Source organism: Acipenser ruthenus, chromosome 4 (genome assembly GCF_902713425.1).
Source record: "Acipenser ruthenus chromosome 4, fAciRut3.2 maternal haplotype, whole genome shotgun sequence".
NCBI lineage: Eukaryota > Metazoa > Chordata > Actinopteri > Acipenseriformes > Acipenseridae > Acipenser > Acipenser ruthenus.
The window spans coordinates 96,578,927-96,723,105 of record NC_081192.1 but is presented as its reverse complement, the minus strand read 5'-3'; the positions used below and the strand labels follow the sequence as shown (position 1 = coordinate 96,723,105).

General features: G+C 38.5%; 1 protein-coding gene across 2 annotated transcripts; it reads left to right on the top strand.

Annotated features, from left to right (window-relative positions):
* The first annotated feature begins 76,619 nt into the window (after positions 1-76,619).
* On the top strand, positions 76,620-127,087 carry LOC117400381 (matrix metalloproteinase-16-like). 2 transcript variants are annotated; one of them, XM_034000255.3, is made up of 11 exons: positions 76,620-76,961; positions 88,072-88,220; positions 89,897-89,911; positions 90,258-90,380; positions 92,178-92,482; positions 97,234-97,395; positions 102,657-102,859; positions 113,849-113,987; positions 119,509-119,659; positions 123,135-123,250; positions 123,895-127,087. In XM_034000255.3, the coding sequence occupies exons 1-11, from the start codon at positions 76,836-76,838 to the stop codon at positions 124,227-124,229; spliced, it is 1,824 nt and encodes a 607-aa protein (XP_033856146.1). In that variant the 5' UTR covers positions 76,620-76,835; the 3' UTR covers positions 124,230-127,087. The 2 variants fall into 2 exon arrangements, with proteins under 2 accessions (XP_033856146.1, XP_033856147.1); XM_034000256.3 differs by lacking the exon at positions 89,897-89,911.
* The last annotated feature ends 17,092 nt before the right edge of the window (positions 127,088-144,179 follow it).

Genomic DNA, 144,179 nt, shown 5'->3' with positions numbered 1-144,179 from the left:
CATTGATAGTCAATAATTAGAGCCCTGTCTTTTTCGCAAATACAAAATAGCATGAAATAAAACAAAATGCAAATATAAAACAACATAAAATGAAAAATCATTATAAAGCAAACTTGGGAGGTTTATACAAAAATACTTTAAATAAATACTTGCAATCGTAGTTGTCAAGGCTTAGCCGTTACCATAGAGATGGTCTGAATGGAGAAAGGAAGCTCTGACTAGCAGTTGCACAGATGTGTAATTTGGAGAGAGTCGTTTGGGAATTCAAATTGTGATGGAAGAGAAGAGGCATTTGTTTCTAAAATGCCTAAACCGTGCATAACAATTAAACAACACCGCAAAGATGCAGCTGATGGTGACAAAATAATGATGTGCAGATTTTGCTACTGTCGGCTATAACGAGAGTTGAAAGATACTGTCATTAAGCAGCTGTTTATTCCTTTTGGGGAAAATATGGCTTATTTGCTTATATATCGTATTAATATGCTAATTATTTTATGTATTTCAAGTGGTGCAAACTTTGCACTGGAGCAAATGCTGTTTTGGTTTTTAATGAATTTGAATGAATGAATCTGCTTTGCTTAGTGTTTAAATACTGAGAAACCCCAGCTTGTTTTGTATACTGGAGCCCTGCTTCAGTGTAATGGGATTAAAATACAATTCCTATCGTTTTATTTATTTATTTTTTTAATGGGTAGATTGCTGTAGGTGCAATTATTATGACAGCCCCACAATAGTAGGGCTGCTTAAATATATATTTTATTTTTATAGAGGGCATGGACCGTATTTACTGTAAAGAGGCAGTTAATTAAAAAGAGTGGGGGACTGTACATTACCGTTACTGCCGCTAATGAGAAATTATGGTAACTAAATTATTTTTCTGTGCGAGGTCTGTTTATGTCGACCTCCGAGAGGAATGTTCTCTGCGAGCCAGAGGGGACCCCCAGCTAAATCTATTTTAACAGTCTTTCTATCATTCCAGATTCCCAGCAACCCTGCACTTTTCTCAGATCTGTTTACTATCACATGTTCCTCTTGTGGGGCAGCATACATGCTCCCCAGCCTTGGAGGCCGATGGGGGAAACCCAGTATTCTTTACTAACAACTTACTTTCATCTACAGTGGCTCTCAAAAGTATTCACCCCCCTTGGACTTTTCCACATTTTATTGTGTTACAACATGGAATCAAAATGGATTTAATTAGGAGTTTTTGCCACTGAAAAGTCCATAATGTCAAAGTGAAAAATAAAATCTACAAATTGTTCTAAATTAATTACAAATATAAAACAGAAAATGATTGATTGCATAAGTATTCACCCCCTTGAGTCAATATTTGGTAGAGGCACCTTTGGCAGCAATTACAGCCATGAGTCTATTTGGATAAGTCTCTACCAGCTTTGCACATATGGACACTGCAATTTTTGCCCATTCTTCTTTGCAAAATTGCTCAAGCTCCGTCAAGTTGCATGGGGACCTTTGGTCAAGTTGGATGGGGACCTTTCCACATATTCTCAATTGGATTGAGGTCCGGGCTTTGACAGTGCCAGTCCAGGACATTGACCTTTTTGTTTTTAAGCCACTCCAGTGTGGCTTTGGCTGTATGTTTGGGGTCATTGTCCTGCTGGAAGATGAATCTTCTCCCAAGTCCCAAGTCTCTTGCAGACTTCAGCAGGTTTTCCTCCAGGATTTCTCTGTACTTTGCTGCATCCATGTTGCCCTCTATCTTCAAGAGCTTTCCAGGCCCTGACGCAGAGAAGCATCCCCATAGCATGATGCTGCCACCATCATGCTTCACGGTAGGGATGGTGTTCTCAGGATGATGTGCGGTGTTAGGTTTGCGCCAAACATAGCACTTAGCGTTGAGGCCAAAAAGCTCTATTTTGGTCTCATCAGACCATAGAATCTTCTTCCACTTGGTCTCAGAGTCTCCCACATGCATTCTGGCAAACTGTGGCGGAGTGTCCCGCCCCTATTTATTATTATTTGTATTTGTTTGTGGTGCGGATAAAAGCGCAGCGTCTTTTGTTATTGTTTTTAATATTTATATTTAAAAACCCTGTGAGGATGCATGACTGATCAGCTACTGATTATTTAACTAGCTGACAGTCATGCATCCTTACCAAACGCGTGCAGACTGTGGCCGAGGGGTAATAAGATAATTAACAGCCAGTTAACCCCTCAGCCAGAGTATAAGAACCTGCAGCTGTCTGTGCTGTGGGGTTGGGTGCAGAGAGGAGGTACGGGGAGATAGAGAGGAGACAGAAATAACAATTGCTAAAACGTGCTGGATTAGCCAGCACGACACTTACTTGTTTGTCTGTCTGATTCGTTTGGCCCTCGTGCCCTTTGGTTTCTGTTTTGTTGTTTGTTTAAATCTTTTATGTTTGTTTTGTTTATTAATAAATTCAACTGAGTGCCTTAGCATTCAGCTTCACCCGCCCATCCATTGTTTTGGTTTCTGTACTTCCTGGTCCGTGACGTCACCACACCTCACCACTGCAAGCCATCCTGCCACACAAACTCTAGCCAAGATTTGATGTGAGTTTTTTTCAACAATGGCTCTCCCATAAAGGCCAGTTTTGTGAAGCACCCGGGCTATTGTTGCCGTATGCACAGTGTCTCCCAGCTCAGCCGTGGAAGACTGTAACTCCTTTAGAGTTGCCATAGGCCTCTTGGTGGCCTCTCTGACTAGTGCCCTTCTTGCCCGGATACTCAGTTTTTGAGGACGGCCTATCCTAGACAGATTCACAGTTGTGCCATATTCTCTCCATTTCTTAATAATGGACTTTACTGTGCTCCGGTGGATATTCAATGCCTTGGAAATGTTCTTATATCCTACCCCTGATTGGTGCTTTTGAAGAACCTTATTCCGGATTTGCTTTGAATGTTCCTTCGTCTTCATGATGTAGTTTTTGTTAGGAAATTTACTTAACCAACAGTGAGACCTTCCAGAGACAGGTGTATTTAACCTGAAATCATGTGAAACACCTTAATTGCACACAGGTGGACTCCATTCAACTAATTATGTGACTTCTAAAGACAGTGGGTTGCACCAGAGCTTATTTGGGTGTGTCATAGTAAAGGGGGTGAATACTTATGCAATCAATTATTTTCTGTTTTATATTTGTAATTAATTTAGAACAATTTGTAGATTTTATTCTTCACTTTGACATTATGGACTTTTTTTGTGTTTATCAGTGGCAAAAACTCCTATTAAATCCATTTTGATTCCATGTTGTAACACAATAAAATGTGGAAAAGTCCAAGGGGGTGAATTCTTTTGAGAGCCACTGTATGCCAGTGCTCCTCTCTGGCCTCTTTGCGTGTTCATTTCCTTCTCTCTTCCAGAATTCCTGTCACCCCGCAGGGCTCGGAGGTCCGACCGTGTCGATTTCCCGAAACATAGGCATTCCTTGTTAGTCGGGGCGACTTCCAGTCTACTCAAATGTATCCTCTATCCTTACCCTATTTTCTTATTTTCATTTTCCCCTTAGGGGGGGAAGCAGTGCTTGCTCCCCATCCTTGGAGGCCAACTGGTTCGGTCTCACCTCTGTGATGGCGACTCTCTGTGAGCCAAGGGGAAAGCATGTCATCTGCCTTAAGTCACAAGCACATGATTCCTATTTCAAGTCCCAGGGCTTACTCCTCACAGCCCTTGCTCCTGTTCCGTGAATTGCTAACAGTATTTTATAGCCCCCCCTGCTGTGAAAGTGTGGGTAAAGACTTATTAAAAAGTGGCTGCAATAACAATAACATGCATCTTGGCTTTATTTGTTTCCTTGCAGCAGATGTCAGCTCTGAGGGCACTTAGAAACAAAGCAAGCGTAGGTGAATCAAATAGATGACCATCTGTGCTAAAATACCTGCCTGCCAGCCTGTGCAGGCTGTTCCTCTAGCTCCAAGGTACAGTGGCTGATAAATAAAATGGCTGGCAGAACAGCAGGCAGACATTTGCTGTATACTAAATATATATATATATATATATATATATATATATATATATATATATAGGGTATTGTATGCACAAAAGGAAAATGAAGGAAAAATTATCTTGCAGTTAAACAATGCTTATTTTACATCTTTTAGCAGATGTACAGTACAAACTGACAAAATCTATTATGCCTTTAAAATAAGCAAATAAGCTGTGTTCAGTCATAACATGAGAGCACATACAAAATGATAACCATTTGCAATGCAGTGACACCTTGGGGTAGGTGTACAAAGATGGGCCAGTCGCAGCGCAATCATAACGCAATTTGCATTGAGCACAACTGGCAACACACGAGAAAAAGTGGACTGGGAAATGCTTTCAAAAGTTCTTACCAAATTGATGCAATTGTAAGTGTCGCAATTGCCTGCAGCTATCATACATCTCATTATATCAATTTTGCATTGCGCAGGATACAGCAATCCCTTTCTGACACCAAATTGTGGTAGAGTCCTGGTATACTTGCCTCAGGCGGCCAAGGAGAACGCCGACACAGGCGCACGGGATTTAATCAATAAACACAAACAAAAAGTAAACAATAATGTCATGTGACGCTACCAACAATGGTAGCGCACAGACGACGATACACGACTGTACAAACACTCAAAATAAAACTCAATACAACAAACTATCATTCAAAGGTGCTGTGAAAACGGCAAGTCTTGCAGCAGCCCCGATCACAGTGATCGCTATGTTTTTATAATAACGCTCTGCCGAGACACGCCCACCTGCCTGCTGGAACAGCTCATTGCTTTCAGCTGCTGCTCCATGCAGACAGGTAATCGTCCCCGGCGGAGCGCCACAGCAGTTAAAGAATTAATTAAATCAATCTATTTACAACAATTAACCCAAAAATATACAATAAAACTACATATTTCCCATGTGTAGGGCTTCCGCCCTGCCACAATACTGTATTTAATACTATGCACCAGGATAAACCCTTGTGATTTCTCTGCAATCTTCCAGGACATACTGTACATGGGACACGTTTATACAAGAAGTGTCTCTATCAATACCTTTACAGGCAGTCCTGAAGTACAGCCATGGCCAAATATTTTGCATCACCCTATAGAATTAAGACATTTTGCTTCAACAAGTCGAAGGAAACCCACCGAATAATGTTACGTTAGCATATTGAATTACATATTGTAGTTTTCCACAAAAATGGAAAAATGTGACATTCGAAATCTAACATGAAATACTGTACTACTATTATGGCTTCCAGTAGACTTTTACAATATCATTTTGTAGTTTCTTTCATGATGTTAAATGATGTTAAATAAAATATCTAAATTATGTTCATACAGTTTTTTTTTTAAATGATGTATGTCTCAATCCTAAAATTCTAGGTGATGAAAAACTTTTGGCCACAGCTGTACATATTGCCTGCTCTTTAAACATGGCTAAGAATAAAACATACAGATTTCAGCCTGGTATTACTAAAACTCTTTGAAATTGCTATAGCTACAGTAGACATGGCTAAACGTGAAAAAAATACAAGGCTAATAGATAAACCTACATTTTGAATACACCTCTTTTTAGTACAGATTTTGGTGCAGTAACAGTTCTGAATTTACAGGGCAGTTGTGGAAATGTTAGTTAATCAACTTGCAGTTAAAAAAAAAAGGTATTTCAAAATATTGAACATATTGGACAAAATGAGTCATAGATCACAAGAATGTGCTTTAGTAAATCAAAGGGATTACTGACACAATGATGTTTCCCCACAAGTGAGGACTAAACTTATGAACTGCCTGTAAATTGTACGGGAAATTGTAGCTGAATATACAGCTAAGAAGAATATTGCAGGCTGTATACAAACATTTAAAAATCATACATATGGCATTGGAAATATAAGGAACTAGGGATTGTTTAAAATATCAGATTAATAATATCACAGAAAAACAGATACCGGGGAGAACTTTCATATTTTATCTGTCAATCTATCCAGAATGTATATTTGGATTGACAGATGCAGGAATCCTATTGAATGGATTAGTGTGATGGGGTGCCAGCTCGCCCATATCATTTGTGTTGTTATTATTTTTATTATTTTGTTGTTTTCATTATGTTTTACTAGAATTCTTGTTTGTTTTGGACTATTATTTCGGGACCAACCCGGGATTATAAAGTAAGTAATACATGCCGCTGTATTACTTACCAGCTTTATTGTTAATTGTTTGTTTTGCCATCAGGCACTGGACAGAAAACTAACAAAACAAACCTATGCACCTGGATTATAATTGTCTGTCTGTTCATTGATCACCTGCACCTGCACATTATTAACCACTTTGCCACAGAGGTACAGTAAAGTATGGAGCCCAGGAGGGGACATGAGAGAAAAAATGTGCACACGTCTTACTATCTATCTCGATCACAGATCAAGATATTATTAGACAAGATATTATCTTGTGGCCATGAGATAGTAAGACGTGCACAAGAGATATACTGTATATTTTTTTCTCTCATGTACCCTCCCGGGCTATGTAGTAAGGTAGTGTTTAATGCAGCTGAAAATAAAGAATAAATTGACTCAACTCAACTCCTGATTATAATTAAGACTAAGTACAAAGCCATTGCGAGTGACCTAAATAAAGACCTTTCTAAAAAGGCACTTTGGAGCTTTTGGAGCCAACTTGCATTTAATTGGCACTGGATTCCATAAAGAAGCTTCCAAGTATGACATTTATCTGAAGTGCCTTACATTTCCATCAAGCCTGCACTGTCATATTACAAATGCAATCCTAATCTTACTGTGCCCTCAAATTAATGAGCTTGGTGGCTAAACTTCAGTTCCCTTTATAGTGACTGTAGCAGGGCTGGGGCCATGCACATAAGGAGGGGGCTTCTGTGATTGTTTATTGTAAATAAGAGGGTAGTGATTGTATAAATAAGAATGTGATTGGTTTTAATGGGGAACCTGACGCTCTGTGTGTTGCAGCCTGGCTGCTGTGTTAGTTGCAGTAACAAGCAGCTTGTGTTTACCAGCTGCGAGCTTTTAATCAGCAGGTCACAGCTTTTGTAAGCCATAGGGGTCAGAGTGCTGCTGTTGCTGAAGCATCAGTCCGTCTGTGTGGAGTAGTGGTTAGGGCTCTGGACTCTTGACCGGAGGGTCGTGGGTTCAATCCCTGATAGGGGACACTGCTGCTGTACCCTTGAGCAAGGTACTTTACCTAGATTGCTCCAGTAAAAACCCAACTGTATAAATGGGTAATTGTATGTAAAAAATAATGTGATATCTTGTAACAATTGTAAGTCGCCCTGGATAAGGGCGTCTGCTAAGAAATAAATAAATAAATAATAATAATCTGTGCTGCTGAACGACTGGGTTCAGAAAACTAAGCAACCACCTCTAACGGCGATTGTGTGTATATTCCAAGGTCGGGAGGTTGTCGGAGGTTTGTTCTGGCAGACAGAAGCTGCAATGCACCAATGATCGTGTGCATATTCTGAGGTTGCAGTTGGGTGAACTGCCCGAGGGACAGGGAGTTAGTTTCAGGATAATAGATCCCACCCAGTATAGCAGACAGGTGTGGAAGCGGGACCTCCATTTGTTAGCGGAGTAGCGTGAGCCGTCTTCACGGCACCTTATATTTGATAGTTGTTTTTTGTACAGTGTTTATTTTACCTTTTGTACGCCGGTCCATATGTCCCTCATGAGCTGCCATTGCTGGTAGCGTCACGTGAGGTTTATGTCTGTATATGTAAATAAACCTGCGTGGCTGTGGAATGTGTCAATCACAACCTTCTGTCTCCGTCTCCTGTCAATCAAACAGAAAACATGCATCCATGTCCTCCATCATGCATCAAATCACGTCTCCTATCATCACGTGTAGTGAGTCCCCTGTTACAGTGACATTAAATGTAGGTCTTGTTATCTGTGATACTATGTTTGAATTAGCATAATGCCACGCACCCCTGTAGAGCCTTGTTTTTTCTCTGCTAACACTAATATCAGACCCAGTCATGACATCCAAAAGGAGATCATTAACAGGCAACATCAACTTCCCTCTGAAGGTGGTAACAATACCATGAGGCAATTAAAATGGCATCACATAAGAGTGCAATGGCAGGATGTGGGTGTAAAAGGTGACTTTTAAGACATCGGAATTTTACAGTACTCCTCCTCAAACTCATATTCTGTAATTTGGAAGAGTGGAATAACAAATGTGTGAAATGGTATGACATCTGACACTGAGTAACTGGCCTAAACAGTATTGGTATTCACACAGAATCCTTTTTTTTTTTTTAGATCTTAAAGGCGACTTTATATCATTGAATTTTTTCTGAGGCCAGTACTTTTTTTTTTTTTACATAACTGGTGGAATATAGTACATTACTGTGTAACTAATAGTCAGTGAGCAAAACTGAGGTGTTTTAGCACAACGAAAATACTGGTTTATTGCATGGTTTGTTTTTTCAATCAAAAACAAAGTATCCTTTTATACCCTGCAAGCTGTTGATAACTTGTAATACTGTTTCAGCTGCGTCTAACACTCATGAACTTGTGGATGAGTGACATGTAGAACAGACAGTAGGCCTACTATGAACTGTAGCTTCCTGTTTGTCAGTAGACCCAGAATTAAAACAGAAACAGTAATGTTCCATTTAACATGACCTGACTGGGGGCATTGTCACTTGACTTGCCAAACTGCATTCAAGCCAATTCCATATAAGAGATATTTCTATTAGACTAATGCAGTTTAGTTCATTTTTTGTGCTTCAGATTTAATCTTCTTTTAATGCACTCTTAGAAAACTTAAAAAAACTCAGTCATACATTGCATTAACTGGACAAACATTTCAGCTTAAAAAATGTGGACATACACCTATTAAAAAAATGTGCTGCCGATTTCAAACAAATTACATTCCATAGGTAATATCAATGTATGCAAAATCTTCTTTCAAGTTTTGCTTCTTCAACAAGAAGAACAAGAAAAAACAATATCTTCTGTTCCTTTATCCAAGCATACTGTTCCAGTATAAGTTTGGTCCTGAACTTCCACAAGATAAACCAAGAGTGGAGCTCTTTAGACAAGTTCTTTTAAGCTTTGGAAGGGGCACACTCACTGGGGCTGAGCTGAAGAAGGACCCAATGGATCAACCTGCTACCTTACTGCTCACAGTAAGAAGTCTGCCCACATACTGGTAAGGTAATTGTTATGAAAGTTTTGATGATAATGGACAATACATATTATTGTATTTCAACCCAAACCCGCAAGTGTTTGTCCTTTACCTACTGCCTGCGTCAACTGACTCTCATGCTCTCACATTCACACACAGATATCTCTACTATTCTCCACAGATTGAGTTTACACAATAGGCTATACCGCGTGGTAGCTTTCTCTAGTGGTCTGGATATATTTTAACAGTGTAACATATTAACTATCTCTACTTACTTTACTATAAAATATCTGTCTATTCCTTTCGTGTCACCAGTTGAAAGGGAGCTACACCTGTGCTTTCGCAGAGATGATGTAGCAGTTTTGTGGCTGTCGTTCACAAAAACATAATGACAGGCTTTAGAAGCAACAAATCCAGTCATATGTTCATAATTTTAATTCGCTATGTTTCCAAAATAATTCCACACTTCTGGTTTACCTCTCGAGCTAGTATTCACTACATGATATAAACCCAGCGCTATCTTTTGTTTCATCTTGTTCACAAACATTTTTAATATCACCAAGCAGACGTGATAAAAAGATCTTGCGACGTATCAAACAAGAACAACACTGCTTAGTCAGCTGACTCCTCCCTAATCGCCTCCTGCTTCAGTGCAGGAAATTACCTTCTAATACGTTATTTGAGAAAGGGTTACTGACGAGTACGCTGAAAGGACAGAAAATGTTTTTGGTGATTCAAATTCAGACCCAAAAATTATTTTTTATTGACCCGAACTGCAAACCATGAAAAAGTTCTCGACCCAATGCAGGGCTCTACTACCAGTATACCACTGAAACTCTTTCAAACTACTTTGTACTGTATATTTACCCTTAATAGAGTCACTTACCTGCAGTAAATGCCTCAAGGTTTGCAGACATTCTCATAGTTGGCAGGTATTGGGCATGTGCCTGTGTTTTAAGATCTTACTCTGAAGCTGTTGCATCTACCAGATAATCGTATTAATTTAATTAATCAAATACATTATTCTAGTTTCTTGCTAGCTTTATACGGTTTCAATTCTTTTTATTCCTTTCTGAGAATGATTTGAATTTCAGTTCAAAATAATGGTCCCAAGAAGCAGGCTTTAGAATTTCTAAGTAAGAACATTAAATACATACGTACATTTTCTATGAATAAGCAAACAGTACAGTACAATAGGAGACTTCTACTAACAGACAACACAGATGGTGATGTTGATAAAAAAGTAAACATAGTCTGAACATTTAAAGTTTATTGCATACAGACAATTACATTTGATGTGTCCAACAAATGTGGAAGCAGACATGTGTGGGGTTGTGACATATGATAATGGATTATTTTAGTAGACATACCATATGAATGGCTTCAGGATCTGTAATGTATTTAACAGGCACATATACTTTCCAGTCATGTATTTACAATGGTAGCTTTGAGCTGTTGACAGCTTTCTAGTATGAATAATGAAGACAGGATGTGTCGGACCTGTCAGATGCATCTTGTTGAGTGAAATATGTTTCAAATATATCTGAGTGGTATTGTCTAAGGCAAAAAAAAAAAAAAAAACAGTTTCTGTTTTAGCAGTCTGTGGGCAGGAGGCACAGTGCCATTGCCCCAGCAAAAGGTGCATTTAAAGTCACATGCATACCTGTAGGCAATACAAATCTGCCAGTATAAGCACATTAATGGTCAGGAAGCCTCCTCGCCATTAAATTCAAATGCGTTAAAAAATGTTGAAAAAGCATTCATGCGGACAGACCAAGCCAGTCAAGACGACAGGAGAGAGACAGCTACAGATATAAGCAGCCATGTGATTGATCCAGAAATGTATTTTACACAGACACACAAAACCTCATGAAACTTCAGGGTTATTAAGAAATTTAAATCCCACCCTTGCAGCTTGGTGAAACTGTCCAAAGTTTATTTAAATTTTTTTCATAGAATTATTTTTTTCATTTTTTAAGCAGTGCTGATAGGGTGAGTCACTGGCTGTCAAAGAAGTCAGTTACATGCTTTATAACAGTACTGACATAAGATACGCTAAACTACAAAAATAAACTTCCAAAAACCACAAATAACTGTTTATTTACTCTACTTAGGACTGTTCAGTAAAGCCTGTATGTGGAGGGCTTGTTTATTTATTTATTTTTTTAAACAAGCAAAGTATATAATTAATCTCTTCAAAGCAGACAGGACATCAGGTTTTTATCTCATCAGAAAAAATAATAAACAAACCCAGAAGCTTTAACTGCACAGCTCCCTTACTCATAACACCGTGGGTCTGGAAGCCAGAGAGTGATTAGACTTATCCCCAGTCTGACATAGTCTGAAAGTCTGAAAGTTTTTTTGGTCTAAAGGAAATTCATTTTGTGCATCAGTGAATTGAAATATTTCTTTTGCACATGGCGAGTCAACATTTAGCAAACATTTCTAACAAATAAATCTGAAAAAATACATGTAATTAAATATTTTTTTACACTTGGCGATTCAGCGTTTACCTAAAAGATAAATCTGAAAAACATTATCGTTCAGCAATTAAATCTAACGCCCAATACATGGAAGCCGACATTTTGTCTCTGTTCACTGCAGTTTCACTGACACCACTTCAAATATAACTTCTCCGCTTCTACAAGTCCTAGAGTGACTCATTTGAAAGGTAAGAACTTGGACTAATTAGCTGTCATTTATGTATTTATTAAAAATGTTCTATCCTTTAAAAAAAAGCTTTTAAATGTTTACAAAACTGCCCCTTTCATAGCCACGCCCCCTTACTGACTCCCCACACTTCACGCACCACTTAAAGTGAGGAGAATATAATTTGATATATCCTTACAGTGAGGAATAAACTGGGGAGGAGTATTAGAACTGTACATGAGAATTTTAGACAAGCAAAGAACAAGGAAAACGTGTGCAGGATCAGAAAGTGCAGGTAGGGGGTTTTCACTCAGGAGAAAAAGGATTGTTGTTGCTGCCATCTTCTGAAAGCCAGTAACCCAGTGTTGGTCAGATGAAAGGGATGTAATGTCCTGTGCCAGACTGGCCAGTATATCATGAAATTGCTACCCGTGCTAATCAAAAGGAAAAAGTAAACCTTGGCAATTTGTCCTGAACACAAGTTAGATCCAGAGGATGAAGTATGTGCAAAAGTTAGACAAGAGGAAACAGATAAATGAAGCAGTGGTGGTAAATCCAAGGTTAACTGTAAAACAACAAGGGAAGTTAATATAGTGCCAAAGCCAGACAGGAAAAACTACTGAGGAATACAAAAAAATATATATTTTGAGGTACAAAATATATTACAGAGGAAGCCAAAAGGGAGTGGAGCCCATCAGTTGTTACGATACCAAAAATGGATCTGCTTTTGTATTTATTTTTAGAAAGAACCATATTTTTACTCAACTTAATGGTTTGACAAAGCTGGGAATTGACAACTGAGCAGCTTGGAAAAGACACATTTATTTCCACTCTTGATATAACTAAAGTCCCCCTGTCAAGAGAAAAAAAAAGTATTTGTGAAGCTTAAGGTTTATATCACTGTAACCTTTGATATGAGATTTGGGCTAGTCACCTAAAACACCTACAGTAAGTGCAGTCATTCTGGATTGACTATTAACCCAAGTAAATGAACTAGATGAGGGCTGTTGTTAATCCAGAGATGTCTAATATAAAGGCTATTAAAAAATGTAAATGTCCAGAAAGTAAAGAAAAGAACATTCTTTGAAAAATGCTTCAGAAGCTGGGTTGGGAGCTGCGTTGGGCTGTTGATTCTCCAAGGTATAATTTTTTGGGGAGAAAATGTACTTCAATGACTGGATACAGAGAGAGAAGACAAACATGGCAGTATAACAAGGTGGTATCTGACTCTTCAGCCATATTATTTTAGGATTTCACACATACTGTACCAGGAAGTCAAAATGAAAATGCAGATTTCCAGTCTTTCAGAGGGAGACATTCAGTGCGTTTACATGAGCATAAGAATTCCGATATTTTTTGGAAAACTAATTCCGATATCAAAAGTCATGTAAACACAGTTTTCGGAAAATGTATCGGAATATTCCAAAAGTCAGTTTTTGGAAAACAGCACCTAGAAATTTCCAATTAAATTCAGAAAACTAACAAAATGTATATCAAGTAAACACACTTTTCGGAGTACTTATTGAAATAGCATACTGCACATATGCACACTTTGACCCTTTTCTCCTGCACGTGGTTTTAGAAAACAGAGAAAATAATAATAATCTGTAGTCAGGCTGCATGCATCCATTTGTCTAGTTAGGGATAAAGTAATACATTTGTTAAAGTCTGTATGTATTTGTTAATAGCCCATACTGAAGCAGCAAATGTTTTACAGTTTTAAAATGGTGAGAATTTAAAATAATGTCTGCAAAAGAAACTGGTAATATAGAACAGGAAGAGCTGTTGGAAAGGTTGATTGCACTGTGGGGAATCTGAAATGAGGTATAGGATAGTAATCTTTGAATTTAAGATGTGACACTTCGATAAAGCACTTGAGTTATTGGATTGGTCTCCGTTCTGTCTCAGAAATGTCTGATCTGTTCAAATCGTACTTAAAAACATTAGTTTTCGTACTTAAAGACATTAGTCTTCGGAAAACGCTTTGTCATGTAAACGTACTGATTGTCCAAGGTGGCAGAGGGGAGAATGGAAGTAGCTACAAACAGAGACATAATGTGAATGAACTGGATATAAATAGGGGCTCCCATTATTTTGGTTTGCAGGGGCCATTTCTCTGCCTCTTAATCATCAGGAAGGCAATAATGCACACTGTTAAGATAGAAATACACAGTTTTAATGGAACTTTTGCTTTTTGGGAAGGGGTGAAAAACAATGGCTTGCCCTTTAAATGTAAATAAAGGCTTTTAAATTGACCTTGTGCAAGGGGAAAAAAAATGTGAGTAACTTTCAAATGCCTGCTAGGCACAGTGATATTCTTAATGCACCGAGTCTTGCAGTAGTAATAAATTACTTCAAAGTACTGCATGCACATCTGTGCCAACTTCATTTGCAAAGTGAGCCTGCTCAAAGATATATTTCACTCCTTTGTCCATTGAGACTCTGCAGTGTCTCCTGAATAAGTAGGATGTCCCAAGCCTACATAATATTGCTGGTATATTTACTAATATTTTGAAGTTTAATTTATCAATCAATTTTTTTAAATATTTATGCCACAAATACTTTTGTACACATTGATCTGTAATTATACAGGGAGAAAAAACTATATTCGGAGAAATAAATCTTCATAATGAGTTGTTCTGACATAGACGGCCGGAGTGGGTGGCGTCAGACCAGAAACAGGAAGTAACACACAGCAGACAGAGACAGTGAGGTTGGTAAAGCTGAGCACTTGGTTGTGCTCAGCATTTAATAAACAAAATAAGAGAACACAAAAACACAGGACACGGCACTTGAGGCCAAAATAAATAGACGAACAAAAACATACTAAACAGTAAACAGACAAACGAACAAACACGGTGAGTGAAAACAACTATCAATTTAATTTACTTTACTTTATTTTACTTTCTCCTTCTCTCTCTCCCGTTCTCCACTCACCGAACACCCAACCCCGAGTGAATGAAAATGTGTCTATATATACTGTTGTGCTGGGATTCAATTACTAATTAATTATTCACTTGAATCCCAGCACGTGAATGAATTACGTGCAACCCCGTGCTCACATATTAATTACTTTAAATGCACGTGCAGTGATGTGCAATCCCGTGCCTAAATACAATTATACATTTTAAATACTTGTGTTACACAGACCCGTTTATATCCCGTGTACCAATGACTATACACCAACATTTAACACACCACACGCAACATACAACATTTAACACACAAAGGCAGGGCACATTGCCACAGTTGTATATAAAACATAGATAATAGTTTTCATTTTCTATGACTGCCCACAGCTAAGAATCTCTCTCTCATGTTTATAGAAATCGGTCACTTTGCAATATTGTTGGAACCAGCTTTAGGTAATATAGAAATTGATTGTAATCTTCGGGTTACATAAATGCTTAGCTGGGTTCTGCTTGGACCCAGGTGCTCTCCTGTGAGGCTTAAAGCATGACTAAAATTCAAAGATCAGACCCTTGTCTTCAGTTCTAGAGACCAACGCACTTTCTGCTACGCTAAATGAACCAGGGCTCCATTTGCTGAGAATTGTTTGACCAACTTTGCCTAAATTTCGTTGGTCCCAGTTTGAGAATTTACTATCGTATTGGACACTTACGCTACTTCATTGTAAAAAGCTACACGTGTGGAATTTTAGACTCTCTGTCAGCAGTAATATAACAGTGACATGCCGTTTGTTCCTTCAATTAGGCTATTTAACGTAAATGAAAGGGTGTTGTCAATACAGCTTAATAATCCAGCCTACTGTTCAGAGGAGGTAAAACAAGAAATTGTAAAGCCTTGGTTATCACTCCCTTATTCATGTTCATTAAATCTTCCATTTGTTGTTTAACCCACAATCACTTTTTAACCTACAATTTGGGCTTTGTTTGCTCCTGATTTGGGTCGATGTGCATCTGTGGTTCCTCATGCGGCTTGCACTCACCCCCAAGGAGGTTTCTTGGTTCCTCTGTACACACACTCCTACAGTCAATCACAGATGCAGTGCAATGGGACCAAGGTGTGTGTGTGTGTGTGTCTGTTTATTTTCTTGCTCACTGGCACTGTGGTTCTAAACAACATTGAGAAGGTGAGTGTTTTCCCCAGATAAGAGCCATCAACCAAAATGAGTCTTTTCCCCAATATCTTTATAAGAAAAAAACAGCATTGAAATATTTTGAGAAACCCTAGAGTTCACCTTGTGAACAATGCTACTTGTACATAAAGATTTTAATTACAGTTATTATAAAGCAAATGTTCCTAAATACTTGCCTCCAAAACAGTAAATGCTAAATTGTAGAATATTTCATATTTTATGTCCACCTTTTAAGACATTCTAGTTTCACCATCAGTGAATTATTAAACAAAACATAAATAAATGTCAAAATAACAAGACACAAGAAATGTCCCCTTTTTATACTGAACAGAGTGATTTTCAGCAGAAATATTTCTGGTCTTTGATGCAGCTGGTGTCTTTTTCATTGACGCAAACTAAACCAGCTGCCAGGTTAATAACTTCAGTGCATCAGTAAGGCAAACATTTGCCGTATTTATTTTAAATGATACAAATATGTATATTTACACTACTGGGAGTTTTGACAGGGAACTCGTAAAATACTGTGATAACCTTCAAATAAAATACAGCCTTAGTCATGGATGATCATAGATATGTTTTCAGCCGTTGAAGGCATGAAAAGCTGTGCTTCACAGTAGCATTCGACATGGGGATAGTAAGGTAGGTTCTTATAAGATATAATTAGCCTCACTTTTATGTAGAATGCCGAGTATAACCACAACTAAACATTGTGTGCTATGCACATGTTTCTTTTGTCAAAAAGTGAGGGGGCATGCCCCCCCCAGACTTGTTTACAAAGAAAATAAACCACAAGTCTCCAGGTTCTATTTCAGCACAGGAGTTAGAAGATACAGTTTTTGATCTAGGCCATAATGCTGTGAATAAAATATATGACCTACTTTTTTATTCAGAAATGGGCAATATTAAGACGTTACAGTCTAGCTGAGATAGTGATTTAATTTGAGCCTGTTTGAACTAGACTGCAATTGTGTGCTGTAAATGTAATTACCTGGGTGTTTGGGAAACTGTAACCAATTACTATAATTTTATTCCTGGTTTTGTTCAGTCCAAAGCAGGAAATGGTACAGATGATGCAGGAGCTGTTTGTCAGAGACAGATTTATTTCAGTTAATTATTTTTGTGTCTGTCAATAAATCAGACAATGAATTGAATCAGATATCTATGTAACGGAAGATCACGTGATCCTATCACTGGGATGGCTGCTTGTTGTTAGAGCTCCTGCTACCACTTTGCAATTCTAATTTATATTCGAACAATTTACTCTCCTTATATTATTTTTTGATTATTCTTTATATAAAAATGGTCTACGTAACATCATTGAATGGCTACTTCACGCAAGTGACCCGTACCTTCCCCTCAATCCACACCAGAGGGAAAGCGTATGACGAGCTCACTGGTTAATCCACACCAGAGGGAAAGTGTATGACGAGGTCACTGGGCTCCAATGATTGGGACACCCGCTTGGCAGAGGTTGCACGCACTTTCCGTGGATCAGTTCAGGAAGCAATTGACGCGGCTTTGCGGCCTGTGATTCAAAACGTAACCGAAACAGCTACTATCCTCAGCGCTCTTAAAGGATAGTAGCTGATATTGCTTCCTCTATGAAACAGCTAACTGCCAGACAGGATATCACCAAAGATGATCTTCGCCAACAAAAAGACGAAATTAATCAATGCAACTTTCGTATTGATGCTATTATTATTATTTGTTTATTTAGCAGACGCCTTTATCCAAAGCAACTTACAGAGACCAGGGTGTGTGAACTATGCATCAGCTGCAGAGTCACTTACAACAACATCTCACCCGAAAGACGGAGCACAGGGAGGTTAAGTGACTTGCTCAAGGTCACACAGTGAGTCAGTGAGTGAGCCGGGATTTGAACCGGGCACCTCCTGGTTATAAGCCCTTTTCTTTAACCACCAGACCACACAGCCTCCTGCAAGATAAGATGGCGGACTTTGAGGACAGAAATCATCATTGTAACGTCAGACTGGTAGGGCTTCCTGAAGGCGATGAAGATTCCGCATTGGTATCCAACCCTGAAACCCTCCAATGACCACCCTTTTCTGGAGTTAAATACAGCACATCGAGTATACACAGATGGCATTCGGGATTCCAATAAACCTGCACCATGATATTTCAATTCCTTCGTTATACTGATCGACAATGACTCCTCCAGGCTGCTCCAAAATCTGCTCCGATCATCGTGTAGGGACAAAAGCTGTCTTTTTATGCGGATCTCTGCTATCACTTTTGTGCAGTGAGAGCGAAGCTCCGCTCCGAGGGAGTGGACAACTACTTGTATGTACCCAGCTGTCTGGAAAGTCAATCATGGAGGGGAGCGCCTGTCTTTCACTATTCCTGAAGAGGTCGATTCCTTCTTCATTCAACGTTTTCAGGATACAACGGGGTCTATTGATCCCCCTGCATGCAGGGCCCTGTGGTTCTCGTTCCTTGGTCTGGATGGAAAGCCTGTATCGATGAACTAACTTTGCTCCGGATTACTACTTTTCATACCTTCACGGAATGGAAATGGAAACATCTTGCTCCTTCTATGATTGACAGTGACCCTTGTCTGCACATTTCCACTTGTTGTTTCTTGACATTGATCTAGTCATTATGGAAGGTCCTCTACACTGCAGAGGGCATGATAACCCTATAAGAATATTACTGCGGTTCATTATGAATAATATGGATACATGTCTGTTAATTCCCACAATCTTTATTAATATCTGTGGCGTTAATGTTATAGTTGATGGCAATCTGTACTCTAATTAGTTCCCTAAACATTGAATACATGGGCTACTAGATTATATGCATGTTGTTTACAGTTGTTCAATTTGCAGTGCATTTTTCCCCATTCGCGAGGTGGTTTAGCTCACAGCAAGCCCCCTCAGGGGTGGGGAGGGAGGCTGCGGAGGTGGAAGTAGGGAAGGGAAGGCTGGGATTTGGGGATAGATAGGGATCGGAATCAGTGAGTGAGAGGGAGTACAGATGTTAACAGTGGCTTGAGATTTATCATATGCAGTGTGCTCCCTCTGGCTCTCTTCTGTATCATCCTAAATCTTTGTAATCACGCTGCCTTCTCAGTTTATTTTACGGTGATTTTGTCATTATTATGCTACTGTCCTATAGGATATTGCCATATGATGAGTGCCAAGACGATGATCTTTCTCCATGTCACATATCTTTGCTTTCTGAGTGCTACGTCTTTTACTCGTTCACTCTCCCTGATCTTTATTCCTATCTTGGACCATGTCTAGTGATGTCATTAACTCCTGGAATTTACGAGGGGCCTATCATCCTATAAAGTACACAGTGCTTAGATTATCTCTTAAAAAAAGATTGATATTGCATGTTTGCAGGAAACTCATTTGGTTTAAAGTGATGTTGCTCATTTTCAAAATAAACATTACAAGGTAATTGCATATTCCTCTGCTCAGAATAAACACAGGGGTGTCCTTATTCTTGTCAATAGGGTTGAACCTTAAAATTAGTCTTCAAGTTAATGACTCAGAGAGGAGATTTTGCTATGTGACTACACTGTTGAATAACGTAGAGGTCTGTATTGTCATTCTCTAGGCAGCAAATACCTTAGACACACAGTTTTTCGACCAGATGAAACATACATTGGCCGCATTAGGGAATATCCCTGTTATATTAATGGGAGATTTCAATCAGCTATTAAATCTCATGTTAGACACATCTCACCCTTCAGCCACACATTCTCCTAAAACTACTCAATTATTAAATGAATGTATCTCCTTTTCTTCTATCTGGTTAGACTATTTGCATGACATTATTACTTTGGAAAGATCCACGACTCGGCTACACTTAGCCACTGCTAACACGACGGCAGCATGGGATACTGCTGCTGATAAAGTGGCACAGGTTGTTTATCTTGTTGCAATATTCTTGTTTTTGTCTGGATATTATGTTGTATTTCTTTATTAATGTGACATTTTCTTGTACTGTCTCCCCCATTTCCCTATTCTCAAAGGGTGGGGAAAAGAAAGAAAAAATATAACTGTTCACAGATTTTTGTTCACAAAAAATCTAATGTAATTAAAGTGGTTGTAGTTTTAAAAAATAGCTCCATAAATCCAGCCTGTTGTGCACCTTTAGGTGCTACGGAGGTCTCAAATATATATATATATATATATATATATATATATATATATATATATATATATATATATATATATATTTTTTTTTTTTTAAATATGCATGCGTTATACAAAACATGTACTGTATATATATATTTTTAAAACACAAGATCAGGTTCTACACTAGGTTAAATACATCTCTGTTTGCAATCCTTGCTTTAGTACTTTTGCATATCCTTGGTTATTTCATTTGCAGAGTGAAACTGTCCCCACCCATCCAAGAGAACTATCTTTAACTTAGTTTTAAGTTCAAATAAATGCTATGACACGTGTTTCTTTCATAGCTTCACATTTGAGACCTGCATAGCGAATGGAAATGCACAATAAGTGAGACTCTGAAATTATTGAAATGAAATGAAATTATTTTATTGGCTACAATCACTTAACAGTAATAACGTAAGCATGCATGTACTCTACAGGCAAATTGAGGACAGACTGGTGGAATGACTGACGTGAGCAGAGGTTCAGTTTCCCAACTGACATACCCTAACCACAGGTCCCGTTAAATCCCAAGTACAAATACTATCCCCCATCAGAGATGAAATCCCCTGCAATGGGGATGTAGTAGAGACAGCTGTGCCTATCTCAGTTCTCAGTTTTCCATAAATCTGGAGACCTGCTTATTCAATTGTAATGAAACTTGGTTCAGCAATTATATATACTTTTTATTTCTGTTTCAATTCAAAACAAAAAAAAACACACGTTTTGATTTGATTATTGTTATTCATCACTGAAACGGTGAGCCCTGTTTCTTACTCTATCAACTGTTAAACTGCTGTGTTAAGTAAAATCATGAATTGCTTCAAAACACTTTACGCTGAAAGCGCTGAGCAACAGGTTCCAATATGAGCCAGTCTTTAATCAAGAAAAGACACAGACTATTCTGGCTGAGCAATTTTTGCTTAATCAACAAGTCTATTAATTTAAACAGATTTGGTAATTACTCCCTTTCTTTTATTGATTTCCACTGAAATCTAACAAGCAAGATCAGATGTATTAAAACTGCTTTTACTGTGCTCTGCCAAAACAAACAGGTAGAGCCCATTGCATTGTCGGGATGTGTTTGCACACAATTACTTTAGAAAATGAATTGATAGGGAACACAAAACACTTCACAATGCCCGTGCTGACTGGCTTTATATTTGAGCGAATTCTTGCTTGGATGCCAAATTGAGAAGTGTGCTGGGTTCTCTTTGAAACATATATTCAAGTAGGTATAATGTAGCAAGGTTGGATTGCTCATTACTCATAAGCTTATGGGATGATTATAACTATATAATTATATAATTCTACTGAATAGGGTGGTAAAATACTTGGATTGTTGTTATGGCACCCAATTAGGGATCATTGATCCAGGACATGTGGAATGAAAATATCAAAACAATCAAATAAAAGACATTGCAAGAAAACATGAGGATACATGTAATTAATTGACCAACTCAGAATACTGTATTTTATTGCCAGTAGATATGGACCAGTATTTCTGCATTCGTGGTTAAAGAGCTGTTTAAGAGCTGTTGTAGGGAGTTTATGCAGTGAATGAGCATTATTGGACATTATAAATTGGGGGGTAAAATAGAGATTAAATAACTGAACACAATTATATATACAGTATATATATATATATATATATATATATATATATATATATATATACACACACACACACATATATATATATATATATATATATATATATATATATATATATACACACACACATATATATATATACACACACACATATATATATATATACACACACACACATATATATATATGTGTATATATATAGCATACACATTTTTGCTATGATTTGTCTTACTAACGCTTGGTGTAAACATTTGAAAACAATATATTGTAACACCTCAGAATCAGAGGACCGCAAAAGCACATTTGCACAAGTGCAAATACTGCCAGACCACCCAGTTCTACTTCCTTCATGTGTGTGACCTGTCTCTTTCAGCTGGTTGCTTTAGTATTCATTGGAAAGGTAACTATTTATTCCAGAGAACTTACCGTACAGAGCTCCTTTCCTCCACAGCAGGATCAAATGGACAAGGAAGAAAATGATTGGCCCCTGTGGACATATTTCCTAACCAAGTAAGATTTATTTTGCCTTAGACGGCACTAAAATAGCATTTTTAGCTTCCCAAATACTTTGGGGGAAAAAGGCCATACGATACAAACTGACAAAAGCAAGTGGTCAAATAGAAAAACAAAGCTTGCACTAGGAGAAAAACACCCACACAACTACATGTATAAGCCATGTAAGAAAAATAAGCAATTGTTCAGAAAAAGTGGGTCACATTAAACATCTTTCTAAATGTGAACCCTATTTTAGAAGGTTCCATGATCCTTACTGAGCAATGAGATGTCAGAAAACACTGTGAATTTTAAGGAATGATTAAATATATATACAGCTTTTAAACCAATCAAGATGGTGTACGCAATCTGATTGTAGTCCATTGAAGGTGATATTATCAAGGAATAATATCCCATTTAAACAAACAAATAGGTAATGTCCCGCCTACTAGCAGGACTGATATCAGTGATTCAAATGGTTTGATTATAACCTTCTTAGCCCTTGTTTTTTAAAACATGATTTGAATTACAAATGTGATTGATAAGCTCCTCTTAGAGTTGAACCTCATCAAATACATTCATTTGTATTTATTTTTTCAAACTTAAATGTTTGATTTAACATTTAACCATTTTTTATTTGAATTCTTCATAAAAATTATTCATATTTCTAATATATACATAGATTTAATTGGATTGGATTTGTTTTTACATTGCAAATGCAAAAACAGGCTAAAGTTATACAGAAATTCCTTTTTAAAAAAGGTGAGCAACATTCCCCACTTTTGTGAATTGTTAGAGACCTTTATTAGATTTATTTAGAAATGTTATATTTGGCTTCTAAGAATTATTATAAAACACACTTTAACAAAGAACCTCCACAGATGGAAATGAGTACTGATGGAATGTGAAACTCAATTTTCCTATACAAAACATCAACTGATTTCCAAAAAGTACAGTTATAGAGTGCACAACCTGACTGAGATATTTTATTTGGCTCTTTAGAAACCTTTGTTGGGGAAAAATAAAGAAACTTCACTCCATGTAAAATTATGAATTTCATACAAAGGTTAATTATTAAAAGCTTTCCTAATATGGTCTGATTTTGCAATTAGAATTAGGGCAAAGGACAGGGGAAAAAAGACAATAATGAAACTATTCATTATAGTTTGAAGTCGTAGTTAGGGCTCTGGACTCTTTACTGGAGGGGTGTTGGTTCAATCCCAGGTGGGGGACGCTTCTGCTGTACCCTTGAGCAAGGTACTTTACCTAGATTGCTCCATTAAAAACCCAACTGTATAAATGGGTAATTGTATATAAAAATAATGTGATATCTTGTAACAATTGTAAGTCGCCCTGGATAAGGGTATCTGCTAAGAAATTAATAATAATAATAATAATAATAATAATAATAATAATAATAATAATAATAATAATAATAATAATAAATCTCATAAATTCTATTTTTTTTTTTTTGTCAATTACAAGTGGCACAAAAGACATACAGTTAGTACACCCTAAGTTTTATAAAATGTTAAAAAGAAAAAAAAAAAGCCGCCTTCTAGTTGGTACAAGTTTTTCGCTGCAGCTACTATATTTATATTGGCCACTAGCAATACATTACTAGATAGTGACATAGTTAAACAAGCATGTAAAGGGTGGGGGGAAAGATACAGTATCATAGACACAAGGTGCAGGAGTCAGTAGCTGGTACCACACATTTATTGATTACAGAAGTTAAAAGCAATCAAACAAAGCATGTTCAAAGCAACATTTATCCCAACCACGACTGTAAATTCAAAATCAGTAACATTATAAATTAGATTATCGTGACTTATATTCACTGAATGCACATACAAGTGCATTAACATGAGCTATATTCTCTGTATGTACGTGTGGAAGGGTGGTGGGTAATTCACTGACACAGGGGAGACAAAGATGAACTTGAAACACCACACAGGTGCCCAGTTTTATTAATATTGGGTAATTCCACTTTTTAACCCGCAGAGGGCGCTGTTGACCGTGGTCTGCCTACCAACGATGGTAGACAGAACCACAGTAATACCAGAGGCGGTACTGAATACAGGTGCAGGTGCACTCACAGGTGCTCAACACAAATAAACAAAAGGAAAAAGGAAAAAGGAATATAAAACACAGTAATCAATCTACAAATAAAAGGTGCTGCACTCGGCAGCTTCACCATGACCGTCGCTACATGCACGGCCCGGGTCTCCGTCCTACTCTCACCTCAGCCTGCTATAAAAACACTTTTGGGGTCTGCCCACGGTTTTCCCCGCTACTATTTTCTTTGTCTTCTCTTTTCTTTTGGGATTTTCCTTCCCAGCCGTGTCTCAGTTCTGGACCAGAGTGTCCGCACGTCTCTTAAAAGGGCAGAGCTGAGGGAACAGCAGAATGTTATTTTATTGGGCCAGCAATCCCCCCAAGACCCGCCTCTCAGCCACTCAGAGAGAGGGAAAGCCCACACACCCTCTCTCCCACCTCTCATTGCCATGAGCAACAGGCGGATATTGAACGACTGCTGCCCTCTTCCTGCAGCACTTTGAATACACCAGAAGAGCCAGCACAGGTCTCCCCCTGCTATAGTACGTGTAAAAAATTAATTTTTACTTACAGACAAACAGGTGCCTGGTTCCCAATAACTTTTGCTAACTGGGTAAGCGGTTCTCTAGAAATATGTAAAAATGTAAGAGTGACATACAATAACCAGTCAGGCAGCCTCAATATACCCCCTACAATATGCATACTCAATAACCTTTGAAAAATAAGGTTCTTAACTGTGACAGACAGCCTCTAACCCCTAACGAATGTGCTTTACAAGTTTAATCACAATTGCATAAGCATTTCTAGAGATATATGCAAAACTCTAAAGTGTGATTTCACGTCTCCACTGTATCTTTCTATGGGGAGATAAATCCTGATAGCTGGGTACATGTAAAATCGGCCTCAAACTAGGTCGGCCAAAGCTCTGTCGGACGTAAGTGAAATCTGATGAGAGTCCCCTGGGACCTATTGATTAATAACAATCCCAATCATCATCATCATCATAATTCCACTAACCTTTACTATGGTGTGGGTCCCACAAAGATAGTGAACAAACTAAAAATGAAACAACTGTATATGTGTTGCACTGCATACTGCGACTAAGACTACTACGACTAATATTACTGTATTCCTTCCAATTTAAGATTTGAGAAAAGTGATGCGTGAATTAAAAATCACCAACAAAAGACATACTGCCCGAGTACACAAACAGAAATGTAACTGACTGCCCGAGAAAAGTCAAACAAATAAATTACTGCCTGATCTCGAATCATTCATGAAATACAGGCAGCCATTTTCAAATAAGCGTGATTACCTTTTGGAGGAATTAGAAGAGAAACCTTTACAATTTCAGCGTTTCGTTATTAGGCTCCGTTCTAACCAGCGTGGACAGACTGGAAATGCTGATCAGACCCCCGTATTCTTTGACATGCCAAGCAATACCACAGTTCACAAAAATGGAGAAAACAGGTGCGAGTAATCACGACTAGAAATGAGATGCCGCGCATAACTGTAATTCTATGTGTGACAGCAGACGGCTGCAAACTACCTCCATACGTCGTTTTCTTATATGCGTAATTGAGGTTGTATCTTTGTAAATGCATCTTTGATGTTTTATTTTTTCCTCAAATTGAGGGTGGGAAATTTGTGCTGTGTCTTAAATTCGAAGGAATACAGTAATAATCATATACATCGTGTTCTGTATACTCTAAACTAAAGCTTTAGAATTTCAAAATACTGTAAAACACATCTTTCTGTCTTTAAAAAAATGACATACCTGTAACTCGATTTCCCTATGCTTGGGTAATACTGTAATTGCAATATTGGTTAGCAATTTCCATTCTAGTGTTACCACAGACGAATAGTAAAAGGTGTTAAAAAATCACATATAGAATTATTTTCCCTTTGCATTTTACAAATAACTTGTCTACTACAAAAGTTATTCAGCCCCATGTCTTTAGGGCTGCTATATAAACTAATACCAACAAGGGTGCTTTAAACTGTTATGTTTAAAAAATACCAGGATTTGGCGATTGATTTAAATAGAAAATGATTTCTAAATAAAAAAAAAGTGAATCTAAGCAAGAAGTACATTAGTTAACTTGGTATAGATATAAACTAAGATAACCTTGATAGTTCATACATATAACAAGTTGATCTTTGAGTCAACACTGGCAAAGTCTGTTTTCTTACCCCCATACTGAGCAGCAAACTTCAACTAAGCACTATTTAGCAGCTGTGTAAGTCTCCTTCACTGGTTCTTCCAAGACCCTAGTGGTTCTAAAACACGTAGAGTTCCAGATGTAAAAACAATGCTATAGCTGAACTGCAATAAAATAAAACCTACTTCCAAATAATGCTTATCCATGCACACTTTAGCCAGTAAGAGCAGTAAATACTGATTATAGGTTAAAGGCAATTAAAATAATGGACCAAAAGCTGCAGATAGTGGCAGCAAGTTCTTGGCATGGGTTAGTTTTACCACATAGGCAATGAGTTTTACGATTTAATAATAATAAGCATTTACTATGTCTTCTTTATAGAGCATACAGTGTGTGGAAGAGATGCATGTGCAACAAGGTTCGTAGCCAAAACCTACAAATAAAGTAATTAGACTAATACACCCACTAGAATTAAAGTTGTTCTTCAATCTAAATATATAAGGTAACATTTATAATGAAATGCTTTGGACTGATCTGAAAAAAGCTGTAGCCTAGCATTGTGTATCCAGTCTGTCTGAGTTGAAGGAAATATACAAGACAGAATGGGTCCAGATTTCACCAACAAGATGTTACATACTGATTAAGAATTATCATCAACGTCTGAAAGCTTTAATAAAAGCCAAAGGAGAACACAAAATAGCAAAGCAGGGATGGCAATACTTTTGTCATGAACCAATACTTTAAATGAAATGCGTTTGTTTGTATTCTGATAAAGATTATTTGTTAAATTACTACAAATTGTGTATTTTGCATTTTGTTTTATTAAAAAGTGTTTCAAGTTTATTAAATGCTTGTCCTTAATCTGTTACCTTGAATTATGGTATACTAAGCATAGGGTGCCAAAACTTTTGTCTGCGACTGTATATAAGTTAATACATTTTGTCTAAAGTGTCTCTTATCATAGAGAAAAGAATCCGTCCATCTGTATGAACTTTTTCGTATATCAGGAGAATAGATTATCCTATTGTCATTATTTAACATAAATTATTTGGAAACTCAGATTGTGGAGATATAGCAAGGTGTCTGTCTGTCTGTCCACCTGTACGTCGCAGTTCCATTTTTGCATATCTGGAGAATAAGTTATCCAATTGTTATGAAACTTGGAATTAACATTATTTAGCCAAAGTGACTGAGAATATCAGTTTCTGGGGATAATGGGGGTGTCTGTCTGGTGTGTGAATATTCTGAAATCAAGCAAGATAATGGCCAAGAACCCTCCAATGTCTTCTCCTATCTACCCAAAAGATTTATATTTGTCAACAAGCTGTAATGGTCTGCTAGCTACAGTCTGCAAACATCATGTGTTGACTTGTGTTAGGAGTTAACAGCTGCACAGTGGAAGGATGCTACAGCATATAAGCACAGCAGGGTTGTGACTTTGACTTTGGATAGTTGCACATCAAGATGAGATTATTTAACAGTCTTGCACACCCTGCAGCTTTATAGTGAAATGTGGGCTGCAAACATTTTGTGGTTGATCAAAGAACAATATGTGCCTGTAGCAGGGGGAGATCTGTGCTGACTCTTCTGGTATATTCGTAGTGCTGCAGGAAGAGGGCAGCAGCTGTTCAATATCCACCTGTTGGTCATGGCAATTACACGGAGAGGTGGGAGAGAGGGTGTGTGGGCTTTCCCTCTCTCTGAGTGGCTGAGAGGCGGGTCTTGGGGGGGATTGCTGGCCCTATAAAATAACATTCTGCTGTTCCCTCAGCTCTGCCCTTCTAAGACGTGCGGACACTTTGGTCCAGGACCGAGAAACGGCCGGGAAGGAAATCCGAAAGAAAAGAAAGAAAAGTAGTGGTAGCGGGGAAAACCATGGGCAGACCCCATAAGTATTTTTACAGCAGGCTGAGGGAGCAGCGAGTGTAGGACGGAGACCCGGGCCATGCGGGTAGCGATGGCTGGGGTGACGCTGCCAAGTCCAGCACCTTTTATTTGTAGTTTGATTACGGTGTTTTATTTTCCTTTTTCCTTTCACCTTTTGTTTCATTCTTTTTGAGCACCTGTGAGTGCGTCTGCACTTGTACTCTGTACCGCTTCTGGTATTACTGTGGTTCTGTCTACCATTGTCGGCAGTCAGACCACGGTCAACAGCGCCCTCTGCGGGCTAAAACGTGGAATCACCCACCATTAATAAAACTGGGCACCTGTGCCGTGTTTCAAGTTCACCTTTCACAGTGCCTAAACATGTTCCTCCAACATTTTCCTCATAACTGTCCTTTTTGTGGAATGAAAAACCTACAGTATTACTCACCGTACTTGCTAATAGTTAACATTTAACATACCAATACCAATAGTGTTTATTTAATACTGTATAAAAAATAATAATGTTGTGATTGAAAAAAGTTATATGTAAGAATAATTGTAGGACTGAGAACATACAGTATGGTTTAATTTCCATTTTAACAAATATGCAAATGAAATTGCTTCCAGATTATATTTACTGAAAAATCTAAAAAAGCCTTCACATGCTTTGTCTCCTATGATGCATACTGACTGGTCTGCCATCAATTTGGTGAAGATAATGTGAGCAGGATTTCCTCCACTCTAGGGTCTCTGTAAATGCCATTGTGTGATGCAATATACTTCCCTCACATGGCTTAGCTTTCCCCTGGGAGCTAAAACATGACTTCATTGCAGAACAGTTATGGGAATAATGATAACACAAAAGAGCCTGAGGGGTAGTTTCTAGATGATTTCAGGATCAAACCATATCAGATTGTTTATGGAGTATGTCATAGCATAATATCTTAGGCAGTCTGTTTCTCTCTAATAAATTAAATGCATACCTTTGTTGTTCATGGGAGGGAACCATATGATTACTGAACATATAAGTTTCTGTCTGACTTCACCTGACAGATTTTCATGTTCTACTGATAAGACGTTTTTGTTGTTTCATTATGTAAACTGATTACAACTGAATAAATCTGACATGCTGTAGCATGTTTTCTTAGAACCTTGATTAGTAGGCTTTACCATCTGGCATCCTTTCAATGTTTTGTTTTCATTCTCTTTTTTTAAGATAGACATTTTATATGACTGTTCTGCAGTCATCTAACATGTGGTGGTGACTTGCAATAGCTTCCTGGGTGGTGGATGAAGTTCAGAGGCTTGTATGGCAGCATGTTGTATCAAGATCACAAGATAATTTATCTTGTGATCACAAGAAAACCATTCCGTTATCTCGTGATCTCGAGAAAACCATTCCGTTATCTCGTGATCTAGAGAAAACCATTCCGTTATCTCGTGATCACGAGAAAACCATTCCGTTATCTCGTGATCTTGAGAAAACCATTCCGTTATCTCGTGATCTCGAGAAAACCATTCCGTTATCTCGTGATCTCGAGAAAACCATTCCGTTATCTCGTGATCTCGAGAAAACCATTCCGTTATCTCGTGATCTCGAGAAAACCATTCCGTTATCTCGTGATCTCGAAATCATTTATCTCATGATCTTGAGAAAACAGAATTGATGACTTTCGTTTTCTCGAGAACCTGAGATAAATTATCCCATGATAACGAGATACCGGAATGGTAATATCGACATCCTGAGATAAATTCTCTTGCGATCGTGACATAACGAAGAATTAATTTTTGTTCCGATGGCCTCAATGATGAAAGGTCTTTTGATGACATTTTAACAAAGGTTACATTTTTCTCAAGGTCCTACATGTTTTGTCAATTTTTTTGATACAATATAAGTTTTTTGAAGAATCCAAACCTTCTGGATACATTTTAATTACAACACTTGGATATTAGAAGGACTCATAATAAATAGATTAAAATTAGAATAATATAGTCTTTTTTGTTGTTGTTTTTGTTTTCCTTTCTTGGTGGATTACAGTGTTCACAGAATTTGGGGCATCAGTTTTAATCCAACACTGTTTTGCTTTCTTTGACACAAGTTACAGATGTTTTTTTTTCTTATTTAGATTGCAGCCCTAATACAGTAACTACAGGGAACAGGGGGCAGGCACAATGTGAAATGCAATTAATGTAACCCAGAAGATTCATTATGTATTTATTTATCTATTTTGCCCATATCATACATCCCAGCAAGATTTACATTATGTCAGAATAGCTTGCAGATTTTTTTGTAAATCTGCTGCAACTCTAATGAATATCAGTATATGAAGCTGTAGTGTGATTAGAGAAGCAGCTCCTTCCCTTGTGTCAAAATCCATTGCCTTTAATGTGAGTTTCTTTGTTCTTTCAGCCACCGGCGTAGATTTAGCTAGGGACGGTAGGGACATGTCCCTACCAATGTCAAGGGACCGTTGAATTGTCCCTACCAATAATTTTGATAAATCTAAAACGTCTTTTGTCAAATCATTTTATCCGCTCCACAAAGGGTTAACTCTCTCAAGATCCCCTCGTTGCTCCTCCCTCCTCCAAAAAAAAAAAAAAGCTAATTTGATTGGCTTAGGCCCTAAGTTCTCAACCCGGGGGCGGGGGGTGGCGGTGAACGTTTGAATAATAACGTACTAGTAATAATAACAGTGACGTGCCAAACGATACTCCCGATTTCGCCCTTTGAGTGCAGCGAGTTATTAAAGACAGAAAAAGAGACAGATTTAAAAAGAATGGTACCCTGGGATTTGTAGGTGTTTGGTGGGGTTTTGGGGTGTAATCAGCAGGCAAGAAAACTACAAATTCCATAATGCATCACTGTAACACGGACTCAGTGCGCGGCTGACGTCAGGGACCAAGCAGAGTGTGCTGTTTTCATTGAGGCGCGAAAGTGCACAAGGACTCGGGAGTGAAAGGTGATTCTTCGGGTTTAAAATAAGGAACATTCTAGTCAATCTAAACGGTGTATATTGTGCCACATTTTTCACATTTAATTTAAAAAATAAGAATAAATATAATCAGTTTAATTCGATATTTATTTTGTGTTTGTTGGTTAATGCGTTGTCACATTACTTCAATCCTCCTCCTTCCTCCCTTTGTAACAAACTTACTCCTTGCTTGATATTTTTGTATCGTGTGTGTAAAAAGCGAACACATGTATTTGATTGAAAGGACAGTGTGACTATCCAGGCGGCTAAATAAACGCTCTATATTATATAGGCAGTAATAATATATATATATATATATAATTTTTCAAAAAAGTCAAATTAAACGTCAATTCAGTGGGGCGTGAGTAAAAAAAGGTTGAGACCCGCTGGCTTAGGCTGGACTCTGGAAAGACGCTCATCTGAAGCTGCCGCTTGCCGATCAGTCTGATAGGAGTGTGAGCCACTGACTGAATGAAAGCCAGGTGCCGCGGCTGAAGGTATTGTCAGCTCGTCAGCAACATAGTTTGAGAGAATAAACCTATCGACCTACCTAATGGGTAGGTAAGTAGGTTTATTACGTTAGCGACCCATTGCTAGCTGCTAACCCCACGTCCTTGGCGGCTAGCTAGCTTGTTTCACAGCTAATCATTATGTGTGTGTGTGTGTGTGAGAGAGAGAGAGTGTCAGTGTGTGTGAGCATGTTTTGATATCGTCAACCAACTCACGTTAGCTAATCACTTCAATTTGGCTTTAGTTGACTAAAGCATAATGGCAGCCAAAAAAAATAAAGATGGACATAAGGAAGTTTTTTTTACAAAAAGTCAAAGTGTAAGTAGGAAGATGTTGTTAAAGTAATAAACACAATTGATAATGATTCTCATAGCAAATGAAAAAATAATTTACTTATGAAGTTAGCAGAGTCATACTTTCTCTCTAAACAGCATGCATCAATTTATCATTTTATCAGGTGAATGAAGCAGTGCAACCTGGTAAAAGCAGTACAGAGGCAGGTGGAGCAACAGGGTCGCAGGTGAGGTCTGTAATGGCTTAGTGATTATAACAGTGAAAGTGTTAGGCTCAGTTTTGAGATATATTATTGTTTGAGGCACATTGTGATATGATAGTAGGCTAATGCTGTATAGTAATACTCAGCAAATAAAGTTAGCATAGCCATATATTTTTTCTCTATATGACATGCATCAGTTTATTATTTTATCATAGGTCATAATTCAGGTTATTAGTAATTCTGTAGCAGGGATGTCAAACCAGGTTCCAGGAGGGCCATTTTATCATAGTGTTTTAAGTGTATACCAGCCAACTTCATGTCAATCAGATTGTCCTCGATTCATGTCCAGCATTCATTTCAAGCCACCAGAAGTGACCGTTTAACAGCTGTCTAGCGAACCCCCTTAGCGACCGCGACTCCGCCCCCCTAAAAAATTGTGTCCCCACCAATGTTCAAACCAAACCTACGCCCTTGCTTTCAGCTCCACTCTGCCACCTATGCAAGTGTTTTCTCTATGACATATCTGAGGAGACACATCCTGCTGGGATGAAGGCAAACTGCTGCACCCAAAAAATTACATTATATTTGAGTGTCCCCTTTGAAATGTGTAATAAGCCAGTCCACAAGCTACACTTGTTTTAATGCACATGAAATTACAGCAGGTCTTACATTATCAGTACGTAGGAAGCACCTAAAATTGAACAAAGACAACAGAATATTCTGCTTAAGCAGAAATGTAAAGATACTCGGGATTTATATAAATTGGGCTATATCAATTAAAACACTGACATAACTCACATTTCATACATATTGGTTCTAGAATGAGCAATAATTAAAAATCAAACCTCTGATGCATATCAACTAGTATAAAACATACAAATATTTGTATTTTCTTCAAAAAACCATTGTTAAACAATTTTACAAGGACCTTGTATTTTTCCCATTCACTTCAATACAGAAGTAGCCATTTAGACACATCTGTGTAATACTGTGTGTATATATATATATATATATATATATATATATATATATATATATATATATATATATATATTAGGTGATATTTTAGTTCACAGTAAACATAAAATAATTGACAAAATAGGTTCCACAAATACTTGCAGTCATACATGTAAAGTGTGTAAATACATGGACAAAAGTAAAAATATACTTAAACATAAGAACAACATATATCCATTAAAAAGTCATACTAACTGTAAAAACAGCAATGTTGTTTATGGAATAGCCTGTGAAAAATGTGATGAAATAAAATATGGTGGAGAGACTGGAACAACGTTATATAAAATAATTCAGAACCACCTTTCATTAATTAGAAATAAGAAAATTAGTGAACCAATAGTACAGCACTTCACCAGTCAAGGACATGACATAAATGATGTAAAGTTTGTAGTATTAGAACAGCTAAAATTAGACAATGTGACATATAGAAGAATAAAACAACCCCCCCCCCCCTCAGGTGAATTTGAAGCACTAGATTTTTTTATAAACAAATGTGAAAGAGAAATCCAACAAATCCATTTTAACATGCCTACAAGACATCTTAATCAATCTAAAGAAGAACAGACTGCACTACGGAACTTTCAAAAGCGAGATGACATTATAATAAAACCAGCTGACAAAGAAGGAGCTGTAGTTGTCTGGAGTAAAGACCTTTACATAGAAGAAGCTCAGCAACAACTCTCTGATACCATCTTCTACACTAAGAATGATAACGATATCACTCCGAAATTACAAGACACTGTGATTTCCACTATTGATAAAGCCATCCTAAAAAACCTGTTACCAGCATCTGCACGGAACCTAACTGTAGAAAACCCTGGTTGTAGTCGTTTCTATTTACTTCCCAAAATCCACAAACAATCCAGGTCGTCCCATAGTATCAGCCTGTTCCTGTCCCACTGAACTAATCTCCAAATTTCTTGATGAAATTGTTGAATCACTGCCTACATGGTATAGACTCTACACATTTTCTACAAATATTGGACAATTTCAAAGAACACTGTTATCCCCAACATTGAAGGTTTAATAGCTTTAAAACACTTCCTTGATGAACGGATAGTGAAGGAGCCCCAAACAGATATCCTTTTGAGACTAGCTGAACATGTGCTCACTTTGAATTGTTTTTCTTTTAATTTAAATTTTTACACTCAAGTAAGGGGTGTCAGCATGGGAACTAAAATGGGACCATCATATGCCTGTCTTTTTGTAGGATCAGTTGAGAACAGATTTTTGCAGCAATGCAATGGTAACAGGCCGAAACTCTACCTCAGATACATTGATGACATCTTTGGAATTTCAACTACCTCTTATGAAGATTTGAAAGAGTTCATTCAGCCAGCATCAAATTCCCACCCAGCTTTAGAATGCACATGGGACATCTCAGAGACCGGCACCAGTATATCATTTCTAGACATTTCCATCACAGCTGAGAATTCCACTATCAACACCACTATTCACTGCAAACCTACTGATTCTCATTCATATCTACAATATGACTCCTCACACCCAAAGACTTGCTGCGACTCAATTCCCAATTCCCAACTTTTAAGACTCAGACGTATTTGCAGTGATGATCAAGACTTTTTCATTAAAAGAGGAAATGTGTGGATTTTTTGCAAATTGCGGTTTTCCAGACAAGATCATCAACAGTGCTAAATCCCCTGTTTCGGGAAAAATTCTACAGCAAAAAGCATAAGAGGTGCAAGGAGTTCCCATAAAAGCTCTTAAACAATTATTTGTCTAAAAAGAGGGATATTCAGTGGCCTGTGAGGCATAATGTGATTTATCCAGTAATGTGAGTTCTGATGTATAGCATATGGCCTGCAGGCTATGAATGACTCGCACATTAATCAGAGATATCAGACAAGGCTTCACCAAGAGCTGTGTACCATTTAAACCTACTTGATGGATTAGAACATAGAAACAGCAAAAATTTATATGTTGCCATGGTAATCTAGAATATCAGTATGTTGACACCAGACAAATATCTTAAAATAAAACTATGCTTGTGTACTGAAAATGCTGAAGACATTCTGACTAGCTTCATAGGATTACTATAATTGCATTGACTTTAGTATTCTGTAAATCTGAATACATTTAATGTGAATTTAAAAAATAATATCACTCCTTTACAGTTGCAAAATATTTTTATGCAAGAGACAAGGTTCCTTCTATTGGATAATACGTACCAGTAAACATAAGAACATAAGAACATAAGAAAGTTTACAAACGAGAGGAGGCCAGCAAGTAACTACGATGTGATAGGTGTTACAGAAACTTGGTTGTCTGAGAGTGATGGAGACGAATATAATATTAGTGGGTACACACTGTATAGGAAAGGACAGAAGAGGCGGAGGGGTAGCGCTATGCATAAGAAATAGTCTTCAAGCCCAGGTGTTAAATCAGGACAAAGAAAACAATGCAGAATCAATATGGGTCAGAATAATGGACACAAATTCAAAGGGCATAATAATAGGAGCATGCTATAGACCGCCAAATTCAGACGCTGAGCAAAATAATCTGTTGTACAATGACATTCGAAATGCGTGTAGAAAAGGAGAAGCCATACTAATGGGGGATTTCAACTTCCCCCATATAAAATGGGAAAACCTGATGGGGGGCACGACGGACGAAATTGAAATGGCGGAAATGACAAATGACTGCTTCCTAACGCAATTTGTCAAGGCACCGACTAGAGGGGAGGCATGCCTTGATTCAGTCTTTTCAAATAATGAAGACAGAATAACTAGAACAGAGGTCAGAGAGCCATTGGCAAACTCGGACCACAACATGGTCTCATTTGAAATATTTTTTGAAACCCTGTGACAGAGATCGAATGATTCTTGGTGATAGATCTCCCTCTCGACCTGTGAGGGCAAGGTGCGAGAGGAACAGAGTACCCTTAATTAAATGTCACGACAATTTATTCCGTAGGGTAGGTGGAAGTCGGTCATTTAGGAAAGGGGCGGAGCTACGGCACCCAAGCTCAGTGACCCGGACGGTAAGCGGCGTGGCATCCGAGGATTGGAGGAGCGGATGTGCTTGTTAACCTCGGGGTCATGAGCGAGTGTATAAATAGGGGGCATGGCTTGAGTGATCTGTTCCTTTGTGAATGGTTAGAGAGAACCAGAAGGAAACCGTGAACGTGAACTGTGAGTGTTGTTTGTTAGTTTGGTCTTGTAAACTGTGTGTCTTTTGTGTCGTTAAAGATTACTAGCACAATCCGGAGCTGTAGCCGTCGGCCAGCATTAACCCAGACGTCAGCACGCACTTCTTTCACGACAGGACTGTGTTTTCACCACGAGCACCTAAATCGCGCACTGTAGAAACTGTGTCTGTGTTTGTGTTTTGTGTGCGTGAGGAAAACGGGACGTTTTGGTTGCGGGTCAAACCCGTGGGATTCATATAAACGGAGTGATACACGCCGCTGTACCACTTCCAACAGTATTATTATTTACAGGTTGTTGCCATAAGGCTCTGGACATTAAAACATTAATTAACACCCTTGCACCTGTACCATACGTTTCTGTGTGATTATTCCGCTCTGCACCGCACTCACCTGCACGTAGTTACCACTTTGCCACAAACCCCAAAAGTAGACAAATCTAAATCTAAAACAAAATGGCCAAAATGGTTTAATAGATCAATTAAAAAAAAATATTCAGCGAAAAAAGGCACTTTACAGAGCATTTAAAAGGGACCAAAAACAAAGTACACAGAAAGAGTACTTGGAACTGCAAACACAAGTCAAAAAAGAAGTTAGAAAGGCCGAGAGAGAGATAGAAATCAATATTGCTAAGGGGGCTAAAACCAATTCCAAAATATTTTTCCAATATTATAACAGCAAGAGAACATTCAAAGAGGAGGTTAAATGTCTAAGAGACACAAATGGCAAAATCATAGATGAAGAAAAAAAATAGCAAATATATTAAATGATTACTTTTCACAGGTTTTTACAAAGGAGGACACGGACAACATGCCTGACATGTCGACCTGTTCCTATCCAATTTTAATAACTTTAGCATAACAGAGGCAGAAGTGTTAAAGGGACTAGGAGCTCTTAAAATAAACAAATCCCCTGGGCCAGATGAGATCCTCCCAATAGTACTCAAAGAAATGAAAGAAGTTATTTACAAACCGCTAACCAAGATCATGCAACAGTCTCTTGACACAGGGGTTGTACCGACAGACTGGAAAATAGCAACCGTAATACCGATCCACAAAAAGGGAGACAAAACCGAACTAGATAACTACAGACCAATAACAATGACCTCTATTATATGTAAACTTATGGAAACTATAATAAGATCCAAAATGGAAAATTACCTATATGGTAACAATATCCTGGGAGACAGCCAGCATGGTTTTAGAAAAGGGAGATCGTGTCTAACTAACCTACTTGACTTTTTTGAGGATGCAACATTGAAAATGGATAACTGCAAAGCATACGACATGGTTTATTTAGATTTCCAGTAAGCTTTTGACAAAGTCCCGCACAAAAGATTAATTCTCAAACTGAACGCAGTAGGGATTCAAGGAAATGCATTCACATGGATTAGGGAGTGGTTAACAGGTAGAAAACAGAAAGTACTGATTAGAGGAGAAACCTCAAAATGGAGTGAGGTAACCAGTGGTGTACCACAGGAATAAGTATTAGGTCCTCTGCTATTCCTAATCTACATTAATGATTTAGATTCTGGTATAGTAAGCAAACTCGTTAAATTTGCAGACGACACAAAAATAGGAGGAGTGGCAAACACTGTTGAAGCAACAAAGGTCATTCAAAATGATCTAGACAGCATTCAGAATTGGGCAGGCACATGGCAAATGAAATTTAATAGAGAAAAGTGTAAAGTATTGCATGCAGGCAATAAAAATGTGCATTATAAATATCATATGGGAGATAGTGAAATTGAAGAAAGGAACTATGAAAAAGACCTAGGAGTTTATGTTGATTCAGAAATGTCTTCATCTAGACAATGTGGGGAAGCTATAAAAAAGGCTAACAAGATGCTCGGATATATTGTGAGAAGTGTTGAATTTAAATCAAGGGAAGTAATGTTAAAACTCTACAATGCATTAGTAAGACCTCACCTAGAATATTGTGTTCAGTTCTGGTCACCTCGTTACAAAAAGGATATTGCTGCTCTAGAAAGAGTGCAAAAAAGAGCAACCAGAATTATCCCGGGTTTAAAAGGCATGTCGTATGCAGACAGGCTAAAAGAATTGCATCTATTCAGTCTTGAACAAAGAAGACTACGCGGCAATCTGATTCAAACATTCAAAATCCTAAAAGGTATAGACAATGTCAACCCAGGGGACTTCTTTGACCTGAAAAAAGAAACAAGGACCAGGGGTCACAAATGGAGATTAGATAAAGGGGCATTCAGAACAGAAAATATGAGGCACTTTTTTACACAGAGAATTGTGAGGGTCTAGAACCAACTCCCCAGTAATGTTGTTGAAGCTGACACCCTGGGATCCTTCAAGAAGCTGCTTGATGAGATTCTGGGATCAATGAGCTACTAACAACCAAACCCCTACTGGGGCCATTTCTGCACTTTCTGTCTCTCAGACTTCCCCCTCTACAGCCCCACTCAAACCTTTATAGCCTGAGGGCCTGCCACCCACCTAAGAGTGGGACCGCAGACCCAACTTTGCACCCAAACATCCATCCACACAGGCTCCCTCAACCCCAGACACTCACTCACGTACCCCACGCACTCACTCACGCACCTCACGCACTCACTCACGCACCCCACGCACTCACTCACGCACCCCACGCACTCACTCACGCACCCCACGCACTCACTCACGCACCTCACGCACTCACTCACGCACCCCACGCACCTGACACACTCACTCACGCACCCCACGCACTCACTCACGCACCCCACGCACTCACTCACGCACCCCACGCACTCACTCACGCACCTCACGCACTCACTCACGCACCCCACGCACCTGACACACTCACTCACGCACCCCACGCACTCACTCACGCACCTCACGCACTCACTCACGCACCTCACGCACTCACTCACGCACCCCACGCACTCACTCACGCACCTCACGCACTCACTCACGCACCCCACGCACTCACTCACGCAACCCACGCACTCACTCACGCACCTCACGCACTCACTCACGCACCCCACGCACTCACTCACGCACCCCACGCACTCACTCACGCACCTCACGCACTCACTCACGCACCCCACGCACTCACTCACGCACCTCACGCACTCACTCACGCACTCACTCACGCACCCCACGCACCCACTCACGCACCCCACGCACTCACTCACGCAACCCACGCACTCACTCACGCACCTCACGCACTCACTCACGCAACCCACGCACTCACTCACGCACCTCACGCACTCACTCACGCACCCCACGCACTCACTCACGCACCCCACGCACTCACTCACGCACCTCACACACTCACTCACGCACCCCACGCACTCACTCACGCACCCCACGCACTCACTCACGCACCCCACGCACTCACTCACGCACCTCACGCACTCACTCACGCACCTCACACACTCACTCACGCACCCCACGCACTCACTCACGCACCTCACGCACTCACTCACGCACCCCACGCACCTCACACACTCACTCACGCACCCAACGCACCTCACGCACTCACTCACGCACCCCACGCACTCACTCACGCACCCCACGCACTCACTCACGCACCTCACGCACTCACTCACGCACCCCACGCACTCACTCACGCACCTCACGCACTCACTCACGCACCTCACGCACTCACTCACGCACCTCACGCAGTCACTCACACACCCCACACACTCACTCACGCACCCCACGCACTCACTCACGCACCCCACGCACTCACTCACGCACCCCACGCACTCACTCACGCACCCCACTCACGCACCTCACGCACTCACTCACGCACCCCACGCACTCACTCACGCACCCCACGCACTCACTCACGCACCCCACACACTCACTCACGCACCCCACGCACTCACTCACGCACCCCACGCACTCACTCACGCACCTCACGCACTCACTCACGCACCCCACGCACTCACTCACGCACCCCACGCACTCACTCACGCACCCCACGCACTCACTCACGCACCTCACGCACTCACTCACGCACTCACTCACGCACCCCACGCACTCACTCACGCACCCCACGCACTCACTCACGCACCCCACGCACTCACTCATGCACCTCACGCACTCACTCACGCACCCCACGCACTCACTCACGCACCCCACGCACTCACTCACGCACCCCACGCACTCACTCACGCACCTCACGCACTCACTCTCACGTACCTTACGCACTCACTCACGCACCCCACGCACTCACTCACGCACCTCACGCACTCACTCACGCACCCCACGCACCTCACGCACTCACTCACGCACCTCACGCACTCACTCACGCACCCCACGCACTCACTCACGCACCCCACGCACTCACTCACGCACTCACTCACGCACCCCACGCACTCACTCACGCACCTCACGCACTCACTCACGCACGCCACGCACTCACTCACGCACCCCACGCACTCACTCACGCACCCCACGCACTCACTCACGCACCCCACGCACTCACTCACGCACCCCACGCACTCACTCACGCACCCCACGCACTCACTCACGCACCCCACGCACTCACTCACGCACCCAACGCACTCACTCACGCACCTCATGCACTCACTCACGCACCCCACTCACTCACTCACGCACCCCACGCACTCACTCACGCACCCCACGCACTCACTCACGCACCTCACGCACTCACTCACGCACCTCACGCACTCACTCACGCACCCCACGCACTCACTCACGCACCCCACGCACTCACTCACGCACCCCACGCACTCACTCACGCACCTCACGCACTCACTCACGCACCTCACGCACCCCACGCACTCACTCACGCACCTCACGCACTCACTCACGCACCCCACGCACTCACTCACGCACTCACTCACGCACCCCATGCACGGCTACTCCCCTTCCACGCCCCCCCATGCACATGACAACACAACAAACCCCCTTTTCCTTTGGGGTCGTCACATTATGAAACTAAAAGAACTCAATTTATCCCTATACGCCTAATACGTGTACCCAAATGTCTACAAAAATCAACAACATATAGTTTTATACAGCTAATTAAATAAGAACAACTATCTATCTATCTATCTATCTATCTATCTATCTATCTATCTATCTATTTATCTATATATCTATATATATATGTATATATATATATATAGCATTAAACAGATGATTTTTTCAGGAAATATGTTCATTCAAAAATATTTTTTTGCCAGTTTTTAAATATAAACTTCTTGTACTGTTATTCTACAGGCTCTAAGTGGCTCATCAAGCATTGACCTAGATTTAGCATTATAGCATTATAGAGCATCCCTATGCACAACTAGCTTTTTATCTGCAAAACTGGATCCGAATTGATTAAATCTGAGCTCGACCTTATCTTTAGAAACAGCCTTGCAGTTGAGTGAGTTGAAGCAGATCTCACGCAAAATTCTATTGGAAAAAATGGTGACTTTATTTAAAGGTGAGTTCTGACACCATACAACAGATTGACTTGCAAGGTAGAACTTTTTAAATATTGTCTCCACACATTTATGAAAGGAAAAAGCTGTGGGTTATACATAGTCTGTTACTTTTGATTGTCGTTTAATATCAGACTACAGATCCCTTCCCTGTCTGTAACAAGTTGTAACCCATTTTCCTCCTTACTTAATCAGAGGCCGTGCCTCAGGGGAGCATATTATCTGCAGAAGATGCCTTCAGGCTTCGACAGCATGTAGATATTCAAATAACATTTTAAGCAGAGAACATGAAAATCTAAACTGTGATTTAATTATTCAGCAAAAACTTTTTTCATTGATTGCTGTTTTTTCTTCCCATTTCAACTTGTTTCCCGGCTCTGTGGGGTTCTTTAGTGATTAGCAGCTTGCAGCATGATTGAAAGAATGGTTATCACAAAAATAAATTGAAAAATGGTAAGAGCTGAAGGCGTAGCAATTTCTTTTCTAAACCTCAAGGTCTGCCTGGGAATGTGCTGATTTAAAAAAAAAAAAAACATGGAAATAATGCATTGAATTTTAATTACTGGTCGTTATGGTTTCCAGATGATTTATCATGCTTTGCTCTTTTGAGATGTTATGATAACAGTATCAAAAGATGTCTTTGCATTTCTCCCTCAATGATCTTTTGCTGAAATCATACTGGGGATGAATCCTAAGATTCTTAATGAGCCAACAATTGAAAATGTCCATCTGTTCCTAAGCAACAAGAGTTAGCACACTATCCTACATTTGAAGAGCACTGGTTGCTATACTGCTTTGATTATAAATCTAAAAGTGGTAACATTACGACAGATGGGGTGTGGATACTGCATTTCAGACTAGTGGTGCCAGGTCCTTCAACATACACTGTCAGTGGACCCACAATTATGCTCTTTTTATATCATATATCCCTGAAATACACACATTTTAGGGGACAATTAGAAGAATCATTATCTATGCCTAAAATAGGGCTATTTTCCTGGAGTGTACTGTATGCGGAATGCCACAATCTTTTTTTGCAAAAAAACAGGACAATCTACAAGATCTAATGATTTACACAGTGGCCAATCTCATTACCTCTGGTCTAAAATGTACATGTCTAGCTGGCAGTTATAGGGTTAAATTGAACCTGATCAGGAGTATAAAAGCAGGACACCTGCTGCTCTCAGGTGAAGTACCTGTTTGAAGCAAACCTTAGAGCAGCTATGTAAGCGTGGGGTTTATGTCTCTTTTTGAATGTTTTAGATATTGTAATGGCTGTGTATTATGAATAATATTTTAAAAAGGGAGAGTTTTTAAATTCTTACTTTAATCATAAATACTTTAATGTATATATATTGTAATTGAATTGCATGGTTTGTGTTTTCTATTTGGATGCAGTGGGGGGGGGGGGGGGGGGCGGTTGTATTTATTTTGTCTTTTTGCTTGTTCTCTTTGGTCACTATTGCCTTGTTTCCTGACCTTACACCATTGTTTGTATAATTGCACCACCAGGCAGTTTCCTTAAGTCTTCACATATTCTAAATGAATGTGGATTTTTGTAGTTTTAATCCAGTGAAATATGTTATAGCTAAATATATTAGCAGTAGACTTTCTAAACTTGTCCCATGCAAAAATGTGTTCTAAGTGCACAGAACTTGCTTGTGTCTGTATGTTTCTAAATAAATATTGTACTTTGGTTTTTATATCTTCTGCAATGTGTTTTAATTTCCAATAACCAAATCCAAGGTAACATTCACCCAGCAACATTCATGAGCTTGATGTTTGAGAACCTGATTGATCAGTATTTTTACTGTATTAATGTTAGTAAGTGGGTCAATGAATCTGAGGGGGGGAACTTAACATAGATCTCAAGACCGGCACTCTTTAGATCTGCCGTGGTTTAGACATTAAAATAAGCTTTCTGATCTAAATCCCAAGGCTGAGAATCATTGTTCTGTAACCCTTTGACTGAGATTTAAAAAATGGTCAAAACTAAAGTTTGCTCCGGATACATATTAACTGATGTAGAAATGCTAAACTCGTCTTGATTCGCATCTTTTTTCATTTGTGCTTCTGTTAAGCCGACTGCTGATAACACAATGATTGTTTCTTGCCCATCACTTTCAATTTGTGAATGTGAGTTTTTCTATGGTATTACATTTTGTACTGCCATAAGCGCAACAATTACCAGTAATTGTTACAAGTTTTACCAAGTAATTTCATATTTCATGTTTTTATTAACCTAACTCTAGCCTCAACCTTAACATTAACATAATCATTATTATCAACAGTTCTAAGCAAGACAAAAAATTACAGGTAATTACTGTGTAATTAGTAGTACTTGTTTCCCTGTTAATACTATGGGTGCATTCGTGGAGCCCTGTACACATGACTGTATTTAAATACTGAATAATCAATGTAAAATAATGTTCTAATCAACTTCACTTAGTGAAAACTGCAACCACCCCCACTTATAAAAAATCTCCAAGGTCTGGTTTCCACAGGTGCAGCCCTTACTAGACGCATTGCTAACTAAAGCACCAAATAGATTTGAGACATATATTTTCTGTAAATGTTTTGCTATAAAATGAAATACATTTACCCTTTCTTTTTTTAAATTCCAGTTTCCTAAACTACTAGCAGTATTATAAATGGCTTTTTTTTAAACGCAGAAATTGACTAAAATGTAATTTGTGGCGAGATTATGATAGTAATTGTTTTCCACTAATTATTATAATAACAACAATCAATGGTCTGGTATTATTTGTCTATTTTATCTTCAATCTGTAAAATTAGTTTCCCTGAGTGTTTAAATGTCAATTTGCAAAGAACAGAACCTAAGCCCTTAGCATTTACAATAAATCGCTGCAGTGAAACTAAACACAATTAAAGGTCATTGCTCCCCCTGGCCTTGCCTTGTTCTGTTCTGCAAATATCAATTTTTACTGATGAATTTCAAGCCTCAGTCGTAACATGGTGCTTGCCATTTTGTGAAAAATTTTTTTTATCATTTAACTTTTTTTAGGCCATTAGTGCTAAAACTTGGCTCTGGTAATTCCAGTTGACTGTTTCCAGGCCATCTGTCCGGGTGGGTCTTGCTTCTAGAACATAATCAAGCTTTTAATCATAACTGGATCTGTGGACTGGAAAGTGCATTACAGTCCCATGCCAAACCTTCAATAATCCCATCCTTAATGGCCATGTGAGCCCTGTGACCTGAATTGTAATACTACACAAATACAAATCTAGAAGGTACAGTAGGAGGGAAGAAACATCATTGCAGTTCAGACACGGGTTTAATAAAACCGAACCTTTAACATGACAATAAAAACTAAAGATGTATTGGATTTATGTTAACCAATTGCCCTATTCCATACATCTTCCATATATTGCCACAGACATGTTGCCTTTTAACAAATTCTTTAAAAATGGAAAATACAGGCTTGAATATACATGGGGATCCCATTTCCCATATTCCATATCAGGTATTGAAGTTACAGGCTACAGTGAAAATCCCCTGTAAATAATGTCAATTATTTTTTTTTATAGATAAATTATTTGTGCTTAGCAAAGAACAACATGTGTTATGTATATCGTAGCAAGAAATAACATGTGTTGTGCGTTATAACAAATGTTATTTCGAATGCAGTCATGCCCTCCCTAAGCCTTATAACCCTGACTGAAAAACAGCTTTCTTCTTTTTGTCTTATCACCTGAAACCACAGTTTGTACACCACTGTATATGTGCACGCGAAGGACTGTGCACAGCAATACTGAATGGAGAACTGCAGCTGATGTTAAGAAAGTGTGATTTTCTTGCACAATAGCAGTGCTATAAGCAGTTAAAGTTTAATCTGGTAATCTCAGCTCCAGGCAGCCCTCCTACATAAATCTTTGAAGATAGAAGAGAGAGCCTGGAGGGTGGTTAGGCCTGGCAGATGGATAGTCTCAGTTAGAACAGATTGCAGGAGTATGTGGTATAAAGCAATGTCACCTCATTTGGATTTCAGAAATAGGTTTACCAAACCTGATTTCATTCCAACTTGCTATTAAAGATTCAGACATATCCTTCACTTTGCAGTACATACAGATCTGTCATCTTTTCATGTTTTTTTTTTCAGGTCAGTGTTTTAGATCTTTTAGCATCTTTTTCTATGTAATGTATTAGCGGTAAGTCACCATTGTAGTTTAATACAATGCACCCAAAATAGGTAATGGTACAACTTTATACTCCAAAACTCAAAGCAGTACAACCAGTCACTGTTGCAGAAACACAATCTGTAGGGCTGGCGGTGGGTGTGTGTGTGTGTAAATGTAGGACAGATATCCCACCCAATGGTTTTCCATAGGTAGTAAAAATATAGTATTTGGAGGTAGCACTGGTCATGTGTGTCAGGTTGCTCATTCATAAAATATATTTTCATGGAATCCAAGATATTTAATAAGGAAAAATGACAATCATTTCTCCCCAGTAGTTGCATTTTTTCACCTGTCCCAATAGTTCAATTATGTAATTCAGCTCTAAACTGTGGATTGGACAAAAAGGGTGAATTCCTCAAAGGAATACAACCAGAAATAAATGCCTCTCACATTTAGTTTAGGTTTGCAATCTTTTTGCTTCTTGTTATTTTTTAGGGGCCCCTTACTGTATGTGCTGGCTGTGTCATTCTTCCGGTCTGTCTATCTCATGTACATGGTTGTGGGACTGTGGCAGTCTGGCTCGCAGTGGTGATGTGGATGACGTCACGGACCAGGAAGTAACTCAAACCAAAACAGTGGATGGGCGGTTGAAGCTGAGTGCTGGTGCACTCAGCGTATTTAATAAACAAAACAAAAACAAAAGATTTAACAAAACACCAAACAAAAGGGCACGAGGGCCGAACGAATAAACAAACAAGTAAGTTTCGTGCTGGATACTCCAGCACGTTTTAGCAATTGTTTTCTTCCTCTCTCTCTCCCGTTCTCCACTCTCGAACACTCCACACCCCGAGTGCATAGTGCTGCTGGTTTATATACTCTGGCCGAGGGATTTAACTAGTTGGTAATTATCTTATTATCCCCCGGCCAGAGTCTGCACGTGTTTGGTAAGGATGCATGACTGTCAGCTAGTTAAATAATCAGTAGCTGATCAGCCATGCATCCTCACGAGGTTTTTAAATATAACAATAAAAGACGCGGCGCTTTTACCCGCGCCGCAAACAAAAATACAAATAATAATAAATAGGGGCGGGACACTCCGCCACACATGCCCCCCCTTGTGCGCAGCACACATGGCCTTTTCGGCCACCTCCCCCCTTAGTCCCCAAAGTCCCGGTCAGCAGTCCCGGCGCAGGAACAGGGGCAGCAACGGGCCAAAGGTGGCGGCCACGGTGGGATGTCCTCCTCCCACCCAAACAGCCGTAGTGTTCCAATGGCCCGCGCACCGGCCAGCTCCTCTGGCCAAAAAATTTTTGGGGGTGGTCTCCAGACCTGCCCCCCCTTCTTCATGGCCGACAGCTCCCCTCCGTGGGGCTCTGGCCACCCTTTCTCCTGCAGCGAAATTGCTGCGGGGGAAGCTGGTCTCCTGACCTCCCCCCCCTTCTTCATGGCTGACAGCTGCCCTTCACGGGGCTCCAGCCACAGTATTTCCTGCCGCGAAAGTGCGGCTGGGGGAGCTGGTCTCCTGACCTCCCCCCCCTTTTCCATGGCTGGCAGCTCCCCTTCGTGGGGCTCTGACCACATGATCTCCGGCCGCGAAAGTGCGGCTGGGGGAGCTGGTCTCCTGACCTCCCCCCCTTTCTTCATGGCCGGCAGCTCCCCTCCGTGGGGCTCCGACCACAGTGTAGTGACCCCAGGCGAAGCAGGATCCCTGGCGACCCCAGGCGAAGCAGGATCCCTGGCGACCCCAGGCGAAGCAGGATCCCTGGCGACCCCAGGCGAAGCAGGATCCCTGGCGACCCCAGGCGAAGCAGGATCCCTGGCGACCCCAGGCGATGTGGAACAGGCAGCCCCAGGCGATGCGAGGCAGGCATCCCTGGGTGGTGCGAGGCAGGGCAGGAGCAGTCCTTCCCATGACGGTGGATGTGGAACCAGCAGGTATTCACCCTCTGCTGGTGGAGGTGGGAGGGGAAAGCAGTCCTCCCACAGCGGCTGAGACGGAACCAGCAGGTATTCACCCTCTGCTGGTGGAGCTGGGAGTGGCAAGCAGTCCTCCCACGGCGGCTGAGGCGGAACCAGCAGGTATTCATCCTCTGCTGGTGGAGGTGGGAGGGGCAAGCAGTCCTCCCACGACGGTTGAGGCAGAACCAGCAGGCATTCATCCTCTGCTGGTGGAGGTGGGAGGGGCAAGCAGTCCTCCCACGACGGTGGAGGCGGAACCAGCAGGCATTCACCCTCTGCTGGTGGAGGTGGGAGGGGCAAGCAGTCCTCCCACGACGGTGGATGTGGAACCAGCAGGCATTCACCCTCTGCTGGTGGAGGTGGCGGAGGCAGAGGCAGCTCTTGCTGCTCTGCTCCTGGTGATGGTGGAGACAGAAGCAGCTCCTGCTGCCCTGCTCCTGGTGGTGGTGGAGACAGAGGCAGCTCCTGCTGCTCTGCTCCTGGTGGTGGTGGAGGCAGAGGCGATGGGGCGGATGCTGGCCACTCAGAGGGAGGCTGTGGCGGTGCTGGCTCCCTCTGCTGTGGCGGCTGGGCTGGTGTGTGCCGTGCTCCCTTCAGCAGCATAAATAGAGGCTGCTGGGGAACACCAGCATCCTGCCCTTCTCCCCCCCAGAAAAATTCAGGGGGTTGAGCCTGTAACTCCTCCCCTTCTGGCTCTTGGGACTGCAGCTTGGGTCCTAAGGCTGTGGAAGCGCAGACTTCCACCTCTTGGGCTATGGACGCACCGACTCCCCCCTCTTTGGGCTGTGGACGCACCGACTCCTCCCTCTTGGGCTGTGGACGCACCGACTCCTCCCTCTTGGGCTGTGGACGCACCGACTCCCCCCTCTTGGGCGTAGGACGTTCGGGCTCCTCCCACTCGGGCGTAGGACGTTCGGGCTCCTCCCACTCGGGCGTAGGACGTTCGGGCTCCTCCCACTCGGGCGTAGGACGTTCGGGCTCCTCCCACTCGGGCGTAGGACGTTCGGGCTCCTCCCACTCGGGCGTAGGACGTTCGGGCTCCTCCCCAGGCTGTGGAGGCGAAACCAGCAGGCATTCTCCCTCTGCTGGTGGAGACAGTAGCGATGGCTCCTCTCCCTCTGATGCTGGAGATGGCAGCGATGGCTCCTCTCCCTCTGATGCTGGAGACGGTAGCGATGGCTCCTCTCCCTCTGATGCTGGAGACGGTAGCGATGGCTCCTCTCCCTCTGATGCTGGAGACGGCAGCGATGGCTCCTCTCCCTCTGGCGCTGGAGACGGCAGCGATGGCTCCTCTCCCTCTGGCGCTGGAGACGGCAGCGATGGCTCCTCTCCCTCTGGCGCTGGAGACGGCAGCGATGGCTCCTCTCCCTCTGGCGCTGGAGACGGCAGCGATGGCTCCTCTCCCTCTGGCGCTGGAGACGGCAGCGATGGCTCCTCTCCCTCTGGCGCTGGAGACGGCAGCGATGGCTCCTCTCCCTCTGGCGCTGGAGACGGCAGCGATGGCTCCTCTCCCTCTGGCGCTGGAGACGGCAGCGATGGCTCCTCTCCCTCTGATGCTGGAGATGGCAGCAGCAGGGTCTCTCCCATATCCGCAGCCAGGTAGTTGAACACCATGGCTGCGATGTCTGGGAGGGAAGCTGGGTGGTGTTGCTGTTCCCAGGCCTCCCAGCGCTCCCCATCTCTTGCCCACAGGAGGTTGATCACTGCAGGGAGGGCTTCCTCATAATCCCTCCCCGGCTCCACCAGCCAGTCCCAGACTCCCTCAGAGGAGAGTGCATTCGTCCTCTTTGGAGGATGCAGGTCCTCCCTCACTGGACGCTCTGGCTCCTCTTTCTCCTGCCATGGAGGGGGTTGGTCTGGTGCCACGTGCCCAACCTCACCAACCGCGAAGCACCACTCCTCACCCTTCAGGCAGGTGAGGCAGATATCCAGTGTGGCAAGGTAAGGCTGATGTTGCTGCGCCTCCTGCTGCTGTTGTTGCTGCTGCTGCTGCTTTCTCCTCCGGCTACTTTTCCCCATTTTTAATTTGAAAAAAAAACGAACAAACAAAAAAAAACGCACTTTTCAATCCTGGTCCGGCTGTTGGAGGCGTTGTTTGTCCCACGCAGGACACCATATGTGGCAGTCTGGCTCGCAGTGGTGATGTGGATGACGTCACGGACCAGGAAGTAACTCAAACCAAAACAGTGGATGGGCGGTTGAAGCTGAGTGCTGGTGCACTCAGCGTATTTAATAAACAAAACAAAAACAAAAGATTTAACAAAACACCAAACAAAAGGGCACGAGGGCCGAACGAATAAACAAACAAGTAAGTTTCGTGCTGGATACTCCAGCACGTTTTAGCAATTGTTTTCTTCCTCTCTCTCTCCCGTTCTCCACTCTCGAACACTCCACACCCCGAGTGCATAGTGCTGCTGGTTTATATACTCTGGCCGAGGGATTTAACTAGTTGGTAATTATCTTATTATCCCCCGGCCAGAGTCTGCACGTGTTTGGTAAGGATGCATGACTGTCAGCTAGTTAAATAATCAGTAGCTGATCAGCCATGCATCCTCACGAGGTTTTTAAATATAACAATAAAAGACGCGGCGCTTTTACCCGCGCCGCAAACAAAAATACAAATAATAATAAATAGGGGCGGGACACTCCGCCACAGGGACACCTTAGCTTTAAACTACCTTATTAATGGAAATGCTTTTCTTAATTTTTTCTATATGTTTTTTTCATTAATCATGTTAAATTTTGGGTGATAATTATGCATTATTTTGACAGCCCTGGAGCTATGAGGGGCATGCAGCAGGATTAGACAGATGGAGGAAGATCTTCAGCAAATGGTAATTCACACCATATCAGAATGCTCTGCTAAAAAGTGTGAGCTCATTGTCAGCTTCTACAGTAAATTATAGATACATATTCTCATTCTGTTTGCTCTTGATTTATAAGCCATTTCTTAGACTGGAGCTTTACAATTTAATGGAAATCACATATAGTTACTGTGATAATTTAACTATTTAGAAAAAGAAAAATCATTGTTGTTGGACACATTGAGGCAAATTAGGCAAAAGACTTTTGAACAGCTGTTGAGGAATACAGACACGTTGAACTGCTACTAGCATTTTGCAAGGTTCTAATCCTGGTCTGAAACTGTTTCAGGAGAATTGACAGTCCAACCAAAAGTTTCCTTACGGGAATGACAATAGAAAAGTTAGTTTACTTTGCTTTTTGTGTGGATCTTCTATATACAGTAAAGCTAGTTGGGGCCATGTGGCAGCAGCATGGCTGATCAGGTGCAAACTTCAGGACCTGCTGAACTATACTGATACAACAGCCCTGATAATCCTGAGTCTCAGCATACTGCAGCCCTGCAGATTTTTCCACTTATGCAGCCTCTGGTGTCAATCCATTTTCCACCTTTCCACTAAATAATACATTGAGGCTTCTTAAAGTTATATTTCCATCCGCTACTTTAAAACTTATTGAAATTAGACTTGTTAATTTCTAGCAGTAGCAGACTTGAAATCAAATCAACTTCATTTTGGACTCTGTAAGCCCCAGTTCGGGTGCAGGAGATATTTGACTTGTTTGTAATGTCCGTCTGCCGATTGGATTTTAGATTGCAGATGGAAGCAGCGGCAGCCCCAGTTTGAAACTGAAATAAAATGAGATTACCTTTTACAAACTGGTTTCAAATGGAAAGGTGGTATACAATAATTTTGCTCATCCAGTATATCCAATAAAGTAAAGGTTAGGTTTAATCTATTATTTTCCATGTCTCATTGTGGCAAAGTGGTGAGTGAATACAGGTGTGTGCAGTGCAGAGCGAATATAAAACAGACAGACAATGATTTCCAGGTGCAAGGGTGTTTATTGATTTCATTAACAATGTCCAGAGCCTTATGGCAAACACCTGTAAATAATAATGTTGGAGTGATACAGCGGCGTGTATCCAGTGGTTGTGTGGTCCAGTGGTTAAAGAAATGGGCTTGTAACCAGGAGGTCCCCGGTTCAAATCCCACCTCAGCCACTGACTCATTGTGTGACCCTGAGCAAGTCACTTAACCTCGTTGTGCTCCGTCTTTCGGGTGAGACGTAGTTGTAAGTGACTCTGCAGCTGATGCATAGTTCACACACCCTAGTCTCTGTAAGTCGCCTTGGATAAAGGCGTCTGCTAAATAAACAAATAATAATAATAATAATAATTCCCCGAGTTTGACCCATAACCAAAGAGTCCAGTTTTACACACCAACACTAAACACAAAACACAAACACAGTTCTTAGTGATAGTGAATACGTGCAAGTGGTGTAATACGGTTCTCCGTGAAATGCAGGGGTGAAAGTGATGTCCGGGTTTATGCTGTCTTTCGCTACAGCTCTGGATTGTGCAACTGGTAGTCTTATTAAAAACAGACGACAGTTAACAAAACACTAACAAACACAAGACAAAACTCACGGTTCACGAAACAGCACAGACTCCTTGTAGTTTTTCAACACTTTCCATTTACCAAGGAACAGATCACATCAGCTATGACCCCTATTTATATCCTCGCTCATGACCCCTAGGTTAATGAGCGCATCCGCTCCTTCAATCCTCAGATGCCACACTGTTTACCCTCTGGGTCATTGAGTTTGAATACCGTAGCTGCGTCCCTTTCCTAAATGACCAACTTCCACCTACCCTACGGAATAAATTGTCGTGCCATTTAGTTAAGGGTACTCTGTTCCCGTTACGCAGTGCCCTCACAGGTCGAGAGGGAGATCTAACACCAAGCACCATTCGATCTCTGTACACTCATATACAACTTGAATGGATAAAAACATATTGCATTACCAGAGGTGGACTGATACTAGTCCTGCTGTTTAGAACACTTATCCTCAGGGAGTACAACATATAAAACACCAGTAGGTCAAATTATTTCTCTGTCACCATAAGTAGGAAACACAACGTTCTTGTTAACCCAGCTGTTAAGGTCTTGTAACAATTTATAGTGTGATTGATAGCACCTGCTTCTGGTTTCTTATGACGGAGAGTAAAATCACCTCATTAATCCACTGACAGCCCTTGAGGATTAAATCATTTTGGAACTGCTGAATACCACTGATGGGCTTGTCCATTTTTCAGCTGTCAGTGTTTCAGTGTGAAAAAAAACAATGTTTCTTTTTTTAATTCCCTGGAAATCACATATAAAGATACCTCCTTAATATTATTATTATTATTTATTTATTAGCAGACACCCTTACCCAAGGTAAGATCCTCTGTGTTGGTATCTGAGCTTATTGTGAATAATGATCATTGCCTCACTTATCAGCACCCCACGCCTGAGTAATATTTTTGAAATACTGTACTTTAATTCCATTAATTTTCTGGTTTGCAGGACAGCTGAAGGGCGGTTCACTCATTTAAAGAAGTGTGTTTGCCCTCTCCTTGCTTGTGCTGACCACAATTAATTTAAAAACTAAAAGGTATAATACACACTTACTGAAATAAAAAAATGTTCTTGTCAGAAGCCACATTGTAAACATCCAAAGACATGCTATGAGCATCCAATGAAGCATAGGGCTCGCTTGTTTTCTTAAAAACAAGACACAGTTCAAATGGCATATAAATTCATTCACACTTGCTTGGATTGCTTATGCATTCTTCCCAATATGCTCTCTTAAATTTGCACAGGAAAACAGGGAAACAGAACACAAAAAACACTAGTTATATGTAGTTGTCTTTGCTCCTTTCATACTTATTTCCACTAGTCTCAATCTTATCTTTATAATACCGTAGCATTGTAATGCTGTGACAAAAGAGAACAAAAGACTGAAGTAAGGACACATCGAATGTGTCAGACCATGGAAGGAGATGCATAGTGATGTAACTGGGGCAGTTTAGACTGGCTGACTGTTCTAGGATACAGATCATGAAAAAGATAGCAGATCCCAGAAGGAGGAGGCAGTTGATTGTGCAACAGATAAACAAGTAGTATCACGTGCAGGGCCATGGATGAATTTGAAGATTTTTGTGGTGAAGCAGACTTTGTATTAATGGAATTACACAGACCATTTGATATGGCTTTGGAGCTCTTCAAATGCTCCCAGTGTGAGAAGAATGGGATGTATGCTTCTAGCAGTGTAATTTTAACCAAGGATGGTGACTAGAGGATAATATTTTGTGTCAAAAAGGTTCGTTATGAACTCAAAATGAAATTGGCTTTTTTAACAATAGAAATTGGATGAAGAAAGTGCATATTAACGATGTTACATTGATAATACTATTGTACACATAGGAAGATGTTGCATGCCTCTGCAGGCTCGCTGTGTCGTAGCCAACTTGAGTTGTGTTTTCCCATGGCGGTTTACTTCCAGGAACACCCAGTCTTGATGGACACGTTGGTCAAAGCTGAGCGATGAGCCGGTGAGACATGCTGGTTCCCTATCAAGCCCCTTGTGAAGTCTTAGTAAGGTAATGCCAGTTATTTTCCTTCATAGTACAAATGTCTTTGTAAATATTACAGGAAAATAGAAAGTATCCTATTTGTATGATAATTAATTGAATGGGTGTGCAACTCCGCCCTGGAACTGCCACCCATTAAACTCTATCCACATGTAAAATATCATTTTTAATGCATAAACCCTCCCCAACAAAAAAAGTAGGAGCCTTTCAAAAAGGCATAAGGAATATAATTACTATATTTTACTGAAATGCAGTGTTCATTTTTATGAAGATTTTCTATGCTATCTTATCTCACTGTGACAGGTTAATCATGTTGCTAGTTAATCATTTCATAGGGCAGCGGTGTGGAGTAGCGGTTAGGACTCTGGACTCTTGACCGGAGGGTCGTGGGTTCAATCTCCGGTGGGGGACACTGCTGCTGTACCCTTGAGCAAGGTACTTTACCTAGATTGCTCCAGTAAAAACTCAACTGTATAAATGGTGTGGCAAAGTGCCCCGCCCCTGTGTGCATTTGTGTGTTCTGTGTATGTATGTTGCGTGCGTGTGTTAATGTTGGTGTATAGATTGGTACACGGGATATAAACGGGTCTGTGTTTCACGTATATTTAAATGCACGTGCGTGATTTGTGCCCTCCTCGTGCCTACATACAAATCTACACTTTTTAAATATACGTGAAACACAGACCCGTTTATATCCCGTGTACCAATCTATACACCAACATTAACACACGCACGCAACATACATACACAGAACACACAAATGCACACAGGGGCGGGGCACTTTGCCACAATGGGTGACTTAGATTAAGATCTAATAACATTTTAGGTTTGAAATATGTGAAATATGTGAAAATCCTAAAGGGTTCACAAACTTTTTCTCAGCACTGTATATATACAGACGTGCTCAAATTTGTTGGTACCCCTCCACAAAAAACGAAGAATGCACAATTTTCTCTGAAATAACTTGAAACTGACAAAAGTAATTGGCATCCACCATTGTTTATTCCATATTTAATAGAAATCAGACTTTGCTTTTGATTTTTTATTCAACATAATATTGTAAATAATAAAACAAATGAAAATGGTATGGACAAAAATGATAGAGGCAATCACTGCAATCAAACATTTTCTGTGGCTCTCAGTGAGACTTCTGCACCTGTTAACAGGTAGTTTGGCCCACTCTTCCTGAGCAAACTGCTCCAGCTGTCTCAGGTTTGATGGGTGCCTTCTCCAGACTGCAAGTTTCAGCTCTTTCCATAGATGTTCCATAGGATTCAGATCAGGACTCATAGAAGGCCACTTCAGAATAGTCCAATGTTTTGTTCTTATCCATTCTTGGGTGCTTTTAGCTGTGTGTTTTGGGTCATTATCCTGTTGGACCTGCCCTGCGACTGAGACAGAGCTTTTTGACACTGGGCAGTACGTTTCGCTCCAGAATGCCTTGATAGTCTTGAGATTTCATTGTGCCCTGCACAGATTCAAGGCACCCTGTGCCAGGCGCAGCAAAGCAGCCCCAAAACATAACCGAGCCTCCTCCATGTTTCACTGTAGGTATGGTGTTCTTTTCTTTGAAAGCTTCATTTTTTCGTCTGTGAACATAGAGCTGATGTGACTTGCCAAAAAGCTCCAGTTTTGACTCATCTGTCCAAAGGACATTCTCCCAGAAGGATTGTGGCTTGTCAATATGCATTTTAGCAAATTCCAGTCTGGCTTTTTTATGTTTTTCTGTCAAAAGTGGAGTCCTCCTGGGTCTTCTTCCATGGAGCCCACTTTCGCTCAAAAAGCGACGGATGGTGCGATCAGAAACTGACGTACCTTCACCTTGGAGTTCAGCTTGTATCTCTTTGGCAGTTATCCTTGGTTCTTTTTCTACCATTCGCACTATCCTTCTGTTCAATCTGGGGTCGATTTTCCTCTTGAGGCCGCGCCCAGGGAGGTTGGCTACAGTTCCATGGACCTTAAACTTCTTAATAATATTTGCAACTGTTGTCTCAGGAACATCAAGCTGCTTGGAGATGGTCTTGTAGCCTTTACCTTTACCATGCTTGTCTATTATTTTCTTTCTGATCTCCTCAGACAATTCTCTCCTTTGCTTTCTCTGGTCCATGTTCAGTGTGGTGCACACAATGATACCAGACAGCACAGTGACTACTTTTCTCCATTTAAATAGGCTGAATGACTGATTACAAGATTGGAGACATTAGTTTTGAATTAGTTTTAAATATCACTATAATCCAATTATTTATTATCTTTTCTAAGGGGTACCAACAAATGTGTCCAGGCCATTTTAGAATATCTTTGTAGAATAAGCAATAATTCATCTCTTTTCACAGCTTCTTTGCTTTATTCTATGACATACCAAAGGCATGCAAGTATACATGATAAAATAGCTTTTAATTTCATCACTTTTCAGGAGGAATGAAGCATTATTTCAATGAGCTGTAAGGGTACCAACAAATTTGAGTACGTCTGTATATATATATATATATATATATATATATATATATATATATATATATATATATATATATATACTGTTGTGCAAAAGTCTTAGACATGTTGCATTTTTCTACTCTGATGCATTATGAGCATCAACAATTTACTCAAAGCCTCCGCTAGTGTTTTCTACTATTGTAACAACCTTGACTTGCATAAAGAAGGAAAAACATCGAGTGAAATAGCTTGCATTACTCGATTTTCAAGGTGTGGTATCCGAAGCATAATTGACAAATACAGAGAAACATCACCTGTAATTGAAGACAAAAGCGTTGAATTGGCAACAGAACTGGCAGAAAGCACAGGTGTCGTTGTCCATCCATCAACAGTCCAAAGCACTTTTGACCATTGTTCCATAGTCCAATGTCTGTGTTCTTGTGCGTATTTACTGTATTCTAAATGCTTCTGGGAAAGTTGCCTTTAAATTGGACAGCAGAAGCTGTGTGACCTTCGGAAGAGCTTGATGAAGATGGTGAATGAACGTTTCCTGCTGCCGACAGAGTGTGTGACCAGGTTTTGCGTTGCTCTTCATTGATGGTCCAGTAATTTGTAAGGCTACTTTCACATCAATGACCAGTCACAGCCATTATTTCCACGCTTTGCAAACCAGAGATCGACAATAACTGGATTGTTGTGGGCCTAATTGAATGATTTCTTTAGCAACGGCTCAAAGCTGCAAAAATACTAATTTTTGCCATCATGTTGCCGATTGTATTTTTTCCTAATGGCCGGCAAGTATACCAAATATTTTGATCACTCACATTGGTTGGATCTAGTCCGGTTCGTGGATAAAGATAGAAAGCTGTTGGATTATTCTGACATTTCATTATATATTTCTCCAGTGATTTGATGGGGCAGCTTGGATCTTCAGGGCATTCATACATTCTCCCTCAGTAGTTGGATTTTAAGATTTTAAGGTGTCTGTGGGGTTGTTATGATTTTTTGTAGCTTCATTGAAACTGAGACTTGCACACTTTAAACCATTTTCATCGGTTTTGATCAGGAAAGCATTATGAGGTAATTCTCTTGAGCCTTCTCTGCCTCTCTGTCCAAAATGTATTTGAATGTCAAACCACACTTTATACAACAGGCCTTGTGGAGGGTTCATATTAAAAACATTAGAAGACTTTTGTCAGATCTGATCCAGTAATGGCTGGGTGATGTATGCTATCATCCTTAAACTCTGTATGTTCAGTTTACCTAACAAAGAAGCAAATATGTGCTTAACAAGAGTTTATTATTGAACAAAACAGGTGCATCCAAGAAGCTAGCCCTTTTCCTGTTGATGATGTCATTGAAGGTGCTGATGATGCTGTCTCTAGCCACGTGGCTGATTCAGTAACTCCTTTCAGAAAGTAGGAGGAAGTCTAATTTGAATCCCCAGCTGTGTTACAGATTTGCAATTGTTTGCCGTTTGATGCTAGACTACTTGAGGGGACCATGCCAAGAAACAACGGAAAATAACTTAATCACTGATTGTCAGTGTGTGGTGTGAAAAAGCAACTGGGAATAAACTTTTATCTCTTTATGTTCATGGGTACTTCAGTTGTTTATTTACTGTTAACAACAACCTTGCAAACAAGTTAACAAATGTTGCTCAGTTTGTTTTTATTAATAAACACACCACTGCATTCTGAATTCCATGACAAACTGCCATTTTATTTGTTATTAGTTACAAAACCACTGCCAACAATGAATGACATTCCACTTATGTCCTTTAACATATTTGGGGATGAAACTCCAGATAATTGGTACAACACCAACTTTCCGAGTGAAGACAGCAGTCCACCTGAAAAAAAAAATACAAATAGAATTAGTGCACCAGCAACTGTCATGAGTAGACACATAACAGTAGACACAAAATATCTCAGTGCAAGAAGTTCAACTGGGGACCAGTATTCAGTCTCCAGTTTTATAATGCTGAGCTGGACTAAATATATATTTTAACAGTAGAAAAACAGGTAAAGACAAGGCCAGACGCCACCCCCCCGAATTACCAGCCTGGATTTTAAGCATCTGCGGGACAATGAGGCACTGTCCCCTGACACCTAGGTCGGATTGGTGCGTAAAGTCTGGCTTGATCTTCAACTTAATCTGGCACAACTTGGACGCAAGGGTGTCCGACAACTAACAAAAACATCTGAACCTGGGCCAGACCCTCAAGGAACTTCCGGGCCTCATGGAACTCCTCTACAGCCTCTGCCATGTACAAGTCTGAGTAGAAAGCCACAGCATGCCTCCAGATCGCCTCAGGCTCCCTCAGCTCCTGCCCAGTCGGGGTCTTTAGACAGTGGATCAGCTTACGCTGAGCTGCCTTTTTCTCCAACCCAAAAAAGTATTGAGTTGAGGCATCCAGTTGCGAAAGATTCTGACACCTGGAGAGCACCAGCGTCCCCTGTACCTGTGCATCCAACAGATCAGTCAGGTTTTTTTCATTTTCAGGCTTTCAAACAGCCTGTTGTCATAGCCAGACTGCAGAGCTTTGTGTAGCTCAGTGCTGTCCTCCTCCAGCTCTCTCCAGACTATAGCAGTACATTGTGTAGCATGTTCAGTGTACTGTTGACAAAGCAACTTCACCTGGACTTTTGCCACATCCCACCACTGCCTTAGTAAAGAAAAGGCATGTTTTTGCACCTTCCATCTTCAATTTTTTCGCTCACTCGGATCACTGATGAAATCTGCTCTGCAGCGCTCTGAGCTGCTCAAAGGGAGTGGAACTGAGCATGCCGTTAAGTAGGTTATTTCACTGAGCTGCTCTGAGCGGCTCACTTGCTTAACATGCCCACTGTCACTACATTCCTCATCACTCACCATGCTGTCTTCAATCACACTGGTCTCAGTGCTCTGACTCCCTGGTCTAGCGCTGGCCACTCTCCGTGTGCTCTCAGAAAAGTGCCTGCGTTTTGCAGCAACTTGGTGCTTCGATTTCTTTTTCATCTTCCTATTGGGGAACTTAAATTGTGCCGTGTCCTTATTTACAGTCTCCCAACCCCGCTAACACAGCCTGCTCACTGTCTCCCACAGTGGCTGAACTATCTTACTCGCTGGCTCCCCAGCCTCAGCCCTGGCAGTCCCTGTTGTCTCACGCACCAACTCTCTGACCTCCTCCACCCCCTGTGGCTCATTGTCCTTGCTGCTTTCCCCTTCAGCTCCCAAATCCTTAGCCATATTCTCTGCCTGCCCGACTCCCTGACCGGGCGTCTCTGCACTACCTTCAGGGGGATTGCTCTCCCCAAGGTTCGCTCTCCAGCAGTGCTTTTTTCCCTATCACATCGCTTACAGTTTTTTGCTTTATGCCCTTCACAACCGCATTTAAAACATTTCATTAATTCAGAAGAAGCGAATTCAACATATTCACTCCCATCTACTTGAAACTTTAGTACAATGTTTAGATATCCATTAATATCCTTCAGCAGCATATAGGAGATTTACAGCCTGAGCGATCATTGAGATTCCTGACATAATCTGTCTGTGTCTGCTCAACTCTCTCATTACTCAGAAATGGCGGAATATTTGAAATTGTTATTTTTCTAGCAGGGACTGCAATTGGCAAAACAGAAACCAGAGCCCCATCTAACACTAATCGCTCTTGAACTAGCCTCTGCACCAAATCTTCATCATTCATAAACACAACGACAGCTTTATTCATTCGTGAAGCTGACCTGATATTTGCACATCCTACAGCTTTACCCAGTTCAACAACACATTTTTCAACAGAGACATGGGAATCTACTATAATTTTTATTCTGTGTCTCCAAGTAAGATTTTGAAAAAATTGGGACTTGATCCACTTGCAAATGAAAATGCACAAAAGTACCTAAAGATCACAGATTTAAAAAAATACATCACAGTATCTAAAACTGTTTTATGATTAGCTCCATTTTCTAAACATTTTGAAACTGGAGGAAGCGCTGTATAACTGATTTGCGCATTCGAGAAAAAAAAATTCGGTCTGTGACGGATAATCAAATAAATTGTTTCATTGAAGAGATGGGCTTTGTAGCAGAAAACTGGTGACAGAGATTTCTGATGTGACGGGTAAGTGCATTAATTTGTTACATATATACTGTGTGTGTATATATATATATATATACATACATATATATTATGTATATATATTACGCACACAGTATATATATATATATATATATATATATATATATATATATATATATATATATATATACAGCTCTGGAAGAAATTAAGAGACCACTGCAAAATTATCAGTTTCTCTGGTTTTACTATTTATAGGTATGTGTTTGGGTAAAATGAACATTTTTGTTTTATTCTATAAACTACTGACAACATTTCTCCCAAATTCCAAATAAAAATATTGTCATTTAGAGCATTTATTTGCAGAAAATGACAACTGGTCAAAATAACAAAAAAGATGCAGTGTTGTCAGACCTCGAATAATGCAAAGAAAATAAGTTCATATTCATTATTAATCAACACAATACTAATGTTTTAACTTAGGAAGAGTTCAGAAATCAATATTTGGTGGAATAACCCTGATTTTCAAGCACAGCTTTCATGCGTCTTGGCATGCTCTCCACCAGTCTTTCACATTGATGTTGGGTGACTTTATGCCACTCCTGGCGCAAAAATTCAAGCAGCTCGGCTTTGTTTGATGGCTTGTGACCATCCATCTTCCTCTTGATCACATTCCAGAGGTTTTCAATAGGTTCAGGTCTGGAGATTGGGCTGGCCATGTCAGGGTCTTGATCTGGTGATCCTCCATCCACACCTTGATTGACCTGGCTGTGTGGCATGGAGCATTGTCCTGCTGGAAAAACCAATCCTCAGAGTTGGGGAACATTGTCAGAGCAGAAGGAAGCAAGTTTTCTTCCAGGACAACCTTGTACTTGGCTTGATTCATGCGTCCTTCACAAAGACAAAGCTGCCCGATTCCAGCCTTGCTGAAGCACCCCCAGATGAGTCCAATTTTCAGCTTTGCCCAACATCTGGTCGTCTAATGGTTAGACGGAGACCTGGAGAGGCCTACAAGCCACAGTGTCTCGCACCCACTGTGAAATGTGGTGGAGGATCGGTGATGATCTGGGGGTGCTTCAGCAAGGCTGGAATCGGGCAGCTTTGACATGAATCAAGCCAAGTACAAGGTTGTCCTGGAAGAAAACTTGCTTCCTTCTGCTCTGACAATGTTCCCCAACTCTGAGGATTGGTTTTTCCAGCAGGACAATGCTCCATGCCACACAGCCAGGTCAATCAAGGTGTCATGGCCAGCCCAATCTCCAGACCTGAACCCATTGAAAACCTCTGGAATGTGATCAAGAGGAAGATGGATGGTCACAAGTCATCAAACAAAGCCGAGCTGCTTGAATTTTTGCGCCAGGAGTGGCATAAAGTCACCCAACATCAATGTGAAAGACTGGTGGAGAGCATGCCAAGATGCATGAAAGCTGTGCTTGAAAATCAGGGTTATTCCACCAAATATTGATTTCTGAACTCTTCCTAAGTTAAAACATTCGTATTGTGTTGTTTAAAAATGAATATGAACTTATTTTCTTTGCATTATTCGAGGTCTGACAACACTGCATCTTTTTTGTTATTTTGACCAGTTGTCATTTTCTGCAAATAAATGCTCTAAATGACAATATTTTTATTTGGAATTTGGGAGAAATGTTGTCAGTAGTTTATAGAATAAAACAAAAATGTTCATTTTACCCAAACACATACCTATAAATAGTAATACAAGGACGGTAAAACAGGACTGACGTATATCTGAGTGCTGACTGTATATCAAAGTATCGACATTCTGTTTTTTAGCCTTCTATTTCTGCATCTTGTTTTTGTTTTGGCTGTGATACGTAATCATTGCGATAAATTACACATTTTTCTCATTTGAACAACCTTATGTCAATCTTTATTCATGTGAAATTTTGGCATTCAAGACAAATTTGATTTTCAGATGGGGCTTTTTTTTCTAGGCCCCACTGAGAAAACTAAGACTCTATCCGCACTATGCCTTTAAACCGTATTAGTTGCCTTTAAACCGGCTTAAAAGTGCTAAATACAGTTAGTGTCTACACTAAGCAGCGTTTAATACTGTACTCGAGAACCGGACTCGAGACCTCCTCAGGGGGTAGTCTCAAGTCCGGTTCTAAATTAGATTGCATCAGGTAGTTTGTCAGAAGAGCGGACGCTGTAATACAGACCTACATTTTTTTGTGTATCCTTCAATATCCCAAAATGCTTTCTGATATGTTTTGCCGCATGGACATTACAAATACAGCACTCAGAACAGGTGCCTGAAGGAGTTGTAAAATGGTGAATCATGGAGCAACGCGATCAGATGCCAAAATCAAGGTACACTGATATCTGGAGCGATGAGAACTTCAGAGTTCAAAATGAAACGCACACATTATGATCATATGTACCTTGTGTTTTTAAGAAATCCATAACGTTCATGCTAAGAAGCGCTATGTCTTCCATCGGCACGGGCTCCATATTTGCCAAGTTGTAAAAATAAAATACAGTGCATGGTGGGATAATGTCATATTCAGTCTCATAATCTATTGCGCTGCTAGGAACTGTAACTGAACTATTTTAATGGTATTTGTACATATTAAGCCCTATTAAACTTGAAACAGTACTTTAGTGTGCATGCTTTGAGCTGGATTTATTAAAACATTTTCTGAGTACGGTTCTTGAGATCGGTTATGTAGTGTGGACAGGGCCTACGAGTTGTTTCCTGTGCATGCAGACCCTGTGTAACAGCATGATAGCAGCACAGAAATATTCAGTTGCTTAAGGAATGGAAATTCATGCATTTATTTCTATCATAAGAAATACAGCGGGCCATTGAAATGTCAGGGTGAAAATATCTATTCCATTAAAAAAAAAAAAAATGTACAGCTAGGGCCAAATGTTTTGCATCACCCTATAAAATTAACTAATTTTGCTTCATAGAGTCGAATGAAACCTGTTGAATAGTGTTATGTTAACATATTGAATTACATACTGCTTTGTAGTTTTCCATATATGTGACATTTCAAAATCTAACATGAAATACTGTACTACTATTATGGCTATCATTTTGTAGTTTCCTTGATTACAGGATGTTAAATAAATTATCTAAATTATGTTCATATAGGTTTTTTTTATGTCTCGATCCTAGAATTCTAGGTAATACAAAACTTTTGGCCATATCTCTAGTTGTTTTTTCAGGTTTTAAAATTCACTCTCATTAGTTCACTGCCCCCCCTTTTCCTTCGGTTTAGTAACAGAGACCTATCACACAAGAAGTGATTAGATTAGACACCAGAAACAAAACTGGTTTTATTTCTTTTATGTACAGTATTGTCCCTCTGTATATCCTCGATTAAAGTGTACAAAACACCCAGAACCAAATGATCTTCAGCGCAATATCAATGCTGCTAATCAAAACTCTATGGTAATGTTTTAGAATTCGTATTCTCCTGGTTAGCTTGTATGAACCAGTGAGTTGGAATGATACTCCAGATCTATTTCTATCACTGGTTTCCGAGTTATCACTGCATGTAAGTGAAAAAAAATAAGGTTAATGAAGACTGATGAAGCAAAAAGCAAAACAAAACAAAATACTTCTATTACAAATTGCTGTAGTTGTCAAGTTCCATGTTTTTAACTTTGATAGTTTAAGGGCATCCAATGAAACTAAATAAGCAACATCCAACCAGCTCATTAAGATAAAGAGAACAGAACAGACATGCTGCATTGTAATCGTCAAGCAGCATAATGTGCTATTGTGTGATTAAAAAAAATAAAATCAGGCAAACCGAAGTGAAAACCAATACAGTAAGTGAAAACCAATATAGCATGTGCCAGCCAATACAGTATGTGCCAACCAATACAGTATGTGCCAACCAATACAGTATCTGAAAACCAATACAGTATGTGCCAACCAATACAGTATCTGAAAACCAATACAGTATGTGCCAACTCTTTCAAATTTGAATGACAGAACCAGAAGAGCATTACAGGGATACTTAATCATCTTCGATTTGTATAGTATTTAATTTCTCACCAGTATAATATCCTACTACAGATTCCCAACCACTATCTATTATTGTTTTGGCATAGATCATGGAATCATTTACACCAAAATGCAACAACTCAGGTGGATGTGTGTATCATTGTTTGAGTACTGCTGAGGATTTCACAGGAAATTTGTGATGGATACTAAAAGACCTTGGTAGCCCAAATCATGTTCATATACACATCAGTTGTAGTTTATCTGTTCACATAAGTCCAGCTTTCATTTTGTGTTTGGGATAATCGTGTGAATCAGAGAATGAGAGAGGACATACTTAACAGGATATTCTAGCATGTGTCATAGTAGCATATACGTATATAACAATGATGGATGGGTTGTTGTCATACATAGCTTGAATATTGCGTAAAAATGTGTCCTGTTATGTTGAAACAGTTTGTTATCAGACAATAACTGACTGGATGGCCCATTTTAACATAAAACAGCTGGAGATCAGAATGTCAATGACATAGTAAAACTGAAATACAGGACATTTATTTATTTATTTATTTATTTATTTATTTATTTATTTGCTACAGGGAAATTAGTATCACAAATATATATTTTGTATACTGTATCTGACCGAAACATTTCACATTCAAAAACTAAAATCTACGACCCACATCGGTTTTATTAAACCCTTTTGAAGAAAGAAAAAAGGTGACTGTATGGTGGTTGAGATATACAGTAAGTGAAGGTAACATGGCTCTTTCCCTTTTGAAACATAGTTATATTTTTCTCCAAGGTTTATGCTTTGACAAGCATTAATGGCCTATCAAACTTCGAAGATATGCACCCAACACACTGCACGTATGTTTGTGTGCGATGTAGCTATACCAGTAGCAAAATCAGGAAACCTCTTTAAGTTTAAATTACTTATTTAAATGACTTATACAACTGTAAAACTGAATTGCTCAAACAGTAACTTTACAGTAAATAACAAGATGCTGAAATATATGAAATTAACCACACGTTTAAATATTTAATTGACATTGTGATTGACTTCATTTTGAAAACCCAGACAAATAATAAACATTATGATTGCTAGTGCATGGAAATAGAAATTAGTATGGCTGGGAAACAGGATGGCATCTCCTCTGTTGTCAATAAAACATATTAGCAGATTACTGCAGGATTTACTTATCTCTACTTTTCCTTGAATGTCATTAAAAGTAATGTGTAATAATTTATAATCTTAAACCTTTTAAATCTCTGTACCATTTTGAAAATATTATGACAAGATTAGAGTGTATAGTTTGGATTTGTTTTATTGTAAAAAATCACATCCCACAGTTCTGTGTGCTTTAGACAGTGCTATACCTTATAAACAACCTTGGCTTTATTTAAACTTCTACATTAATTTATGTTTTATAACTGCAACCCATGTATCCTTTTGCCCCTTAGCTAAATAAAAACTGCAACATATTTATGTATTCTCATCTGCAAATTTAATTAATCAATCATACCTTTTGAGTAAACCTAAAGGAACTTTAATATAACATTCAGAAGAATAATGATATAGAAACATATTTGTCAACTAAACTAATACTAAACTTTAGTTATTACTAGGTGTAACGGGCAGTGTTGTGTTGATACACTGCCGTTACAGATTCGGTCCTGTAACCTGTCGGTGAGATGGGATGAAGTTAAAAGCTCTAAAACCATGAATGCTCTTTTGCACAGTGGTTAGACACTCGCTTGTGGGGCTTGCCGGTTCGCTCCCAGCCTCTGCCCTGTTACATAGGCCTGTATTGAACAGCCTCAAAGAAGGTGTGTAGTGGATGGACAAGCTTCTGGCATCTGAGATTGAGACCTCAAACTGTAAACTGAGAAGTTATTTCACTGCATTGTCATTTTGCTGTAATCTCAAACCATGTCAGTTTTGAAGTGATGGAAAGTTTAATCACTGGGCGAGATCATCTCGTGGCAAATGTGCTTTTGATTTTTTTAAAGAAATACAAATGAAAATAGTTTTTGCTTTCTATATACCCAGACATTTTATAATTTCTGATTATGTTCCCTCGCTACAGCAACTCCCAACAACAGTTCAGGAGAACTGAGCATCGGTGGGTGTTCTCCGATCCCACCACCAAACCATTCTTCTCTTTACACCCAGGAACTTTAAATAGCACAGCCGTTATTTTACCAGCTGAGCCAACCTTTAAAGCAGTTTATAGCAGTTCGGGTTAAAAGGTTTAATATCTAGGTACCTAATATGTCTGAGCAGGGCCTCTCGTACAGCCTGCTAAAAGTGAAAACACTACTGAGAATAAATAGTTCTGGCAATGCATTCCACTATAATAAAAAAGAGCATTGAAAATGTAGACAAACAGGATGACACATCATTGATTTTCTCACATCTTAGAATTAATTGGAAACTATAAACATTTCCCTAACTATTACGACTACATTTAGAATTATAAATACTATTATGGAAAATTATAGATATTTTGATTGCTTTTTAATTCCTGTTAATTTGGCCAGATAAATATAAACGACTAGTTTCACGGACCCCGATTAATTTGGACTACCTTACCTAAGGTAACATTACGTAGTACAGGTGCTAATCAGGGGCTGTAAAGCCAGCCAGAAGTGTTACGATATATTTAAGTGTCCACATACTGGAATTCATGTAAAGCATTGTTCACTTGTCATCGGAGAAAGGCTAGGTGCTGTACTATATGCTGAAAAATGATTTTTCAAAAATATTTATCATGACTACTGTAGATCTGGTGTTAGTTGGTCTTCAAGCATTGAAGGTTAATGAATTAGAAATGATGCTACTATTGATTTATTCTTACATTTGAAATGGCATTTTGTGATGCTAATTTAGCACACTGCAATCAACAAAAATCTCAAGAGGTGAGAAAAAGAATGTGCTGCTATAGAAACGTTTGGATTGCATGTTGATGTCGATCTGCATCTGCCTCTACAGCATCCAAATCAATCAATTGCAATGTTAATCTTAGCTTATCCTTCCAGGGGCATTTTGATCTTTAAAACTGATTTACTATTGAAGCAAGATTCAGTGAGTAACATTTCCAGGCAGTCTACTAAAAATAAAAGAACACAATAACCTAACAATGCAGTCTTACCCAGCATTCATGTTGCTGTAAACCTGAATAATATTTCCTGTGGCTTCAATCAAAATTGGCTTTCCACCAAATCAAACAGGCTTCTTTTAGGCTTCTGGGCTTTATTTTTAATGCAATTCCCATATACCATAATATCGTTTTCAACAGTTGTGTCCAAACTACAGATTGTTAAATATATATATATATATATATATATATATATATATATATATATATATATATATATATATATATATATATAATTATGGAGAATGCAGCAGGTAACTTTGAGTAACTGGCCAGTTCACAATATCTTTTTTGTACATTTATAGACATTTCCAGTATTATATAGCTTGTATATGCAATATGGATTGCTATATAATTCTAAATTTGTATATGGGTTATGACCTGAAACATGTGTTTTAACAAAATAAATTAAAATGTATTTAAGGTGTTGCTTATACTAACATTTTTTTTTTTTAAATTAACTTGTACCTTGGCATAATTCTTGCAGACTTTCATAAATAGTTCAGTTGCTGTTTCTACAAAGACGTTGCAGCCCCTAAATGTCTTTAATAAGTTTTACAGGTTCAACTAAAAAATGTGAAAGTGGCATGTAACCAGGAAGCTGTAAAAGATGCAGTCCTTTATTCCTGCAATGCTTATTTGGATTAAAATAAATGAGGTGTAGGTTATATGTTCATAGATAACTGGGTAAGAAATTCCCTAGATAAATGTAAAATTGTTGGATACATTGTACAGACAGCCTCCAGACAGCCCAGATTATTGCACACTCAAAAACGTTTGATAAAGACAAGGTCCTTAGCATATTATTTAGCACTGTACAAGCAGTTCTCTAAATACAGTATATGCAAATCTACAGTGCGAAGTACTGTACATGTCTACCTAAGTATGTACAAATGTATGCTTGCCTACACTATTTCTCCTTTTAGAAGATTATAAGTTACAATGTTTGTGTTTGTAGAATTTGGGGGTGGGGTTCTTGGAAATAACAGCTGAAACTCAATAAATGTGTTGTAGGCTAAGTGTAGGTTCTAAAACTAGTTCTACTTTCTCTTTGTAATTTCTTGAATGGAAGTAAGTTCAGAAAAACCACCAATTGTGATTTATTGTTACCCTGCTGTCTTTGCACTTCTCTAATCAAAGCTGACCCCACAGATGGTAGAAATCTCACTTCAGCTATCGCTTGCTGGGTTCTTGGAAAGGTAGTAGTTGCAAATCCGAATAAGCACATAAGCTTATTATGTAAATACCCAGTCTGTGCACAGCATTCAATGTGTGTGCCATTATCTGTTTATTTTTATACAATGCTGCATACTATTTTAGAATCTCTGCTATCCTAAAGAGGTCGTTTTGTTTAACTAATTCCTCACTATTAACCACAATACCTATCTGTCTCGCCTGGGGTATTTTTTATTTTTTTTTCAGTAATACAAAACATTGTATAATGTTATTAAAAGCCCTACTAACATTAGTTATGCTTTTAGTTTTGTACATATTTATGTCAGATTTATCCATTCTGGATTTCTGTCCTATCACATCACATCAAAAGTCTACAATGTCTTCAGCTAATTATTGGATAATGTTGCCAGTGCAAGGTCTGTGCAAGTGTCACAGGTTTTTTTTCACATGGCTAGGCTTGGCATGTCTCTCTCAGGATGTCACTGGCTCTTTCAAGGGTTTCAGCACACAAGCCTGTGATGCAGAAGTGGGTGGGGTTTAGAGGAGGAAGTTACCCTAACAAGCTGTGTAACACACCTGCGTCATTTCCATTTCATCCAAGGGAGGTTTATTAAGACTACAGCACTCCCTTCCCTTCCCTGCATGAAAACATTTTTGTGGAACAATATAAAAAACAGACAAAAGATAAATCCAGTAAATGACAAGAGGGTTAATTCATTTGGAAATCATTCAAAATTGATACCATAGCAACTTGAACCATTTAACGTAAGCACACATGGAGTTCTTGCTATAAGTAATATGTTTAGAAAAGGTTTGGAGCCAGAGTAAAAATCTGAGATGTGGGAGGAAATGCAAAAACAAGCAACATCCTCCGCGAAAAGATCTGTTATGAAAATGCATACATCATTTGTAGCCCAAAAAAGAACAGAATACAAAATAGCAACACCAAACAGATGGTGGGTAAATAAAAGGAGGCACTTCAATTAAGTACTTTGTCACCATCTACAGAGAGGCATATCTATTTGAAACTGTGCACCTGGTCTGTGTGAACAAAGAAAAGCTGTACTACCATTTCAATCATGCTTAAATGAGTGTTACATTAATTTTGTTACAATACCTATTTTTCTCTAGCAGTAGTATCAATAGACACCCTATTCTTTTAAAGATAGTTGTGTTCTTTAATTAATTTGGCATATATATTGAAACAATCCAAACTGTTCCTTTCTGGTATCTAATCATGACTGTACAGGTATTGTCACATGACTTGATATCAACTAGACCACTTCAGTGAAACAGCGCTACAGAACAGATGATGTAGTGATGATTTTGCTGTTTTAGATCGCATGTTGTAGCTGTTTTTTGTGCTTCAACTTTATAAATTCCACTTCCTGGTCTCAAATAGCTTGACCTATCAACGTTGCCCCTGATGATGGCTCTTTGGTAGAGGCTCCACTGTCTCCTGATGTCCTGCAAACAAAATGGGTAGATTGGAAGGGTTCCAGCTAAGCTCAGAATACAATCTTGACCAGTCAGTTCTATCCCAGTATAAACGTGATGCGGTTCCAGCCATCCATGCTGCTAAACAGATCTGCACATGGCAGAAGGGATGCACCTTTAGGAAAAGGAAGTATGTGCATTACTGTACTGAAATCACTTGAATAATACTGCAGCCTACTTTTATATACCGGAAATATAGAATTATTATTTAATATCATAAGAATATATTATTATGACCACTATATATTATCTGCATTTCAAATCCCTGTATATTACGATTATAATGATATACATGCACTCGAGCCAAGCCTGCATTTTAAATACAAACAACTGTCTCTGTCTCTAGCCATGAGGGGGAATAGCAAATTCTTTCTGAGGAATACATTTTGATTGTGCGTAGGTCCATGATTGTTACTATTGTTACTAATGATAATGCACATTACATATTCAATGTTATAAACCTAATAGAACATTGGACATTGCCCCAGCCATTTCGGGTTATTATCTGCTAGTTAAGCCTAATCCCTGTGTGTTAAACAAGCAATATAATTCTGTTTTAATTTAAAAAGTAATCAAAAAGATAAACTGGAGTATTGGGTGTATTAAAAGTTAGTATTTAGGGGCTTGAAGCTCCGTTGGTAACACTAGTGCAATGTACAGCATTTCATCTTAGATCCATCTAAATAAATGCAGATCTCCTCTTCACCTCAGTTAATTACATACATTCCTACCCGACATCTCCCAAGTTTAATACATACATAATAATTTTAAGAGACCTCCACATTAATGCTTAAATATGAGAAAAGACGATACAAAACAGAAAATGAACCTTTGTAATAGACATTGCACAGTTAACCAAGATGTATTATTGCTGTGAAATTGAGCTCTGGTCTGTTTAGCTCAGAAACACTAAGACTTTCACTTGTTGAATTACTGTAGCCACATGACACATTTTGCATTATACAACAGCAGAAAATCAAAACAAAACAAAAAAAATCACAGAAAGCACAGTGGAATTTGGTTTTGTTGGGTAGTATGATAATATTGATAGTTATTTTTTAAATTTAGAATACACAATAAAGCTTAAATATCTAGCGAAGTTCGCATGTATGCATTTGGGAGAGATTTTCCATTTAAACAAGCCCTGTGGAGCCCTAACATGCTAATCAAGCCCTAGGAGAAACTACACCTATGAGCAGCATAAAAAATGAGTGTGAATGTAAAGCACAGGTGGGGTCCTATTACTGATCTGGTTGCATGAGGAGGGAAACATGGGCTTCATCTGAGTGAAAGTGAAAAAATAAGTCTGTATTCCTAATGCTAGGTAAGCTATATATTTTTATTACACTTTGGTGATTCCCAGTTAATTTGGCCTCAGGTCCTATAATTATTAAGTGATAAATCATACTAGAGATTGCATATACAGTATGTATATGTCTTCTTAACAAAAAAGACTGGAAGTTGATTACCCAAATAAAAGTCCATTGCTCATCATGAGCTCAAGAGGAAGAAACTGTCAAGAGCGGAGCTTAGAGGCCCAATGCATTCCTTGTTGCTACATGTCTTTATTGCTCAGTTGTCTCAGGGGCAGGAGAGTAAGAGAAGTGATGCATTCCTGTACAGCATCTTATTACATTTGTCTCTTCTATATTTGTGTATAATTATAATAATATAATTAAATAAATGTCTGCATTTCATATAAAAGATATTTTCAGCACGGAATGCGATCATATTCAGTGCCTGACGTTGAAAAGAATAGGTTTAAGAAATTTGAGAAATGGCCCTAACTATAGTATGTTATATGAATAGCAAGTTAGTCTTTTAGTCTACAGAATCACTGGACTAACTTAATACCATGTCCTACAATCCTCTAGGGGGCAGAAAAATTGAGAACATCTTACAACCTCCCCGCAGACTATCTTGAGGCGCTCGATTCATTGCAATTGAAACTGGCTTGCAGACTTTAGTACTGTCCTCCATGCACCTACAGGGTCATCCCCAGTTAGTACGCTGCTTTTAGTGTGTTGCAATTGACCAATGGTGTTTTACACACAAACACACTAATACAAATGTATTGACTATTTATTAACATGTAATAACATACCATTGAAATGCTTATTTATGCCATGCAAAATAAATCATTTTCTATGCATGTGTTTAATAATTCATGGGGAAAGTTACTGTGCAAATGTTGTGTGCATAATCAAGCAAATAAAACCTCCTGCATGGCAAACCACTCTAGCTGTGTTGCTGGACAAAATGTGTCGAGAATGTTAACGGTTATCAAGTTTATGAAAACGACATTTTGTATAGAAAAGAACATTTTATAGAACAGATATTCTTTATATGAATTAGAATGAGTAAAATATCAGTACACAGAAAGTCAGCATGGTATTCTTCTTTGCCCACTTACCTTTTTGTACAAAGGGTCAAGGGTCCAGATAACATATTCAGTAATTGCGATTAGTGACGTCTTTTAGTCAGGGCCAAGTGCTAAAAATGTAGCTGAGTGCATCTTGGGTGGATCTGTCATTTTTTTATTGTAATTACTTCTGATCTGTATTGTATGTTAAATCATTAGTTCAAGGGATTTTCCTTTTTATCAGATTCCAACTGCAACACAGTTATTGATCTCATTACAATTTATAAATCAGAATGTAACATATTGAAGAGGTGAAAGAAAGAAAGAAAGAAAGAAAGAAAGAAAGAAAGAAAGAAAGAAAGAAAGAAGCATCTTTGACAAGGAATAAAATGCCATCAGATCTTAATTAGGATTTAACTGAATGAAATCACCACCTCAGGGAGTCCATTTAAAATATATGGGAAGTAAAAATGTCTATATAACATAATGTATTTTCTGTAACTCAAAAAAGGTTGAATATATAACCATGGTTACCATATGATGGGCTACAGTTTCTATTTGTTTCATAATGAACAGTGAAAATTGCAGCTAGGTACCAAAAAAAAGGAATATATTGTATCTTGGTTTAGATAATGAAGTGCAAACATATGTGATGTACAGGTACCTACTGGCATGTTATTAGTGCTGTAGTTATTATCCACATGGGTGTGGATGTGTTTATGGACAGTTTAAAACCGAGCAAACCTATGCAACTGGTTTCATCAAGTGAAGCCATGATGTGAAGTACAAGAAGGGGTCAATTGGGCGGACTGCATAACCAATATACTACTTTTTGTTTGTTTAAAAGAAGACTTTTCATTCAAGACATTACTTCATCTCAAATGTTCATGATTGTTGTAATCCATGCCTCTCTGGAGTGTAGAACTGTAAACCTTCATTTCATAAGAGTCAATGCAAGGTGTGCAGAGACAGTGTAGAACTGTAAACCTTCATTTCATAAGAGTCAATGCAAGGTGTGCAGAGACAGTGTAGAACTGTAAACCTTCATTTCATAAGAGTCAATGCAAGGTCTTCAGAGACAGTGTAGAACTGTAAACCTTCATTTCATAAGAGTCAATGCAAGGTCTTCAGAGACAGTGTAGAACTGTAAACCTTCATTTCATAAGAGTCAATGCAAGGTCTTCAGAGACAGTGTAGAACTGTAAACCTTCATTTCATAAGAGTCAATGCAAGGTCTTCAGAGACAGTGTAGAACTGTAAACCTTCATTTCATAAGAGTCAATGCAAGGTCTTCAGAGACAGTGTAGAACTGTAAACCTTCATTTCATAAGAGTCAATGCAAGGTCTGCAGAGACAGTGTAGAACTGTAAACCTTCATTTCATAAGAGTCAATGCAAGGTGTGCAGAGACAGTGTAGAACTGTAAACCTTCATTTCATAAGAGTCAATGCAAGGTGTGCAGAGACAGTGTAGAACTGTAAACCTTCATTTCATAAGAGTCAATGCAAAGTGTGCAGAGACAGTGTAGAACTGTAAACCTTCATTTCATAAGAGTCAATGCAAGGTCTTCAGAGACAGTGTAGAACTGTAAACCTTCATAAGAGTCAATGCAAGGTGTGCAGAGACAGTGTAGAACTGTAAACCTTCATTTCATAAGAGTCAATGCAAAGTGTGCAGAGACAGTGTAGAACTGTAAACCTTCATTTCATAAGAGTCAATGCAAGGTGTGCAGAGACAGTGTAGAACTGTAAACCTTCATTTCATAAGAGTCAATGCAAGGTGTGCAGAGACAGTGTAGAACTGTAAACCTTCATTTCATAAGAGTCAATGCAAGGTCTTCAGAGACAGTGTAGAACTGTAAACCTTCATTTCATAAGAGTCAATGCAAGGTGTGCAGAGACAGTGTAGAACTGTAAACCTTCATTTCATAAGAGTCAATGCAAGGTGTGCAGAGACAGTGTAGAACTGTAAACCTTCATTTCATAAGAGTCAATGCAAGGTCTTCAGAGACAGTGTAGAACTGTAAACCTTCATTTCATAAGAGTCAATGCAAGGTCTGCAGAGACAGACTTACACATGTGTTTGTCATCAATATATAACTCTTGGCTTTGTGAGTGTGAGGTATTTATTATTAATTAAAAGTATACAGAAAAACTCTGGGTGAGAAATTGATCAAATTCAATATGATTTCCCTCAGACTTAAAGTAATATTTTAGTGAATGGCACCGTAGTGTCTACAATAGAGTAAACTAATTTTGGTTCAAATGAAATAAATAGCACAGCACAACATGTCAACAGTACATTTATTAGATTTGATTATTCTTTTGTGATGCAAAATCAATACGGTACAGACAATGAAACAGTTATGAGTATTAAAAATGAACATTAAAGCTGGTTCAATAATTATAAAGAGGAGGCCTTTTTTAAGAGTATGAGTATTTCAAATGAAAATAATATTAAATTGAGCAAACTGATTAAAATGCCTCAAAATTCATACCAACATACATGTTACTTTCAGCAGTCATTTTTTGGGACATGAGATATTGATTTACGTGTTCATGTATATGTACAATAAATGATAGCAATAATGCAGAATTGGTGTGGTGCACTGAAAACTTTTTGCAGAGTATTTTAGACTATTATGTAGCTTGAGCCACATACCTAAAGCTGTGTGTGTTTCTGTTATCCCCCAGGTTCATTGTGGATCATGAATTATTCCTTTTGCAGCTGGCCTTTTCCATTGACATTCCCACTACATTGAAAATAAAGAGAGTTATCACGACTTGTATATAGTTTACTCTCAAATATGGTTAACAATCACTGCCCTCTAGCGGACAACTTTCTCACAGTACATGTATCGGAGTAGTGGTTAGGGCTCTTGACTCTTGACTGGAGGGTTGTGGGTTCAATCCCAGGTGGGGGACACTGCTGCTGTACCCTTGAGCAAGATACTTTACCTAGATTGCTCCAGTAAAAACCCAACTGTATAAATGGATAATTGTACATAAAAATAATGTGATATTTTGTAACAATTGTAAGTCGCCCTGGATAAGGGCGTCTGCTAAGAAATAAATAATAATAATAATTGTACCATTTTCAGGGACGGCAATTAACTCTGAAGATGCGCATAGACCTGATAATGTAGATTATTACAGCTGTGTGCGAAAAAAAAATGACACGCTATTATTACCATAACAAGAAATGTGGCGCTGATTTTTATATTTGTATCTATTTTTTCTTACGTTTTAGTCAGCAAAAAAAAAAAAAACCCACCCAACCAAACCACTTTACAAGGTTATAGACAGGGCATCATTTGCTATGGGGCAGGTTTATCTCATGCATGATGCTATTTGGGACGGAGAATGTTGATACACGATTTTTATCTGAAATGACGCCCCTGTAGGTAATCAAGATCTAGTCTCCTTTTAGGATGGAATGTGGAATGAATATGTCTGGTTTTCATTACAAATGTTTTGTACTAATTTCTATAACATACTGTAATAAATCTAATATCGCACACAGGCTTCATTGTGGTTCAGTAATTCGCTGCAGTTCGGTCATGAAAGGGTGTGTTACAGCAGTACTGTACCGGTTGGATAAACGCATGCGCCGTAGTAAAGAGAACTGGATGAAAATGACCAGCTATCCCACAGAGCGAAGGAAGCTAAATGTGAGTTCTCATAGCTCCTATCTGCAACCTCCGACAGACAGCAGAGCGGCCAAAGACACTCATCTCCGTCATCATCATCATCATCTCGCCTCTGGATCTAGTCAATCCACATTTCTCGACCAATGTTCTTGTTCATCTGAATCACGGGGATTTATTTTATTTAAATATATAATATATCTTAAAAACGGGTCACTATGATTATATTTACATTCCACACTAGAAGACGTTTTAATTGTTTATATTCCTGGGCGTTTTGCTTGCAAACCTTATTTTGGATTTTATGTGCGGTCTGCGGAGAGGAGCAGCATTTCAGTGTAGAGGTAAGAGGGAGAGCTCGAGGGTTTTGGTACTTAAAAAAAAGCATCCTTATAAATGTAATTGTATTTGTTTTCAGGGCATCAATTCTGCTTTGAAGATTGAACGCATTTTGTGTGCAGGCTAGCTTGCTCGGTAGACTAGTTACAAAGTGGCTTTCTGTTTGCAATCCATAGGCGTTTATATGTGTCATACTGCTTTGTTTCTTTCACAATTGTTCAACTCTACAACGACACAATAGGATTACACAGATCTGTACCCTAATAAAGTAGTCCACATGGTACCGTGTTATAAACGAAAATATATCACACAAGTACCAATTGTGACCCTGAAGACAGTGGCTTCCATTGAGTTACAGTATAACGAGAAATAACAGAAGTGTTACTCTGAAATCGGCGTGATCTGTGAAGTGTTACTCTGAACATCGGTGTGATCTGTGTAAGTATAATATATTATTTATACCAGATGACGAAATCTAATTAAATTAGTCTTGATTTTTTTTTTTTTTTATCATACTGTATACACGATTGGTCAAAATATGTGAGAATTTTAGATAACACAGAAAGAGCATCATTTTTTATATTATACGAAGACTGTCAACTGAGCATGTATGTCTTTTAATATGTGTTTCGATAGTAGCCAAGTTGTATTCACTTGTATGAACACTGACCATGGTGAATCAGTCAGTCGTACTAATACTATTGGGAAGTGTGTGTGTGTGTGTGTGTGTGTGTGTGTGTGTGTGTGTGTGTGTGTGTGTGTGTGTGTGTGTGTGTGTGTGTGCGTTACGTCAAGCTAAAACAAACAAAGAAACAAACAAACAAAAAACGGTATTTTCTTAGCCATATAACCCGTTATTCAAACAGTCAAAGTTAAATGGGCCTATACAGTTTTAAATTGAACAGATTTAGAAGAGCACTGGATACAAAATGATATGTTCTCTTATTTATGTTTTTTTTTTTTTTTTTATTTCACTGTAAACGTACATGATACAAAAGATGGGTCACGCAGAGTTCGACTTGTCAGATGTGAGCTGTTTTTATACCGTAAATAAGTAGGGATCTGGGTAATATTTTACAAAATTCTATATTAGAAAAATAATCCTATATTAATACCGCCATGGTCGTCTAAATGCATATCACTTAATGAAACAGTAAATGTGGATGCAAATGATGTTTTTTTTTTTTTTTTTTATTATTCTTTTTGTTTACTGGTTGAACAAAATATCCAAAAGTGCGGGGCAAGAGGATAATTCCCACCAACAGTCTCCAAGAGGAATACAACATGGGGATGTCACTATAGCATGTCTGCAACTATTATTTAAACGTTTCACTTTATTTGACTGAATTCTGTCACGGTACAACGTTCTACCTTCTTTGACTGTTTATCCAGTTCAACTAATAGACTGGCATTTCCGTATCTGTCAGTATCTGTTGCAGTTTCTTTTTGTCAGTTTCTGGTATGGCTCATTCAGTTTTTAATAGGCAGAGGCACTTTGTTCAATGCTGGGTACAGTTGAAGTAAGTTCAATATCCACAACTGCAAAGATGGAATTAGTTCATCAGGTCTAAGATCTTCTTTGCCTGGAATTTTCCACAAGACATTCTTCAGTATAGTTCATTGGGAAAGTAATTCACTGAGCAGGGCAATGACTGGCTGATTATGGGAGGCATGAATGGTATGGTTTGATTTGCCTTGGGGTCCAACCTGGGTTCTGAGAGAGCTGTACTGACATCGGGAGATTCTGTAGATGTGCAGGGGGGAGCCATTGTTCTACCTGCTGAACCACACTACAGCTAGAACTAAACTTACCAATTTAGAGTTTCCACAAATCCAGGTACATTGCACAGTGGGATGTTGCACAAGGGGTGTCCATCCCCAGTCCTTGCCCAAGCCACTATTTTCACATCTCACAGCTGCAGTTGTGCTGAAACACATTTCAAACAGATTTGTTTTACCCCAGTCTTGAATTCAGATGTAGGTCAAGCCCGGTTTGGTGTACTGAATGTAATATCCATGTACTAACCCCTTAAGGTACACAAGGAATTGAGCAGTTGTGAACATTTTCTTCTTAAAATACATTTCACAGTGACTCAAGTATTGACCATTGACCATTGCTGAAAGGAATACTCAAGTATCACAAGGAAACTGACCATTTGGATGACCAGATCCAACCTCTCAGTACATTTTAAACCGTGTTTCGTGCACTGCATTGCAAAAATAAGAAAGCTAGCATAATTTATTTGGTGGGACACATGTCCCTTTTACCATAAAGGGTTAATCTGGACTGCACTTTATTTTATTATTTTCTTTTATAAGGACTTGTATTAGGAAGAAACCAACAATAAACAGCTTTGACAGCATTTTAGTTACCATTACTCATAATACTATTCATGTTTTAATCCAAACCTAGCATCAAGAGTCTCTTGGCAACAGATGTAATTTAAGCAAAGGATAAGTAATTAAAATGAGTCACAGCCTCTTTAATTTTATTCTGCAGCTGGATATTATTATTTACTTATTTAAAGGATTTACTAGAAGGCCTACTAGCCAAAGGCTTGGTTCCTATTGACAAGAGGTATTGTGTAAACACGACATCATAAGAACAAACACAGTCTGAAATACGGCTTCAGTGTGAATTTCAGATTAGATTAAATTGTTAATAATATGAAATTATTCCATTTTGTTTTCCTTGGCTATAGCTTTTCAGAGTAGTGCTGCAAATATTGATTTTGATTTTACACTTTTTTTTTTTATCTGCAGGCTCCTCCTTGTTAATTGTGAAAATGCAGCTCCATTCTATTTCATAACTTCGATTGCTGGGATGAACCTGGTTTTTTCATGATCTAATACTTTTAAAATTTGAATGAATGGTTGAGTATGTGTTGGTCTTTAATCTCGTTATCTGGTACAAACTCATATTTCATGACTACAGTGTCTGGCTGCAGTAGCTCTGACAACTATAGTGTTGTTGCTTGAGTCCACCGTGTTTGCATCCAACAACCACTGAATAATTAAACTGCTCAACGAATATTCAAACCTGTGATGCTGTCACAAATATTTAAGGGAACCTTTGCAATTGATCTATTCAATGATTGTTAAAGGTAATCCTACCTTATTGGTTAAAGAGGGGTGTCCCTCTTCATTGGGAAATATTGTCTAGTTTTTAAACCAAGCAGAAGGTGTGGTGAACCCAAGCAAATTATTTCCATCTTGACATAAGCTTACTTGGCTGGGAGGGCAGAGGTAAAATGATCATGTTTAACAGCGCACTGTACTTGACACACTTTATTTAAAGAATGCATGCCAGCCACAAAGAAAATACAAATGCTTTTCAAAGTCTTAAGGATCATGATTTGTTTTAATTAAGCCTGTCATTTGTAAGATATAGGATAAACAGGAAGCTCTGATTACATTGACAGCACTTAGCACATGTATACACAGACAGAGGAGTGCTTACACATTCCTTAAGTGTCAGTCTACTGGATGGGATCATCAGAAACAACACTGCTTCTTGTTCCTGTGGGCTAAAGACGAGCTGAAGTGTAAGGAATGGAAATTGGATTTGCTTGAAAGTTTAGTTCTTATCATAAGCTACTATTGCATTATGTCCCAATGTAAACTGAATGCCACTCTGGAGTAATTTAAAAAGATTAAACAAACAATTGTGATTGCTTCCTGTCTATTTGTTTGACCCCCAGGAATTCAATACAGTAAACAACTCTATGTATTTAAAATACATTGCATGTTTATCTATTTAACATGTCTGAGTTTCAAATGCAGGAGAGTTCACATGAGGATATATATATATATATATATATATATATATATATATATATATATATATATATATATATATATATTAATTAAACAAGAGATTGCAAGAGTGTTAAGTAAGAATAGTCTACAGGCTGTATTTTACAATGAATCTAGAAGCAGGACGTTCTGTGTACCTAGACTGTTAATAAGACTTTACAACAACACACTTCACTTAAAATGTACCCTATTACGACTGTCATTTTCAATTGCAAATTCCCATCTGAATAACTGAAGCCTAGTGCCTGCATGCTAATTGAACACTGCCCATGTGGGAAAGTGGCCAAAAACGGAACTGTAAAGACTTTTCAAATGGATATGGAAATTATTGGATTGTTTATGTCAACTGATATCTTTTGATTCTTTTCATATGATCAAAATTATCCTCATTTGGGTATTCTAGTATCTTACACATTTGTCGCACAAAAGTCACATCTTGCAGAATGAAGACCATTTGAACAGGTTTTTTTTTTACACTGGTGCAGCTCTGTTATTTCATTTATGCAATGCTTTGGATATTTTTGATTCTATCTCTCCAGCCAGTTGTTGTGATCTCAGCAGTGGCTTGTCCAGTGCTGGTACAGTCATTTGAGGTGGTGCCACAAGCAGTATTGAACTTACTGTGATTTGTGGTATGTTTTGTACTGGAATATGGCATAAAAATGTAGTCTATTTAATTAAACTGTGAGGCATGTCATTCAGGGCTGCAATAGAAATACATGGCTGTAGTATAAGTGATTGGCTGAAGTGACTTGATTGTCTAAAAGGCAATCAAGTTCTGCTATACATTGAAAAGCATAACATTGTTAGTTAGAAAGTAGACTTCCACTTTTCTGGCTCACACTCATTTTCACGATAAGAGCCTACCAGCTCCTCAAATGCCAATGCCTTCCACTAACCACACTTTCGTTTTGTGGAAAGGGCTTTGCTCCTCTCTTACGCATTGTAAGAAGTGGAAAGTTGTTTCATCTCAGTCTATTGACTTCCTGATCTGACTATTACTTTTCTAGGGATTGCCCGATGTAGGATAGGAGTTGGGACTTTATAACCTTTATATTTGGGAGTTCTGTTCCTGCAGGCTACTGTAGTATTTGCTAGTAAATGATCTTGGTCACAGACAATTCTCATCTACAGTTTGTCAAGCTGGAGCTGTTACATGAATGTTAAAACTGCAGAGAAGGCTTTTATTTTTGTGCAGAGACAGTAGCTGTACAGCACAAATTAACACACTATGCTCTTAGTATAGATAATGAGTGGGTCTACTGCTTGTTTGAGTGAACATTAATACAATACGGAAGGTTTGGTACTGAATCCGCTCAGTGGCCAGAGATCGGGGCTTTCACAAGACAGTATCCAGTATTTCTGATTGCATTGCCTTTGAAGTATGAAGCAGGTTTAGATATAAATGTCGTCTGAAAAAGATGGAGGGAAATATACATACTGCACAAATGTATTTACTCATCTAATATGCAGGCAATGTATATATAGATAGATAGATATAATCATATAAGACAGAGTGGTATCAGTCCAGTGGCCTGCTGATAGATAGCTTCCAGAGATATAGCTATTCTCAAAGACAGTCCTTAACTAGAGCTTTCTCAGGCTTGTAGTCTGTCACTAAATGTGACAGACCATAAATCATTTGTGCAGATATGTACAGTGTAGGACCAGACTGGAGCTGAACAATCTAGTTTAATTAAATACAAAAATGGGGGATAAAACTACTGATAAGGCTATGTTGCTGCTATCATCTTCATCCAGCTTTTCAGAGAGCCTGACACACACTACTAATAGGAATAGTAGATCTGTTTGTCTATAAAAAGAACAGGAAACACATCAACAAAGCCTGCTCAGCTAACAGACAGCAGTGTTTGTGTTTAATGGGTAGTAAACATCAGTACTTTACCTCATCAGAAAATAGGAGAAAGAAACTGTTAAGTATGTATGGCTGGTTTAGTCTCCATAGCAACCTTGGCATTGGCCTACTGCCTGTACATACAACACTGCACCCTTCTGAATTATTTAGCCAGTGTGAGGAAAAAATATAATCTCCTTGCAAGTAACTGAGGAGAGCAACAAGATGATGTCAGAGGGGCTCAAACTGGTGTCATATTCAATGTTCTCATCTGTTTAGCAGGGACCTTTTTTGCACCAAGCTGTGTGGCTTAACTGTACCGACCATTTACAGCTACTGTAGCAAAGGCCTACATTCAAAGAATCAGTACATGTATTTTTTATACTGCAATATCTGATAGATTTCACCTTTTGATATATAATATATTTTTTGTGTAGTTCTTTTTTTGTGTAGTTCTGGTACTGTACATACTGTGAAGGCTTAGCACTGAAATAAGCACAGGATGAGCTGCCTGTGCCTTGGCTGGGTTATCATTTCTAAGAAAGCATTAATAAGTCAGCACAAAGAACACAGAAGACTTCCTAAAATGTGTCCGGCCATGGAATGAATCTAGGTCAACTAGATACGTACAAGCACAACTCAAGCTGAATGAGTTTCAGTTTGCCAATTTATAGAATGTATTACATTTTTGGGTTATGTTATTGCACTGTGTACAGTGCTAATTACATATTTGACTAGTTTAACATATTTAGTAACATAATCAAACTCCTCTATTCGTATTAACTAGATTCCACTGATCTAAAGTAATATGTTGATAATATCCTGTATTTGAGTAACTCAGTCTGTGGTAATGCCCAAACAAGCCAGTTTGGTCTATTAGAAACATTTGTGTAATGATTAGGGTTTTTTAATTGTTCGTTTATTTTCCCAAACAAATAATTATATAGCCTTATAAATGAACAGTATACATTTTCTGCCATTATCAACAGAAAACATCAACCAGATGTAGCCTTGGACTGTTATAACACACCACCAGAGAGCATTGGTTGCTTTATTTTTGTTAAGATAACATGCTGATTTGGTTGTCCCATCTGCCTGTGTTTCTGACAAAATGATGGACCACATTTCTTTCTTTGCTTCTTTGTGCTTAGATCCGGAGACAGTTCCTGGGTTCTCATCACAGCCTGTTTTATTGGTTTTAGGTTATTCCTGAGATAGTAATGGAAGTCAGCAGGCTTGTACTTGATTAGAAATGGGCTACATTTGGACTTTGAAGCAGGAACTCCCTTAATTTAGCAGTCTGAGAACAAAAGAACATTTACATAGACATTTTGAGTATACTGTATGGTCTACTGGTTCAATTTAATATCTATTTTCAGTCCACTACTTTTCAAGTGTAATAAGATTCAGATTTCATGATTTGCTAATGAGATAAGCTTTTTTTTAGTGTAGTTATGGCTGCTACATAAATTATTGTTGTGCTTTGTGGTTAGACAATCACAGGATCTAAGAAATATTTACATTCATTAGAAATGTATTAAACCCGTTTTTTCGATGTCCCCCTTAGCCAATGGATTGTGCTTGTCATTTCTAATTTTGACATTGCATATCCGTTGGGAGCAAAGTTCTGTCTTTTCTTGGGATTGTGTTAAAGCTGCATACTTCCATTTCAAAATGAAGAAGGGCGGGAGGGTTTTCTTTCAACACCAATTTTAAGACATGTCATTTTCCATTGTTTTTCAGCCATAATTCCAGACATACAGTAGGACATGCCCAGACCCAGCCACGATGTTAGTTAACATTTCGAAATTCTTGTGGTCAGATTTTTTAAGCCTTTAATTTAAAACCCAAATGTCACGCACCACTGGAAAAGCTGATTGAACGTCACCACAGACTGAATCTGCCCTTTTGTAGTAGAAAATATAGTGAATGATCACATGACTAGAAATCAATGTTACTGCTCATGTTGTGTGCAAACGCTTCAATATAGCAAAGACATAATTCAGACATGCAGAGAACTTGTGTGGGGATCTTATAATTAACTATGTTTCTTTGAACCTTATGCTTATGCTTTATATAGAACAATATACATTAATATGAGATTAAATATATAAAGAATATACGTCTGGCATTAGTGGCATTTTTTTTAAAGGACATGGAGCTAGTGATGTTTTTTATAGTTCAGTATTACACTATTGTACTTCAGTCTTTCTAATTCAAGAGGTCACATGACAGAATACTGAGAAGGAGAGTGAAAATCATATAGGATTCTGGGAGTTAAAATCCTTGTTAAATTGGCAGAAATCTGCCAGCTTGTATTTGTGCATGTGCACATAGGAATACAGGTTGTTGGGATTAAAAACATTATGAGGTGTTTAAGGTTATCTGAAACATGTTCTAAATGATAAACGTGCCTTTAAATCTGTAGAGGATGTCTTAAATTTGCTGGAGCCCTGTGGGCAGCAATAAAAGCTTAATCTTTCTTTAGAGTAACATTTTCAATGCTCGTCATCTGATGTCTGTATTTTTGAAATTCATATTACTCTCGTTTGAATTTCACTGCTGAGGGACTAAACTAGTTTTGATATAGATGTAGGTCTGTGATGGTACTGCTGATGTGTGAGTCACTGTGGCTTGTGAAGGAGAATCGGTTTGTCAGAAGTCTTTGTATAGTATAAATAGGGCTTCTGTTTTTTGGGTTTTATTAATTGTATTTTTCGGTGCTTATTTTTTATCTATTTTCAAGTTTTATGTAAATCAGTTTTTTTGGGGCTTTCGTCTTTGATATACTTATGACATTAGTGTTTTCGGTTACTTTCCAAAATGCTTGAGGGTTTTTTTTTGTTTTTTTCTGTCAAAACATGTATAGTAACTCGACAGTACTTGCACACTTAAGTTGTACCTTCTTTCCTTTGCTGTCTTCCACAACGAAATCCATATGGGCACATTTTTGGGGTTTTTTGTCTGGAGGAATTTTTGTACATTTCGCCACAATTCTGATTTAAATCTTCCGTGTCTTAACTGTAATACAGCTTTAAATCCCGCTAGCAAGCCTCCATCCTGATTGTAATCTCGTTTTAAATCTGGCCAGCGGAGTCTCCAATAAAAATGCAGGAATGTGCTGTCAGTCAATACCTGTTCGTTTTTGTCATTAATACATCAACTAATCAATATCTGTTAATTGTTTAACATGTATAATTATAAAACAGTTTAAATATAGGCCCTATGTCTTGTTCTAGTAGTTTACCAGCGCTATCTATTTATTATCGGTATCCTATCGGTATCGGCCGATATGGGTAGATAACCATCGGCTAACAGTATCGGCCGAGAATTTTATCGGTGCACCCCTTTATAAAACTATTAAACTGTTTAGATTAAAAGCAAATGCAAATTCTTTTTTCAGACAGCCTTGTATTGCAGGGTCCTTGGTGCTCCAAAAGTCAATTCTCCTTGTTGATCTTGCCTTGCTGTGAGCAGTGCTGAAATAAAGCTCCTTCATTGCACTAATGGAGTACTTTGTCAGACACCTGCTTAAACCATGAGAAATGCACAGCTCCTCGATTAGATGGGTGCCCCTACTACCTTGTAAGTGCCACATACTTTAAAAATAATTGAAAATCCTGATTTGGTAAAAGGGCTTCATTGTTTTTTTAATGTATAATTAAACACAGGTGTGTGTAATTAAGGTCACAGCAAGCATGAAATGACTTCCATTTTTATGCAATCAGTGTTATCTGTAACCCTGCTGCACTGTTGTCCCTTTACCTCTCTCAGTACAGCAGTAATACACAAAATTAGGAATAGAAATAGTATGAACAAAGATGTTGGTGTTTTTTGTTGATTTGGAACACAATTTTTTATTTTTTTTATTTGGAATTGCCAGTTGTTTTTTACCCCATTTTCTCCCCAATTTGAAATGCCCAATTTTAAGCCCGGCTCACTGCTGCAACCCCTGCGTTGACTCTGGAGAGACGAAGAGGAACACACGCGTCCTCAGCTGTCCACTTCTTTTCGGACCACGCAACTCTGGGCCGCTTGCAGGCAGGCCTGCAGGCGCCCGGCCAGTCTACAGGGGTTGCTGGTGCACAGTGAGCCAAGGACACCCTGGCCTACCTAAACCCTCCCCACTCCGGGCAGCGCTATGCCAATTGTGCGCCACCCCCTGGGAGCTCCTGTCCACGGCCAGCAGTGGAATAGCCTGGACTCGAACCGGTGACCTCCAGGCTATAGGGCGCTTCCTGCCCTCCACGCGGAGTGCCTTTACTGGATGCGCCACTCGGGAGCCCCGATTTGGAACACAGTTTAATGCAGTTCTGTTTTCCTAGTGTACTATTTATTTCTCTGTAACACATTGTTACTACAGTGACACTCTGGGATGTTAATGAATAAGGTAAAGAGTTTTGACATACCTCCTCGGAATGTGAATTATAATGCCTTGGTTCACATCAGGGGAAAAAAAAAACCACAAAAGGGGGCCTTCAGCATCTCATTCGTCTCCAGCCTGCCCGAGCTATAGTTTGCAAAATTTGGATTCCTAGAAGCCTCTGTTTTAATGTAATGAATGTGTTTTAACTGTAAGAATGTTACTGTAGTGTAAAGATAGTCATAACCCAGGAAGGGACAGCTTCACAATTCTTCTCAGACTGGAGCCCAATCAGCTAGAGCTCACTTAACCCAAAACACAGCTTTATTAGCAGGCAGGCAGAATACGATCATTGGCAAGTATGCAGCCCAGTGGAGCTCATGGAGCAGACACTATCATAAGAGTGAATGTAAGCTTATTCTCAGAAACCACAGGGAGAGGAGAAATTACATTGGGAAGGGAAATAACATTCTCGATGACCCATTCCCCAGAACAGGATGGAGAGACCAATAATGATTGTTGCTCTCTAAATATTATTTAGTGATAGTAGATTCATTTCTGATTTATTACATTTTAATAGTGTCCAAAATATAAAATACAACAATGTAGATAGAAAATTCAAACCAAAGAAAACCTTGAACGTATAGCTGACTAATTTAGCATAATATATTTTCCCCTCTTTTTGCTCAATATTGTGGTATTTTAAGCGTTTTCGAAAATATTCTATTTTAGATCATGGATTTTGCTCAAAGGGCCAACCGCCCAACAGTATACAGCTTGAATGGCATGTTTACTGTTGCTGTTTGTTGATACACTGGGACAAATTTATCAAAGCCCGAACACAAGTTTCAATTTGCACCTTTTTCTGAAAAAGGAAAATCAAACTTAGAAAACTGCAACATCCAGCAGAAGGTTCAATTAAGTAGACAAAGCTGTAAATTAGGTGTTTGTTACTAGAGTTGTAACATTGCGTTTCATAACAATGTTGTAAATGTTGGTGTAAAAACCTTTCTTATTATGTTGTGAATGAACGTAGCCAACCTACTCAATTTTGAATCGAAACTTTTCTTTTCTTCTGCAGTCCTGGTTACAGAAATATGGCTACCTTCCACCAACTGACCCTCGAATGTCTGTGTTGCGCTCTGCACAGACCATGCAGTCTGCTATCGCTGCCATGCAGCGGCTTTATGGCATTAACATCACAGGAACATTGGATAGAAACACAATAGAGTAAGTATCCTCCCTGATGTCTTGCATGAAAGATTCTGGTAAAAATGACATGTTTATTCATTTAACATTTTACACAGAGACAAGAATAAATAATTACTCATGTATTGCCATTTTCTCATGTATTGCTTTGGGCACCTTCCGTGTTGCATGACAACATTTGTACAAAACGCCAGTGAATGCAATGGCATTGTTTTGTGAATAGCACTGTAATGATAAAGCATGCACCTAGGTGATATGTAAAGATTCTAATATGGGAAGATTCATTCTAAATTCATTTTAACAGAGAGTAATCACAAGGCAGTTTCCCCAGAAAAGTTTCCCTGAATTTTACTTACCAAAGTGTAATACAATTCAGTTTATAAATGTATTAGTCGTGGACATATTTCACAGTTATTGTATTTTAGTAACAGATTCCTGACTTTACATTTTGATGGCTTTAATCCTTGGCCTTATGCAAGTAAAGTTATGTTCTGAGTAGCGGCTGTTCTGCAGATTCAATATCATTACAGTATGTTCCTTCTCATTGTAATGTTCTCATTAATAAAATGATTACGTAGAGGCAAAATCTAATTTTCAAAAATATATTGGAGACAGAAAGCATTAATGGCATCGTGAAGAATTCAGGATCCTTTTAACACCTAAATAATATTTGTATAGTTCAAAACACAAAGTTAACTCTACATGAGTGCTAATGGCATGTGCAGTGTGTTAGCTGAGGTTGAGTGAGGGCCTCAGACAGAGGAAACTGCTACACTACCTGATAGCACTCTGGTGAGCATGGCTGCCCTTGCTTTAAATTACCTCGTGCATCAGACTCCATCACTTTGCTCTCCTGTAATCAATCATTACAGCCACATGACCTCTGCAAGTATTTTAGGAAACTATCTTAGTTCTAAGTATTTCAGTGGATCATTTAAACAAAACAAAACAAAAAAAAACATGTTACTCAAAACTAAGTGCAATATCAACATTTTAATTCTCCATTTAGAGTTAAATATTGCATTCTTAGTTTTCATTAACCATGTTTGAGTAATATTAAATTCCGTCTGTATTTATGGATCATGTGTTATAAGCAATGGCAGTAAAACAAGGTAAAACTGCTGAACCTATATCCCACTGGGATGAGCCACAGCTAGATTGTTTAAAGCATATTCATGAATATTGTGGGATTGCCCTTAAAGATAGGTGCTTCAAATCAAGAGGGATTCTCCAGTGATATCAAACACTCTGAAACAATCCAGCTGTTTTATCCCGGCAGTCATAGGTGGTTCAAATGAAACCCGAAGTCAAGTAGTAGAATATACTGCTTCCAGTTCAGACATTGGGTAGATCATTAATATTAGAAACACAGACATTAACCTCTTGGGAAGGCTATAGTTTTGGTTTGTCTGATATTTTACATTAAATGGTTACCGATTGCTTCCTGTCTGATGAATAATTGCTGATCCACATGTTTCAGTAATAAGAACACAGCCACGTGTTCCAGTAATGTTTCTTAGTATTCTGTAAAAGTAATGTAAACAAAACAATAAAAATGTATAAATGTGGATTTTTTTTATCATTATTGATGTATTATGATTTTAAAGAGATGATCTTGGCAGAGTTTAATCCTGTAATTAAGTAACGTGCATTGTTTTTTGTTTTGTATTTTTTCTTTTTGCTTTAATATGATGTAGTGATCTCACTTTAAGGTGAGAAATTAAGTCTTATTTTGTGTGTTTTATAATGTCATGTTTGCTTATGAGTGGATGTGGTGTTACTTACAAATGCAAAAACTGCTTTTATTTTATAATGTAAAAGTAAGTTGACTTGTTTAGGCTGGCTACATTTTTATTTGTACTGTTGAAACTATTTATTGTGATATACTCAAGTAATATAGAGTACAAGTAGTTTACAAACTAGCAACACATGAAATAAGCCGGCTCTAGATTGAATTTACTGTAAGTGTTTAATGTAAACAGATGTTTTGATTGTGTTCTTTCTTTCCTTCTTTCTTCTCAAGAGCTAGGCTTAAACCAATGCATTTGATCTCCACAGCTGGATGAAGAAGCCTCGGTGTGGAGTGCCTGATCAGTTTGGAGGAATCTCCAGGTTCAATGTCCGAAGAAAGCGCTATGCACTGACAGGGCAGAAATGGCATCACAAACATATAACTTACAGGTAGAGCAGTTACTGACAGGATGAGAGCTTCTGAAAGACTACTATTGGCAATTCATTTGTCAATGACGTGTAAATATTGATTTTGGTATTTCTGTGGAACATGAATATAACCAAACCATTTTTTTTAAAAACATTTTTCCCCTTGTTACTCAGCGGCACAAGTATTTCTGCTGTGAAATAAATTGGCTCTAGTTTAAAAGTTTAACATCATTTTCACATTGTGTACTACAGCATTAATGCACTAGCCATTCACCTCTGAAATCATGGGTTTAAACCATGCTGAACTTGGTCTTAACAGGACATTAGTCTCCACCATGTAACTTGGGCACCATTGAAGGCAGTCTTAACTGATTTAACTGCTTTCTATCCCATACAGAGTGCGGTCTCTTCAGGGCAGGATTCCTGCATGCTTGCAGCCAGTTTAGGTGAAGCTCACATTGCTGTTGCATGTTCTATCCCTGCACTAGATAAATACATTCTCCAGTCTCCAATGTTGCACACCCGACATCAACCCTAACTCTTTATCCACAGGGCTTAAATCTTGGCTATGCCTTAAATCCTGACTATGAACATAAAAATGGACCAGAATTTGCTCTTTCTGTTGCATGAATTTGTATTTATTTATTTTTTAATTAAACCCAGCTCCAAGTTACTTGAATAGGGCACTGTGCTGCTCTGAAAGTCAAACAAGCACACTCCTGCTGTTACTAATTACTGCAGTGTTATATACTACTCCATTTATACTCAGGAAACAAAAATGAAATTCTTCTTTTTGCACTAATATAATTTTACAAGCTATACAAACATTCATCATTCATGATATTCACAGTCAAAAATAAAAAAAGGTTATTTCATTATAGGTATTATTAGTTTTTTAGGCTGCTTTGTAAAGCTTCAGATTACATTTTAAAGTAGAACTACTGGGAATAATCTTTGACATACTTTTACTATGTTGATAAGATACTGGAGTTTGAGTTGGATCCAACACTGCCAGAGATTAATGAAGCACCTTCATGGTAAATGCCTCTAGGGAAATAATAGCAAGGAATTTAATCTTTATTTGACCAGAGGTGACATATTCATTTCAATAACATTAACACTTTTATAGAGGAAGGAAAAACGCTTTTGGCCAATTTAACTTTGATTGATGACGGTAGCAATGGATGATAAAGATTGTTATTCAAATTCTGGCCTCTTTTAATTCTATCATGGGCTAGCCTTTTCAAATAAAATGTAAATTGGGGAAGGGTTGATGACTGATGATGGATTTCTGAGTAGACCTTCTGCCTAAAAATTAGATTTTCATCCCTCATGAGCTGCAGGGGAATGATAACAGCCAAAGGTTAAAGTTCAGCCACGCTGCCTGGACTGAATTTTAAGAGCCACAATTGTGCATTATCCTTTAGACTCTACTGTTGATTTTCTTTGAGGGGGAGGGAGGGATACTATAATGCACTTCATTCAAAAATACTTCTATGGTATATCCGTGATTTCATATCACTCTAAACAATTGTATTCTGGTTATGGTTGTGGTTTTCAAAAAAATGAATTGCTCTACACTGGGCTAAGATAAGAATGGGCAATATTTTGATTCTGTTTTAGACACAGATTATGCATCTGGGAGAAGGTAACATATATCAGTTTACCTTTTTAAACCCTAGCAAGTAGTCAGGTCACCAACATACATCCTCAAACGCAACAAGCGTTTAAATAAATCAAATCAAATTGTAATTGTGCCACTTCAGTACACAGTGGAACTCTTCTTTGTTCTGATATGTTTTTCATGTCTTTACACAGCATAAAGAACGTCACTCCTAAAGTAGGAGAAACGGAAACTCGTAAAGCCATTCGCCGTGCCTTCGATGTGTGGCAGAATGTAACCCCCCTGACATTTCAGGAAGTCCCATACAGTGAGCTGGAGTCTGGCAAAAGGGACGTGGACATTACAATTATATTTGCTTCAGGTTTCCATGGAGACAGTTCTCCTTTTGATGGTGAAGGGGGATTTTTGGCACACGCTTATTTTCCTGGGCCAGGGATTGGTGGAGACACACACTTTGACTCAGATGAGCCATGGACTTTAGGAAACCCAAATCATGATGGTATGATATTATTATTATTATTATTATTATTATTATTATTATTATTATTATTATTATTATTATTATTATTATTATTATTATGTGTAGTATGTTTTGGTTTTGTTTTTTTTCTTAGTATCCTAATCCTTTCTGAAAAAGACTTAAGTAAAATATATAATGTTACTATTCAAAAATTGAATTCATGACAATGTCCTTCTCCTCCCACATTGAAGAACCTGCTCCCTCTAACCTGTCTATGAAATTCAATGCTGTTTTTGTATAATTCCACATGTTTCTTGTGCGCTGTGTAACAATAACCATTTCTTCATTCTCATTCTGTAACTTCCATTATGAAATGAGTAATAAAAAGAGGGTTTCAGATGACAGTGTTGATCTTTGAAACCCCATGCTTATTTATTACCTGCCGACAAAAGATTCAAAGCCATTATTTCTGCTATGTTGAGTTTTTTATTATGCCACTCAGCAGTGCATTCTCCCACTAGGATGTCATGTTGAAAACATTCATAACAAAGAAAGGCAGATGGCTTAAAAATAAAATAAAAGAATCACAACTTCAAACATACATGTCAAGTCTTTCATTGTACTGCACACCTACTGAAAGAGGCTGGGAGAGGACTAAGTGGGCACGATTTTACACTGTGGACAGATTGTCCACGTTTGACCTTCACTATGGCGTGGGCACTTTGCTTGCAATTTCCCTACAGTGTACAGTGCAGTGTATACCGTTTAAAATAGAGGATAGAAGAGTGAATAGAAACCAGAGTTGCCTGTGAGGGAGCTGTTCAGTATCTTCAAGCACTAAAAGGTGTTCTCCTGCCTGTCATCACCAACTGGTTAACTGAAGTGTCAACTCTTATCTATTTAAATGTCTTTACAGTATACACTTTAGGAGCGTTGACACAGCAGTGACAGTGGTTTGATTCCCAGTTAATAAATCTTGCCTGCGACACAGAAAATATAACAAATCTCTCCGTACAAAATTAGTAGTATTTTCAACTGATTGAAATAAATAAATAAAAATACACAAAAAACTAGAAGCTGAGAAAGGTACACACAGGTGACTCCAAATCCTAGAATAAAGTGGTACGTTGGTTGTTAGTTTACTGATTTATTATCCCCAGCAGATGATGATGCAGATCTTTGGTGAAAAGGATGTAGCTGAAGCGCTTGTACCTAGGTGCATATGACTTGTTTCACAGATTATTGGTCAATTGTAAATTGAATCCCAATGGCATGTAGTTTCAGAGTTAGTATGGGGTTTCAGATATCACATTTAATGTTCCTAGGAACAACTTTATTTTACCTGTTAGTTTGTAGGTTTAATGTACAGCTATGGCCAAAGGTTTTGCATCACCCTACAGAATTAACTAATTTCACTTCATAGTCGAATGAAACCTGTTGAATAATGTTACGTTAACATATTGACAACATTTGAAAAATTTGACATCTGGAAATCTTGCTTGAGAGAGAAATTTTAAATTTGATTTTTAATCATCGCATTGGCATTGCAAGTACAGGTTTTGCAGCTGGCTCCCTATCATTCATGTCCACGTAATTTATTATTGTAATCATATGTTCATGTTGGAATAGTGAGATACCTAACCATTGATGGAAATAGAATAGGTAATATATTATTTGTTACAGTGGTTTATGGTAAAGCCACTTCCTCAGTGTAACTCAACATAAATACAGTAGAATAGCCACAGCACTTGTATCACCTCCAGACCAACAACACACTTAAATATGCATCACATGTGTAGCTAATAAATACAAATTGTATTAGGCTGCTAAAGTGAACAGAATTCCACATTGCTTTAGATAATTGCAAGGCACAACACACTTAACAAGATAAGAGTATGCAAGCTATTTAAAATCAAGTTGACTTGCAAAAAGATAGCATTGAGAAAGTTATAACATTAGGTATGGCCCCTAACCTAAAATGCACTGTTGCAGATAAACGTCTAAATTGCAGAGCACAGCAAAGCAAATATGTAACACCCCCCATTTTTAACACTCCCTGTGTTTCAAATGTCAGGTGATAAACTAGTTTGACTTCAAAGGAACTGTTTCCCCTAATCCATTTGTAAAGGTGTGAAATCTGTGTCACATCCCAGTGCCAGTCATCTAAATCTGTTGAAATAGCTGACTACAGCAATCCGGATAACTGCTGTCTTGCAAGTCAGTAACTATATTGATGGCCCTTGGCTCAAACTAACCGGTGCATCCTGTGTTAGTTGATCATTTGACAATTACGAACAGACTGATAAACAGATGTAAAAAAAAAATAAAAAATTGATAATATAAACATGTTGATAATGATGTACAGTCCATGGGAACAAACAGGTAACATTTAACAGAATGGTTAGATTTGGGAGGGGGGGAGTAAAGCCTTTATCTCTCTGTATCGCATTGATATGCTTTGCCATAAATTCCCCTGGGAAAACCCTGCTAGACTGCATTAGAAATCCTGAACTGACATTAGCTTGTTAAACAGAAGTGTGGCTACACTTTCTTCATGATGGTAGAAGTGGACATTCCTTCAATAAAACGAGAAGCCCACAGCAGGTGATGGGAGTGGGAAGAGAAAGAGCTCACAGTTTGACACTAATTATATGTAACTAAATGTTAGTCTAGGTTGGCAACCACTGCCAGTCACATTTTTGTTGACCTTGTATCAGAAAACACACATGAAGTAGAACACATGTTAACACTAGTGTACATTCTGACCATTTGGCCCTGTGTTGGTTTTTGTATGGAAGGGTAAAATGACAACGTTTCAACCTTAGATCTTGCACTTACCATATACCCACTCCTGAATAACATAACAAGTGGTCCCTAATGCATCTCTGTTAGAAACAGGCTCCAGCAGTAGGCTCCTCGCAGACCTGTTAGTCCATCCCTGGAATCAGAAATTATTACCGTTCCTTGTTTTGTTTTGTTTTTTAAATACCGTAGGGCAAGGACATCCTGGTTCTACAGATAAAACTGAACAGAACCAAAGGATAAATAGCAATTTCATCAGAGGCTACACTGGTTCCATTGGTTGGAAAATACATTACAGTGGGTAACACAGCTGTATTATTACAGAAGGTGATCTTCTTAAACAAATCCTGCAGGGAATCTGTACTTTTTTGCAGACTTTATCCAACTCTATTTTAAAAATCACCAGATGAGCAGTCAGACAGCCCAGAAAAAACCTCCACCACAAGGAAAGCTTAGTCATCAGCAGGAAGTGCATACAAAAAAAGCAAACAAAACCCACAACCAAAAGGAAGATCATTTTGTACCAAAACCACAAATGCACATTCGTTAGGTTGTGAATGTAAATTTAAAGGAACATTTTTTTTATTTTTATCAATCATCCTCATGTCTCGCCTCATGTCTAACATGTTCTAAGTTGTTATGTAGTGACTTGAAGTTTAATTGCATTGCCATCGGTCAGAAGTGTCTTAGATGTATGATGTTTGTGGAGGAATTTACAGTTAAAACATTTAGGATAAAATTGCTTCTACAATAAATCAAGCAGTTACCACATACTGTTGCACTACTATATAATTTACATTACAACTCTCGCTGCTACATCGTGGCCGGTTCTGAATCTGACACAGCTGCTTTATCCAGTTTAAATATAGTTTGTTACATTAATAAAAATGTTCACCCTCACACACACACACAAAGGGTCTGTGGTAGCGCAAGTAGATATATTTTCTCTTCAAAAATTGCATATTTTTCTTGCAGTGTGGTTAACTAACCATTTGTGGCCTTTTTTCCACACAAATATGTGCAATGATTCCCTAGTGTGTCTCTTTGCTATGTACTGTAGGTATAGTCTTAACATTTGTGTTTTCATAGAAAACATATAAGTAGAAAAATTGCATTAAAAACTAACCCTTAAAAAAAACTAACCCTTATCTTACAAATCTAAACATAACTTTCCAATATTTTATGTGAACATGGAGAGACTTGTAGATGGGTTTTTTGATTGAAGTGTATTTTATGTAGAATATAGATGTTATTACGTGGCTTCATCTATGGAAACCCTGACTGCATGTAGCCTGCATTTTGAAGCCAAGTGTAGTCTTAATCCAGAAATAGATTTAGTGTGTAAATCAAGATTTGCATTGTTTCCAAATGTGGGGTTGCAAACATAATTCAGAACCATAGTCTTATTGATGAACATACTTTTCTGTTTTTAAATGCCATATATGAATGAACACACCATGGTTATGGGGTTATGTGTATTCTAGGTTTGATTGTACCTTTTAATATTATTGCCCTTATGGTTTGCTGTTGGTTGAGTTTCTTGATGTTCCTTCTTTTTTCTAACATTGAAGACAAGAGAGTCTAAATACAGAGACTCAGAGGCACTGTTAGAAATGTTGGTTTTCCAAAGACAACTATTTATATCATTCCAAAGACAGCAGTATTTATATCAGCCGTAGTTATAGGTAAGTTAAATAGACCCCTTGAATCTCAAAACTCACTTGACAGAATCAAACTCAAAACTCACTAAAACAGCACAGAAGTAGGTCCGACATGAGTAAGGCCCAATTATCACGAGGAACTGAGTAAAATAACAGAAAAAAAGTAATATTTAAATTAAAAAATTGAAAATTGTAGCTAAAATCACAATTTGCACAATTGTTCATTTCTCTTTCAGGACTGTCCTCTCTTGAGCACCTTCGATACATGTGTGTGCCTGGGAACTGTGGGTAGCTCAGTTTGCTGAAGTTTTCTTCTTCTTTTGACAGGAAATGATTTGTTTCTGGTTGCGGTTCATGAACTGGGCCATGCCTTAGGCCTTGAACATTCCAACGATCCCACGGCAATTATGGCCCCTTTTTACCAGTACATGGAAACAGATAATTTCAGACTGCCTAATGATGATCTGCAGGGTATCCAGAAAATTTATGGTATGTAGTTGCATCTTTTTAAACACAGTGTTTTGATATTTTCATAATCTGTTGTCCCAAAAGGCTGGTATTGCTTGCTTTGTATAAAACATGTTTGTTATAGCTCTATATAAAAATCTGAAATGATGTTTTGCACAGGACTAACAGCAGGAGGAACAGGGAGTGACTGTAAAATTAGCTTGAAAATAATGACTTGTGCGCTATAACTAGGCTTGGTACCTTTTGATATTAATCGATAAAGCTTGTTAAACGTCACATACCCAAAAAATATGAGTTTGACTGAAATAAATTTATGTACGATAAATGTCGGTAAAACCACTTTTTTATTTTCTTACCAAAAATAATAATTTAGAAATCACCTATAGTTTGTGTCCCGTCTCCGTTCCGCTCTGAATGGCTGGGGGTCGCTGTCAGTCATCTCAGTGGTCCGTTAGGACTATAGTTTCACTCTGTTCTGACATATCTCATTGACTGAAGCAGTGCTAGAATGCTCTCATTTGTTTAAGTGACTGTCAATCATCAAGACCTGCACCAACTGTGCACTTTCATTTGCCAGCTACAGCGCCTGTCATTCAAAGCACCTACTTTGAAATTAGCGGGTTAAGGTGTACGTAAGCTTTAGGTATACGGTGACAGCTACTAGTTTGATTTGGAAATGGGGTGCAATTGAAAAACACTTAATGAATATTGTGCACAATACCCTGGCCGATGGCTGAAGTCTCTGTTATAAAACAACAACCGCGAACTGGGACTTACTTGAAGAATTAGACACATCTATCATTTTCAAAAGCCCAATTGACTAAGGTGTTTAATTTCCGGTACAATTTTTTTTTTTTTTTTGCTTTCGATCTATTTTCATTAATATTCCTGTTTGCTTCTGTTTGGCAGAGCAAAAATAATTAAAGAGGGCATGTGCTGCATTACCATAGCTGACCTGCGTTCTGGAGCAAAACCAGCCAGGGATCGATTTTAAATAGTCAGTTTTTGCACGCAAGCAAGTGAGGAGTATATTAGCTTGCAAAAAATGGAGCAGAGCAAAATCCTTGAAAGTTGGCCTGTTAGTTTTTTTTTATTTACTGCATAACCTTGGCCAGGGATGGACAATTTACTGGCCTAACTTTGTTTCATTGTTGAGCTAGTATAGGATCAAAGCTTGTCCATTTTTCATGTTAATCTAATTACGTGATATTGCATGAGTGCAATTTGTGACAAAAAGGGGTTACAGTAAGCACTGCATTAAATACATTCCATTTATATTTAAAAATGTATTTAAAATATCGGATATTGAAGAATATAACTACCATAACAATTGTTTAACCAGAGCATTTCTGTTCTAGAGTTTTCTTGGCAGACTTACAAAATCACAATTGATAAAACCACAGAAATATTAGTCTGGTATTTTGGTTAATAATTGGTTACAATCTTTTACTTATAATATCAATTTATCCATTGCTGTTATGAATATATTTTTGACAAAAGGACTGGTTACATTTGTAAATATGATTTTTTTTTTTTTTTTAAAACACCATTTATCATTTTATTCTGGGAATAGCTGTGTTTAATATGTGACTGATAAAAAACATTCCACAGCAGACCATACACTTACTAGGGTAACCTTTGGAATGAACCATCAAGCAATTAAGGACATACGGTACATTATATGGAAAACCAAGCCTCTACTAAAAAGATGGGATCACCCAAATCTACTGATCTTCTGTATCCAGATGCGTTTTGTCAATAAGGCTGTCATTATCTTCAAAATGAAGGAATGTGCTGGGAAATGAGTGTCTCATTTGCTCCTTCATACAGCTGCATTATTCCAACCACAGCACTGCTCCATGGGATTCCTGCAGTGAGCAGATGTTGGCAATGGGGAAACAGAAATCTACAGGGAACAACTGTTTTTTTAACCTTTCTAAGCATCAATATGGATTGATGTTATCAAGTAGTAAGCCACAAAGACGACCTACAAATCTACAAAGCCCTCACAATTTTTTTTCTGGTGTCTCTTTGTTGCCATGTCATTGTAATCATCTGTTTTGCTACTGATGTGTCTGAAGGAGAAAGGGATCTTTCTATAATAAAATATTCAAGTAATTGGGAACACAAAAAGCAAAGTAGACAAGTGATCTCCCCTACAGCAGAAGGAAAGACTCAGTTGAGCGTAAAATAGAAACAGAAAAAAGAAGCTGCCTTAGCAGGGATGCACAGTAAGCGCATAATTTACGTGAATGCCCACTCGCCGTTCTTGTAAAATGTCAGTAACAAGTTGCACAATTTAATCTAGCAAAAAAGCACAAATTCCAAAGGCTGACAATATTTACACAAAATGGTCATCTTTGGAAACAAAGCTAATAACACCACTGTTTATATATATATAATCTACAGTTATAGGTAAACTTTTAATACTCCAATGGAAATTTCTCGAAAAAAAATAATTATAGGAAACATCTTTTGTAACAAAAGTTTTGCTTTTGTAGATGAGAGGAAAAAAAGGTTACCAGAAATCTACAATTATTTATTTAAGCAATTATTTTGCAAAACTCCAAAAATGCTAATTCAAAAGTATTCATACGCTGGCAAGGAAAATGAAATTAATAGCTAGTTGATGCACTTTTAGCAATAATAACCTGTTTTAAACAATTAGAATATTTGTCAGTGAGCTTTTGGCATGATTCGTTCTTTAGTGATTTTTTACCATTCTTCAATGCAAAACTGTACCAGTTCATTCAAATTCCTTGGACTTCTCTTGTGCACAGCCTTCTTCAGCTCATACCAAAGATTCTCAAATCGGATTTAGAGCGGGACTTTGACTAGGCCATTCCAGAACCTTGATTTTATTCATCTTTAACCATTCTGAAGTAGATTTTGATGTGTGCTTTGGATCGTTGTTGTGTTGGAAGGTCCAGTTGTGCTTTAAACCAAGTTTTGTAGCGGAGGGTTTCAGATGATTGGCCAATATCTTTTGGTATGCTATGGAATGTATTGGAACACAATTTCCTGTGCCATTAGAGGAAAAACAGCCCCATAGAAGGATATTACTGCCTCCATGCTTGACAGTAGGTATGGTGTTCTTTTCTTTGTACGCCTCACCAGACTTTCTCCAAAAGTAACGACTATCAGCGTGACCAAATAGTTTGATTTTTATTTCATCACTCCACAAAACCTTTGACCAGAACTCATATCCATCATTCAAATGGCGTTTTGCAAACTTTAAGTGATTGTCCTTGTGACGTTTTCCTAAGAGTGGCTTTTTCCTTGGCATGCGACCATTTAGACCTTCACCATGAAATACTCGACCTATGGTTGAAATGGAAACCCTAGTCCCACTTGAAGCCAATTCACTTTGAATATCTTTGGCAGTCAATCTTGGATTGTTATTAACCTTCCTCACAATTCTTCTACTTGTTCTTGGTGGAAGAACCTTCTTTCTTCCAGACCGAGATAGCGTTGTGACAGTACATGAGTCTTGTACTTCTTGATAATAGAAACAATAGTTGAAATTGGGATACTCAAATGCTTGGAAATCTTCTTATATCCTTATCTAGCTTAATGACAATTAATAATTTTCTGCCTAAGGTCTTCAGATAGCTCTTACTTATTCCCATATTGCCTTATTGGTAATGACAGCAGTCATCCTGTGCCTAACCCTTTTATACTCTCTTAGAATGTTCACCTGGATTGTATCCAGCATTTCCTTGACTTCTCTAGAATTAGGTTCTGTATTATCATATTGAAATTTCTAGCACCTTGTAGACAAAGCTATCACAGCATCAAAGGGTATGAATACTTTTTAATTAGCATTTTTTTTCCTAAAATTCTTTGTTTTTGAGAAATTTCTAGAAATTATAAATTTCCATTTGGGTATGTAAACTTTTGACTATAACTGTATATGTGTGTATGTATACACCTTAATTTCTAGACATACCAAGAGAAAGTCTTATGAAATTATTAAGAAACTTTGCGTAGTCTAGAGTCGGTTAGCACTCAATGTGCATACACAAGTTGTAGAGAGTATCAGAATCTGGGGATACGTAGCGGAAGGTCATGGTGATCTTCATGATTCTAATAGCTCCAAGTTTGTATCGCTAGCCGTGGAGAGGGTTGTGTGTTAAAGTTTGTATTTATTCCTTAACTCCATTATAGGAGTAACTCCCCCCCCCCCCCCCCCCAATATCAGCATTTTCTGGGAGAGAGGGGAGATGAGAACAAGCAGCTGATAGTGTTACTAACCACAGCTTGCCAATGCCTGCTTCTGCTTCATTATCATGCACTGACCTGCCAACACAGAAACTTCATTTCTGGCTTCCCACGCCCTGGGGACAGCTGCTCTTTTAATCAGTTAAAAAAGACAGCTTCTCAGCCAGCTCTATTGACAGCTGCAAAAATTGCTTAGCTTTCGTCATTATTACGCTTTTTTCTGGAAATATCTATGACTAAAGTATTGTGCAAAGTACATGTTTGCTGTGCCACCGTGAACGCCACTTTTAAGGAAGTATTAAAGGAGTGCTAGCCAATGCTTTGAATGTTCTTACTTCTAAAAAGGATGCATTTTAAAAACTTTGGTTAGCATTTCATTAAACAGTATAACATAGAAGAGGCTGGTAATTCTTTGTTATCCAGCAAAACCAGATATAATGCACGATAAAGTTTTAATTAGTATAAAATTCATGAGAAACTGATGACAACAGTTGGAGTTCAGTCAAAAATAAAATGTTTGTTCAAATTGAGTAAATACATGAACATATTTTTTTCATCTATTGTAAAGTGCTACCAAAATACATATAATGTTAAAGCCCTCTATGATGCAAGGTGTTAATTTAAAGGGCAAATGGGGAAAAAAGACTCAATTTGTATAGCAGTTTGATCCATTTCAGAATTATCCACATTGGAACAAGCTTAGGTGTCTATAATGAAGCTCATAATAAAATCTGAAACTGCCACAAAATGGAAGTCTTCTTTCTAACTGTTGTCTCCTGAGCACACGTAAATCATATTATTTATCTTTAAAAGACTTTAAAAGACTGTAGCATTCCTTATTAGGTTAGAGAATTCCATATGTTTGCTTTGTTTGACTGTTTTTATATTCTACACTAATATATCCACGACATAATTACAAGAAAGCAGCCAAAGAAAATGACCTTATACAATATTTACAGATAGGCATGGTGAAAATGCTTATGCTTCCATAAGATGATGTTGGTAGACTGCAGCAGAATTATAAATGCTAACATTTATGGTGCTTCTTTATCTTCCACAAGGTCCACCAGACAAGATTCCACAACCCACAAGACCTCTTCCCACTATCCCGCCACAGCGCTCAAACCCAACCCCGGATCTGCGGAAGACCAATCGGCAACCCAAACTACCACGGCCACCTTCTTACCCCGGTGCCAAACCCGACATCTGTGATGGGAACTTCAATACTCTGGCCATTCTTCGCCGGGAGATGTTTGTTTTCAAGGTAGGAGGCTAAGCTGTATGAACCTGAGTTTATGTGCCTGCGTTTCTACATCTATTCTTTAAATATCTAAAGATTGGTTTGTTACTGGGATACGTTTTCCAGGCATGCATCCATTTATGTGTGGATCTTTAATATCAGCAAGTCTCGCTAGTAACTCTTGCCAAGCTCTTTGTAAAGAGAATCTAAAGTGCCAGTATATTCTATGGTATCAGTGTAAGTGAAGCATAAATAAACATTCTGTGTAGGATGTATGGCACTGTTTTATTTAAAATATTCTGCAATAGGCTGGTGCATTAAACCCTGTATTGGCATGGTAATAGATCCCTTGTTGTGTGGTGCATGGGAATTATGTTCTTAACTCTCACAAATAAGTAAGGACTGGGTCCTCCAAATATCCTACACCATCTATACCATCTCCAGAACAAATCCTAAATGCTACCAAGCTATTTGTCTATTGCACTAATCCAGAGTGCATAGAAGATTGCAGAGTAGCTAGAATACTTCAGTTTTGTACATTGACTGACTAACAAACTGGTGTAACTAGTAACTGTGTGAGAGTTGTGTGAAACTGTTCAGCAACATGTATGTGAAAGCAGAAGGATCTCTGTGATTTCACAGTGGGTGCCCATGCTGGCTTGCTCCTCAGTGCAGTGGCTGATTTGACCAATGTGTCCATCAAGTCTGTCTCCATGGTGTGCAGAAGACTAGAACTGAAAACCACTAAAAAATAACAGACATGCTTTAGTGTCCAAATTCATAGAAACTTACAACACTAGACAAGACACACCTGTTGCCACTCGAACAGTACCCAGGTGCTACGCATTGTGTGTTTCAGCAGCAGGTCACACTCATTTTTGGTCTGTGCAGATGGATAAATTCATAACTCTGGTACTGCTTTTTAGGCAAAGCAGGTTTCCCTTTACTTATTAACACATATGTAACTTGCTGGCATTGATTCTATGAGACATCTGGCAACACCCTTTTCCCTGCCCCTTCATTTTTATTCCAGTTTGTATGTGTAGGTGTCAGGATCCTGCCTCAGAAGAATTGACAGAGTCTGCTGACTGGTTAAACTCTGGTTGGAAACTTTCTAGCACTGAAATGTAAAGCACCTGTCTTCCTGGCTAGCGTATTTAGTCACGGTCAAAAGAAAATTACATTCCAAGAAATTGGAATACAGGAAATTTCAACACCTGTTGGTATGTATGTGGATTTGAAAGCCAGACGGTTTTCATTTCTTCTTTGGCTACAATATTTTTTTTGTCTAAAGGGTCCCAAGAGCAAATCCTTATATAAAATATAGGGTGTGTGTTTTCTCAAAGGAAGGCACTCCTATAAATATTATTTTCCTTAAACACAGTAATAATTCCAGTAAGCGTCATGCTTTTTTTAAGAACATAAGAAAGTTTACAAACGAGAGGAGGCCATTCGGCCCATCTTGCTCGTTTTGGTTGTTAGTAACTTATTGATCCCAGAATCTCATCAAGCAGGTTCTTGAAGGATCCCAGGGTGTCAGCTTCAGCAACATTACTGGGGAATTGGTTCCAGACTCCCACAATTCTCTGTGTAAAAAGGTGCCTCCTATTTTCTGTTCTGAATGCCCATTTATCTAATGTGACCCCTGGTCTTTGTTTTTTTTCAGGTTGAAAAAGTCCCTTGGGTCGACATTGTCAATACCTTTTAGAATTTTGAATGCTTGAATCAGATCGCTGCGTAGTCTTCTTTATTCAAGATTGAATAGATTCAGTTATTTTAGCCTGTCTGCATATGGGCTGAAAGGGCAGTGGGTTAGGTGCTGGCTTTTCAATATGAATCTGAGAGAGATGCTTGAGGTTGTATGTTTATCCTCTTATGGATTCTGCTATAACTATGTTGTTCTTTTCTAATTTCAATTGTGTTTTATTCCTCCCAGAAAAAAGTGCACTTTCTGTAAAATAGGTACACAAGGTGCTTAAAAAAGAAAAAAAGAAAGTAGAACATCAGTAATTATTAGACAAGCATTTTTCTAGAATGACTCTGAAATGACATAAAGACTTATGATACGTTCAAAATGTCTGCTGACTTTCATCACAAGCAGTTCTCTAGATTCTTGCAAAACATAAATAACATACAGAACCATTTCTACATACCCCCAAAGTACTGTAGGTACATGTGGCAATGTGCCCTGCCCTTGTGTGCGTTTCTGTGTTGTATGTTGCATGTTGTGTGTAAATGTTGGTGTATTGTAGTTGGTACACGGGATATAAATGGGTGTGTGCAGCACGAGGATTTAAATTGTATAATTATATTTAGGCACGGGATTGCATTTAAAGTATGTAATAATATGTGAGCACGGGGTTGCACGTAATGAATTCACGTGCTGGGATTCAAGTGAATAATTAATTAGTAATTGAATCCCAGCACAACAGTATATATAGAGACACGTAGCACTCACTCGGGGTTGGGTGTTCGGTGAGTGGAGAACGGGAGAGAGAGAAGGAGAAAGTAAAATAAAGTAAATTAAATTGATAGTTGTTTTCACTCACCGTGTTTGTTCGTTTGTCTGTTTAGTGTTTAGTACGTTTTGTTTGTCTATTTTATTTTGGCGTAGAGTGCCGTGTCCTGTGTTTTTGTGTTCTCTTGTTTTGTTTATTAAATGCTGAGCACAACCAAGTGCTCAGCTTCACCAACCTCGCTGTCTCTGTCTGTCTGTTTCTTCCGGGTCTGACGTGTCACTACCAGCCAGCCTTGTGACAGTACATCAAGTGTATTACATCCTCTGAGGGGGTCTGCATCCCCAGCAGGAAATACAGTAATACTCGTCCAGAGCATAGATATTTAAAGAATCACCTAGAGCTTTATATAAGTTTCAAAAATACCAGGCACAATTATTGTATTATCTATGTAGTGTTATAACATATGTAGCAATCTGTTTTGTAGTGAAAATTCACGACTAAAGTTCTTGTAATTCTAATAAAATGATGTTTGAATATCTGTGGGGCATGCCAGATGGCACACAGTGGCTGAAATGGTTAAGCTTCAGCTGGTAAAACACAGGGCACTTGATAAGTGGTGCTGAACAAGGTGGTTAAGTATGTGGTGCGGATGTTAGGATATGAACCATATGAGGGGTATAATATGAACCAGATGATAATGTTCCTGTTGGCTGCAAGGCTCAAGGCTTCACTGCTGGTGGTTCTTTTACTTCTTTATAGATAAGTGAGCAGAGTCTTTTTAATCTGAGACTTGTGATAAAAGTTTACAGCATACTGTAGCAAAGTGTAATAAAGTGCAGAGAAATCATTCAGCTCAGCATAGTAAACCACAGATATGAACGTTTCAGGCATTGTAAAAAAAAAAAAGGGGGGGTTAACCGTGGCAAAGCATAGTTAATACATGGTATAAGCAAAGGAAAACAGTATTAAGAAGCAAAATTACTGTGCAGATTTACCATGGTAAACTTCATAGCAGTTCCTAGTTTGGAACATTTTACAAAACCTGTTTAAAGGCATGGAAACAGCCATGAGTTTTATTTGCTTTGTGTTACATAAATGGCGATTTATTTTTATTTTTTAATCATTGTTTTTTTGTTTTTTTTTTAATTTAGTTGTTGCCAATTATTTTTTATTATTTTCTCCCCAATTTGGAAATGGCCACCCCTGCGCTGACTGGATGGCGAAGACGAACACACGCTGTCCTCCGATGCATGTGCCGTCAGCCGACCACTTTTTTTCACACTGCAGACTCACCATGCAGCCACCCAAGAGCTACAGCGTCGGAGGACAACACAGCTCTCGGGCAACTTACAGGCAAGCCCGCAGGCACCCGGCCAGACTACAGGGGTCGCTGGTGCGCGGTGGGTGCGCCGAGGACACCCTTGCCGACCTAACCCTCCCTCCCCCCGGACGGCGCTCGGCCAATTGAGCGCCGCCCCCTGGAAGCTCCCGTCCTTGGTTGGCAAAGGAATAGCTTGGACTCGAACCCGCGACGTCCAGACTATAGAGCTCACTCCACGTGGAGCTCCTTTACTGGATGCGCCACTCGGAAGCCCTTTTTAATGATTGTTATGTTTTCAAATATGTGTGCAATATGAAGAAGCAATACTTTTCTTTCAGCAGTAATGTTCAGTTTCATTGAAGCATAAAAGAAAAGAAAGAAGAAATACTTCCCGCTAGATTAAAAATTCTTCACTATGAAAAAGCTTCTTTAACTGATTAAAATGTATGTAATGGGTTTAAGTTAGAATAAATCACACAGCTGGAGCTTTTTTATTGGTCAGAACAGAATGTTATGGAAATCTGTGAATTTCTTGGAACTATTAAGGTGAATCAGCAACTGTGACGGGGGCAAAACTACCTCATTAAACTAATCGGAAACTTCTGAAAACAATGTTCTATATGTGAATATATTAGTATAGACCTAGAGGCGTACTGTATGAACAGTTTTCTATATGCATCAGATGTCAGAATTTGTTTTTGTTTTTGTCAGAAGCTATATTTCTTTCACCAAAAAGCTACTGACAGTTAATGAAATTACCAAACAAATTGCTGTGGGATCACTCTGTTTATTTATGTTCTGTATTTTTTGCTGTGTTTAATTTTATATTTTTAGTTGAACTACAAAGACTACAAAGAAGCACTTAACCTAAAATTGCTTTCTCTCTCTGTAACAAGCAGACTTCTCATTTGATTCCCTGGAGTGTTTGTTCCATCAATGTCATAGGTTCAAACAGGGAAATTGATTTTTAAATTTCCTAACTTTTTCCATAAATCTTTTTACCTAAGGTGCTTTCCATTGTGATAAGTTAAATATACTTGTATATATTCATTTGGAAGGATGAAAAACAAGCCGCTTGACTCAAATGAAATTCAGAAAGAATGTATACTGAAGACTGCTGCTCAAAGTACTCCAGTCTCTGTATCCCCGTCTAAGTGGGGGTTGTGATTTACTTCAAATGACTACCAGCTGGGCTGTTGCCTGAACTCATTTAAAAAAAGAAAAGATGATGATTGAAAATGATTAGCCTTTTCTTCCAACCTCACAGCTTGTGACAGATCATTATCAGGTACATTGAGACAAGCGCATGCAAAAGGAGATGCATTGGCTACTTTGTCAATCTGGAATTGCTTCAAAGTACACAGTGCGTCAGTAGCTGAGCTGGGATTTGCGTATCTACTTGCCTTCTTATACTCTTTCTTTAAACTTGACCACAGACCATTTGAGCAGGATTTGCTGTAGAGCTTTGCCTTAATTGGAAAAGGGAATTACAATAGAGAAAGTTGTTTGCATTGGTAATAAACATCTTCAGTTACAGTCGAGACAAGTTTTCCTTTAACTTTTGGTGCCACCGGACACAGAAGAAAAACGACATGTCAGAATGTGCTGCTTCAGAATGCTAAAAGCTTCATTTAAGCTCAAATATATCCCAGGTGTCTGGCACAAACTTCGGTGCAGGGTCAAAGCTGCAGGAAAGACTAGAAAACCTCTTTGATTATTATTATTCTGCCTGTATATAGTATATTTGCATATATCCTCTGTACAAACTGGGCCTCAGGGTTGTTGTAGTCTCACAAAAAAAATGTGAGATTAGAGTTTTGCGACAGGAAACTGCTTATTAATCTGTCTTTCAGTGGACGGGAACACAGTCACGTGTGGCCAGTCCACATAGACAGTTCCTCATGGCAGCCAGATTTAGAAATTTATTGAAATTATTTTCCTTCCTACTTCCTGGAATAGATGCAGTGTAGAGATTATGAATTCTAGACATTGTTTGCATACAAGACCAGCGTCTGGGATTCTGTATGTAGAGTTATTGGTGGAACTTCTTTTTGTCCTTTTTGGTACATAGTTTTCTTCTGTTTACAGGGCGTCCGCTGTAAAAGCCCTATCAAATTCCATCTGTTTTGCTGTAGGTATCTGTACAATGAATGATGCATAGACACTATGTGTAGCTACCAAGATGCAGCTTTAGAACATAAAGCAAAATCACTATTTCAACAAAAGAAGAATCAAATAGCAGTAAGCAAGCCATTCCATGTGTTACAGTGGCTAATTCTTTCTTGACCTATATTTAATTTGGATTTGGACTTTAAGCTTTCTGTAATACTAATATGCTCCCATTATAGTTATATCGAAAGAATGTAACATATTTTTCAGTTATAAAATATAAAATGTGGATAACAAGTTGAGAATACACCCATCTTACATTGCAAAGAATACAAATCTTTTCACAGTGAGCCAGGAATGAATTACACCTTCTGTACATTCTTATAAGAAAGATGGCAATTACCTTATACTAAAAACTAATTTGTGCTAAGTATGTTTCAAAGAATTCAGTCATTTAAAGGGAAAAGTTCCTGTACTGTATATCATTTTCAAGTGGCCTTGAACTCCAGGTTTTGCTATAGTTTTAGTGGTACCTGCTCCTAACTACTACATTTTATCTAACATGACTTTGGTGATTGTCTTACTGTATCTGGTCTGGGTAGGGTATCCAATCACAGTTTTGGAGGGCCATTTCACACCAGGTTTAACAGATAAAATGAGATCACGAACTACGGGGTCTGGGTGGAGGCTTAGTTGGTTCAATTAAACCATTTAGAACAGGGATGGAACAAAGACCAGAAGTGGAAGGGCCAACTTTGGCCGCTCCCCCGGCCTAGGTCATGGTCTTCCAACGGATGGGTCCTGAGCCCTGTATGGCTCTTTGAGCTCCACAATCTGGCTTTCTTGATTTGAGAGGGGAGGGCTGGACAGTTTGGTATTTTTTGTTGGAAATAAGTCAAAGTGAAAAAACAAATGTTGTGTTTAAACATGTAACCTGCTTAATGAGCACCAAAATACTGAAGCAGTAATCTGTTTAATGAGCACAATAAATACTGAATACATTTATTTTCCTTTGTGATCTGTGTGCTTTTTAGGGCCCATTAAGAACTAGTCATCAATATTGTCCTTTCAGCCAAAAAGGTTGGACAGCTTGGTGCATTGGGTTAGCTACCAAGAGCTGCGGAAACGTGACATTCAAACACAGAAAAAAAATCTAAGTATTCTAGAGACTACAGACTTAATTTAACAACCTTGCAAATACACAAGATTAATTTATTATTGGATGCGTCTGGCAGCTTTTGGCAGCTTAAATGCTTAAGTGTGCAGGAAGTCTACATTCATTCCTGTTGCAGGTACAATATTTGTATGTGTGTGTGCTCTGCACATTTATGAGTTCATAATTTGTGTGGATCTTTATTTGTATAGATACCAGTGCCCATGGTTTATTTGAAAAGAAGCAAAGAGGGTCAGGCCCTTTCTGGTTTCTCATTGTTTTACTGTTTGTATTTATAGTCTGGTTAGAATACACCGTGTAACACTTTTTTTTTTTTTTTTTTTGGTTCCTGGGTAGTAAGTGTTATTTCCTAATTGCTTATGCCTCAAAAGTATAGAAAATGGCTATTATTCTCCACAAACTTTGCTTTTGTGACCAGGACAGTGATATTTTGAAATGTACCTATTTTCCAGAACATTCCAGATAGATTCAGTGCTGAGTAAACTTGGAGTAACTTCTAGAACTTTCTAGAACTTTCCAGTAATATAAATAGTAGTATAAATACAGGGGCCTTAAGCCCACCAGTTCAGTTTAGTTCCAGCTGCCTAAGTGGATACATATCTGCATTTTTCTGAGATGGCATCAAGGTCATAGGAGACTTCAAAATGGTGGCATTCCTGATGGGTCTCCAAGGCGGTTTTACCAAGTTTCCCTGCTATCTTTGCCTTTGGGACAGCAGGGACACCAAGGCGCACTAAGGCGCACTACCACAGGCGGGACTGGCCACAGCGGACTGAGTTCTCTGTGGGGAGGAACAACGTCAAGTGGGAGCCACTGGTGGACCCCCGGAAGGTGCTGATGCCACCACTGCACATCAAATTGGGCCTTATGAAACAATTTGTCAGAGCTCTAGATAAGGAGTCGGCAGCCTTCAAGTACCTTCAAGACTTCTTCCCTAAGCTGTCTGAGGCAAAGGTCAAAGCCGGTGTCTTCGTCGGACCACAGATAAAGAAGATCCTGGAGTGCAATGAATTCCCCAAGAAGTTCACTAGTAAGGAGAAAGCGGCTTGGAACAGCTTTGTCGCAGTGGTTCGGGGCTTCCTGGGCAATCACAAGGCCGAAAACTATGTGGAGCTGTTTGAGACTCTGGTGAAGAACTACGGCACAATGGGCTGTAGGATGTCCCTCAAAGTCCATATCCTTGATGCTCATCTTGATAAATTCAAGGAGAACATGGGAGCGTACTCGGAGGAGCAAGGCGAGCGCTTCCACCAGGATATACTGGACTTTGAACACCGCTACCAAGGACAGTATAACGAGAACATGATGGGAGACTACATTTGGGGGCTGATTCGTGAAAGTGATTTACAGTACAATCGTAAATCTCGAAAAACTACTCACTTCTAAATCTTTTGTAGTCATTTTTGTATTACTTTAGTATAAATACATGTTAATTTGGATTCATATGTTGTTTTTTTCTGACTTTATGTGAACGAAAAAACACAAATTCGCCTGTTTTCTCACTGGAAATAGGTAAATTTCAAAATATCACTGTCCTGGTCACAAAAGCAAAGTTTGTGGGGAATAATAGCCATTTTCTATACTTTTGAGGCATTAGCAATTAGGAAATAACACTTACTACCCAGGAACAAAAATTGTGTTACATAGTGTTATTAATGAATTCTCTGAATATTATGAATAAGCAATGTATTCTGTTTCACATTTAATGTTGCAGATAATATATACATATGTTGGTATGAGTAATTATGGGATTGATGTTCAGTTACTGTCTTCCATAGAGGCCCCAATAGGCTTTTGTAATAGCTCTATAAATGTTGAATCCACTTATAGTAACCTTCTCATCGAGAAATTTGCACTCATGAGAAAGATGTGGGTGTTGTAAGGATCAGGATTTGCAGCTTTACATCTTCCTATCATATTAATCTTACTGTGCGCTGATGCAGAGGGTTGCTCTGTTATTAGAAAGGAAGTGGCACTTCAGGATTTGTAGTTTTCGAATGTATTTATTAAATCTAGTTTATGAGAAATACGTGGATTTTGATTATCTTTTTAGTCCGTTCTGTTCTCAATTAGCTTGGCAAGTGTAAAACAAACAAAACAAAAAAGCAAACTGCTGAGAACTTCAAGGTTTGCCAGCTGTCAGTGTGTTGGCTTAATCAGTCCATGTGGTAGCCCTGGGTCTGACATCAGCATAAAACCATATGAGAGAGGGAGTTTCCTAGAATCATTTTGTAAAGTCATGACATTTCAATATACAAAAAATAATAATAAACCCCCATTTATATGAGTAATATGTGGGCCATGATTTAAAGAGGGTGGAGTAAATCATATGCATCTAAAATGACTTTTCCATCTGTGTTTCCCATTTCCTTTGAGGTTTTTGGCAGGGTTTTCTCTGTGAAAGTTGCCTAAAAATGACACTCCTTAGTTTTGAATTTCCATTATTCATCTTGACCGGCTGTACGTCCAAAGAGACTGAGTAATAACATCAGGGAAATGAGGACAAACAGTGCTGCAAATGCAGCAAGAAGAGTACTTGGCTAATAAGGACGGTGTCCGGCTGATTTTAGCTTCACTGGCGCTTTTTATTTTTATTTTTATTAGGCTCCTCTTGTACCACCTCAGATTAGAAACAGTTGAAATAATAGATTGTCAAGCAAGTGTCATCTCCTTTTCACTTTTCTTGCCTCTCTGTGGCTCACATCAGAGGTTAATAGGGAATTTTCTGCTTGATTGTGCCCTTTTTGGCTTTGGTGTGCATTACGTTCCCTGGAGTGCAGACTACTGGTACTCTGCTTCTGGAGGAGGCACTTCTCCCTCCTGAGATGTGAATTGCTTAGCGAGGTATGCATGCAGACATAAGGTTTTGCCAGCACGCTGCCTTTTCCTGAAGGCACTGCTGATGTGGGGGAGCTCTCTGCTTAATGAGTGTACACCTGTAATGTAATTTAACTGCAGTGACTGATGCCTTTTAATGCAGTGATATCCAAGAGCTGAAATGGTCCCAGCCAGACCTTGTTAAATTTTAAAGGTTAAAATGAAGTATAAAGAAACTGAAAAATAATATCACTATTCGTGTATAAAAGAAAAGAAAAAAAATACTGAGAAATACTGTGTCTCCGGTGATCAGATGTGGTGATGCCCAAATGTATATTGTAATTGTAGCTATATCTTGAAAACAGCTTTTAGTTGTGATGACACTTTATTCTGTAACTGTAGGTCAAGCTGAATGGAGACCTGTTTGTTTTTCATGCTCTGACATCTGGCTGGCAGACCTAATGAAGGCTGTATATATATATATATATATATATATATATATATATATATATATATATCACCTGGTTTTTGTTGCACTGTTGTGATCCCTGAGGCCCAAAGCTAGCCAGTGTTTGAGAAAGCAGAGGTTGGAGCACTTGAATCCCAGATAAGGAAAAAAAAAAGAAATGCAACTATTAACAAGAAAAAAAACTATTAAAATGATGTATGTCCCTAAAAAGAGACATTAAAACCAGCATTATTATTAAAACCAATGAAGCTCTGTTTATTCAGTCTACAGTGTAGTGTTCTAGCAGCTTTTCTGGATCCAGCTGACCTGTTTGAGTTCTCTAATATGTGACTGGAGTGGTTAACCGTGCTCATGCAATGATTTGTTTTCTTAACCAAAAAATGCCTCTCTCCACCCTATAAAATGGTAAGACAGTAAACCTCAGAGCATATATTTACATATTTTAGAATGGAGGCAAAGCTCTGCCAATAAACCAAGGCTGGAAATGAAACACACAGTCTTTGTCCAAACCCGCCACAGTACGCTGAATGCTGTCTTATTCGCTCATTACATTTGCTTGTTGTGTTAGGCAGACATTTGTCATTGCTTTTTTTGTTTTTTGTCTTTACTTTAAGATACTAGCTGTTTTAAAAATTGTTTCTGTACTGTTCTGTTCTGTTCTCAGGATCAGTGGTTTTGGAGGGTGAGAAATAATAGAGTGATGGATGGCTATCCCATGCAGATTGCATATTTCTGGAGAGGCCTTCCTTCCAATATTGATGCTGTGTATGAGAACAGTGAAGGGAAGTTTGTGTTCTTCAAAGGTAAGTGATGGTTCATGGACCATGAATGATGGATTTAGCCACTGATTCAACACATTTTAAAACAGGTTTTTCAGGGATGGGTGGAAAGCAAACCAGTGTTCAAGGCTCAGCAGTCTGCTTAAAAGCTTCAAATAGGTTTGAACTACAAATTGTTTGTGCAATATATCATTCCTCTTTTTTTTTGGTGGGGGGGGGCTTAGTTTTTGTAATTTTTGGTTTCATGTTGATGTTAAATCCATAGTATGCGAGAAAAAAATATTATTCTGAGTTTTGTTCAGTCTATCTTTGTCATATTTTAAATACCAATGCCAAAAAATAAACTTAAATTCAATGACAAACATTTAGACAAAGTCTTTTTCAATGACTTTTAGTCGTAACATTTGTCGTTGATTTTAAGTTTTTTCTAGTATTTCGAAATTCAGCACTATTGAGTGTTTAATATGTATGTATGGATTTCAACACAATTTCAAAGTGTGTTATGACAAGAAAGAGAGTCAGCACTTATGATCATCACAAATGGGATCCAGACATTTTCACCACTAAAGAGCTACAATGTTAAAGATAGCCATAAATGACTTTTTTTTTAATTAGCAGTACACAGTTCACTACAAACAAATAAAACAAATCCATCTATTGTTCCAAAAAGTTGGATCAAGAACCTAACTAGCTTGCTTTACTCTGGCAAAGAATGGCTAACGCAACAACATAAGTAAAGAGTGTATTCATACGTTTCTCTTGGAAGCCAGGGAAAGTAATTTCCTGTTATATAGGAAATAATTAAGGGTGGGCTCAAAAGATCAGATATGAAATTTGTCTTATGAGATGTGAAATCGCTGTCCTTGCTTGTGGATGTTGAATATCCCATATTTGTTGAAGAGCAGCAAAGTTATTAGCCCTGGTGACATAGCTAAGAGCCTTCATTTCCTAACCCCAGCCTAGGGACATGGATAGAGAATTACTTTGCAAATACAGAAATCTGCCACGTATCCAACTGCGGTGGGATCAGAGTAAGGGCGGATGTGTAAAAATACCATTCACAACTGTAACAATTACTACATTCACAGAGCTCCCCTAAATCTCTTGTTTACAAAGATACAGGGTATTAATGCTTGTGACAGAGTAGCTGTCTGACATGTGGGTGCGTGCATTCACTGCTGAGTGATAGGAAGGCGATTGAGACGGAGGTTGAAGATGATACTCCCCGCAGGCGAACAGGATTTATTTACATATCAAGTCAACACACTGAACAGCTCACCTGACACTACCAGCAATGGTAGCGCACAGAGTACATATAACACAGTGTACGAAAACTTTGTTGGGATCTACAATCTCTAAACTAATCTTCTGTGTTCAATAATAAACTAATATTGCTGAAGTGCTTGATCATGGCCAATAAACGGTTAGGGTGGATAGGTGACTGGCGGATACACAACGGATTACTGTATATTATTATTTTCCACCGAGGATGGATGTCTATGGCCTATAGAGATAAAGTGGAGGCACTTGTATGTCACAAATGTTCCAAGATTACAAAGACATATGCCAAAATCCTGTTTTCAAACCGCACTGTAAAAAAGAATAAAACCAACATTTTCATTTTATTTGGACATGGGCAGACCGCTGCATTGGTTTGAAGAATGTTCAATCTTCAATCATGTGGTATAGCATCTTCTATGGATTCATTTCGGTTGAGGTATAAAGCCAATAACCCTTGTTGGAGGGCTTTGGGTTCAGTTCTACTGAGTGGCACGCACTCTGTAACTTTAATGTGAAGTTCTTTTTTCTGCTGTGTCATTTTCTCCACCACTAAAAGGCTATAGGATAAAGGTTTGCTCCACTTTTATGAAGTGAAATGATAAAACAACTGATTCAGAATTGGAAAATAACCACAAATTAAAACATTCTGAGTTGTTTATGTCTGGTTCTGAATCATTTTGTTTCACTTAGAAAACAGTGGAGCAAACTTTGCACTGCAGCAAGCTTAGTAAATCTACATGCCCAAATGTCAATATTTGTTATAGTAAGGTATTCCACATACTGTCAATGTAGGTGAAGTATACATATATTTCATTTGATTTGAAACAGTGCAATGGGTTATTTATGTTCAGTGATACTTATGTTCAATACATGTCTTACAATTTAAATACGAAGAACATATGACTTGTGAAAATATACTTACTTCATCAAGGAGAGGCGACCGGCTGCATAGGAGAGTGCTTATATACTGTATCTTCTAATTTTAACCGTTTCCAAACCCTAACAGTCTCAGGAATATAACATACGGCAATATGGAACCAACTGAACCAGAATGCTAAGATTACCTTGCCTTTGAAAAAAAAAATATTGACTGTTTCAGATATTTAATTGTCATGTTATTTCCTTCTTGTTGTATCAAAAAACGTGTTATGAGATGTAACAGTGTAATCTATCTCTTACACCCTTCGTTGTAATTAAAAGCTACCCAAATAGGGCTGTTCTTCTCTCGGCTTCTCAATGTAATATTTATTTTTGCTTGTCTCGACGACGCTTTTGGATTTGATGGACCTTGAAAAGATAAAACCGTAGAATCAGAAGCTTGCTGTGAGGGCTGCCAAACGTGCTTGTCTCCTCTACCGCAATTCTCAATCAATTTGAAATAGTTGAAAGGAATCTGCTCGGTAAGATATTACTGTAAGACAGTTTTCACTTTTCATTTAAGTAATAGAGCCCACTTTATATTTCCCAAAAGAAAGATTAAAGCAACTCAATTATCTAATGCCAGTTGCCTATACTAACATGGCACTGTATATGGGCTGCAATCAAAAGCTCTTATCAGTCATAAAGTTCTTCATTAATTGTGGGCTGAATTCAAACAAAAAAAACAACAACACTTCTTTATAATCTGTGTTATTCCCTTGATATTCAGTCAGATACTTAAGAGGCGCTGTATATGTCATGTTATCACAAATGATGTTTATCCAATGATCTGGTTGAATACCACCATAGTAAAAACATGTCATAAAGTGGCTTTGATTTTTTGATTGAATCACACCATTAGTCTACTTAACCCAATCAACTGCTAAACAACTACATCCTGATCCTCACTTTGCTATTGAAAATAGTATGTACTCTTCCAAAATATATTTTGTAACCTGATAAAGCTTTGGTTATTAAGGAATACGTGGTCTGTTTTTCCTGTGGGACACCCACTGTGACTGTATCTCCGCTCCTTCTCTGCAGCTTTATCTAGAAAGCCACACTGCTGACCTAACCCTAATACTTTAGCCTACACTTTTCCTGGCAGGAAGCTTTCAGACAAAATGAGGCTTGAATGACCCCAGAGAACATGAGAAAAGGGAGCAGGTAGAATGACAGGAATTTCCTAGAGGAACTTCCAGCTTAGTGTGCTTGTTCACAACCCCACTCCCCTTCCTCAGATGCCCTGTGAAATGTGCAGAGCTCAGCCCCTTGGAATGCTTCCTGCAGCTGAGAAAGTGGAGGGCGTCGAGAGACGGATAATCACAATTTCAATAGTCTTGGGAACCTGCTAATTTACCATGTCACCCTTGTTTATATACATAGGCCATTGTTAAGCTGACATGTCTGGCTTTTCTTTATTTTTGCCAGTTTTTGTATAATATCACACAGTTTTGTTATATTTTGTTCCACTTTCAGGTTGCAGTATAATTCTTAATCCATTTTCCACACTTACAGTATAATCAGTTTACATAAAAACGAAATGACATTCAGTGGACTTCTATAGTGTGTGTATATACTGTGTGTGTATATATATATATATATATATATATATATATATATATATATATATATATATATATATATATATATATTTATTCCTCAGTCTTGATGGATAAGAAATAGCTATATTTTTAAGTTATTCCCCACAGGAATTCGCCCACTACTTTCTATCCAAACAAAACTTTGAGTTTCAAACGTATCAAACTTGCCAGTCTTTGTGAACTATTGTTTCGCAGAATGTTTGCCCATCCAATCGCGGTCAAGGACACACAGGTGAAAATTAATTATTATGGTAGCAAGACCTTGTTCATACATGACATGATTGATTGGCCTAACGAAAGCTGTGTCTTACAAAATTGCTTTTGTTTATGGAACTATGCATGGACAGTTGTTACAGGTTATATGGTTCTTGTGAACCACTTAAATGAATTAGATAAAAATTGGCATCTGGTTCAGGATGTTATTCCACATATTGTTATACCTGCAAACTAGATTTCAAGAAAATAACTGCACAGAAATGTGTCTGGATGTGCTATTCTGCATGCTGTCCTGAAATGTTTGTCTCCTTGAAACTAACCCTTGTCAATTTGACAAATTGATGAGGCACATACGTTTTCAACAAGCAGCTGAAAGAGACTGATAAGCTATTTGCTTAAGCTTGAGCTTGTGGAGCTGATCCTGAAACACGACCACAGCATTAATTGACAAGCAAACCAGTAACTAATCAAAGGAATAAATAATAAAGCAAGCCTAAAAAGGAAAAAAGTGAAGGCTGTTTAACATTCTGCTTTTACACCACCAGTGTGGGGGGTATGGACGGGACGGACGGACACAGGGCACATTGCTTCAGGTTTTTCATTTCCTCATAACTTGGTTTGGTCAAAAGAAAGGATTGGCCTCCTTGAGTTCAGTTCCCTTTAAAAAAAGCCAATGTGCCTCAGACTAGAGGTTTATTTTGCCATCACATTCATTAAAAATACATTTTATCTTTGTACACATGACTTGGTTCTTCAGTAAATCAATGGTGAGATTTACGTGTAGCATACAAAACAGGTTTCTTATGGTATCGTTTTGCTTTGATGACACTGCCCTGTCTTAAAATTCTCAAGTTAGGAAGGTGTGGGTAAATCTCCTATTTGTTACCTTTTGTAAGAATTTAATCCTTTAAACTGAATACTCTTAAATGTGTGTTGGAACTCAAATACAACGCCATAAAGCTCAGAACTCACAGAATGTGTCAATCTAGAGTGGACTGCAGAAGATACTTATCTGGGAGGCAAAAACACTGACAAGACAGCACAGCTGCTGAACATGGTAGCGATTAAACAATGCTATGTGTGTAAATGTGGATGAGCTGCCAGGAATTTATACACCAGTATTTATTTATCTCTGACTCATAACCATTAGAATACAGGAGACACATTAGAAAGATAGGAGTTTACGAATACAGCTTCAGTATTTCATGCCACTTTATAGAGTCCTACACTGACTGGCCAAACAATTTAAGTGACTTATCATCGAAGCCCACAATGCATAGCTCCTGTCATTTCCAAGCACATGAATGCATTGTCTGTTATTAAAGACTAGGGCATTTACATTCTTAAATGCTTGTGGATAAGGCAAGAAATAGTCATGAAAAAGCAATTGATAAACCAGAATTGAAAGAAACATTTAGTGGTGTTAAGTACTGCACAACATTTATTTGAGAATGTATTTTTATGTAAATAAACACTATTCTTCTTTACCCTGGTTTGACTAATTATTTTTGGGGTTTGTTTTTCAGGTAACAAATTTTGGGTCTTTAAGGACACAACTATTCAGCCAAACTACCCTCAAGACCTGTCAATGTTTGGCAGTGGAATTCCGGGCCAGGGAATTGACACAGCAGTCTGGTGGGAGGATGTTGGAAAAACATATTTCTTCAAAGGCGACAGGTCCGTACACAGTAACATAATCTACGGTTGTATGGCCAGATGTATTCCGCTTCAGAGCCATTTCAGTCAAATCCATGAAGTTAGGAACCAATTTGAAAGCATTTTTGTTGTTGATACAAACATGGCCAACATAATATATATATATATATATACAGACGTGCTCAAATTTGTTGGTACCCTAACAGCTCATTGAAATAATGCTTCATTCCTCCTGAAAAGTGATGAAATTAAAAGCTATTTTATCATGTATACTTGCATGCCTTTGGTATGTCATAGAATAAAGCAAAGAAGCTGTGAAAAGAGATAAATTATTGCTTATTCTACAAAGATATTCTAAAATGGCCTGGACACATTTGTTGGTACCCCTTAGAAAAGATAATAAATAATTGGATTATAGTGATATTTCAAACTAATTAGTTTCTTTAATTAGTATCACACATGTCTCCAATCTTGTAATCAGTCATTCAGCCTATTTAAATGGAGAAAAGTAGTCACTGTGCTGTTTGGTATCATTGTGTGCACCACACTGAACATGGACCAGAGAAAGCAAAGGAGAGAGTTGTCTGAGGAGATCAGAAAGAAAATAATAGACAAGCATGGTAAAGGTAAAGGCTACAAGACCATCTCCAAGCAGCTTGATGTTCCTGTGACAACAGTTGCAAATATTATTACGAAGTTTAAGGTCCATGGAACTGTAGCCAACCTCCCTGGGCCGCAAGAGGAAAATCGACCCCAGATTGAACAGAAGGATAGTGCGAATGGTAGAAAAAGAACCAAGGATAACTGCCAAAGAGATACAAGCTGAACTCCAAGGTGAAGGTACGTCAGTTTCTGATCGCACCATCCGTCGCTTTTTGAGTGAAAGTGGGCTCCATGGAAGAAGACCCAGGAGGACTCCACTTTTGACAGAAAAACATAAAAAAGCCAGACTGGAATTTGCTAAAATGCATATTGACAAGCCATAATCCTTCTGGGATGATGTCCTTTGGACAGATGAGTCAAAACTGGAGCTTTTTGGCAAGTCACATCAGCTCTATGTTCACAGACGAAAAAATGAAGCTTTCAAAGAAAAGAACACCATACCTACAGTGAAACATGGAGGAGGCTTGGTTATGTTTTGGGGCTGCTTTGCTGCGCCTGGCACAGGGTGCCTTGAATCTGTGCAGGGCACAATGAAATCTCAAGACTATCAAGGCATTCTGGAGCGAAACGTACTGCCCAGTGTCAGAAAGCTCTGTCTCAGTCGCAGGTCATGGGTCCTCCAACAGGATAATGACCCAAAACACACAGCTAAAAGCACCCAAGAATGGATAAGAACAAAACATTGGACTATTCTAAAGTGGCCTTCTATGAGTCCTGATCTGAATCCTATCGAACATCTATGGAAAGAGCTGAAACTTGCAGTCTGGAGAAGGCACCCATCAAACCTGAGACAGCTGGAGCAGTTTGCTCAGGAAGAGTGGGCCAAACTACCTGTTAACAGGTGCAGAAGTCTCATTGAGAGCTACAGAAAACATTTGATTGCAGTGATTGCCTCTAAAGGTTGTGCAACAAAATATTAGGTTAGCGGTCCCATCATTTTTGTCCATGCCATTTTCATTTGTTTTATTATTTACAATATTATGTTGAATAAAAAATCAAAAGCAAAGTCTGATTTCTATTAAATATGGAATAAACAATGGTGGATGCCAATTACTTTTGTCAGTTTCAAGTTTCAGAGAAAATTGTGCATTCTTCGTTTTTTATGGAGGGGTACCAACAAATTTGAGCACGTCTGTATATATATATATATATATATATATATATTGACTCTGTTGTTTCTGGAGATTCTAAAGTTAACCCTAACCAGTACTTTAAGGATAGTACAGTAACCAGAACCAGATGACACAGTTGGAAATTATTTAGGGATAGACTTAGGACAGAGGGTTGGAGTCACTTCTTTACTCAAAGAGTGGTGAGACTATGGAATGGGTTACCTAACTTTGTTGTTGATGCTTAATCATTGGGATCTTTTAAGACCTGACTTGATAAAGTTTTGAGATCAATCAGCTACTAGGAACCAGATGAGCATTGATTTCTTTCTTTTGCATGTAACTGACAAATGGTAAAGACAAATAAAGGATCTTTATCAGACACAATTGGGGAAATTCACAAAACCATTTACTCCAGTTTCATTAGCACATCTTTTTTTCCTATAAAGAGAAAAACACCCATTGAAGTTGAAGCAAAGTAATTTTATTCAATGGTTCTTAGGTATTCTTATGTTTATTTATAGTGTTGTCATATTAATGGATCTTTTCCCATTTCAGAAAAAAAATAATGTTAGTGATACTTTGCAGTAAATGGCTTACCTCAAATGTTTATAAATTGCAGACTGTAAATGTAAAAGTAAATGATGGATTTTAGGCACTCCATCCATTGTGGTGTATATACTTGAATTGGCAAGGCTGTATGTATGGTAAACTGATGGGCCAACATTTAGCATACAATACCATCTCAATTTCATTTATATAGCGTCATTCATGTACAAGCATGGGCACTGTACAAAAAAAAATTATACTAATAAAATGATATCTAAACTTGGAATTGAGCATTAAATCACTAAAATAAGCCTTTTAAGAAAGCAAGTAGACAGTCGTGCCAGACAGCTCCAACGGTAAAAACATACCTACAAGGCTTTAAATTCAGTTCTACCTGCTCATAGATGAATATGCTTTAGATTTCAGTTACCATACAGTGGTGCCCATTAGTATGAGCAACCTCTATTCATTTCATGTGCTTTTTATGATTTTGCACAGTATACTGGTAAAAGGATTCTATGTAGTATACTGTTTTTTTTTTTTTGATAGTGTAGTTTGCATAAGGGTGCACAAAGAAGGTAATCCAAAGCATCTCAGTCATGCATTTTATACACTGCGTGCATGTTATATTATGCTAATTACGGTAGGTATAACACTTCATTTCAATATGCTAAAAGATTTAATATCTGAAACCACAAGTTGTGAATCACATTTAGAATAATAAGAAAATATATTAACATTGATATTAAGGTTAAGGTGTGAACCAGAAAGCTCAAACAACAACTAAGACCAAAAATAGTCAGCCCGGGCTGGTCTGTCACTGCAGTATTAACTGTGTTTGTGTGATGCATGTAATGTGCAGAAGAAATCTAGTGGTCTAGAGAGTAATGTTTTGGTTAAGCATACCAGGGTGATACATGTTTAATAGTGAATAATGTATAAGTGTTTCTGTCTTCAATAGTTTTATAGATATGCATCAGTCCACAAGCCTTGCTAAATTGCGACTGGTTGATGTATCTGCCACAGAAACATTATGCAAAATGTATTGCTGTATACTATGGGAACTGATACAAGTAAAAGTAATCATTCCTTCTTATTTATATATTTATTTATTTATATATTTGTTTATGTGTTTATTTATTTTTTATAAATTGATAATAGCATGTTCTGTTTAGGTACTGGAGGTATAATGAAGAGGTGAGGGCCATGGACCCAGGTTATCCCAAACCCATCACCGTGTGGAAGGGTATTCCAGATTCTCCTCAGGGAGCTTTTGTCGACAAAGAGAATGGTACATGTATAAACCTTTTAATCATTTCAGAGCCCAGTCTCTTAACTGGCTGTACACATTCACAGCCTGTTTAAAGGCTGTGAAATACCTTTAACACATACAAATGACATTCCAGGGGATAGACTTTGATTTAAGATTTTAAACAATGATTGAAGTACTAAAGTCTATCTTTTTATTAATTAATGGATTAATGTATTCAATTGCTGAATGTCTGCAGATTAAATTCAATTTGACTAACACATATAGAAATAATAAAACTTTGATAGGTATTTCTTTATTCTAAATATTGAATAACTATATAAAGATCTAAATAAATAACAAACAGGCAGTATTTATCACTTGTGTGGTGTATTCTGAAAAAAGTCCAGTGAGTTTACTGGGATGATCGTCTATTTTAAACAGATTCCATACAGTTCTGCCAAACTGACTAGTGCAGCCAAAAAATATATATGCTATATTCTGATTGATTTATGTTATGTTCTGGAAATTATTTTACTCTTGATTTATTTTAGTAAGAAATAGAACGAGTCAAATCCAAATCCCTAAAGTCAAACTATATTTAACAGCACCTCCCTTCCAAAGTTTCCATCCCTATTCCTTTACAACAGCAACAATCCAACTGTTTTGTTTCTCAAATTGTGTAGGCTTCACATACTTCTACAAAGAGAAGGAGTACTGGAAGTTTAACAATCAGAAGCTCAGAGTGGAACCAGGGTACCCACGGTCCATCCTTAAAGACTTTATGGGATGTGACGGATCAACAGATAAAGAGAAAGAAAGTCACCACCCTCAGGATGACGTTGACATCGTGATCAAACTGGACAACACGGCGAATACTGTGAAAGCCATAGCCATCGTCATCCCCTGCATACTGGCCTTGTGTCTTCTTGTCCTGGTTTACACTGTCTTTCAATTCAAAAGGAAAGGCACGCCTCGCCACATACTGTACTGTAAACGCTCTATGCAAGAGTGGGTGTGATTGGCGCGCTGTTTCCATGGCATTGGAAGTACCTGGAAATGTAACATGCAGACTAATAATGCTGTTGCCACGTGAGGAGCAGGCATTTGCCCACCTCGGGGTGGTTGACGTATAGTCCCTCACCTGTTCTGAGCATGTGTGGGGAATTCAACTAGGAAGCTTCCATGATACACAGTATCCTCTGTTACTTCAAGTCCTTTGTCTTTCATTGGCAAACCGTTCAGTATCTTGGCCTTTTCTTATTTCTTCTGCACGCTCAAAGCCCATAGTAAACTTGCTGGCGTTAACAAGTTATACTTTTCTATTTAATTAAATTTTTTCAATGTATTATTTTCATGAAAATATTTCATTTAATTCCCCTTTTTAAACCTTTTTAATTTTTTTTACTGCTTTTTGTTTTAAAGCATACACCCAAATAAAAGCTTTCTCTCCACAGAGGATAACTTTGTTCTTTTTTTTTGTGGACTATAATCACTGCGTTTGATCCTTTGCGAATGGGAGTTGGGCTCTTTGACTGCTGTCACAGTCTGTCTCGAAACAGGGGCCAAAATTCCCTGCAATATTTTAACAGCCTTAATTACACATCTTGTTTTCTTGTGTTTTTTTTATACTGCTGCATTCATGTTTTAAAGAGCTGATGGCTATTTCATGGATGTGCTCTTAGTATTGTTTGTTTGACCAGTAGACATTGGTTTCCTAGTTTCCTAGGGTATGGGCAAAGATATGCCAAGTCCAGTCCTAAGCGGGAAAAAAACATCTTTAAAATGGAGGTCTTTCAGAAGAGCATTAAGTTACTGTAACTCCTTGAAAAATGTAGTATCAATTTGCTTCAGAAGTTAAAAAGATTCAAGACATGCTTAACAGTTACAAGGCGTTTTTTTCAACCCACATGAAGAGCCAGTAAAAGCAAATTACAATGGCTGAAACGTCATACTTCATGACATTGTATCAAATGGCTTATTATACAACTTTACAGGCCTCCTCATGCAGATATGGGCAGATCACTCATTATGACCATAGTTCTCTAGTACATACATTCCAACATTCACTGTGCCAAGATAGATTCAGGAAATGTAATCTAAACTCTGGGTTCAAAAAAAAGAAAGAAAGAAAACAGATAAATTTGTCATCATAAATAGTTTAAATGTTGGTATGTATGTTTGGTGCATTTTTTTCTTTATGGGCGGTGGCACGTAGGTATGTCATATTCATTGTCTGGGGTTCTTTTTTCCTAGTACGAGGACACAGTTTTATCAGACATTAAGAGCTATGGTACCACAACAGCATTACCCTGTTGTGTTGTGTCTTGAGTACTACTAAGTACAGTCTTGTTTTTCAGTGCGCCTGTAGAGCAGGTTCTTGGTAGTATTGTAAAAAAAATATATATATAAATGCATAGTAACAAGCAACGGACTGCCAGCATGACAGGACTTGTACACCAGTAAGTGATTTTTGTTTTTGGATAGTGAGGAGGGCTATGGGGTATGTCTCAGAATCAGAACTGAGCCTAGTATGATAGCTTGTAAATAAAAGAAAAAAAATCCTTGAACCTATTGTAGGACTTTGACATGTTAGATTAAACTGTATTTTCTGAGGACAGTCTTTGTATGGACTATGTTAAAGGGTATTCTTATTCTCCTTGCTTGTTTTCTGACCTTCTAGCAGCTCATTTTAGAAAGAGAGTGTTTGGAAGGGACTTCCAAAGCATTATCATAACCAAACAGTGAATATCGCACCAATGCAGGTTTCTGTAATCTTCATTTTCAGGGTTTTTATTTTATTTTATTATTATTATTATTATTTTTTTTAGATATAAGGATACCTGCTCATATATACCAGGGTTTGGTTCACTAACCCAGAGTTATATAAACAGATACAAGTTATAATCAATTATTCATAACATTCTGCTTAAGAACTGGTGAACTTTGCTTTGAAATAATGGTACAGATCACTGAGAGCTACAGATTTAGTAGCTACCAAATAAGATACAGCTGTGGGGTTTTATTGAACCCCATGAGCTGTATGCAATTTGTTTTTTGCTATTAGTGAACTGATTAATTGCATCTTTCTAATCCACGATGGGTGCTTTTTGGTAAGGTTAGCAGTCAATGTTTAATCAAGAATAACAAGAAGATATGAACAAAATAATAATAAATACATTTTAATTTATGCATGATCATATATAGCTTCATATAACTAATGCAGCAGTGTTTAAAGATGTCATGTCAGACTTAGATTGTGGTGCTAAAGTTCTGTTTCACTGGCAGATACAAATAAGTATCATCATTTGGTGCTTACACTCATTTGAATTCAATTAAAACTGATTGATTACACTCAAGGATACTTAACAACATGCATTTATTTCTGTTATGGTTTAGTAGGTTGCAATGACATATCACATTATTATACAAAATTAGTTAATTTATCTTCCTAATGGATATAAACCAATGAACTGTTGCCTGTTAGTTTTTCATAATATCGGTTGCTTAAAAGGTCAAAGAGCCATGGCGAGATGTGAACATGGCTGATCATTTGAAACAAGAGTCTTTATGTTTACAATGTCTAACTGTAACCCTTTGGCTGCTGTGGCTGCTCTCTGTGACAGACATTACAATCCTGAATTTTCACCAAGCCCCCATGGCAATCAAAGAGTTAAGGGCTCTGCAGTGATTGTTTTGTATTTATTGTTTCATATTTATTTTTGGGGATGGGCAATTTTTTGTCAGCTGTGAGTGTCTTAATTTTGGGGAGGGATAAATGGCTTTTTATACTATTTTCATCTTGTGTATTCAGCATCACTGTTTCATTGTGTTGTATTTAAAGTACACCATCCTGTCAATAAATGGAATATAAAGCTTTGCTTTTTCAGATTTTTTTTTTTGTGTGTCCAACATCATTTTAGTTATCCTCTTGTCAAAGCCTCCCACATTAGTATTAACTTTCAATCTTATCACAGCCCCTTCCCCAATTTGAACCAAAATCAAATATATTGTTCCCCAAAAGGACACTGACAAGAAAATGTTACATTCCATTGTTACAGATAACGTAAGATTAAATAGTAACTTCATAGAAAAAAAAATACTGAGTATAAAGAATGTGATGAAGCAACCACTCAATTCACACAAGGAGACCTGGACATAACACATGTATGACTTGTTGTACTGGCACAACCCATCTTATACATATACAATAGAAGTAGTAGAACCAAAAAAAAACATTGATGCAAATATTCAAAGGTCATGCAAATGTTCTCATCTTTCTCAAAACTGCTTGCGTTGCGAATGTTTTGCGTAAAATCGCAAGTGAGTGAAATCTAAAAGAGAAACTGCAATTATCGCAGCGCTGCGGAAATTAATAAATTAACATGAATTAACACAGGAAATCAACCGCAACTCTCTCGAGGTACATAACCATCGCAACTTTTTGCAAAATGAAGACGTGTTATTTGGGCTTGACGAGGCATAGCCCCAGCACCTCTTCAGCTATGAAAGTTAAAAATGTTATTAAATGTTTTGCTTTCAAATGCATTTTCTTACAATTCTCAACACAGTTTTATCCATTCTGCAAGTTCTTGTGTGCATAAAGATGACACTGACTGCGAAAGAAGGACTGCGACTCTGTTGTCGTTTTTTATACACAAATGAAATAAGCTTACTTGATTTGAAAAACGTCTTGAACGATACAAGCAAATTCCTACACTACTTGGTTTGATTGAATGAACAGTACACAACAAGCTTCAATATGAAAGCTGAACATTCATTTCAATAAGCAACAAAACAAATATTGTAGCCTACTTCACTAAAGTGAAAACTGGCTTCTGTTATTTTTAAATACCACTGCTTCAGATTATACTACTGCTTAATAACAGGAACAACATTTTATTTAGGGTTCGTGTTGAACTTAAACGTGTTCATGCCTGCCTGTACCCCTACCCCCATGCAGGAACATTGCCTGCTAACTTCCCCTATTCAAAAAAAAATATGAAAACAATAATAACAGTCTGGTTCTCTCTTTCCTTTTTTCAATGAATAGAATGTAATTAATAGAGAATAAAAACAAACTAAGCTAACAACTATCTAGCCTCAACAGAAATGTATTTATTTATTTATTTATTTATTTATTTATTTATTAATATATTTTTTGCAATCTCCATGAACTGGGTTCTGTTGCATTCTCAGCGCTAATAATGTTAGATATAGCTAGATATTACTACAGCGCGGACCATGGCTCAAACCAGTGTTGGTGTAGGGCGTGTGTATTGTTTTTTTTGTTTGTTTGTTTTATTTTTTTGTTTGTTTTATTTTTTTGTTTGTTTTATCAATGTCGGCCTTCTAGAGTCATCTGAATGCCTTTCCACCTTTTATTTAATTTAAACCATTTAAATGCCAAACCATAACAAAACATAGAATAATAGTGCATATACACAGAGCAAAAAAAAGTGGACGGGCAAAGAGGGGGTGGCACTGCCCCCTCAGCCCTACGAGTTATGTGCCTATGTATACAGGCATATATATATATATAAATATATATATATATATATATATATATATATATACAGTACTGTGCAAAAGTTTTAGGCAGGTGTGAAAAAATGCTGTAAAGTAAGAATGCTTTCAAAAACAGACATGTTAATAGATTATATTTATCAATTAACTAAATGCAAAGTGAGTGAACAGAAGAAAAATCTAAATCAAATCCATATTTGGTGTGACCACCCTTTGCCTTCAAAACAGCATCAGTTCTTCTAGGTACACTTGCACAAAGTCAGGGATTTTGTAGGCATATAGTCAGGTGTATGATTAAACAATTATACCAAAAAGGTGCTAATGATCATCAATTCAATATGTAGGTTGAAACACAATCATTAACTGAAACAGAAACAGCTGTGTAGGAGGAATAAAACTGGGTGAGGAACAGCCAAACTCAGCTAACAATGTGAGGTTGCTGAAGACAGTTTACTGTTAAAAGTCATACACCATGGCAAGACTGAGCACAGCAACAAGACACAAGGTAGTTATACTGCATCAGCAAGGTCTCTCCCAGGCAGAAATTTCAAGGCAGACCGGGGTTTCCAGATGTGCTTTCCAAGCTCTTTTGAAGAAGCACAAAGAAACGGGCAACGTTGAGGACCGTAGACGCAGTGGTCGGCCAAGGAAACTTACTGCAGCAGATGAAAGACACATCATGCTTACTTCCCTTCGCAATCGGAAGATGTCCAGCAGTGCCATCAGCTCAGAATTGGCAGAAAACAATGGGACCAAAAAGCCATACCTCCGACGTGGAAACAAGGCCAAGCGACTCAACTATGCACGAAAACACAGGAACTGGGGTGCAGAAAAATGGCAGCAGGTGCTCTGGACTGATGAGTCAAAATTTGAAATATTTGGCTGTAGCAGAAGGCAGTTTGTTCGCCGAAGGGCTGGAGAGCGGTACACAAATGAGTGTCTGCAGGCAACAGTGAAGCATGGTGGAGGTTCCTTGCAAGTTTGGGGCTGCATTTCTGTAAATGGAGTTGGGGATTTGGTCAGAATTAATGGTCTCCTCAATGCTGAGAAGTACAGGCAGATACTTATCCATCATGCAATACCATCAGGGAGGCATCTGATTGGCCCCAAATTTATTCTGCAGCATGACAACGACCCCAAACATACAGCGAAAGTCATTAAGAACTATCTTCAGCGTAAAGAAGAACAAGGAGTCCTGGAAGTGATGGTATGGCCCCCACAGAGCCCTGATCTCAACATCATCAAGTCTGTCTGGGATTACATGAAGAGAGAGAAGCAACTGAGGCTGCCTAAATCCACAGAAGAACTGTGGTTAGTTCTCCAAGATGTTTGGGCCAACCTACCTGCCGAGTTCCTTCAAAAACTGTGTGCAAGTGTACCTAGAAGAATTGATGCTGTTTTGAAGGCAAAGGGTGGTCACACCAAATATTGATTTGATATGATTTTCAATGTGCGCTTATTAAGAACGGTATTATTGTCATTGCTTGTGCCCCGGCACCTCTTTCTTTACAAATTAAGCACTGGTAATTAGTATTGTTTAAAATAAACCACAAATAAATTAAATGTTTGAGTTGGAAATAAACCAAAATGTTATTATGTTTAATCAAAGTATAAATTGACTAAGGACTTCTTTAGTAGGCAAGGAATGTTATACGTTGTCTGTGTATTCTGCCTGCACGATATTTCCTCTTTTTCTGTTGCTCTGCTTGCATTTGCAAATATAGCTGTTGAAAGCCATGTTCACTCTTTAACTGGAAACAGAGATTGTCCTGAAATACTTCCTGTGAAATAATTAAGAGGATTGTAACCAGTCTTAAGTGATTTCTATGCAACATAGTGATTTGCGAGCAAATTAACTTTTGAATTTAGCTCGTGGTGGTGAATTTGCGGGATAACTCCCCCAAATTTGAGGGAAAAGCACTTGCGAGAGAACAACTAGCAAACCCATTTTTTTCCAATGCAGCATCTATTTTGAATCTCACTTAAAGCACAATTTTCTTTCGTAAAAATGACTTTTTGGCCCAATGTGTATATTTCAACAAACATTTTCTGAATTCCTTATGGAGATTTATTGTGTTGCAATTTTTGAGCCATTTATTAGGGCATGACACTCTGGCTAACCGCTAGCCTACTAATTATTATTATTTATTTCTTAGCAGAAATAATCCACCAGCTCCATCCATCACAAGGATTCACTAAGCCGTGAAGAATCAGGCTTTTGAATGCCAATTATGTAAATGTATTTCTTCACTTTTTAAATGGTTTACCAACACACCACATTAAATTGGTCAAGCCACAATTTATTCCATAAAATCATTTTGTTTACATTTCTGACACCCAAACTACATACATGTAATGTACGATTGCCAGTAAGGATTACATATAAGCTGCTATATTGGGTAAAAATCAGTAATATTTTACATGATTCTGGTATGGGTAGCATCTCCTTTCTAATGATTTGTTGAACAAGTATTGCAAATTTGTGAAATCTTACCAGGCCTCCCAATAGATGTGGAGTCTGAATTCTTAGAAGCAGACTTAGCTAGAAGCTCTGCATCATTCAATAAATTGATGTGAATCTTACTTTAAAACTCATTCATCCCTTTGGAAGCCACTGGGAGAAACACCTTCTGAAGAGGTTTCTTAATTGCCCAGCTGTTTCAATAAAATCACTGCCATTAATCACTATTGATCACACACTCACTAACTCTATTTGTATACAGTCCCCTGATGTGATGTGTTGAGGGACCATCAATACCTGTGGGTCTCTGTTTTGACCCATGTGATCAGGTTGTAGATGGGGTTAATGGTCAGGATTTTACATATTGACACCATATTATTTTCTTATCATTCTTGTAATATATTTATTAAGGTCGCATTGTAGATCTATTAGCAACCGACAGTGACACTGATCTTCTGACACAATTATTGAGAAATGCATCAATAAAAGATGATATGATGTCAAAAGAAGATACATGCACATGTTGTTAGGTGGTACGGTTTCTGAAAATTTGAATAGATGACTTTTGGTTTTAAATAGTTGAGCATGAGAAATTCCCTAAATACAATAGAAACTAAAGCAGTATAAAGACAACTATGATTATAGTCATAAATCCTATCAGTAGCAATTACAAAAAAAAAAAAATTATATTGGTTCTTCTTGCGACTTCAGTCAAAACAGCTACGGTAGCCTGTATCCGAAATAGATGAAAACAAAAGGCAAGTGTAGTTATTTTAATCGAATATCAACTGGGTTTTTTTATTTATTTATTTTTTGTGTCATTTTCAAGCATTTTCTTTTAGAGCAGAATAGGGACATATACCGTAATTTGTTTTAAATATATAAGTACCCCTTTCCTTTCACGATCTGTCTTGGAATGTTTTAAATGTAAAGAATACATGCAGCAGTGTGGAGTAGTGGTTAGGGCTCTGGACTCTTGACCGGAGGGTTGTGGGTTCAATCCCAGTTGGGGGACACTGCTGCTGTACCCTTGAGCAAGGTACTTTACCTAGATTGCTCCAGTAAAAACCCAACTGTATAAATGGGTAATTGTATGTAAAAATAATGTGTAAAAAAAAAAATGTAATTGTATGTAAAAATAATGTGATATCTTGTAACAATTGTAAGTCGCCCTGGATAAGGGCGTCGGCTAAGAAATAAATAATAATAATAATAATGACCTGATGACGTTGGAGATCTTCAATGTAAAGGTCAGAAGAAGGGACGAAAGCCTGGGTCCGGGAGGTGATTTCGCCACACCAAAGAAATCTGCAGTAAGCTGTGATGAACATTGCTATCAGGAGGGCATCTTTGTATAGGGTGAAGCAGCCGCCGCAGAGAATGTTGACGAGTGATTGCAGCACTTCTTTAGTAATGGGTAGTTTGGGAGCGGGGCGACTGGGAGTGAATCGTTGGATGCCGTGTAGCAGCATTCGAATACGTGAAAAGGAGGTTAGAGATTGAAACAAGACTCTGTTTAATTGAAAATGAAATTGTAATCCTTCTAGGTAGCTTTGTATGGTAGAGAGAGACAGATTCCACTTAATGTAACAAAAAGTAATACATTTAATGATAGAAAGTTTGGTGGGAGAGGATGCCTCAGATTTAGATAGAGTACAGAATTTGCATAACAGCTGCCAGGCTGAGGTACAGGTTGCCTGGGTATTTGGGGAAACAGAGTTAGCCATTAATTTAAGAGCTGATTCAGAAAAGATGGAATCAGGGAAATGTCAGTTGTCTAGGAGAGGGCGAGCTCTTTGAAAGTTGGGTATGGAGTTGGTAGACGGTCCCCTTCTGGAAACAGTGTGTGGAATTCCAGGAATTTAAAACGAGATAAAGAATCAGCTATTGAGTTTTTTGAGCCTGAAATGTGAATTGCTTTAATTTTTTTAATTACCCCGCATGGAAACCCAGAGGAGTTTCTGCATGAATTTCATAGTGACAGGGGAAGAGGATCTGCCTCTGTTGATGATTGCCACTGTAGATAAATTTTTACAATAAAATACAATCACTTTCCTTGACCACTGATGGCTCCAGATTATGGCGGCAATTATGATAGGGTACAGTTCAAATAAAGCTGAGGCTTGGTCTTTCCCAGGTAGATGTAGAATCTCTGGGGGCCAGTTCCCATAGAACTATTCGGTCCCTAAAATCCCACCGAAACCCTGTGAGGGAGCAGCGTTGGTGTATAAGTTGAGAGCAGCAGGGGATAAGATACCGTTCCAGCTTGAAAGTAGGCTGAGCCATAAGGAGATGTCTGCGAGGCATCCAGCATTCAGATTGACAAGGTGATGTAGTTTATATACTTATGGCAAAATTAAGGTGACCGAGTAGAAAGAGAAGTTCACGTTTGGTGCAAGACTTCCGAGAGCTGAAATAAAAAAATAAAAATAAACTATGATGCACTATAATTTGTCTTGGGGGAGTTGAGCTTCCTTTTTTTGGAATCCAATTCAATCCCAAGAAATTCCAGGCTAGTAGTTGGTCCTAAGGTTTTCTTTTCTGATAGGAGAACTCAGAGTTTTAAAAATAAAGATTTCAACACTCTTAAGAAACGACTGGGGGGGGGGGGGGTGTCTTTGAAGTCTATTAATATAAAGTCGCCTAGTAAATGAAGCACAAATGGGAGACTGTGTTCATTTAAGAGAATCCAGCATTCGGACAAAAAATTAAATATATGGGGACTACTTCTGCAAACGAAGGTGAGGCATACTGCAAAATATAATTGTTTTCTCCATGGAACCCCAAAAAAGGTGCCACAGGGAGGGGTGAATGGGCATGACCTTAAAAGCATTGGCTATATCAGTCTTAGAGAGCCATGCACCTTGGCCTGCTATTTCTATTAAGCGAATAGCATCATCGATTCTAGGATAATGTAAGAAAAATTGGTCAAATCGTTGATGCTGGATATGGAACTGGTGTGCAGAGCTGATAGATCAATGATGAGCCTTTTCTTACCGGAATGTTTGTGAATTGCGACCGCTAAAGAGCTAATGCGTTACAAAGGAAAAGGGAGTTCGGAGAATGGGCCGATCATGAACCCCTCAGTTAGTTCTTTATGCAGCAGCATGTCTACCGCTTTGGGGTCGTTTTCAGTAGATTTTAAATTACTGGAAGAAAAAGACACGGAGAGGGGTGGTTTCCACGCCCATGGGGAATCCATCGTTAAGACCTGATATCATGGGAGTGGATGGTATCATGCTTAGTCATTTTTGATTTGATTCACATTTTGAACTTGTATGGGCACTGTGCCGAGAGCAAACACTTTTGCTATATCCGACTCCACAGAAGCTACAGATGTGATGGAACGGACAGGGCTGGAAAGTGCAGACATTCTCATTAAAATTATTACATATTTGTTTCCCTCCGGCAAATGTTATCGGCCTGCCCCCATCATTAGTTTGTTGAGGGTGACGCTGAAATGGAGGATTTGGGAAGGGTGGTGTGGATAGAATGCAGTCTGTGTTTGGAAAAGAGGGGTGGTGAAGTCGGATGACGGGGAGACGGGGGGGTGGTGCGGTTTTGAGAGGATTGAGCTGGTTGAGGACATAAATGAGCTCTGTGGTTCACCGAGCCGCAGATCTGGCAGGAGAACACCTTTAGCCCTTTGCGGTCCATTTATTAAATGTGCGTCAGGCACGCCAGGTCTAATTAATTTTCACACGCGCAGTTAATTTTAGACACGCTGTTTCAAAGTATTTTTTTTCACAGTCAAACGGGTTTAAATGGCCCTGCATATCAACAAAGCACTCACTAGGCATCTCCAGCCCCGCCCCACCCTTTCATTCGCTATAGCTTTCACCTATGTAAGAAATAAGTAATAATAATAATAAGTCGTACATACCGATCAATCATCTCCTGATCACTCGTTTTATCACCAAACTCCTCAATAATGCGATCCAAGTCATTATTTTATTACTATAACATCTCAAAAAAGCTCTGCAAATGTCTGTGTTCTCTGTGCGGGGACTCGCTATCAGCCAGCTTGTTTACTTATGACCGCCCCGTTATCTGATACCAGGGCCATGTATGACTATTCATGAGATACGCCATTTATTTTTTTTCGACTTATCTCGGCTCCTGTCGTTCCCACTCGGCCATTGAATGGTTTTCTTGACTTTTTCCGGAGACAAAATGACTAAAACCCGTTTTTTGAGTTTCTATAATGATGTCGGACAGGGTCCAACAATGGACCTGATAGGAATAATTGCAATGTCGGACCAGGTCCGACAATGGACCGCAAAGGGTTAAACCTGCAAAATGGCGACAAAATAATTTGTTGTCTAGAATGCCCCAATTAATCCTAAAATTAAATTGTTCAAAAGTTGCGGCTGTTTTAACTGAAAAAGATTTGTGATAGTCGTAAAAAGCTGTGCCTCCGTATCTTGGAAGTAGAAGGATCGGATTCGAGAAGCAACGCAATGAGCTCTTCACGGGAAGCCCTGTGCTGTAGGAAATATTTATTATAAATAGATATATTAAGAGGCATGGAATTGTCCAAACATGGTATTTTTTTTAAGCTGGTTTCTGACGAGAAGCGAGCTTGGTAGAAGTACGCTTGCTGGATCCCAGAGCTGAAGACTTTTGACTGTCAACGGCAGGTATGCGGGAAGGATCGTTTGGCGGAGTCGAATCCATAATGCCATGTAAGATTAACCAAACAAAGAAACGACAGGGAGGCAAGGCCAAGGGCTCTTTATAGGACATCCTGATTGCGTATGTAATAAGGGGTGGATCCACCTTTCAGGTGCACAACATAGTTTCCATTGATGCACTGCTGTTACAGATTCTGACATCTGCTGATTGTTCGTGGCATGCGCTTTTTATTTGCCGCTGTTGGGGAAAAAACATACCACGAACGAGCATTCGGTATTTTGTTTATATTTAAAATAAATAGCACTACAATTTGTACATTTTTTATATTAAATCAGTTCATGCAGGGGTTATTTTACCTGGCAGATCTTTACTTTTACTGTCAGCAGATTATGCTTTGACGTGGATTAATTTCAAACTCTGTTTATGGCCTTTGCAACTGTCTTTTTTGATAGAACCTTGAGCTCAGTCTGTCAATTTGCAGTCTCTCTGTTGTTTCCTGCAGTACCTGTGTTAATGGGGCTACAGGATGTTTGGATAAGTCAGACGCAGACAGATCGGTAGCTGGCATTTCTTGATTAAACTCGTTCTCAAGGAAATCGGAGTCCAAATCAAAAGAACAATAGAAATCTGAAATTATTTCAGACATTTTAAAGTTGTTTTAAAACACGTGTCGGTGGCAGTATTGTTTGAACTACCAAAACGCAGCTCCATCCTGAATTTCAGCAGCACACCACTGGATTTGAATGTGAACAAAGACATATTAAAAACTAGTCCCGGTTATCCCACTCAAGTTATCTCACTCGAGTGGGATAACAGAAATTCATCCCCTGCTAGATATACCCATGCTTGTGGTATAAAAAGCTCGAGAACACCTTGCTTGTGGTGTGAATGGACACTGGTTCACATGTACACTTTACTCTGATAGGCATAGTATTCATATGCATTATTCTGCCTTCACATGCTATCACTTAATTATATTAAAGCCATCTTGAAAGGCTATCACCAATTAAGCCCACATTCCTGTGTTGTATTGTACCTGCTTGGTAGAGGTGCAGTTCCCTGTCCTTGAAGGTCTTACACAAGGAGATTTTTGGATAAAAGTCAAATAGATTCATGTGTCTGTGATCTTTTGAAGGAATCAAGGGTCCACAGAGTTAATACACTACCTTCCTTAGTGTCTCATGCTTTCAATTTCCCTTGCCCTTTTGGCCTCTGCTCTGAGACATCTATTAGATCTCAGTTAATGAGGACCATAGTCCTGGTTTGGTTGACTTGCCTACAATCTGATTCCACTTAGGTCTTGAATAGCGTTCCAATGGAATTATATTTGGGTTTCCAAGACATAAAAATAAATGGCATTGAACACAGAGCTGGAAGGTAAATAACCATTCACCCAGATGTGTAAAGCTGATAACGGTTCCAAGTTCAGAACAAATGGTTTAAACTCAGTAATACAGTACTTCTAACAGTCTGCAAAATGCGACAGCAAGCATGTGTTGGCTTTACTTGTACCACTGACAACCATCTATTTAAAAACACTCTTTGTTTCAACAGTTAATCACCTTTTCAACAATATATACAATATGTATTATATAATATACTGCATTACATATTATTATATTATATGTACAAGCATCCTGACACCTGATTACAAATAACAAAGGAGTTCCCTGTAGACAGTGGGCGTAGGGTTGTGAAAAACTAAAATATGATCATACAAATCAAAACAACAGCTAAAGGGTTTATGGATTTTAAACAAATATCACACAGCACCACTGGTACTGATATGGTAACATAATTCTGCAATGGGTTTCCGCTATGTAAATGTTCACGTCAGTGGTAGTATGCCCTTTACTATAAAACTATTGCATTGATTACTTGATAAGGGCCATGGGACTATATTGTAATGTCAAATCGAACAATACTGTGGGGCACTATATCTTTAAATGGCTTAGGGTTTATATTACAAGTACAATTCACTTAAATAAAGAGCATCTCATGTGGAGACCTGATGATTACACATTTCTCACATAGCTGCCACTTTCAGCAAAAACACTGCAAGTCTTTTAAAACAAACATTCTCCAGACATTTTTTATTTTGTCTGGATCTCGCAAGAAAAACATAAATTAAGGAAATATTCTTGCTTAAAATAGTTTCACCACTTACTCAATGGTGGCAGTTTTGTGTTTATACTGTACTGTTAACACAATTGTGGTATTGCGCTTGTTTAATTTTCTGTCATTTTATGTCTTGCTGACAAAATCCTTTCATAGTATAGGAGACCATTAGCAGTTTTTCATGGGAAAAGGTTGTTGAAATGGAGTACTCTCTCAATTGAACTATACTTTTTTTTTTTTTTTTTAAAGGTAATTTTCTGCTGATACTTTTTTAATAAGACCATATAAAATATCTATATAAGAAATATCTACAAAAATGTTTCAGGTAATTTAAATTCTTTATAATGAAAAAAAGTATGTATGAGCACTGTGACAGTTTAATTATGACGCTGACTCTTTTTAAAGTGTTACAGAACACCATGAAAAGTTCACAAGAAACACATTACATTACCTTTGCAGTGTCCCGTGTTGTCTGTTTTTATATTTTTAAACATATTACCAACTCTTTGTACATTTTTAATCACACATCATAATTGACTGGGTAATAGATTTTTTAACATTTACTTGGGTGCATTTTCCAGGAGAAATATAAGTCTTCTATGATTGTAGTGTATCCAGATCACCCTCCCTCCTGCAACAATGCTGGTTTTCTGTCAAGTCAATCAGCACCAGCATTGTTGCAGGAGGGAGCATGAACTGGGTACACTGCAATGTTTAGAAGATTTTATTTTCTCCTGTTGAATGATACCGCTCTCTTCACCGCACTGCCCCCTCCTACCTCCAATCCCATGTGTCTCCTTACACCCCCTCTCGCTCTCTCCGCTCTGCCTTTACTGGCCGAATGGTCAAGCCTTCCCTCCACTCCATCCTTCCGTGCCGTTCCTTCTCTTCCCTAGCTCCTTTGTGGTAGAACCAGCTACCAGGGAACTTCAGGACTGCTCCTTATCTTACTCCCTTCAACTGCCTCCTCAAGACCCTCCTGTTTAGACTGCACTTGTAGATCACTTGATCCACCCCTCCTACTATGTACTGGACTTGCCTGACCTAGGCACTGTGCTACTGGATCCTTAGCTAATGCACTATAGCACTACTAATACGTAATTGTAGATACAACTTCTTGTAGTCCATACTTGTATTTTAGTAGTATTATTTGCACTTACTGTAAACAATAATGTATTTAAATATAAATTATGGATTGCTACACTGTACTGCCCTGTAACACCTGTAAGTCACCTTAGATAAAGGCGTCTGCCAAATAAATACATAATGTAAAACATGGGATACAGCAAAATTACAACAAATGGGGTCATGTTGACTTACACTGTGGTACAGCCAAACATGGGGCCATATTGACAAGGAATTTATCACCATTCTAAATTATAATAAAGAAAAACAAAACATCACTTAGAAAATATTCAAAATAAACAACTCAGGATGTTTAACGAGGAGCCTCCACACTTTCTTTCTTTCTTTCTATTTCAGTGGTATTAACAGTTAGTTTTTCGTTTTACAACAAATAATGCTAGGTCAGTGGTAAATACTTGTGTCAGCAAAACTCATCTAGTGAGAGCCTATTCAGGGTTTATGCAACTTGTTATTAGTGAGATACTGTATATCATTTAGCTAGCAAATCTTTTATGAACCTTTTCTTGAACCTTTTTTTTGTATTACTTTTATTCCCTTTAGTAATTAAATAATGTCTCTCTAATTAAGAATGGCTGGAACTGGGAAATTGGTAGGTGTTTCAGTGGTGCTCCTCACCCACTCTTGTTTTCAGCTGTCTTGCTTCACATAAAATATACATTTTGCTCCCTGATCAATTCTTGTCACAAACCAATGAAATCTGGAAAGCCCAGTTACATTGGGGTATTTAAAAAGTAAAAAAGAATCACCAGATACTCTGAAGTTCATAGATAATGGATTCAACAGCGTAACAGGTTGTGTGATGCACTTGTGTTACAAATAATGCCCCATGTCGGTGTGCAGAGATGAGTTTTCAAGCTCTACAAACACTAATATAGCCAGACCTGTGACCCGGATCTCATAGATCTGTAGGCTGTAGCTGATTACAGAGGTTAAAGTGGGGAAGAGTGTAACGAGCAATGTTGTGTGATGCACTGGCATTACAGATTATGCCCCCCAGTCAGTGAGATGAGATGAGTTTAAAATCTCTATAACTGTACTGAAAAACACTGAATTATTTCACACATCATAGAAAGGCAAGGGGACAGTTAAAAAAATACAAACTAAGAAAAGTAAATGAGAAGTTACTCTGTGAGTTAAAACAGCATTGGATCAGTTCTTTCCTTTTCTAAATTCATGTTTTGGGGCACGGCTACTCACCTGCGATGAACAGAAATGGTACAATGCATGGGCCTGGAGCAAAAAGGCAGTGAAAAGGTAAGCATTAGGCAACCCACCACTCTCATTGCATGACACAATCTGTTAGCCTGGACAATGTTATGCTATGGTACTATTTAGGTTTATTTGGGGATCAATTTAGCTCAAAGTTAATTTAATGTATTCATTGATTTATATTATTCAGTCAAAGTTTGTTAACAATTACCCAGTCATTTTGTTTGGAATCTCCAAAACTAGAAAACTATTTGGCAACAGCTGATCAATTCAATTTCAAAAAGAAAAAGGTAATGTAGGTACATAAAAATGTTAAAAACTGATTTTAAAAAATCCATTATATCAGGATGTTTCCTTCTTCAGCTAGATGGAAAAAGCTGTACATGTATATACTTGTTTTGCTAGATGTTAGTTTTAGTTTCCAAGACAATCTGAATTGGCAATAGCATCAAATAAAACAAAATCTCTGACTCCTTAACTGTCAAGTGTTTGATTTCTTTCCAGTGAGTTTTAAAAGCTTTGCACTCATACTGGCACAGTGACTGTTTGTTCGCTTCAGACAGATAAAAGGGGTGTTTCCAGTTACATTAGGTTCCTGAAATGCAGTTCCTATACCTTCGGAGATAAAGTAAAGTCAGTATAAAATCATCCTAAGGATAATAATAGTAAATATATTTTCCTCAGTTGCTCAGTAGAATAATCCCTGACCAAAGATCAGGTGCAGAAGGAAGACAGAGTGCTGAAGACTGTGCTGCATTGCAAGGCATGACATATTTAGTATAGCAATGTAAGTTTCTTAATTATGCTTGTTTCATAGTGTAAATTCATTTTGCCTTGAAATGGCATTTCATTTCATATTGCATGCCTATTAAACTGGGCCTTTTCAATTAAATGAAGGGCCATTCTCAGCACTAATCTTTTAACAGCAGGGTGGGAGCTAATGAAAAGCAATTATGTTTCCCCAGAATTAAGGCATACTGGAAGATGGTTGGTTAGAGGACTTATTGTTATGGATAAAGCAGTATTTATGAGTCAGAGAAGGAATGGTTTGTTTCACAGTACCTATGGATATTTAATAATGTTGCAGACTATATATTGAACTATTGTATTTTTACTGGAACATATACAATAGATAATATATAGGAGAAGAGGTGTTACTGAAACAAAATGACTGAGTTACAGTAGACAAGACAGAAGGAAACCAATTAAGTGTGGTGCAGTTGAAGCCAGCTATAAACCATGTAAACAAGACAACAGAATGCTATGATTGATTGTTCTGAAGGCTGATGCTGATGATATAGTAAACATGTCACTCTACAGTACCTATGCAAGTAAAAGGTTCACTCTGTTATTTTGCTCAGCAAACTCCCTTCTCCATCTTCCTACTAGGTTTGTAGACTTGCAAACACATTTGCCCATTTGTTTTTCCAGGGAGAGCTTCAAAGTGTATTCAACCCCATTCTACCATGTGACATAGAATTACCAATAATGTTATGTAGTGGGATGGGGTCAAATGGGGTCATCTTGAATTAACTCCTTTTCTAAGTAGTGTAATTGCCTAATTTGTTTCTTAATTCTTATAAAATGTTTTAATGGATTTCTTAGTCTTGGTGTCTTTTTTTTAATTGAAACACTGATGTGTTTTGGGAGAAGAAATGGATCCTCTCAGTCAAAATGAACTAATTCCACTATTTAACCATTTCAGTCATTTCAGATAAGGGCCCGTCTTAACATATGCCACCAGAAATCACGCTGGAAGCTCACGGTCTGAGGTAGTGTTTTCATGCATCCTCAATAAAGGAGTTTATTCTTAAACTCAGCACAAATAATTCAGGATTTAAAAGGTTAAGCCAAGGGATGAACATTCGTAACCTCCCTTCTTCCACTTCAGAAAGGTGTCTTCCCTGTGAGGGCACTAGAATTCTTGTTAGCTCTAAACAAATAAATAAACAAAATCATTGCTCCAAACTGTTTGTTTTTATAGAATTATTTCAAAGCAGTTCATTTTGAATGAGTGAACAAAATGTTTTCTTCCAAAAGCAAAGTCTGGGATTAGAACTCGTTTTTAAGATTGAGACAGATTGCAGCTACTTACTATGTTGCGTGCATTGTCAGGGATAACAGACTGAAAATTATACCACATAAGTCTCCTTGTGGACTGGTTGCCTTGCCCGCTTTTTGAACTCTAAGTAGAATCGTCAACCACAGTAATAAAAATGCAACAGTGAACCGACTACAGAAAAAAAAAACTGTATGATTACTACAGGTATAATGTCTCTTATCCTGCTGTTAAGGTTAGAAGCCAACAAAAATATAAGAGATTGATCTGCTCAGAATTTTAAACTTTAGCTTTTTATTTACAAACACACACAGACACATGAAATTGTTCAAAAGGAAGCCACAGAAAGCACCCTTGGGACATGAACTTTATCACACAGAAACTCAATTCACAAAGCTTCAATTTAACTACTCCTCAAGGTTCTATAGTGTGATGGGTGATGGTAGTGAACTTAATGGTAACAAACAGCCACTTGAAGAAAAATTCAAAATTGTGTGGAAGCATTCATTACGTAGCCTGTGTGCACAGACAAAAGATTTATTATGTGACTGGGTTATAGATTTCCTTTAAATCTGCAAAACTCAAAAATACAATCTTCTTATGTATTATATACTTGAACATGGAACAGAGGTTCCATCAATATGTAAGGAAAAGGAAATTAATTAAAAAAAAAAAAAGATTTGGATTGATGTTTTTTCGTCCTTGTGGATGGTAGAAAGCGTGATTGCACTGGAATTTCATCACCGTTAGGCTCTGTAGCAGCAAGCAATCATTGTAATAGACTGTTTTAAAATAAACTGCACAGAAAGCAGCCAGCACAGTTCTTATTTGAAAAATAATGACAATAATACAGTTCTATAAGTCACCATTTGGTAATTGGCGCCATTTGGGTAATATTGGCTGTCCCTCTATTGCTTTCCATTGTGAAATGTCTTGAAGCAAAGAGGAACAAATTTAGATTTTTTTTTTTTATGTGTGGTTCAGATAGTCGACAAACACCCTGTATATAATATAGAGCACAATCAGATTTTCACCCTTCTAAGTGGCCAGAAAGACCACTTGTGGCTCACTCACCCTATATGATATTCATAGCACCTTTCCGCAGCCAGGTTTTGACACATGTAAAGTATAAATGGGTTATCTGTACACATGTTTTATTAGAAGACAAGTTATATCTGAATACATAGGGGGTGTGCGATAGCGATACTACAGCAATGGTAGCCCTAGTGTCACATTTACTAAAGAAAACAAAACAAAACAAAGCTAAAAATAAAAGTTTGCCACACAAGGCTAGCACCAGTCCTACTAAAACCTGAACTGAACCTGCTGCTCTGCGTAAACCCTTATACATTGTTTGGGACCAACATCCCCTATTCCTGGGTCCCGGCCTTTTCATGGTGACTCCTGCCTCTTTATACAGCCTCGGCTAGGCATTTCCTTCACAAGCACTGTCTTGCAGTTCAAGGAATTCCGTAGTAGTTAATCCTATGGAGAGGACTCTCTCTTGGGTTGTGGTTGTGTGCAAGGGTAGATCCTCCCAAGATTAGTGCTGGCTCCATAGCTTTAGCTTTGGTCTGCAACACAACAAACAAAACTCAGTGCCTCTCAGCGCCCATCTGTATGGCTACCCAGCCAATCCGAACCTCCCGAACAGATCAGCGGCGGGCGAGCCCACCTTCTCAATTAGTTGCTTAGCAACGCATCTGCTGTTGCGCGTCGCAGCTGCTTCCCTAAAGACACACATGCACTCCAAAACCAGCGGCATGGTCTCCCAGTCACAGTAGGGTAGACTTCTATGGACTGCATACTCAAAGATG

Excerpts from the sequence above, each read along its gene's own strand:
- LOC117400381 (XM_034000255.3), top strand. The coding sequence starts at position 76,836 with ATGATTATATTTACATTCCACACTAGAAGACGTTTTAATTGTTTATAT. Across the intron at positions 102,860-113,848 it reads GGGAGATGTTTGTTTTCAAG|GATCAGTGGTTTTGGAGGGT; the intron begins GTAGGAGGCTAA and ends TTCTGTTCTCAG. Across the intron at positions 119,660-123,134 it reads TATTTCTTCAAAGGCGACAG|GTACTGGAGGTATAATGAAG; the intron begins GTCCGTACACAG and ends TGTTCTGTTTAG.